Below are 144,179 nucleotides of genomic sequence, written 5' to 3'. Positions count from 1 at the left end.
AAATGGTGCTTGGGGCTCTTCTCTTACTATGCCCAGTGGGTCCCCAAACATGCGGACAAAGCCCGCCCACTCATAAAGACCACCATATTTCCCCCCTCGGCTGAGGCTCGATTGGCCTTCAACCGCATCAAGGCCGATGTCACCAAGGCCGCTATGCGCGCGGTGGACGAAACTATCCCCTTCCAGGTAGAGAGCGATGCATCAGACATCGCCCTGGCTGCTACCCTCAACCAGGCAGGCAGACCAGTAGCGTTCTTCTCCCGGACCCTCACCGCCTCTAAGGTTCGACACTCTGCAGTCGAGAAGGAGGCACAAGCCATTGTGGAGGCTGTAAGGCACTGGAGGCACTACCTAGCCGGTAGGAGGTTCACCTTCATGACCGACAAGCAGTCGGTCACCTATTTGTTCGATAACACGCAACGGGGCAAAATAAAAAACGATAACATTTTGAGGTGGAGGATCGAACTCTCCACCAACACGTACAATATCAAGTATCGTCCAGGGGAACCCAGATGTCCTGTCCCGCGGCACGTGCGCCAACGTGCAGGAGGACAGCCTGCAAGCCACCCACAATGACCTCTGCCACCCGGGGGTTACCCGGCTCGTCCACTTTATCAAGTCCCGCAACGTACCTTACTCAACCAAGGAGGTCAAGGCCATGACCAGGGCCTGCCAGATCTGTGCGGAGTGCAAACCGCACTTCTACCAGCCAGACAAGGCTCGGCTCGTGAAGGCCTTGGGGCCCTTTGAGCGACTGAGCGTGGATTTCAAGGGGCCCCACCAATCACAATGCCTATTTCCTCACCGTTATCGATGAGTTCTCCCGCTTCCCATTCACCATTCCCTGCCCCGACATGACCTCAGCCACGGTGATTAAGGCACTGCACAGCATCTTCACCCTGTTCGATTTCCCCGCTTATATCCACAGCGACCGGGGTACATCGTTCATGAGCGATAAACTGCGTCAGTATCTGCTCAGCAAAGGCATCGCCTTGAGCAGAACGACCAGTTATAACCCGCGGGGAAACGGGCAGGTGGAGAGGGAGAACGCGACAGTGTGGAAGGCTGTCCTTCTGGCCCTACGGTTGAGAAGTCTCCCAACTGCCCACTGGCAGGAGGTCCTGCCCGACGCCCTACACTCCATTAGGTCGCTCCTCTGCACGGCCACGAATGAGACCCCTCACAACCGATTGTTTGTCTTCCCCAGGAAGTCTACCTCTGGGGGTCTCGCTTCCACCTTGGCTGATGGCTCCGGACCTGGTCTTCTCCGGAGGCACACGAGGAGCCATAAAACGGACCCCATGGTCGAGAAAGTCCGATTACTACACGCCAACCCCAGTTACGCCTACGTCGAGTACCCTGATGGCAGGCAAGATACGGTTTCCCCTCGGGATCTGGCACCCACTGGTTCCCCCACTACAGACGCCCCTTCCCGCGCTACTCCCCTGCAGGACCCGGCCCCCTCTACAACACACCCCCTCCCGGCCCCACTCCCCGTTGGTGGGCACCTACTGCACGGGCTCCCTAGCACCCTCCCCCTCTACACACCCTGCCGACGCCGGCACCGATAATCCAGGCCCCACCTATTCCCCCTGCACCCCGTTCCCCGCCCCCGACCCAGCCCAAGGCTCCGACCACCGTGCTCCCGGACGTACCCTCAACTAAGACGTCCGTGTCCGCCGCACCACCGCCCGAGCTGAGGAGGTCGATAAGGATGATCAGGCCACTGAGACGAATGGACTTATGATGACAATTCACACCCGCCGGACTTTTTTTTAAACAGGAAGTGGATGTGATGAACGGTTACTGTAATACCATACCCTTGTCATCATGTAAGGTGATGTCCCCTTTAAGACCGGGCTTGGAACCCTGGGGGACTCCGCCTCTGGCTCCACCCATCTGGGAGCCGTATACAAGGGGCCGCCTTGTGCTCTGCACCTCTGTTCGCACCCGTCTCGGCACCAGGCTAGTTCTTAGCTTATTAAAGCTTTCTTTACCCTGATACCCTTACATAGATCCCTGAAAGTTGCCACCCAGGTTGACAGGGTTGTGAAGAAGGCCTATGGAGTGTTGGCCTTTATTGGTAGAGGGATTGAGTTCCGGAGTCAGGAGGTCATGTTGCAGTGGTACAAAACTCTGGTACGGCCGCATTTGGAGTATTGTGTACAGTTCTGGTCACCGCATTATAGGAAGGACGTGGAGGCTTTGGAGCGGGTGCAGAGGAGATTTACCAGGATGTTGCCTCGTATGGAGGGAAAATCTTATGAGGAAAGGCTGATGGACTTGAGGTTGTTTTCGTTGGAGAGAAGAAGGTTAAGAGGAGACTTAATAGAGGCATACAAAATGATCAGGGGGTTAGATAGGGTGGACAGTGAGAGCCTTCTCCCGCGGATGGAAATGGCTGGCACGAGGGGACATAGCTTTAAATTGAGGGGTAATAGATATAGGACAGAGTTCAGAGGTAGGTTCTTTACACAAAGAGTGGTGAGGCCGTGGAATGCCCTACCTGCAACAGTAGTGAACTCGCCAACATTGAGGGCATTTAAACGTTTATTGGATAAGCATATGGATGATAATGGCATAGTGTAGATTAGATGGCTTTTGTTTCGGTACAACATCGTGGGCCGAAGGGCCTGTACTGCACTGTATCGTTCTATGTTCTATGTTCTATGTTTACCATTTACTCTCTAAGCATCGTTATCGAGGGTACAACACCCCCGCTAACAAGGTCGAGCAGCACTTAAGATGCACATGCTCAGCCAACCCCACCCAGAGCTTGCAACAATGGTGCCGAGGAGACCAGCCCCAGGATTCGGAGATGCTGACCTGTGGAGGCCAAGAGGGATGTCCTGTTCCCCTGAGGGTCCAGGAGTGTTGGCCATAGGGCAGCCAGTGCTGCCTGGGACAAGATGGCGGCAGCTGTGAGTGCCGGGAGTATGACTCCCTGCCCTCCTTCCTCCACCTTCAACCCCCCTCACCCTCCCTTCACACACCTCTTCCCACCACTGTGAACCACGCGTGTGGCTAATGATGCCTGTAATGATACGTATAGTACAAGTGTAGCAAAGGGTTAACAAGAGAGACTACATGTAGCTCAACACTAGATGGCGTTACTAAGTGATCATATATAAGGCTGTGTCTCTAGGCATGCTGGGGAGAGCTAATGGAGATTTCATTGTAGAAAGATAGTGTGAGGTTGAGTCATAGTGTAGTTTAAATATTAGAGGGATTATTGATTGCTGTATTACAGATTCAGTACTATTATTTTATTATCTGTTACCCAGTAAAGTGTGTGAACCTAATCGAGATCAAGTAATGCAAAATAAATTAGTTTTGATTTAAACTTCTTAGTTTTTATATTCTTTATCAACACCATATCTGGCTATCTTGGAGAACAAGGGAAGGAGTATAACAATGCCCTCTCTGTGTCTCCTCGGGAAAAGCTCTCCCCTAATTGTCGGAAGAGGGCCCAGAATGGCGGAGTGGTGCCAGACATCAGGATCCTCGTCACCTTCAAGGAATGTGCCCTGGAGGTGACCGGTGAGGCCGAGGACAGAGCGGTCACCCATGTGGAGGCTGGCGCATGCCGCAGAGGGGAGGCACCACCAGGCTCCACCAAGGGGACCTGTCAAACGTGAGTTGTTATTGCCTTACTGACTGACCCATCCCTCCCACTGACCACATGTCCATTCTCCCACAGGTCCTCCAGCCGACGGCGCCGGCCCATCCCTGGTGGCCCCCTCTCCAGCCTCCCAGGAGACCACCTCGGAGGAGAGCTCTGAGGATGCCACCACAATAGATGTGGCACAGCTGGCATCTCCACCCTCCACGAGCGCAGATACATGCACCTCGGTGGGAAATGTTAGTGGTCAGGCTTCTGGGGCACAAGCTGGTGCACGTCCATCACTTTGAGTGGACATCTTTAAGGAGCAGAAACATTGACCCCAGCAAAGTCAGCATGTAGCCCACCCAGGGGCGTCCTGGCCATTCCCACAGGTGGAGAGAGGCTGGGAGAGGGAGCTTCTGGTGTTTCTGGCAGGCTGCACATTGTTACACCAATTTCCAGATGTCACCATTGAGGCCTGGTCATCATACAAGCTCCCCACAGGAGGATGCCATCCTCACCGCCGAGCTCCTGCTGCTTTGTAAGGTATGCCCTTAGCTCCTCTCAGGGTTTTGCTTGTAGCCCGCCTTGCAAGATGGCATGGCATAATTTTGCCAATGTAGGGTCCCTTTGGGTCCACATGTGGACTTGTGCAGCCATCACTGGGAGGGTGTCTATGAAGTTCAAATTGTCATGTGAGAGTACCTTTAAGACATGGATGTTTAAGCAATGTACCTTTAAGAAAACAGTGATGTCAAAGAGTGGGTGGAGCTGACCAGATCAGCCATTTTGCAGTTTAGTTTTTTAGTTTCAGTTTTGGGAGAGAGCAGCTAAAAGGTGCCTGGCTGGTTTGCTGTGAGATGCTTGAAAGGAAAAAGCCAGTTTGAGGAGAAAGCTGGGAGTGGCTGGGTGCTGCTTGAAAGAAGAAAGCTAAGTTTGGAGGAAAAGAGCTTGGGGAGTGTCTGTGTTTTGCAGTGAACTGGATTTGCTGTGATCTCCGCCATGAAAGACTATCTCTGGATCACTTGGGTGATTTAAACTCATAATAGTAAAGCCTTTAACCTGATGTGATTCTGTTTAAAGGTGTTAAGTCTCTTGGAAGTTTGAAGGAACATTTTGAGGAATTATTTACTGTTATAATATTTTCGGAGTTATCCTTGAAGTAAGGGGTGTTAAGAGATCCAATGTTTATTTAAGATGTTAAGTTGAGTTCATGGAATAAACATCGTTTTGTGTTTAAAAACCCACGTGTCCATAATTGTAATCCCACACCTAGGGAACAAGCCATGTGCTAGGAAAAGCAACAAATACATTAAAGGGGGAGGTTGGTTGAACTCCATGATACATTTTGGAGTTCTGAAAACGCCTCACCCATAACAATTGGGGGCTCGTCCAGGATAAAAGTCTATCTATTGGATTGGCTTTTGTGAACTTAAAGACAGTGAAGGATTGTTGCTTTTCCAGTGTGGTATTTTAGTTTAAGTGGGGAGTGTGTTGTGGACAATGGCTCTTTCAGAGGCTCAGAAGTTTTTTTGGGTGGAGATTGTCACACGCAGTACTTTACGGACAGAGACGAAAAGCAGACTGTTGGGTCTGGCAAAAACATTGCAGTTAACATTACCTGACAAAATGTGAAAAGATGAGGTAGTTATGGCGGTGGTTAAGCATTTAAAGTTGCCTGAGATAGAGTTTGACTCATGGGAAATGGCAAAAATTCAGTTGCAAATTAAACAAATGAAACATGAGAAAGAATTAAAGCAGCTGGAATACGAGAGTGAGAGAGAGGAAAAAGAGAGAGATAGAGTTAGAGAGGAAAAAGAAAAGGAGAGAGAAAGAAACAAAGAAAGAGATAGAGAGGAAAGGGAAAAAGAGAGAGAGTTTGAACTTCGGAAAATGGCTCTGAAACATGAAAATCAGTTAAAATTGGCAGATGCACAGGGATACGTACAGTTGGAGGAGATGGATGAGGATAATGAGACAGAGCGTCATGGTGGAAGACGTGGTGGGGATCTATTTAAATATGTCCAAGCATTGCCAAGGTTTGACGAGAAGGAGGTAGAAGCCTTTTTCATTTCATTTGAGAAGGTAGCTAAACAAATGCAATGGCTACAGGACATGTGGGTATTACTGATTCAAACAAAGCTGGTAGGTAGGGCTAGTGAAGTGTTTGCATCACTACCGGAGGAGGTATCTGGAACGTATGAGGAGGTGAAGAAATCCATCTTAAGTGCATATGAGCTAGTGCCTGAAGCTCCGGCTTTCACCACGAAAGGGTCGGGTTCCACATCCTCCTCCACTACCCTGGCTAAGATCGCGGACACTCCCGCCCAGAATCTTCTCAATTTTTCGCAACCCCAAAACATGTGCACGTGATTTGCTGGCCCCCGCCCACACCTCTCACACTCATCTGCTACCCCCTGAAAGAACCCATTCATTCTCACTCGAGTCATATGCACCCTGTGCACCACCTTAAACTGTATAAGGCTCATCCTTGCTCATGAGGAGGTCCCATTTACCCTTCGCAGTGTCCCACTCCATACTCCCTAATTGATCTCCCCTCCCAACTCCGCTTCCCATTTCTCCTTGATCTTCACCACCCGCTCGCCTCCCTGTACCCCCAGCTACTTGTATATATCCCCGATTCTTCCCTCCCCTTCCACATCTGGAAGCAGCAGGCCAAGGCTATTTGTGGAATCATCTTGCCTTCCTTCAAGAGGCGGAGTAAGGGCTTCTGGTCGGTGATCACTGTAAAATGATGCCCATAGACATACTGGCAAAATTTCTTTGCTGTGTATATCATGGCCAGTCCTTCTCAAATTTCACGTTGCAGCGTTCTGCATCGACTAGCGTTCTAGACGCATATGCTATCGGCCTTTTTGTCCTGTCGACTGACTTGTGGGACAGCACTGCCCCAAAGTCATACAGGAAGGCATCACAAGTGAGGAGGATTAGTCTTGATGGATCGTAATGCATCAATATTTTAGATGGTATCAACTGCCATTTCACTCTGGTCAATGCTTCCTCCTGCAGCACTTTTCCTGCCCACTTTTAGGTTTATTGCCAATAGCGTGTGCAGGGGCTATAACAAGGTAGCCAGGTTCGGGATAAACTTCCCATAAATATTTACAAGCCCAAAAACAACTGTGCAAATCAGCCCAGGAATTCAAGGGGATTAAGACTTTTACCTTTTTTTCACAGAGTGTGGCAGTGGGTAGGAATATCAGCGTTGAAGTCACAGACACTAGTGGTTGTATTGTTGGGGACATGGAAAATAAACATCAAGGGGCGGGTCCCAGAGGCATCAATAGCACATTATGATATCCTTTCCCGCCAGTGCAGAAGGAGGCCATTCGAGCCTGCACCAACCCTCCAAACACTCTACCTAGGCCCACTCCCCCGCCCTATCCCCGTAACTCCGTGCATTGATCAGGGCCAATCCACCTAACCTGCACATCTTTGGATACAAAACGTGTTTGCACCTGTACCTCTGCAGGAATCAGTCAACAATTTTTCAACCTCAAAATACAGAGATTAAAAACTACAGAAAAAGTTCACAAGGGCACTAGTTCTAAGAGAATATTTTACAGAGAAGCAACAGATCCCAAACTCGGGCACAGTACAGAGTGATCATTATCCACACACTTATACAGAGAGGACGAACAAATATTCATACAGCTGGTTCAGATTCTAATCAATGCAATCAGAGCCTCCCAACACACTAACCATGACAGGATAAAGAAATACTACCCAGAGCAGAGGATCTCAGGATAACAGGGTACCAGGATATAGACACAACCACATGATCCCCTAGCGCATGCCCCTCACCACAAGACAATGAAGGAAAAAACTGCTCATTCGAAACTTCACTCGGCCCCTCAGGCCATCTCGACCAAAAAGCACATCCCAAGCAGGGAATCATAGAATCCCAACAGTGCAGAAAGAGGCTATTTGACCCATCGAGTCTGCACTGACCCTCTGAAAGAGCACTCCACTCAAGCTCACTGCCTTGCCCTATCCCAATAATTCCTTAACCTACACCTCTCTGGACACTTAGGGGCAATTTAGCATGGCCAATCCACCTAACCTGCTCATCTTTTGACATCATAGGAGAGCAATAGGATACCGACCGCAGTACAGGATACGGCTCGGCACTGTACACTCTCGCACACAGGAGTCAGTAAACCAAGTATACTCACACCTTGCCAAGACTCACTACACAACCAACCTCACTCCTCTCTAACCACATTAAAGGCACTGCTCCGGCCTCATCGACACTGGAAGATTCATGTCGTCCTTCACCGAGGAGACCTCACCAACAAAGAATACAGCACAGGAACAGGCCCTTTGCCCCCCCCCAAGCTTGCGCCGACCATGGTGCCTGCCTAAACTAAAACCGGATGCACTTACGGAGTCCGTATCCTTCCATTCCCATATATTTGTCTAGATGCCCCTTAAATGCCGCTATCGTACCTCCTCCCACCACCTCCCCAGGCCACCCTCTGTGTAAAACACTTGCCTCGCACATCTGTTCTAAACTTTTCCCTTTTAAAATTTTAAAATGGCACTTTAAACCTATGTCCCCTAGTACTTGACTCTCCGATCATAGGAAAGAGCAGCTGACTATCCACTCTGTCCATGTCACTCATAACCTTGTAGACCTCTATCAGGTCGCCTCTCAACCTCCATAGTTTCAGTGAGAACAGACCGAGTTTATCTAATCTCTCCTCATAGCTAAAAAACAAGGAGAAGAAGAATCATCAAGAGCCCACCAACTGAATGTCTCAGGAGAATACAATCCTTCCCCTTCCCGACATCAAAAGGGGCACCCCCCGAAACACAATATACCTAATCGGGGCCTGCATCAGAATTCTACCAACCAAGAAAGGAAAACAAATCCTAAACAGAAAGGAACACCAGAATGAGCCAACACATGCCAGAGAAAGTCCAGTACTGTGCACCATCACAAAAAGGATACCGGGGAAGAACAGCGTAGCCTCACCGGAGACAGAACACTGCCTCCTCAGGGGAGCCACTATATAAAACCACTTGGAGGAGGGGGCCTAACCCCCCCCATTCAGCCTAACGTCAAACCGAAGAAGGGCTCCAACAATGGCGTTCCGCAGCACTCATGCTCTCACAAACCCTGCAGTCCACAGTCTACTACCTCCCTGGTGGAACTCTATCTCGAGAGGGAGAGCAGACCAGGAGCCCCCAAAGGAGACAATTTGGGGGAGGGAAACCAACTCCACCACCCAACAAACCCTCTGCCCCACCTAGATAAATACAGTTACTTCTGCCCTAACCTACTTGATAATATGGCCACCACCCACGCAGCCAAGAGAATATTGAAGAAGACATGTCAAACAAGGGTTCACTGACCACACCCAGGCGTGCACCATTGAGCATTTCCCTTTACTCCAACAGCTCCACAAATGCCAACCACAAAGAAGAATCATAAGGAACCCAGTCCTCTCCGGACTTCCATAAGAGATAGTCATGGGTTCCATAAACCCAAAGCAACAAAATACAAAAGAAAATCACGACACTGATAGCTCTAGCTGGGGGCTTTCCTCACCCGTAGTGAGGACTTACATGGCCATACCGCCCACCACTACTCTAACCATCCTCATGGCGCTACTCATCTTCTCGATAAACAAAATGAGGTGTATCTAAAATGAACTCCCTCTTTGTAAGTGCAAGGATTGCAGCACCTAAAAGAAAGGCAAAACGAGGTAGAAACTGCACACTATTAACTCAGCATGGTTTGTCGCCATAACAGGATAACAGGCGACAACCGCTTCTGTGTTCATATATCATAGACCCCTGTCACGAAAAAAGAGAAAAGCAAAATCAATGGCATAGTCGAAAGGGGATAAAGTTCAGGATTATTGATGAACTGCAGGATAACAACACAATCTATAGCACTTGGAAAGGCCAAAACCATGACAGGAGCGTCGAGCAGCATTCAGGATTCCTCCATAGTTCCATCAAACAAAGTGCCTCTCCTCTGCCGCGTTATTGTCCCAATGCCCAGGCAGCAAGAAACCCAGGCCCCGGTGGGAGGCAATGACCCGACATGTCCAGCCACCGCTCCAAGGGCATCAAGGGCAAGACAATGTGAGTCCAGTGGTCGGGGTCACTGACCGACCCAGGTCTCAAAGACCAGATGCAATGTGCTCCATCAAACTCGAAACACCCAGCTTTCAAATTGAGATTGCGAAAGTATGACAGCCAACTCACAAATTGGGCCAGGAATTTGTCTCCCTCTCCCCTCAAGAGACCAGGTATACAAACACTCCCTGTCCAGCACCATCGCCCCGAATTGTCCAGGATAATTGACATATCACGCAACAGGAATTCCAAGGACTGAAGGCAAGCCCCCACCAAGGAGACAGCCCTACCGAGTAACAGGATTGTCTTCTCCAGTTCAACGAGTCCCTCAAGGATATTTCACAGTTCATCAAAGTGAGCAGCAACATCCTGTGCCACGGTGCTGAGACCATCATCCACAGCATCATTCAAAATGGCAACCATCATCTCCATACCGACAGCATGTCCAAAGCGTAGTCCCGCTCATCAGCAAAACCAGCACCGCAAGCTGGGCCCCATTTCAGCCACTTCCACCCGCCTCAATCAAATGAGTATTTTTTGACTTAACTCGGCTCCTCATTACCAAAATCTAGCCCAGGGTCTTCCACAGGAATAGTACAAGACATATGCCCTATAATCAAATAATTATGGGATGTGCACCAGTATAGAAAAAAGGATTAAAAGATGAGTAGTGCCAAAACACGTGAAAACACAGCCGTTCCCACACTCATATCACGTGACCCCCATCATGCAATTTACAAAGGCCACTCCAGCATACAAAGGTTAATTGGAACCCCCCCCATACACCCACCTCTCCCTCCCCATCCCCGCACTGCCCAGGCAGTGCCAAGGGGCAGTGCCCAGGCAGTGCCAGGTGCCAGTGCCCAGACAGTGCCAATGGGCAGTGCCCAGGGAGTGCCAGGTGCCAGTGTCCAGACAGTGGCATGGATAGATTCAGCAACTGCGGAGGGCCAAGCACCAGTACCACGTGGAACACAATCAATTCCAATGAATAATGGTGTGGGATTCACTGGGTCCCTTATGACACTCGGAAGGCTGACAAGCTATTGCCGCATATACACATTACAATCCCCTCACACAATCATCCCAGCTGGAGCGCACCTATACAGCTGATGGGTCAGCTGGGGCCAGAGGGCAACTTGGGGGCTGGCCTGGGGGGGCCACCCACACAATCCGTGGTCCTAGGTTTACAGTGGGTGGTCAGCGGCCACGCAGCAGCACAGCTGTCCGGTTTCAGCAATGATGTTCTGTGTCCGTCCACCCTAACCCCACTGCCCACCCCCTGGCCACCCCCAACTTCCCCCCCCCTCCCCCACCCTGGCCCTGGGCAAAAGCCCCCCGACCAACGGCACAACTGTCAGCAAACTATGGTGATGTTGGACACTTTCCGTACCCGCTCTCTCCCTCAGCAGCCACGATGCCGGTTTCATGATTTTTCAAAGCACAAGTGAACCGCGTTGTTGGAACACAGCCCATTGGAGGCGGTGCATCGCGGAGGCCCCAGAGAATATCAGGTCAGGCCTGCTAATGATATGCAAATGGTGTCTACTGTATGTGCGTTCCGGACCGCATTGACGCCACTGGTGAGGTGATGGAGAATAACGATTTGGCGTCAAATCGGCACCCTCCACGATTTTAGTGTGGGAACCTATTCCCCGCCAATCGTGCTTTGCAATTTCGGCATCAGCCAACGGAGAATCCCACCCATTCTGTTTCCACTCGGTGGAAGTCAGTGAGTATGGGTCACAATTTCAAGGTGGTCAGCAAGAGAGCTGGGAGTGAGATGAGGAGAAACTTCTTTACACATAGAGTTGTTGGGATTTGGAATGTGCTGCCTGGGAGAGTGGTGGAGGCTGATTCCAGAGGAGGGTTCAAAAGAGAGCTGGATAAATGTTTGAAAGTGATTAAGATAGAGTGCTGCGGAGATAGGGCTGGGGAATGGGACTTGCTAGGTAGCTCTTTCGGGAGCCAGTGCATAAAATTCTATGATTCTATAATAGTGACCGGCTATGTCCCCACTGGCAGGAGGGTTGGGGACAATCATGGCGAGATTTCCCATTGACATAAAATGTGATTTGGGCGTCTCACAAGAGTTTCCTCTCCCGTCACCAAACCCGTTTGAGGAGGACGGGAGCAGCAAATCCCAGTTTCTGAATTGTAAATCTACAAAACTTGCTGGTTTATGCCATTCGACAATTGCCTCCACACAAATGGCATCTCACCTTTAGTACCCTACGCCTCCTCAACAATCCCTGAGCAAGAATCAGCTGGTGGTGTCTACACTTCACCTCATGATTGCAAACTTCCTGCCTAAATGCACCAGATCTTGCTGGGGCAACGCATGAGATAAGCTGTTCATTAGGCTTTCATCTGCATTCTTCAGCTCAAGGTTTTTACATCCTTACTTGCTGGAAGTTCAGGCGGTAACGACATAGCGAAGGTAACAGGACATCTTGGACCTAAATGTACAGCAGGACCAACAGTGTATCTCCTTAACCAATGAAATTTGAGGATTCTGAATGGAAACAACGGAGCAGCAGAGAAAGAAACATTGTGAATGAGATACAGAAATAGAAATTAAGAGAAGAAAGAAAGATTGAATTAAGGGAGAGAAAGAGGAATATTAAGAAAGTTCAAAAACATTGTTTATAACGTTTTCAAGAAGAATTTGCTTTTGACAAGAATGAGGTGGAACATTTTAAGCTATTCCATTTCGAGAGTGGAGGGATTGATTGGTGTTGCATTAACAATCGTTAAAAGGTGCCTGCATTGTTAATTGCCAGACTTGACTTTCTGCAGCAAGTTTAATTAGGAATTAATATGTAAATCCAGCAAGTTCTGAAAAAAAACCGGGAGGCTAAGGGCAAGATTCCGTTTGTGTCAAGCAAGCAACAGAGGAACATAAATTAGCCAAGAGGTTTTGGAGTTTTGCAGCTCACAGCATATCATTTAATCTCCTGATTTTGTTGACCAATTTGCACATTAACACCGATACACATCATTAACATTAGTATCTTTCCAGCGAGATCCACTCCAATGCTTCTTACGAAGAAACCCTTCCTCATTTAAGCTTCCAAGGGAGTGTGACTGCATAATTTAATTATTGATTGAGCACAATATAAATAGCTAAGTAATTCACTGATATTCATAGAAACCCAATATATTGATTAACATTCATTAAATGAACAAATAATATTGAGTAACTACATAAATCCAATCTATAAATAAACAATTCTCGAGTAAATTAATCGAATGACTGGTGCAAGTGACTAATTGTCATTGTAAAATTTAATTCACTGACTATACATTTTTATCACAGTCAGCTTAAAAAGTAATTACCCTGCTCTGAAAGAATAATCAATTGACTGAATCATTGGCTGGAATAAGATGAAATATTTTCCCTGATGATTTCAATAATCATTGAATAAAGTTAATTCTTTTCTTACTTCCAAATAAATCTAAAAGGGTAATTAAAGTCAGTTTGTAACAATCCTCAAATTGATCTAATTGTGCCTCCAACATCTATTTTGTTATGAGAGCAGTCCTCTGATTTGCTATTCAAGGAATCTGGGGCGGGATTCTCTGATCCTGAGACTAAGTGTTGACGCCGTCGTAAAAGCTGTCGGCGTCAACTGGCCCTCAGGAACAGCGATTCCGAAACCCTCAGTAGGCCAGCATGGCACTGGAGCGACCCATGCCGCTCCAGCTTCCAATGCCGGCGTCAAATGGGCGCCACAGGTCTGCGCATGCGCACTGCGACCGGTGCCAATGCCCACATGCGCAGTGGCTCCCTTCTCCGTGCCGGCCCCGGCGCAACATGGCGTAGGGCTACAGGGGCCGGTGCAGAGCAAAAGAGGCCCCCCAGCCCGAGAGGCTGGCCCGCCGATCAGTAGGCCCCGATAGCGGGCCAGGCCACAGCGGAGGCCTCCCCGGTGTCGGACCCCCCCTTCCCGCCCACCAGGCCGCCCGTGATGGATGCAAACCGAGGTCCCGCCGGGTACGACCACATGTGGATGGCGCTGGCGGGACTCAGATTGTATTTGCAGCTGCTCGGTCCATCCTGGGCGGAGAATCGCCGGGGGGGGGGGCCGTGTAGAGCGGCCCTGGACCAGCGCCGCGCCGACCGTGGCGGCGCTGCACCAACCGCGCCGGCGCAATGTCGCCGATTCTACGCTCTCCGGAGAATCCGCGGACTGGCGTTGCGCGATTCACACCCGGCCCGGTGACTCTTCGGCCCGGCGTGGGCTGAGAGAATCCCGCCACTGTTTTTGCTGATCAAGATGTTTATTTTCCTATGATCACTGTGTTGTGGGAAAATCAACCACTTCAGGAGTCAGACTTGCAGTGTCCAATTAGTGCAGTTTATTGTTACACGAAGCTTCGGGAGAAAGCGTACGGTAGCCAGCCTTTCTCGTGGTTTGAATGGCAGTCATTGATTTAATACTTTGGGTTCACAATGAGCCCAGATACAAAATAATTATCAACTTGTTATCTTTAAACATTTTATAGATTGGACATCGCTATTTGTAAGCATTTTGCCATTTACACATGGTTATAGTTAAAGAGGTTTTACATGTTACAGGTAGCAGCAGGATAGCAGTATCGATTGTCCCTTTGTTTTAGGAAATGGCCCAAGACATTTGTATTAGTATATCATTGTGTACACCTTGGTTGAAGTCAGCTTTATTCAAGTGGTGTCCCGCATTTATGTATTTCTTAATCTTCCTGTCTGGCTCCCTTTGTCCTGGATCTGTTCCTATCTGTCCCACTGGCACTCCGCTGGGCTCCAGGCATCAGTTATGTCTGCTTTATTTTCTTTGTCTCCATCTTGTGTGTCATGCAGCCATCTTCTGTGCCAAGTGCCCTTCTGAACCATTTCCCACTTCAACTGACAACTCTCCCTCCTGTTAATCACTTTTCTTAACTCACTCCAAAACTCTCTCTTCATTACCTTGGGCGGGATTCTCCTGCCCCCTGCCGGGTCGGAGAATCGCCGGGGGGCGGCGTGAATCCCGCCCCCGCCAGCTGCCGAATTCTCCGGCCCCGGAGATTCGGCGGGGGCAGGAATCGCGCCGCGCCAGTCGGCAGGCACCCCACTGCGATTCTCCGCCCCGCGATGGGCCGAAGTCCCGCTACTTCTATGCCAGTCCCGCCGGCGTAAATTGAACCAGGTCCCTTACTGGCGGGACTGGCGGCACGGGCGGGCTCCGGGGTTCTGGGGAGGGTGCGGGTTGATCTGGCCCTGGGGGGGTGCCCCCACAGTGGCCTGGCCTGCGATCGGGGCCCACCGATCCGCGGGTGGGCCTGTGCCGTGGGGACACTCTTTTCCTACGCGCCGACCATCAGCCTCCGCATGGGCGCGCATAGGTGAAACCACCCGCCCGCGCATGCGCGGGGATGACGTCAGCAGCCGCTGACACCCCGCACATGCGCGGGCTCGCGCCGACAGGCAGAGTTCCTTCGGCCCCGGCTAGCATGGTGCCAAAGGCCAGCCACGCCAGCCGGTGGGGCGCCAACCACTCCGGGGCGGGCCTAGCCCCGAAAGGTGCGGAGGATTCTGCATCTTTGGGGCGGCCCGACGCCGGAGTGGTTCACGCCACTCCGTCCCGCCGGGAACCCCCGCCCCGCCGGACAGGGGAGAATCCCGCCCATTATATCTTTTAAAAAATATATATATTTATTAAAGTTTTTTAACAACACAATTTTTCTCCCTTACAAACAATAACCCCCCCCGTAACAAAGTAACAAAAGCCGCGCTGAGCAAGATATATACATGGCAAAATGATATATTTACATAGCTTTATACACTGGCTCTCTCCTGCACGTGCCAGTTTCCCCCGCCCTTCATGTTATCTCTTGCTCATCCCTCCCCCCAAGCCATCCCCCATCCCCCCCCCCCTTCCCAAGACATCCCCCCCCCCAGGGTTGCTGCTGCTGCTGACCGACCTTCCTCTAACGCTCCGCGAGATAGTCTAGGAATGGTTGCCACCGCCTGTAGAACCCCTGCGCAGACCCTCTCAAGGCAAACTTAATCCTCTCCAACTTTATGAACCCAGCCATGTAGTTTATCCAGGCCTCCACGCTGGGGGGCTTCGCCTCCTTCCACATTAGCAAGATCCTTCGCCGGGCTACTAGGGACGCAAAGGCCAGAATGCCGGCCTCTTTCGCCTCCTGCACTCCCGGCTCGTCACACTACTCCAAATATTGCTAGCCCCCAGCTTGGCTTGACCCGAACTTTCACCACCTGAGATATTGCTCCCGCCACTCCTCTCCAGAAGCCCTCCAGTGCCGGGCATGACCAAAACATATGGACATGGTTCGCCGGGCTCCCTGAGCACCTTCCACATCTGTCCTCTACCCCAAAGAACCTACTCAACCTCGCCCCCGTCTAGTGAGCTCTGTGAACCACCTTAAATTGTATCAGGCTGAGCCTGGCACACGAGGAGGAGGAATTAACCCTACCTAGGGCGTCGGCCCAAAGACCTTCCTCGATCTCCTTCCCCAGCTCCTCCTCCCATTTACCCTTCAACCCTTCTACTAGCGCTTCCCTCTCTTCTTTCGTCTCCTGGTGTATTGCCGACACCTTGCTCTCCCCGACCCATACACCCGAGATCACCGTGTCTTGAATTTCTTGTGCCGGGAGCAACGGGAATTCCCTGACCTGTCGCCTCACAAAAGCCCTCACCTGCATATATCTAAAGGCATTTCCCGGGGGTAACTCAAACTTCTCATCCAGTGCCCCTAGGCTCGCAAATGTCCTGTCAATGAACAGGTCCCCCATTCTTCTAATCCCCGCCCGATGCCAGCTCTGGAACTCCCCGTCCATCTTCCCCGGGACAAACCGGTGGTTGCCCCTGATCGGGGACCACACTGAGGCTCCCACTGCACCCCTGTGCCATCTCCACTGGCCCCAGATCCTTAACGTTGCCGCCACCACCGGGCTCGTGGTATACATTGACGGCGAGAACGGCAGCGGTGCCGTCACCAATGCCCCCAGGCTCGTTCCTTTACATGACGCCATCTCCATCCTCTTCCATCCCGCCCCCTCTCCCTCCATAACCCACTTGCGGATCATCGCCACATTTGCTGCCCAGTAGTAGCTCCCTAGGTTTGGCAGCGCCAACCCTCCTCGGTCCCTACTGCGTTCCAGGAACCCTCTCCTTACCCTCAGGGTCTTATTCGGCCACACAAACCTCATAATACTCCTGCCTACTCTCTTAAAAAAGCCCTTGGTGATCACAATGGGAAGGCACTGAAACACAAACAGAAACCTCGGAAGGAGCACCATTTTGACCGACTGCACTCTACCCGCCAGCGAGAGCGGTAACATGTCCCATCTTTTGAAGTCCTCCTCCATTTGATCCACCAATCTCGTCAGGTTCAGTTTATGTAGGGTCCTCCAACTCCTGGCTATCTGGATCCCCAGATACCGAAAACTCTCCGCCGCCCTCCTCAGCGGTAGGTCCCCTATCCCTCTTTTTTGGTCCCCTGCCTGTAATACAAAGAGCTCACTCTTCCCTACATTGAGCTTGTAGCCCGAAAACTCCCCAAACTCCCTCAGAGTCTGCATGACTTCCACCATCCCCTCCATTGGATCCGCCACGTACAGCAGCAGGTCATCCGCATATAGCGACACCCGATGCTCTTCTCCCCCTCGGACCACCCCCCTCCATTTATTAGACTCCCTCAATGACATGGCCCAGGGTTCGATCGCCAATGCAAACAACAGGGGGGACCCCTGCCTCGTTCCTCGGTACAGCCGAAAGTACTCCGACCTCCGCCGGTTCGTCGCTACACTCGCCACCGGGGCTCTGTAAAGGAGCTTAACCCAGCTGATAAACCCTCCCCCGAACCCAAACCTACGCAGCACCTCCCAGAGGTACTCCCACTCTACTCGGTCAAAGGCCTTTTCCGCGTCCATAGCTGCCACTATCTCCGCCTCTCCCTCCTCTGATGGCATCATTATCACGTTTAAGAGCCGCCGCACATTCGTATTTAATTGCCTGCCCTTTACGAATCCCGTCTAGTCCTCATGGATCACCCCCGGGACATAATCCTTGATCCTCGTGGCCAGCACTTTTGCCAACAACTTAGCGTCCACATTGAGGAGCGAGATTGGCCTGTACGATCCACATTGCAGTGGGTCCTTGTCCCACTTTAGGATCAAATAAATTGTCGCTTCCGACAATGTCGGGGGCAGGATCCCCTCCTCTCTTGCCTCGTTAAAGGTCCTCACTAGTAGCGGGGCCAACAGGTCTATGTACTTTCTGTAGAACTCCACCGGGACCCCGTCCGGCCCCGGGGCCTTCCCCGCCTGCATACTCCCCAAACCCTTGCTCAGCTCCTCCAACCCAATTGGTGCCCCCAAGCCAGCCACCTCTTGCTCCTCCACCCTCGGGAATCTCAGTTGGTCTAGGAATCGTCTCATCCCCTCTTCCCCCGCTGGGGGCTGGGATCTATACAGCTCTTCATAGAAGGTCTTGAAAACCTCGTTTATTTTCGTCGCACTCCGAACCGTGGCTCCCCTTCCATCTTTGATTTCCCCTATTTCCCTCGCTGCCATCCTCTTACGGAGCTGGTGTGCCAGCATCCGACTAGCCTTTTCACCATACTTGTAGGTCGCCCCCTGCGCCTTCCTCCACTGTGCCTCCGCCTTCCCTGTGGTCAACAGGCCAAACTCCGTCTGGAGCCGTCGTCTTTCCCCAAGTAAACTTTCCTCCAGGGCCTCTGCGTATCTCCTGTCCACTCTCAAAATCTCCCCCACTAACCTCTCCCTTTCCATGCCCTCTGTCTTCTCCCTATGAGCCCTGATGGAGATTAGCTCTCCCCCGATCACCGCCTTCAACACTTCCCATACCACCCCCACTTGCACCTCCCCGTTGTCGTTGGCCTCCAAGTACCTTTCGATACACCCCCTCACCTTCCCACACACCACCTCATCTGCCAGCAGTCCCACATCCAGCCGCCACAGCAGGCGTTGTTCCCTCTCCTCTCCCAGCCCCATTTCCACCCAGTGCGGGGCGTGGTCCGAAACGGCTAATGCCGAATACTCCGTCCCCTCCACTCTCGGGATGAGCGCCCTGCCCAGAACAAAAAAATCTATTCGGGAGTAGGCTTTGTGCACGTGGGAGAAGAAAGAAAATTCCCTGGCCTGCGGCCTTGCAAACCGCCATGGGTCCACTCCCCCCATCTGATCCATAAACCCCCTAAGTACCTTGGCCGCCGTCGGCCTCTTTCCAGTCCTTGATCTGGAACGGTCCAGTGCTGGGTCCAGCACTGTATTGAAGTCCCCTCCTATTATCAGGCCTCCTACCTCCAATGCGCCCCAACATGCGCTTCATGAATCCCGCATCATCCCAGTTCGGAGCGTATACATTTACCAACACCACCCACGTCCCTTGCAACCTACCGCTCACCATCACATATCTCCCTCCATTATCCACTACGATAGCCTAGGCCTCAAATGACACATGTTTTCCCACCAATATTGCCACCCCTCTATTGTTCGCGTCCAGTCCCGAGTGAAATACCTGTCCTACCCAGCCCCTTCTTAACCTGACCTGGTCCGCCACCTTCAGGTGTGTCTCTTGTAGCATTGCCACGTCCGCCTTCAGTCCCTTCAAGTGCGTGAACACTCGGGCCCTCTTCACCGGCCGGCCCATTCAGGCCCCTCACGTTCCACGTTATCAGCCGGATTGGAGGGGCTCTCGCACCCCCCGCCGACCAGCCATCTCCTTTTCTGGGCCAGTCCCGTGTCCGCGTCTCCCTCACCCTCCAGTCCCCCAGCCGGGGGACCTCCGTCCCGACCACCTCTTCTGTGTCCCATTCCCTTTCGGCCAGTGCAGCAGGAACCCTTCCCCCCCCCCCTTCCCCCCCTCTCCCCCCTTCCCTCCCCCCCCCCCGCTAGACGCCTGTCTAGCTTTTTTGCTCCCCCCCATATCACTCCCGTAGGTCAGCTGACACCTGCTGACCCCGGCTTCCCCCGCCGTCCCTTTGACCCCCCCGTGTGGGAGTCTCCCAATCAATATGCGTTCCTTCGTTCCCCTTCCCGCTTTTCTTCCCGAGCGCGGGAAAAACCCCGCGCTTTCCAAAGCCTGCCCCGCCCCCTCTGGTGCAGCTCCTGTCACGGCCTTGTCTCTCTCCCCCAGCCCATGTAACATTTCCTGCGCATGATTGACCCCCTATATACAACAACCATCACACATCAACCCTCAAACATCCCCCCCACCTTCACAAACCCTCAGTTAGAGTCCAACTTTTCAGTTTGTATGAAGGTCCACACCTCTTCAGGCGTTTCGAAGTAGTAGTGTTGGTCCTTGTATGTGACCCACAATCGCGCGGGCTGCAGCATTCCAAATTTCACTCCTTTCCGGTGCAGCACCGCTTTGGCCCGGTTGAAACCCGCTCTCCGCTTTGCAACCTCTGTGCTCCAGCCCGGGTATATTCGGATCTCTGCATTGTCCCACTTGCTGCTCCGCTCCTTCTTGGCCCATTTCAGGACCCTCTCTCTGTCCATGAACCGGTGAAATCTCACCACCAGCGCCCTTGGCGGCTCATTTGCCTTGGGCTTCCTCGCCAGCACCCGGTGTGCCCCATCCAGCTCCAGCGACCTCGAAGGGGCCTCCGCACCCATCATCGCCCGATCATCGTGCCCGCGTATGCCACGGCATCGGCCCCCTCCACTCCTTCTGGGAGACCCAGGATCCGCAGATTGTTTCTCCTCGACCTGTTCTCCAGGTCTTCGAGTCTTCCCACCCACCTCTTGTGTAGCGCCTCGTTCTGCTCCACTCTCACCGCCAGGCCCAAGTGCTCGTCCTCATTCTCACTAACTCTTTTCTGTACCTCCTGGATCTTCACCTCGTGGGCCTTCTGGGTTATCCCTAGTCCTTCAATTACCGCCAGCATAGGCGCCAGCATCTCCTTGCGCAGCTCCTCGAAGCATTGTTTGATGAATTCCTGCAGCTCCGGCCCGCACTCCACTTTGTCCCCGGCCGCCGCCATTTTGATTTTTTTCCCCTCGCTTCTCCCGCTGCTCCAATGCCGCTTTTTTGGCCGTTGCACTTCTGGTCCGATCCATAAAAGTTGGAGGGGGACCACTCTCTTCACTTCCCCACGGGTTGTCGTCAAAAAGAATTCCGTTGGGGCTCCTCCAGTGAGCCCGAAGGTCCGTAGTAGCGGGAGCTGCCGAATCGTGCGGCTTAGCTCCGCATAGCCGCAACCGGAAGTTCCCCCATTATATATTAATGTCAGAACCCACGTAAGCCAAATCCGATTGAATTAACCAGGTAATTTATATTGGAAGGCCTGAACACTCCAACTATCATGTTCTGTATAAGCGTAAATGGATTTAGTAAAAGGGGTGATAGATCTAACACCGCTGCATTAGAGTAAAGAGAACATGCTCGTCAAATGCTCGCCCTCAAGGACCTAAGATCAGCCGAACTCGCCAACAAGGTTATTTCGTTGTTAGAAGAACAGGCAGCCTCTGACTGGGAGATAGCAGCCAAGCTTTTCGACAAAAGGTTTAATCTAAGATTGGAAATTAAATCTGTGTACTGACTAACTGTTAGCAGTCTGTATCTGTGACTTAGTGGTGAGAGTTGTATTAGAGATGAATGCTGGATTAGAGGAGACTGCTGCTTCAGATGTTTCTCTGGGGTAGTGTCCTTCATGCTTGAATCATGAATAAACAATTGTAACCAGTCCCTGGGTCTCATGTGATTAACTGGAAGAAGTCCACCAAAACAATTTAGCAATTCAACTACCAAAGTTTCCCATGTATAAGGCTTCATTTACTATAAATGTGCGTTCTTTGTGAAGCATGGCTTGCTTTCTGATTAATTTAGCTGGCCTCTAGTCTCCCCAGAAAATTTGGAAACATAAGACTCAGTCTCGTTCTGAGACGACATTTCATTCGCATTCCTGCTGGTAGAACTCTCATTGCTGTACCTGGAGTGGTACGATAACTGAGAAGGAATCGTGAGACTTTGGTTTCCAAGGTTCCTCCTGACAGTTTCTTTAGGCTTGAAAGTTTGGATGGCCACCTCAGTTAATCCATTTGATGCTGGGTGGTAAAGTATAGTTTCAATGTGTTTAATACCATTGAGAGCAGTGAAGTTTTGAAACTCAGCACTTGTGAATATGGTTCCATTGTCTTACATCATGACCTCAGGTAATCCGTGAGTCAAAAATAATTTGTGTAATCTTTCGATGGTAGCATGTAATATAGATGACAACATTTAATGTCATGATGATTCCTTGTGGTACTGGAGTACACGTGATACTTTTTTGCAAGGGGAGGTGGTGAAGAGCATTCGCATTCACTATGTGTGTCCCAGGTAGGTGCTTGAAAGTATATTCATAGGTGGACAGAGTTAATGGCCATCATTGAATATTTGCCGAGGCAATCAGCAGGATAGCCATGTTCTCTTTGATGAGGCCCAACATCGGTTTGTGGTCAGAAACAATGGGAAAGTGACTACCATATAAGTACTGGTGGAATTTCTTGACATCAAATACTATTGATAGTCCTTCCTTCTCGATTTGTGAACAGCCTTTTTCAGCCTCCGAGATGGCTGTTGACATGTACCGTATTGGCCTTTCAGACCCGTTGTCCATCCCATGGGACGACACTGCACCAACACCAAATGGAGAGGCATTACAGGTCAATATCTGTTCTTTAGATGGGTTGAAATATACTAACATGTTTGAGGGATGCAACAATTGCTTTACTATGTTGAAAGCTTCTTCCTGGGGAGCTCTCCAAGACCAACAGTGGTGTTTCTTTAGCAGAATCTGCAAGGGGGCTTGTACTGTCAATAACTTTGGTGAAATGCCATCCAGAGTAGTTTACCATCCCCAAAATCAATTTGAGTAAAGTTGTTTTTTGGGGGGAAGGCGCCTTCTTTATTGCCTTGATCTTTTATTCCAGAGGATGTGATCCTTGCCTGTCTACATGGTGCCATAGGTAAGTCACTTCCTACTTCCTTGGCTTGAAAGGTGTAATTTTCCTTCTTGAGGTGAACTCCAGCCTCCTGAAATCTCTTTATCACCTCTTCTATGTTTACAAGATGCTCAATCTCTGTTGATCCAGTTGTAAGGTCATCATGAAGGCATAACACAATCCATGGTAGTCCCTGTAGCAGACTCTCCATTTTACTTTGGAATATTGCACGTGCCGAAGACATGCCAAAAGGAAGGTGCATATACTAGAACAAGCCTTTGTGTGTGTTTATTGTGACATACCCCCAGGAAGCATCATCTAATTCGAGTTTCTGGTACGTGTGACTCATATCCTTCGTGTCAGATTGACCTCCTGCCAGCTTTGCATACAGCGTTTCAATTGTAGGGATTGGATATTTATCCAGCTTGGCGGCCTGATTAACTGTTGGCGTATAATTGCCTCAAATGCAGATGGTCTTGTCCGGTTTCAATATGGGGATTATAGCTGCTGCCCATTCCAAGAACTAAATTGGTTGGGTGGGGCCCAGTTCTTCCAACGTGTTTAACTCAGTATTCGTTTTCTCTTGTGAGGCATATGCTCTAAAGAATCAAGGAGTCACCTCGGGATCAACATAACCCTTAATTTGTAGACATTTGATTTTGTCTAATTTGCCACGGAAGATGTTGTCGTATTTTCTTAACAATTCTGGCAGACCCCCTTCCCACACTTGAAAACTCTTGGCCCAATTCAACTTAATTTCTTTCATCCAATCACAGGTGAGAAGGCTTGGTCCTTTGCCCAACTGGGAACTGGGTAGATTGTTGTCCATAGCTTACAGGTACCATTGTGGTGCCTTTTATTTTTATTGCTTCTCCATGTACGTCTTCAACTTGACAGAAGCGCTTTCTAAATTCAATAATTGGACTCCCTCTCTTAGGTACTGAAATGTATTATCACCCATTAAAATAGCTAATGCTCCTGTATCCACTTCCACCTTAAGAGGCTTCCCATTTACTGGAGCATTACAATAATAGGGTCTATCTTGCCTATTTTTAAACTAAAAAGAGTGAATACCAGAATCACTGGTGTCAGGTTCTTTCACATTCTGTACTTGTAACATCTTGGTGATCAGTTACTCAATAACTTACTCTGCACTGCTTTATCAAATGCCCTCTTTTGTGACAATAAAAGCACTCAGTCACACATAATTCAGGTGTGTGGTTCCCTCCACATTGGTAATATTCCACTTTAAGCATTACTGTCTGATTGTCTTCACTGTATCTTTTTGTTCTGTTGGTGATTGAAATTGTTTCCTGCTTTGTGGCTTCTTCAGCAGTTTTGGTGCCACAGCTGGCTACAGCGTCTCACCCTAACTGGTGAACGCCGCTATTTTGTGAGCTATGCAGCTCTTATGCAACTTTTTCAATGCTTTCCTTGACCACTGCTATCTCCATTGCTTGTTTGAAATTGCAATAGCATTGTCGTTCATGCCATAGACTAGTCTATCCTGTAACATGTCATTCAGGGTTGTTCGAAAATCACAATGCTCCAATAATTGCTTCAGTTTAGCAATGCAAGTCACGATTGATTTGCCTAGGGCTCTTGCCCTCGAATTAAATTTGAATATCTGGAGTTTGACTGATGGTTGAGGTTGATTTTAGCCTTCACTCAATCCAGGAGCTCATTAAATGATTTGGAGTTGGACCACTTGGGGCTGTAAGGTTGTGAATAAGGCTATAGACCTGACTTGGACAAACACTTAGGAGAATTGCTTTGCATTTCACCTCCTCCCCTATTTTGTTTGCTTGGAAATAATCCCTGAGGTGCTCGATGTATTATGTCCAGTCTCCCAGGAAGGAGTGAAATGGGTTTATTCGCCCAAAGGCTTTCCAATGTGTATATACTTTTCTTTTTCTCAGGCTTGCAATTAAAACAGGATACTCACAGGTATCGGGCCAGAGAAAGTGCCAGGGTAATTTATCCTCGTCACCAGATGTAATGACACATTTTCAGAGACTTCATCGGTGAACAAAAAGGGATTTATTTACAACAATCTTCAGGAGTTGCATGTTTGCAGCTAATTCTAAAATACCTCAGCCCTATGTTGCCCTTAAAGGGATAAATAATTACCACACCACTGTAGCAAGTCCAAGGCTTGCAATCATATATAAAATTGTGGGTGACACTTTGGTGCATAATCTGTATCTATCTAGATGTCAACAGCTACTTCCGAAGATATTCGGCAGAGTTCACTGTTCCTGAGGCTAAGTGTTGACGCTGGCGCAGGATTTGTGAACTTCAGTGACAGCAAAACTGGTGCCACACCTGGACCGATTCAATGACCGTTCAGGGGCTAGCACCGGCGCCACATGAAACACAATCGATTCCAATGGGAAATAGTGCGGAATTCGCGGATGTGCGATTGGCACTAAGGTGCTAATAAGCTGCAGCCGCATATACACACTTCATTCCCCCACACACACCATACCAGCCAACAAGATGGCAGTGAGGAGAGCGGCACCCCCGTTTTATGGAAGCTGAGCTGAGACCCTGCTGGACACCGTGGAGGAGTAGCGGGCGACCCTGTACCCCGACCTGGGAAGGAGGCTGCCAGCCGTCAGCATTCGCCGCGCTTGGGCGCAGATGGCAGAGGCCGTCAGTGCCATCAACAGCACTGTCCAGATCGGCCAGCAGTGCCAGAAGAAACTGCATGACCTTTTCAGGGTCGCCAGGGGAAGTAGGCAACACTGTGCCCCTGGCACCAACCAACGTGCGCCCCACAAAAGTGTTACCCCACCCCCCCTACCCGGAGGGCGGCCGAACCACCACCCAGCACCACATGCCTGCACCCATACCGCCCGCCATGGCTGGGTGCCCTGACCACTGAAGCCACCAGCGACCCAACCCCTGGGCTGCATGCGTTGGACTGTCTAACACTGTGTTTTCACGCATGCAGGAATCACACAGATTGACAGTGAAAAGTGCTACTGTGGATAGGAGTCAGACGATGCAGAGCAACAGAGCACATCGCAGAGCGGGTTGTCATCATCCTCCAACCTATGGACCATACTCGCTGTTACTGGCAACCCAGGGCTCGTACCCGGTCGTGCGGCAGGTATGTATCACTGAGGGGGTTGCAGGCGGGGGTGGGGTGGTCAGGGGAGGGGTGGGGGTGTGGGGGTGAGATGCGGTGTCCATGCCCCTGGCCAGTTCCCCCCAGTTGATGAACCTGGAGGTGATCAGAGTGTCCGTGCGTGTTGGCCCTAGCGCACACATTGCATGGACTCCCGTGTCTGCCCAGGCCCCATATCCTGCCCATCCTTGCCCTCTCCCACATCTTCCTCGTCGGACGAGGCCTGGAAAGCTGCAGCAATGATGATCCATGCCTGGACACCGCTCCAGTCCCGTGAGTGGTTAACCCTGCCCAGTGGCACGTCCCCCAGTCACCCCCCCCCCCCACCCTACTGGCCTTGGCAGGGACCCCCATGTCAGCCAGCCCAGCCAGTACAAGGACCAGCAGCCCACGGTCGTGCCTCTCCGTGGCCTACCTCCTCTCCCTCCCTCATCAGCCACTGCCTGTTTCTCGATATTTAAAAGCACAAGTGAACTCGTCGTCGGGAATTGGAGGCGGAGAATCGCGAAGGCCCTGGAGAATACTGGTCGGGCCCACTAATGATATGCCAACGGCGTCTACTGTACGGATGGAGTGTAACACATTGACTCCATTGTCAGGGCACCGGAGAATTGCGACTTGGTGTGAAACAGGCGCCCGCCATGATTTCGGCATCAAAAACAATTCTCCGCCCAATTGCATTGACCGATTTTGCCGTCGGCCGACGGAGAATCCCGCACATTATCATTTTCTTTTGGCCTTTTGTTTGTTGCCATTTGCAAGTAAGAAATAACTGCTATAACTTCATCTGCAACTGTGAGTAAATTGGTGACATGTGTATCACCTGATGCTGTTAATAACCATCACTCATTTGTTTAATAATTCAGATTCCAAGCCTACAACATTGTAAAACATCCATTTCTCCTCATCTCAGAAACCTTTCCAATATTTTCTTTTGTGTCAGTAAAGTGTCATTATCCACACAGCTTGGTTTTGAAAAGGGCCAATACAAGTCTAATGGTTGTGCTAAAAGCAACAATAAAATATAACACTTGGCAGGGGGCCTGAAATGCATTTTGAAACTACACAACCTAATTTAAAAACACATGATTTGGATGAGGTCTAAAGGAATAAAAACCATTAAATGAACACTCCTTTTGAGGATGTATCAATCAAATATTGTACATCTAGTCACACAGGCCTTCCAATCTTTCTGTGCAAAGATCACTATATGGCCATTTTAAACAATTTTTTTCTTACTGTTTAACAATGTCATTAATCTGTTAAAATTGCAGGCAAAGAAACTCTAAATGAATATTTGCAAAAGCTAACCTTTGCACAGTCTAGTTTCAAGCCAAAGTAGCAGCTGGCAGAGAGTCCAGGGGATGAGTTAAAACATAATTTTCAACATCCCACAAATTCAATCCAGTCAGAATGATACTGCAGAATTTCCACACAGACCTTTTTTTCTAAGGAAACTCATTCCTACTTTATTGTGATGCCTCACCATGATTATTGGTATAGTAATGATTTGATGTTTTACTTCTCCCCCAGGCAGAAGTTTTGCTGCTGGCGGTGAGTGATTTGGTGGCGATCGCTGTGTGCAAATTATTTTCTGAAAACTGCTGATAAAATCAACTTATACATTCAAAGGCACAAATCTTAACCCAATTTCTGCCGGGTAAGATGGGCAACTGCTTATTGCTCAGGTTAGTTAACCACGCTGGAGCCACTGGGAGCTGATTGCAATCTCAATTGTAACATGCTCAACAGGTAACAAGGACACTTGCTAAGCCAGTTACCTCCTTATTTTTAATATATGCATACTGGGTTATCGGTGATGCAGTTGGGACTCAACTGCATCATTGACAGAGCAGGCTGATTGGGAAATGGCAGTAGGTTTTGTCATGATATTCACATCAGCATATAATGGTGCAATCACACACACGCTGATGGACAGGCAGTTGGACCAACCAGCACACACATAAAATCGCAGCTAATCACCAGTGAGAGCACACGCACTATAAAACAGGGAACACCACAGTTCCCGCTCATTCTACCAGGAGATAGCTCAGAGCAAAGAGCTCACAGCGTGCCACTCAGACATAGACCATGTGCTGAGTGCCTCACTAAGATAGTGATAGGGCTGGGTCCACAGGTTAGCTGGTGAAGCACGTACCCAAGCCAGCAGTTAGTTGTTACCATTGTTTAGACAATAAAACAGAGTTGTGCCATCTACAGCCGTGTTGGATCATTTGTGCATCGGAACACCCAACACGACAGGTTTCCCATCAGGTAACCTAGCAGGGAAGTGGGAGGCAGTTTTAGTTAGAAGCAGTGGGAAATGGCTCTTTCATTCCAGTTTTACATTCTGTTCTTTGTGGGGCCAGGTGCAGGAGTGCTGTCTTGGACTGGGCACACCCCAATGGTGAAACCCCTGACGGTTGGACCCAGTAACCAATCCCATCATTTATTTGGTCTCGACTGCCGATTTCCGGCCTTTGTAATTTTCTGATGCTTCCTGCTGAATCCCCCCCCCCCCCCCACTGGGGTTTAAAACATTCTGCTCCTCATTTCCGGAGCAGTGGATGAGTTTCTAACTCATACTGCTGCTCACTCACTGAATAATGGTCAGAGCGGCATGGTAGCACAGTAGTTAGCACTGTTGCTTCACAGCACCAGGGTCCCAGATTCGATTCCGACTTGAGTTACTGTCTGTGTGGAGTCTGCACGTTCTCCCCGTGTCTGTGTGGATTTGCCCCGGGTGCTCCGGTTTCCTCCCACAAGTCCCGAAAGACGTGCTTGTTCGGTGAATTGGACATTCTGAATTCTCCCTCAGTGTACCCAAATAGGCGCTGGAGTATGGTGACTGGGGGCTTTTCACAATAACTTAATTGCAGCATTGATGTAAGCTTACTTGTAACAATAAAAATTATTAATATTATTAAAATCAAGCTGCTTCAATATGCTGAGAACAGGGCAGGTTCCCTCAGTACATTGTATCCTAATCCTAAGGTATATTCATCAGCATATAATATTTAATAATGAAGTCAAAATACTTTCCTTTACCTGGTTTTTAGGCTGATAAAATAGCTTCTGCTGTAACATGGTTTGAACAATTTCTGATATGTTACATTTCAACAATTGATGATGGAAGATTAAAGTATGTTCTAAAATCAATGACACGCTAATTGCTGGACGCTGATTATAAAAACAACATGCAAGAAATTTACACAATATTTCTGAAAATCAAAGGCTCCAAAAATGCCCTCAGCCTCCTAATTATGCATCAGTCTTTGTTGTATTTTCAAAAATATTGCCTGTTTGTCTCCTGGGAATGCTGTTACCTTTTTAACTCACATTGCGGAGAGGGAGCCAGTGAGTCATTTTCAACAGTCTCAACACTGGAGGTGCGTAAAAAGCAGCATTTTTTTTGCTGTTAATTGTAAACTTAGATCTCCACATTTAGTTGATCTCTGGCTTTAATTACTTTTAGGAATGGATCTAATTACGAAATATGTCATAAGTTGCAGTGATTTTAGTACAATGGTGAAGTGGCCATTTTTGGGAATAGGGCAACACCAATTTAATTAGTTCTCAAGACTATCAGGTGCTGCAAATGTTTTCTTTTACCCCAAAATTGAAAACTATGTTCTGTTAAATGGAAACAAATTTAGTGTCAACATGGCAGTATAGCAAGGAGTTCTCAGAGATTGCCTCATTCTGACTGTTAAGAACTTTGGTTATGTCACAAAATTTGTCAGAAAAACCCAAGAAGGACTTCCCGTGGTGGCATGTAGGTGAAGATCGCACGTTAGGTGGCCCCTGCTGGAGTCCCTGGTTTTTGGATTTTTATGCCCGCTCTCAGGGGTAGTTTCCGGAGCATTTGGTGTGGGAAGTCATAAGGAGGTTGGGTCACTCCCCTCACGGTGGAAACTCCGATCGAGATGATGTTGGTGGAGTTTGGGAGGCTGTTTGCCAAGCATTTGGAGGTGCTTCGAAGAGAGATGATGGCCTCGCTTGGAAGAGGCAATTGCCCCAGTAAAAGCAGCAGTGATGAAGATGTCAGTTGAGGTGGAGGGGCAAGGAGAGAAGTTGAAGGGGCTGGGGGAGGCACTGTCGCAGCACAGTGACCAGTTCACCTCGATGGATGAGGATTGCGAAGGGTGGCAGAGGTCAACAAAGGTCTCAGAGCCAAGGTGGGGAACCTGGAGAGCAGGTCGAGGAGGCAACATTTAAGAATCATGGGCCTGCATTAGGGGGTGGAGGGCCCGAGGCTGACTGAGTACTTTGCAAAGATGTTGGCTGAGTTAATAGGGCATGAGGAAGAACCCTCCTGCTATGAGTTGGACACGGCACATCAGTCGCTCAGGCTGAAGGTGTTCACCTTCTTTGGATGGGTGAAGGTGGCATTGTATGGCAGTGGACTGAAATTCGGAATGGTCTACCCAGCGAAGCTGAGAGTGATTCACAATTTGAAGGGTGTTTATTTTGAGATGGTGGAGGCGGCAGAGGCATTCATTAAGGCTGAAGGACTAGGACTGAGATGATAGCTGGGATTTGGACTTGGTTGGTGGGGACAGGGATTTTTTTAATTGATGGGTTTCTATTTGGATTGGGGGTTTGTTTCTGTCTCTTAAATTGAGAGGGGTTTTATTCACATGTGTTTTGTTTTTTACCTTATGGGTGCGTTTTTTGTTTTGTTTCTTGGTTTGAGGAAGGTGGGCTTTGGAAAAGTGGGGCAGAGTTACGGAGGGGAGGTGGGGAGGAGGAGGGGCTCCGGCAGAGGTCTTCGGTGGGGAGGAGGAGGGGATCTGGCAGAGGTCTTCTGTGGGGAGCATAATGGGGTTGCTTCAAAGATTTGGGACGTTTTCAGGGTACCAATGAATTTAGGGAAAAGTGAGTATTTTATGGCCTTCTCTCCAGGAGTGGGAGCAGGCTTGTGGGGAGCTGCCATTTTGTCTGGTAGCATCTCACTTTAGATATTTGGGGATGCAGGTGGTCCGGGATTGGGCAGGTCTCCGGAACTAGCTTGATGGAGAGGGTGAAGGCTGACTTGTTGAGGTGGGACAATCTTCCTCTGTCTTTGGCAGGCCAGGTGTAGCAGTAAAGGTGAATATTTTGCCACGATTTTTGTTTCTGTTTCAGTGCCTGCCGGTCTTTTTGTCAACGTCTTTTTTAGGGGGGTGGACAGGCTGGTCTCCTCATTTGATTGGACGGGGAATCTGGCTAGGACGAGGAAGGTGATATTGCGGAGGGACGGCAGTGGGGGGGGACCAAGCCTCCAAAATTTGAAGTATTACTACTGGACGGCGAATGCAGAGAAGATTCAGGGATGGAATTGGGAGGTGGGGGCTATGTGGGTGCGGATGAAGGTGGGCTCTTGTAGGTTGGGGGTGCTGACAACGGCACTGCTCCCGATGGCTCCAGGGAAGAATTTTGTGAGCCCGTGGTCATGCTGAAGATCTGGAAACAGTTGAGGCAGCATTTTAGGTTGGGAGCTGGGTTGGGAGGGATGCCGATTTGGGGGAATCTTAGGTTCAAGCCGGGGAGGATGGATGTAAGGTTCTGGGGATGGGTTGAGAGGGGGATGAAGGAAATGAAGGATTTGTTTCTAGGAGGGCGATTTGCAAATTTGGAGAAGCTGAGCGAGAAGTTTGGGCTGGCACGGGGTGAAGGTTTTAGGTATATGCAGGGGCGGGACTTTGTGAGGAAGGTCTTCGCAACCTTATTGACAATATATGGGAGGACGTTGGAGGAGGATGGGGTGTCCATGGAGGGGGTTAAGGCGAAGTGGGAGGAAGAGTTGTGGGCGGCACTGAAAGAGGGATTGAGGGTTTGTGCAGGGTAAACACCTCAACCTTGTGTGCAAGGCTGACACAGCTGAAGGTAGTGTACAGGGTACTCCTTACAAAGTCTAGGATGAGCCGGCTGTTCGAAGGGATGGAGGATGTCTGTGAGCAATGTGGGAGGGGCCCTGCAAACCATGTGCATATGTTTTGGACATGTCAGAAAAGGTTTTGGAGGTTCAGCATCATTTTGGGGGGTTCTACATGTGGAGATGGAGATGAGTCCATATTCGGGGTGTCGGACCAGCCAGAGCTACTGGCGGGTGGGGGGGGGGGGGGGGGTGGTTTAGCCTTAGGCTCGCTGATTGCTCGCAGGTGGGTCTTGGGATGGAGGTCAGTTTCTCCACCCTGTGCCTTGGCATGGCGGGGCTGATCTACTGGACTTTTTGGCGCTGGAAAAAGTTAAATTCCTTCGTAGCGGGGCAAGTGATGGGTTCTACAATAGTTGAGGTTTGTTTATTTTGCATTTTGGGGAGTTCGTTGCCGTTGACTATTGAGGGAGGGGTGGGAGGAGGGGGAAGGGGGTGGGGGCTTAATCTTAATGGGTTGGAGGGGGTTGGGGGTTTGTTGTAAATTGTAAAAATGTTGAAAATTTGTGAAATAAAAGTGCTTTTAAAAAATCCACAAAATGTAGTTGATAATATTCTGGCCATATTTCCTTTAAACTGTGAGGGTATGTGAATGGCAATTAAAGCAAGGGATAGATTGATTGTGTGAATGTAAACTGGCTTCACCATTCTCCGGCGCCGTTTTTCAGGCGCCCTTGGGATTACCGCCACGCTGGTCAAGGGCCGTTGACAGCGGCCCCCCCCGGCGACTCTCCGGGACCCGATGGGCCGAGTGGCAGATGGGTTTGGCCAAGTCCCGCTGGCGTGGATCACTCACCCACACGGCAGGACCTGAAAGGTGAGTACGGGGGCCGTCCTGGAAGGGGTGGGGGGGCGGGGGAATCGGACCCCACCGGGGGGGGGGGGGGGGGCGGGGGCACAGTGGTCTGGCCCGCGATCGGGGCCTACCGATCGGCGGGCGGGCTGGTTCCGTGGGGGTCTACTTTACTCCGCGCCAGGCCCCTGTAGGGCTCCGCCATATTGCCCGGGGGCCGGCACGGAGAAGGGAACCCCTGCGCATGCACGGAAATACGCCGGCCGTTCCGCGCATGTACAGACTTGCGCCGGGCCGTTCGCCACCAGCTGGAGCTGCGGGGAGCACTCATCCAGCAACCTAGCCCCCTAGAAAGGTGAGAATTCCTCACTTTCGGGGTCCGTTGACGCCGGAGTCGTTTGTGCCGGTTTTCACGCCGGCGTGGGCACATAGCCCCATTATTAGAGAATCCCACCCATGGTGTATATTCATTTTTTTGCTTTTTCTTTTCTTTTACTTTAATGCATATTTTTTATTAATTGTTTACACAACAACTGGACCGGCTCCTCACTGGGTTGTACATTGTTCCTCCCATTATTATAAACAAATATACACCACTATAAACCAACATTTCAAGTTAAACATTGGCGTTTTGAGACACTCTCATAGGTAACATCAACAGGAGTTCTGACCAAACCTCATAATTTTATCTGCTGCAATACAGAAAATAGGAATCTCAACCAAATAAATGCATCTTAATTTTCTCCAGTTATGAAAGGAGAACTAACTTTGATTCATGATCTTTCCTGACTTGTTATCATTACTGAAAATGTCACAGTAGAACCCTGCTTATTTTGATTGATAATTCATTCCTCTGGCAACCCAAATCACTGGGCCATAAATCAATGTGATCAGACACTTTTTCAGTCCACTAGGTGTCAGTGTTTGAACTCGTTTTACGCCCTTAATCCGCCAGGGTGAAGCAAGTCAAATTGTCTTGAGTCACAATGTGTGTTGTATTTCAAGTAATTTAGATTGGATACTGAACTGAGATGTGCCTTTTATCCAAGGCCTTTTAATTTCCTGTGAACAATTTTTTTTTGCAGCAACATATTTTGTGTAAACATGAATTGGACAATGCAGCATCAACTGTTCTGCTCAAAAATGTAAGTCCCGGAATTTTGTTCCTTATCGCACTCTCGCAAAGTAGGAGAATAGGAATTTGTAAATGATATACATGTGAGCTATTACCTTTTAAAGTTGACAGTTGCTATTGCAAACCATCTCTCACCTTGTCAGTATTTCAAAGGGGTTGGAGATTGCCAACTGATCTTCTGAGTTGGAGATAATCAGATCAGGTTAATTCAAATGATTTAATGTCATCATCAAAATACCACAGAGTGGAATGCCATACAAACATATAAACCATTTGCGATCATTACGAACAATAATTCATAATCTGGTGTATATTAAAGTTTAAGGGCATTTAAGGCCATGATTTTTTAAGCAGAGTATTGAATGACATCTGCTGTTGGTCAAACTCGCCCATGCATGGGTAACTTTATAAATTCTTTGTGCTGCAAGATGCTGAAAGTGTGAGCTGATAATGTTACAATGATAGAATGTAGAATCTGGGACATGAGCGCGCAGTACATGCAACTAAGCATCTCCTTAGCCAATTAGATTGAAAAATTGTGGAATTAACGCCATGGGGAATGAGATGAAATGTGAATTAGAGGGGTGCATTCAATGTCAGATCAGGTGCAGAAAGAGAAATAATGAGATGGAAAAAAAGATTTGATTAATTAAGAGGGAGAATATTTTTATAAAGTGAGAATGAGACCACTCTCATAATAGTTCATTTTCAGTGGCAGAATGGTTGATTAGCAGTAGTTAACATTCATCATGTGGTTAAATGATTACTTGAGATGATGTGACTTAACAGAAATTTGATACCATTTGATGCAATTCAATAATGAAGTAGATAGAGAGGTGCTGTTTTCACATAGCTAAAAATGGAGCTGTACAAATTGCACAGCATCTCTTTCATTTTCAACTTTAATAGCATGTCTGCTTCTTACCTGAAACTGCAGTACCATTGGTGCAGAAATAATAAGTGTCAGCATTACCATTATTTTGACAGACTGATCTAGCTAAAGGCTTGAATTGTTGTGGGGACAGAGAGGCTCTCCATAGAACATAGAACAATACAGCGCAGTACAGGCCCTTCGGCCCACGATGTTGCACCGAAACAAAAGCCATCTAACCTACACTATGCCATTATCATCCATATGTTTATCCAATAAACTTTTAAATGCCCTCAATGTTGGCGAGTTCACTACTGTAGCAGGTAGGGCATTCCACGGCCTCACTACTACTTTGACTTGCTCACACCTCTCCTCAAAAATACCAACAGAGGCCAGTATTGGGAAAACCTTCCTCTGAACTCTACCATTTTCATGCTGGGGTGGGGGGGGGGGGGGGGGGGGGGGTGGAGAATGTGGGAAGTTTCCAAGTTACACATTTGTGGTTCACAGAGGAAGCTGCCGATATAAATCAGCTCACTCCACTCGTGTCATTTTGGTGTCGGAAACCAGAAGTGTGCTGGATTAGACCTAGTGAGAAGAGTTTTGAAATGTGTGGATTTGTTTAGATAGCCAGGGTACCCTTTTAGAGAGGCAAGGTACCCCTTTGTATATGGTCCCGCTGCACTTTTGGGAAGTAAGGCACATTTTGGGATAGGTCAGGAGCCCTTTGGAATTAGGTATGATAGTGTGTAAGAAATGCATAACTCATTGGAACTATCAAGCTGTCAAAAATTGTCACAACTCATTGGAATTGTCCCGCTGTAAAAGAACTGTCAAAACTCATTGGAACTGTCAAATATGTCAAGGGATTTAAGTCTGCTAAGCTTTATTTTTTTTTTAAATCTGTGGAGTTTAAAAATAACCCAGTTCCTGCTTTTCAGTCTTTCTGTTGGCATAAGCTTGAGGGTTATCATTATAGGATATGTGCTGCATGACTGATTTTGCAACCTATAAAGGGCCATGGAGATGAGTGGCGGCTGGGTTGGCATTGTAGATATGAGACCAATGGATAGAGAAGCATGAGTTGTCATAGTTGTATGGGGGGCAATGGGGGGGGGGGGGGTAGGGTGCATGAGGTGGCAGAGGCTGGCATGTATGGGGTGTGGGGAGTGTATGGGAGATGGAGAGAGTGAGGGCAGAAGGGGTGTTTTTTGATGTATGCATTATTGTATAAAGTTCAACAAAACATCAGAGCACAATGTAGGGTTGCCAACACTCCAGGATTGGCCTGGAGTCTCTGAGACTTGAAAATCCATCTCCAGGATATTGTTTGTGTACAAGCCTGGAGAAAGGTCATCAGAACATTAAAAATAATTAGGCGTTTTTCGCCACTCACTTTGAATATTTCTCTGTACTAGATACAAAAATATTGAAAATGGGGGAAAAAGACAGTTATGCAATTGGGAATTGAGCCTGTTTGAGCTTTCCAGATGGCGGAGGAAGGTAGTACATCACAAGGATGGATATGTTGGCTGACAAATGGATGGAGTGACTGGGCAAGTCACATGATGAAACCTCCAGAAATACATTTAATCACAGTTGACACACTAGCACAGAGGCAGGCTTTTTGCCGAGCTTGCCTCCACCCCTGGCATCCTCTGTACTTGTTCCGGCTGTGACGAGTTTCTAATCTAGAACCCCCAGCCCCAGAATGAAAACCAGTGGGCGGCACGATAGCACAGTTGCTTCACAGCTCCAGGATCCCAGGTTCGATTCCCGGCTTGGGCCACTGTCTGTGCGGAGTCCGCACATTCTCCCCGTGTCTGCGTGAATTTCCTCCGGGTGCTCCGGTTTCCTCCCACAGTCCACGATGTGCAGGTTAGGTGGATTGGCCGTGCTAAATTGACCTTAGTATCCAAATAAAAGTTGGGTGGGGTTACTGGGTTACAGGGATGGGGTGGATGTGAGGGCTTAAGTAAGGTGCCCTTTCCAAGGGTCGGTGGGGACTTGATGAGCCAAATGGCCATCTTCTGCACTGTAAATTCTATGAGGATTATCATTATAGGATATGTGCTGCATGACTGATTTTGCAACCTTTCAAGGGGCAGGTTGGCGAAGCCAGGAAATGTCTTGTGTCAGCTCCCCCGACTCAGGAATGAAAATCAGGGCCAAATATTTTTAATTCACAGCATATTGGCCCATGTACCAAAGAGAAGGAAGGTTAGCGTTGTGAGTCGTTCTTAGTTTTAAGGTTTTGCTTCAGTTATATTTACTCAACCCTTACTTCAAGACCCAATGTGTTTGTTTAAAATTGATAAATTCTCACATCAGCAATTTTGCAATCCATCAGCTGTTATGTCTTTCAGGGACGGAGGCAAACGTGACACATGGTCAATTTTGCCTTGTGTATATAGAATACACTGCTGGTTAATATCTCAATTGAAATTACACAAGCGCATGAAATAGGAACTAACACTTTATAATATGAATTTATGAACAAAGTTCCTACAATTACTTATATTTTCATACTTAAAATATCTGGAAGCATTCCAGGAGTAATTGTTTTGCAGGTAGCGTCAAAGTAACTTCAGAATTCCGGAAAGCATTTGAAATATAGTCCCAAAATTCAAGAGCATTATTTTTCACATGTATGTTCCCCTGAATGCCCTTAGAAATCAAATGCTGGATTCTCCGCTTCGTGACGCTGGAAACACGAATCACGATCAGGTGGAGATTCGGGTAAAATTGAAAAATTGAGTTTGAACCTGGTGCCAATTCCAACGCCATGCTCCAGTCCCTCGCTGGCAGTGATATCGATATTTGTGGCAGGCACCTACGGACCCACAAAAACGTTGTTTGCCGGGGGCAGTAGTTAAGAACAACTCAGTGCTCAGTACATGGACTCGGGATGTCCTTCTCAGGATCGGGATGGCCTGGCTCAGACTGGCATTGCTGTAGTATGTGTTTTAAACGCACCCTTCTGACGTGTAGCCATCTCAAATGGCCACCTGCAAAGGACCATGGGAATTATGGCCAACCCAGGACTCAGACAGACTCAGAGCTTGTGTATGTATTTGCAACCCAGATAGCTAGACGCGATCGAAACCCCCGCTCGTTTGCATTCTAATGGCCCATTTCCCCAGAACAAAAGGACTCAGGTAATCGATACAGATACAGACTAACCGGCGCCACTGCCTTTACTCAGGGAGCCCAAACAGCCAAGGTCAATGACCGCTAAGGACACGCCCAGCCATCAACCCGCCCCTTTATTGGCCAAAATCGAAGGCAGTGATCGAAGCCTGTCGAATTATTGGGTCCAAGTTAAGGACCGCCCCAAAGAGCGCGAAATCCCTGAGGGATAAGAAGAGACACAGCCATGTGCTCGGTCTCTCTTGGATCCGGCCTATTCCAAATCAAGTGCAGCATAACGACCAGACAGACAAGTTCAAGACCAACGATTGCTACCAGGCGGATGAACCCAGCAGAAACAAAGCCACTTCTTCCACCCAGCCACGCAAGATCCCAGACAAAGGCCTTGTCCATCTGCATAGAGCCGGTTGCCCTGAAGTTAAGTGTAGGTTATTGTAGTTGTTAGGTGTAGTTTAACTTGTAGTGTTTTGTGTTGCATGTCAAAGTAATCCTTGTGTGTAAATAAACCATCTTTGAACTTGAACTGACTAACTGGTTGTGTGGTCCTTTGATCGATATCCAGTAAAGCCTTGTGGTGGTATCATTTGATACTTGGCGACTCTAAAGAGCATCATTATTAATTGGCAACATTACTCCGGTGCCGATTGGCAACAGGTGCTACTTACAGGCTCCTGGCTGCTCACACTGCTAAGTGTTACCTGGGTTCTTTGAATGCTCAGGAGGCCTCTGGTCATCTGAGAGCCTACCCAGGCCGCCCCTCTGGACACCCTCGTACCTCAGCAGTATCATCACAGGGACCGGCATGGCAAACTCAATAGGGACCTACCAGGTGTTGGCACTCCTCAGAAGTGCCGTCCCACAGCAGAGGAAGCAGGGAATCAGTGGAGCTCACCCCTACAAGAGGACACCTGCGCCATGGCTTTTGGAAACCTCCCAGCTTCTTTGCTCCTCTCGGGGCATGGGCCTCACAGTGATCCCCACCCTTCCGAATCACCAGCCATCTCCTCCTGGTGAGATTGGCAGTGCTGATAGCCTCTGTCACCACCTCCCAGGCGGTGTTTAGGATGGCAGGCTTGAGCCTGCAGCCCATCCTGGGGAAGAGGGTGTCTGTTCTCCCCCCACTGCCATGGATCTGTAGGTCCACCTCAGACTCCTGACATTCGGGGGAAGGACTTCTGTCGGCCACCTTTGTGGCTGCAGTGAGTGTATGGTAAGTGGAGCACTTAAAAACAGCTTCAGCTGCCAGGATCTTTAGCACTAACTCCGACCTCAGCGATACAGCGCCCGCTGGGCCGGGAATTTCTTTCAATTCGCACCAGCAGAGTGCTGGCCCACTTGCATGGCCTGACTCACTTACTGAATAGCCCTTCCAATGGGAATGTGAAGCGCAGGTACTTCAGTCTCGGCAACAAATCATATGCTCCCAAACTGAGAATCCTGGCCTTAAATTCCATACCCCAAGCTGCTGGTCAGCTTTTTCTAGTTTCCCAGTCTGAACCGTACGTAACTCATTGGATTTTTTATTTTGTGATCCTTTTGACCAGGGGTGCAGTGGAAAATTATGGGTGCAAAGGAGGAAAGTATAACAGCAGATGTTCTTTCCATCAGTGCAGCTCAACTTTGTATTAGAGTTATACTTTGTGACAATATGTGATTAGTTGTAATAGTACAATTCTTGAGATAATTATTATTCAACACTATGCATTAACTAAATGTATAAGGGGATTGGTTTAGAATGTCACATTTTAAACAGTCGCGTTTGTTATACTCTAAGTACAACTTACAGTGTAACTTCCTGTATTCATGCAATAGATAATACATAGTTTTTTAAAAATAAATTTAGAGTCATTGAATTATATAGCCAAGTGAATAGAACAGAATTCATTTTTCCAATTAAGGGGCAATTTACCGTGGCCAATTCACCTACCCTGCACATCTTTCTGGGTTGACAGAAGATGCAGACATGGGGAGAATGTACAAACTCCGCACGGGCAGTGACCCGGGGCCGGGATCGAACCCGGGTCCTCAGCGCCATGAGGCAGTAGTGCTAACCACCGCGCCACCATGCTGCCCAACATAGTTTCGAGTTGTAAGCAACTTCGTCACTTTATTCTTTATTCAAACATTAAAGTGACTTATTCCAAGTCCCAACACCTACAGACTAAAGGACAGGGCCTCCAAAACAGTCAATGATAAGGATTTGATTTAATGAGGAATAATAAGAAAATAAGAAAATCCCAATACAACGCACTTAAGGCACCATTCAAAAGGATAAGATAGCATACTTCCTCCATCCTACACAAACGGGCAAGGAAGATGCCAGATAACACCCTTTGATTTTAGCAAGAGGCGACAGAACCAAACTTTAATGAGACGGATGGTCCCACAAGTAATTGGCACCTTAGAGGGCCAGAGGACAATGGGAAATGATGTCAATAGATGCCCATCACCCTTGAGAAACCAATTAGAAACTGATCATGTCCACCGAAACCATTCACAAATTGATCACCCAACTCTTAAGCTAATTAAGAATTAGCCTTGTCTCATTCACGCTAAAAAGAAAACAACAGCATAATTGATCATGTTGTAGGCGGTGGCTTGGAAGGGGGTCAATAAACAACAGCTTTCAGGGAGCAAGGCGTGCACCAAGTTTGAAAGTGAAGTTTGCAGAGCCTGCAATCCACAGGGAAGCAGAAGACCCACAGAGGTTATGAGGAGAGAACGGAAGCCGAATGTCGCCGAAAGCCGAACCAGAAAGCAAGAGCAGTAGTACGCCCGTCAATTCTCTGCCCGGCTTTGTAAAGTATTAATTTATAACTTAAGTAAAGTTCCTGAGATACTTCAACGGACAGTCTCCTATTGCTTTTTTTGGTTAACGTCTCAAATGAACTAAACTGAATTTATGTTCACATAAACCTAGAACTTGCACCAAGTTTGGCAGACTACAGCAGGTTTAGAGGTTTGCTTGAAATAAAAGGTGCCGGGGTGCTCGATTCACCCCGGCAGCACTACACTACTGCTTCTGGCTCACTCTACAGAGTCAGGTAGATGAATATAAGTTTGCTACCTCATTAGATTTTCTGCAAATACCTAAACAAAAAGCATCTGTTGGTCATACAAATGCATTGAAGTTTGTGAATGACAAATTTCACTGCAATTTTATTCAATGGCTGGACAACCACCATTGTCAGGTAACCAAAGAGATATTTACAGTACACTCCGCAGGCCTCTGGCCATAGAAACAGTTGAATGAAAGAGGTGGGTCAACAAGGAGACACACAGGAACCAGGTCACATAGCCTTGAGGTGTATTCAACACATTATTATGCAAAATCTCTTTTCTAAAGTATTACTTAATATAATTAACATGTACCTTTGCAAATTGTAAGTAAGGTGTGATCAGATAGGAATGACAAAACTATACCAAGGTAATGGCAATGGTGTCTCTTACATTTAAATGATTGCATGTGAGGAACGTCTCACAAGGTACTTCATGGATAGTAGGTATATTGAAGCTTCTAATTAGTGTGACCAAGGAGACCACCTTTAAAATGATAAAGATTTAATTTACCTATACCTCATTAAAAACTGAGTTCAAATGTGGGACAAACCATATTGGTCCAATGTTGTATTTTTTAAATTTCCTTTTTGGGTTGCAATACTGTGCTGTGCTCCTTTTCTAAAAGAATGAAAGGGCATAAGCTAAGTCTAGAATTTATAAGATTACCAAGTAATGGATGGAAGGGGTAAGCCTTTTCAGGCCATCATTGATCCATCCATTCAAAATGAATGTAAAATTCCACCAATGATTGTATAATTATTTCATAAATAATTCCAACGTTTTTACCTGCACTATTTTATCTGGAAGTCCAGTCTATGTACCGAGCTCACTTTGAGAATATTATTCATTAATCTTAGTGTAAAATAGTGATTACTGGAGCAACTATCCATTATGTGTCCTTTCTAATTTCCCTTTCCATTGATTTCAGTGGAAAGCAAATAGAAAGATGGGTAACTTGGAGAACCCATCCAATAGTGCCAGTTTAACACGATTGGCAAAAGTTAACATTACTCCCTTTTGTGAATAGGAATTTACTGATATTAATTACATTGCACAAGGTTAACCTGTATCCCATTGTCCTACTCCCACAATGACATTTATTATAATATTCCACCATTATCCTTTCCATTCCCTTGAGTATCTTTTATACTTCAACGTGAGAATCCCTCAGGTGTCTTCTTTCCAAGCAGAAATACTCAAATATCTGTTTTTGCTGAGAAACTGTCAGAACTTGAACATTATTCAGCCTTATTGTTCTTTTCTACATTGCCCCACAATGCTTGAATGGTTCCCTTGTGTCTCAGTGAACAGACTGGATGCAATATTGAAGGTGGAGTCTGTCCAAAGCACTATAACATTTGATTGCCCCTTCTGAATTCTGTTCTATTCACTTGGCTATATAATTCAATGACTTTATTGATTGCTGCTCTACATTGGATAGATATGTTTACATTTAATATTCTAATATTGTACAGTAGCCTTAAAATTCATCCATAACTGTCTCAGCATCATTCACGGAATACATGACTTCCGGGTGCGGCGATGACCAGCTGAGTCGCACGTTTCGGCAGCTCCCTGTGAAACGGACTTTTGGGCTCTTGATAGGAGCCCCAACGGCAATTTTAACGGCTAAAAACACCGTGCGGTAAACCAGGAGGGTGTTCCCCCTGGACACGGATGGAAAAAGGAGAGGAAAGTGGCCGGATTGCAGCGGATCCTTTGGAACAACGGCAAGGAAGGCAAGCAAAAACCAAGATGGCGTCGGAAGGTGGCAGTTTCATATGGGGCCCTGAACAACAAGAGTTCTTGAAATGCTGCGTGGAGGAGATAAAAAAGGAAATGAAGAAAGAGTTGTTGGCCCCGATACTACAGGCGATCGAAGGGCTGAAAGAGGAACAAAAGACCCAGGAGCAGGAGCTTCGGGTCGTGAAGGCGAAAGCAGCCGAGAATGAGAACGATATACAGGGCCTGGTGGTGAAGTCGGAGATACAGGAGGCACACCAGAAACGATGTGTGGAGAGGTTGGAGGCACTGGAAAACAACGCAAGGAGGAACAACCTGAGGATTCTTGGCCTTCCTGAAGGTGTGGAGGGGGCGGACGTCGGGGCATATGTGAGCACGATGCTGCATTTGTTAATGGGAGCGGAGGCCCCGACGGGTCCGTTGGAGGTGGAGGGAGCGTACCGAGTTATGGCGCGAGGATCGAGAGCAGGAGAAACTCCCAGAGCCATAGTGGTGAGATTCCTCCGTTTTAAGGATAGAGAAATGGTCCTTAGATGGGCGAAGAAAACTCGGTGCAGTAAATGGGAGAACGCGGTGATCCGCGTTTATCAAGACTGGAGTGCGGAGGTGGCGAGAAGGAGGGCGAGCTTTAATCGGGCCAAGGCGGTACTTCACAAAAGGAAGATAAAATTTGGAATGCTGCAACCGGCAAGACTGTGGGTCACATATCAAGGGAGGCACCACTACTTTGAGACGGCGGATGAAGCGTGGACTTTTATTGTAGAAGAAAAACTGGAATGAGTGGATTATGAAAAAGAACGTTTGGACAAAGTGGTGGGGCGAATGGGGGGGGGGGCGAAGAGGGGTTTTATGTTCTAATCCTGCGGTATGGTAACTTTTCTTTCTCCCACAGGTGGTGATGGGGGGAGGTGGGGAGGGAGAGGAGATGGGGCGTTGGCCATGGGAGGCGGGGCCGAGGGAGAGGCGCGGGCTTGGTTCCCGCGCTATGATAATTATGGCGGGAATAGAGAAGCAGGAAGGAGGGGGCGTCGCACGGTGCGAGCCGTGGTCACGGGGGGAAGCCGAGGTCAGCCAGAGTTTGCTGACTTCTGGGAGCAACATGGGGGGAGTAATTACGCTAGCGGGGGGTCTAGCGGGGGGGGTGGGAGGGGGGAATTACTGGGTTGCTGCTGCTGGGGAAAGGGGGGAGTGAGTACGGGAGAGGATGGGCGGGGGGGCACCGCCTGGGGGAGATACAGCTGCGTGGGAACTGGGTGAGAAGCTGGAAAAAGATGATGGCTAACCGGCAAGGGGGGGGGGGGGTGGGAAGCCCCCCAACTCGGCTGATCACGTGGAACGTGAGAGGGCTCAATGGGCCGATAAAGAGGGCACGAGTACTCGCACACCTTAAGAAACTTAAAGCAGATGTGGTTATGTTACAGGAAACGCACCTGAAACTGATAGACCAGGTTAGGCTGCGTAAAGGATGGGTGGGGCAGGTGTTCCATTCGGGGCTGGATGCGAAAAACAGGGGGGTGGCTATATTAGTGGGGAAGCGGGTAATGTTCGAGGCAAAGACTATAGTGGTGGATAACGGGGGCAGATATGTGATGGTGAGTGGCAAATTACAGGGAGAGATGGTGGTTTTGGTAAACGTGTATGCCCCGAACTGGGATGATGCCAACTTTATGAGGCGAATGCTAGGACGCATCCCGGACCTAGAGACGGGAAAGCTGATAATGGGGGGAGACTTTAACACGGTGTTGGAACCAAGGCCGGATAGGTCGAAGTCCAGGACTGGTAGGAGGCCGGCAGCAGCCAAGGTGCTTAAGGATTTTATGGAGCAGATGGGAGGTGTGGACCCGTGGAGATTCAGTAGACCTAGGAGTAAGGAGTTCTCGTTTTTCTCCTATGTCCATAAAGCCTATTCGCGCATAGACTTTTTTGTGTTGGGTAGGGCATTGATCCCGAAGGTGAGGGGAACGGAATATACGGCTATAGCCATTTCGGATCATGCCCCACACTGGGTAGACTTGGAGATAGGGGAGGAAACAGGAGGGCGCCCACCCTGGAGAATGGACATGGGACTAATGGCGGATGAGGGGGTGTGCCTAAGGGTGAGGGGATGTATTGAAAAGTACTTGGAACTCAATGACAATGGGGAGGTTCAGGTGGGAGTGGTCTGGGAGGCGTTGAAGGCGGTGGTTAGGGGGGAGCTGATATCAATAAGGGCACATAAAGGGAAGCAGGAGAGTAAGGAACGGGAGCGGTTGCTGCAAGAACCTTTGAGGGTGGACAGACAATATGCGGAAGTACCGGAGGAGGGACTGTACAGGGAAAGGCAAAGGCTGCATGTGGAATTTGACTTGCTGACTACAGGCACTGCAGAGGCACAATGGAGGAAGGCGCAGGGTGTACAGTATGAATATGGGGAGAAGGCGAGCAGATTGCTGGCACACCAATTGAGGAAAAGGGGAGCAGCGAGGGAAATAGGGGGAGTGAGGGATGAGGAAGGAGAGATGGAGCGGGGGGCGGAGAGAGTGAATGAAGTGTTCAAGACATTTTATAAAACATTGTATGAAGCTCAACCCCCGGATGGGAGGGAGAGAATGATGGATTATTTGGATCGGCTGGAAATTCCCAAGGTGGAAGAGCAGGAAAGGGTGGGACTGGGAGCACAGATCACGGTAGAAGAAGTGGTGAAAGGAATTAGGAACATGCAGACGGGAAAGGCCCCAGGACCGGACGGATTCCCAGTTGAATTTTACAGAAAGTATTTGGACTTGCTCGCCCCGGTACTGACGAGGACCTTTAACGAGGCAAAGGAAAGGGGACAACTGCCCCCGACTATGTCTGAAGCAACGATATCGCTTCTCTTAAAGAAGGAAAAGGATCCGCTACAATGCGGGTCCTACAGACCAATTTCCCTCCTAAATGTGGATGCCAAGGTCCTGGCCAAGGTAATGGCAATGAGAATAGAGGAATGTGTCCCGGGGGTGGTTCACGAGGACCAAACTGGGTTTGTGAAGGGGAGACAGCTGAACACGAATATACGGAGGCTGTTAGGGGTAATGATGATGGCCCCACCAGAGGGTGAAACGGAGATAGTAGTGGCGATGGATGCCGAGAAAGCATTTGATAGAGTGGAATGGGATTATCTGTGGGAGGTGTTGAGGAGATTTGGTTTTGGAGAGGGGTATGTTAGATGGGTGCAGCTGTTGTATAGGGCCCCAGTGGCGAGTGTGGTCACGAATGGACGGGGATCGGCATATTTTCGGCTCCATAGAGGGACAAGGCAGGGATGTCCTCTGTCCCCATTACTGTTTGCACTGGCGATTGAGCCCCTGGCGATAGCGCTGAGAGGTTCCAAGAGATGGAGGGGAATACTTAGGGGAGGAGAAGAACACCGGGTATCTTTATATGCGGATGATCTGCTACTATATGTGGCGGATCCGGCGGAGGGGATGCCAGAAATAATGCGGATACTTGGGGAGTTTGGGGATTTTTCAGGGTATAAATTGAACATGGGGAAGAGTGAGCTGTTTGTGGTGCATCCAGGGGAGCAGAGTAGAGAAATAGAAGACCTACCGTTGAGGAAGGTAACAAGAGACTTTCGTTACCTGGGGATCCAGATAGCTAAGAATTGGGGCACATTGCACAGGCTAAATTTAACGCGGTTGGTGGAACAGATGGAGGAAGATTTCAAGAGATGGGATATGGTAGCACTGTCAATGGCAGGGAGGGTGCAGGCGGTTAAGATGGTGGTCCTCCCGAGATTCCTCTTTGTGTTTCAGTGCCTCCCGGTGGTGATCACGAAGGCTTTTTTTAAAAGGATAGAAAAGAGCATCATGGGTTTTGTTTGGGCCGGGAAGACTCTGAGAGTGAGGAAGGGATTCTTACAGCGTAGTAGGGATAGGGGGGGGCTGGCATTACCGAGCCTAAGTGAGTATTATTGGGCCGCTAATATTTCAATGGTGAGTAAGTGGATGGGAGAGGAGGAGGGAGCGGCGTGGAAGAGATTAGAGAGGGCGTCCTGTAGGGGGACCAGCCTGCAGGCTATGGTGACAGCCCCATTGCCGTTCTCACCGAGGAACTACACCACGAGCCCGGTGGTGGTAGCTACACTGAAGATTTGGGGACAGTGGAGACGACATAGGGGAAAGACCGGAGCATTGGGGGGGTCCCCGATAAGAAACAACCATAGGTTTGCCCCGGGGGGAATGGATGGGGGATATGGAATGTGGCAAAGAGCAGGAATAACGCAACTGAAAGATCTATTTGTGGACGGGAAGTTCGCAAGTCTGGGAGCGCTGACCGAGAAATATGGGTTGCCCCAAGGGAATGCATTTAGGTACATGCAATTGAGGGCTTTTGCGAGGCAACAGGTGAGGGAATTCCCGCAGCTCCCGACACAAGAGGTGCAGGACAGAGTCATCTCAAAGAAATGGGTGGGGGATGGTAAGGTGTCGGATATATATAGGGAAATGAGGGACGAAGGGGAGACTATGGTGGACGAACTAAAAGGGAAATGGGAAGAAGAGCTAGGGGAGGAGATCGAGGAGGGGCTGTGGGCAGATGCCCTAAACAGGGTAAACTCGTCGTCCTCGTGCGCCAGGCTAAGCCTGATTCAGTTTAAGGTATTACACAGGGCACATATGACTGGAACACGGCTCAGTAAATTTTTTGGGGTGGAGGATAGGTGTGCGAGGTGCTCGAGAAGCCCAGCGAATCATACCCATATGTTTTGGTCATGCCCGGCACTACAGGGGTTTTGGGTGGGGGTGACAAAGGCGCTTTCAAAAGTAGTAGGAGTCCGGGTCGAACCAAGCTGGGGGTTGGCTATATTTGGGGTTGCACAAGAGCCGGGAGTGCAGGAGGCGAGAGAGGCCGATGTTTTGGCCTTTGCGTCCCTAGTAGCCCGGCGCAGGATATTGCTAATGTGGAAAGAAGCCAAGCCCCCGGGGGTGGAGACCTGGATAAATGATATGGCGGGGTTCATAAAGCTAGAGCGGATTAAGTTCGTCCTAAGGGGGTCGGCTCAAGGGTTCACCAGGCGGTGGCAACTGTTCGTCGAATATCTTGCGGAAAGATAGATGGGGGAAAAAAGAAGGCAGCAGCAGCAGCCCAGGACTTGGGGGGGGGGGGAGGGATGGGTGGGGGGTGGGTGGGGGGGGGTATAGCCTGTGACAAGGCAGTTGCCAATTAGGGCTAGTTTTCATTTTTGTTATTTAATATTTATTTATTTGTTGTTTTTTGTTTATATAAAAAAGGTCATTATTATCTGTATTGTTATAATGTTGTGTAAAGGATGCACAATGTACTGTGTTGGTTGACCAAAAATTTTCAATAAAATATTTATTAAAAAAAAAAAATTCATGGAATACATGTGTTGTCCATTTTCCCTTCCAATGTGTAGCACTTTTCACTGGTCAGCAGTCCATTTATCTGCCATTGTTCTGCCCAGTTGCATAATTTGTCCAATTCTGGATTCCCAAGCAGTCTCCTCCAATTTCAGTGCCCCGCGTGATTCGATATCAAGTACCAGTTTTTAATCACTTTATTTTTTAAAATATAATTTTAGAGTACCCAATTCATTTTTTTCCAATTAAGGGGCAACTTAGCGTGGCCAATCCACCTATCCTGCACATCATTTTGGGTTGTGTGGGCGAAACCCACGCAAACACGGGGAGAATGTGCAAAGCCACACGGACAGTGACCCAGAGCCAGGATTGAACCTGGGACCTCGGCGCCGTGAGGCAGCAGGGCTAACCCACTGCGCCACCGTGCTGCGCTGGTTTTTAATCACTTTAAATCAGAGAACAATATAGGATCGAAGGAATGCCAATCAGCCATTTAGGAAATGGCCATTCAACTTCTGGGACAAAATTCTCCGTAATCGACGCGATGTCCGCCGACCGGCGCCAAAAACGGCGCAAATCAGTCTGGCATCGTGCCACCCCAAAGGTGCGGAATCCTCCGCATCTTGAGCGGTCGAGCCCTAACCTTGAGGGGCTAGGCCTGCGCCGGACTGATTTCCGCCCCGCCAGCTGGCGGGAAAGGCCTTTGGTGCCCCGCCAGCTGGCGCGGAAATGACATTGCCGGGCGGCGCATGTGCGGGAGCGTTAGCGGCCGCTCACGGCATCCCCGCGCATGCGCAGTGGAGTGGGTCTTTCCGCCTCCGCCATGGTGGAGACCATGGCAAAGGCGGAAGGAAAAGAGTGCCCCCACGGCACAGGCCCGCCCATGGTTCGGTGGGCCCCGATCGCGGGCCAGGCCACCGTGGGGGCACCCCCCGGGGCCAGATCGCCCCGTGCCCCCCCAGGACCCCGGAGCCCACCCGCGCCACCTTGTCCCGCCAGTAAGGTAGGTGGTTTAATCCACGCCGGCGGGACAGGCATTCTAGCAGCGGGACTTCGGCCCATCCGGGCCGGAGAATCGCCGGGGGGGGGGGCCCGCCAACCGGCGCGGCGGGATTCCCGCCCCGGCCGAATCTCCGGTGCCGGAGAATTCGGCAACCGCCGGGGGCGGGATTCATGCCAGCCCCTGGTGATTCTCCGACCCGGCGGGGGGTCGGAGAATCCCGCCCAAGAATCTCCATCAGTTATGTAAATTAGCTATGCAATATGTGCATTTGAATACTTTATACTTCCTTATAAAGTTTCCTTGTCCACTGTTTTTAATTAGATTTTAACTCAAAAGTTAACACATCCATTAATAAAATGAACAAAAGCCAGAAGCCCTAAATTTGTCTGAGGTGTGGCAGAAAACCATTTACACACATTGGCACAAATCTTCCTGGGAAGAGAAGGACTCCGTGCCTTAGCCAAAATCGCCCCGATTCCACAATTTTTGCAGCGGGACGGAGGGGGAGAACCAATAAAGGATCCTTTCGGGAAGAATGATCATTGTTTGCTTGAATTGTAACTAGATGTAACTAATGGTATGCCACAGGGATCGATCCTCAGGCCCCACCTATATACAATCTTTATTAATGACTTGGATGCAGGAATAGAATGTACTATTGCCAAATTTGCAGATGACACTAAAATAGGTGGGAAAGCAAGTTGCAATGAGGAAATATGAAATTTACAAATCGATATGGATATGTGAGTGGGCCCAAATTTGGCAGATGGAATTTAGCATGGATAAGTATGAGATTATCCATTTTGGTCAGTTGAATAAAAAGGCAACTTATTATCTAAATGGAGAGAAAAGTAAATATGCTTTGCTGCAGAAGGATCTGGGTGTCCTCATGCAGAACGTTAGCACGCAGGTGCAGCAGGTAATAGGGAAGGAAAATGGAATTTTAGCATTCATTACTACTGGAATAGAATAGGGAAGTGCTGTTGCAACTGTACAGGGCATTGTTGAGACCGTATCTGGAATACTACACTCAGGTTTGATCCCATAACCTGAGGAGGGATGTAAATGCATTAGAAGTGGTTCAGAGAAGGTTCACGCGATTGATTCCAGGGATGAAGGACCCGTCTTATTAAGAGAGATTGAGCAGGTTAGATCTATACTCGCTGGAGTTTAGAAGAATGAAAGGCGATCTAATTGAGGCATATAAGATGCTGAAGTGGATTGACAGGGTAGACATAGAGCGGATGTTTTACCTTATTGGACATTCTAGAACGAGATGCTATAGTTTTAGGCTAAGGGGTGGCAGATTTAAAACTGAAATGAGGAGGGATTACTTCACTCAAAATGTTGTGAAACTGTGGAATTCTTTATCCCAGAATGCAGTGGATGCTGGAACACTAAATAAATTGAAAGAGGAGATAGATAGGTTTTAATTAGTAGCGGATGAAAGGTTATGGGGAGTGGGCAGTGAGGTGAAGATGAGGCTGAGATGAGATCGGCCATTATCTTATTGAATGGCCGAGCAGGCTCCAGAAGCTGGATTGCCTACTTCTGCTCCTAATTCTTATGTTAAAAAATAATCTTCCTGCTGTAGCTGCTTGCAATGTTGAACTGTCTCTTGATCTAAGCCTGAGGGTTATCATAACATAATCACAGAATCTTTACAGTGCAAAAGGAAGCCATTTGGCCCATTGAGTCAACATTGGCTCTCTGAAAGAACATTCTACCTGGTCCCACTCCCCTGCCTTATCAACAGAACCTTGTACATTCATTCTTTTCAGATAGCAATCCAATTCCTCTTGAATACCTCAATCAAACCTGCCTCTACCATCCTCTTAGGAAAGTTGTTCCAGACATCAACTACACTCTGGATGAAAAAAAAATCCTCAAATCACTTCTACCACTTTTGCCCATTATTTTGAACCTGTGCCATCTAGTTTTTGGTGTACTCTTGAGAGGGAACTATTTACCATGTCTATACCCCTAAAGATCTTGAATACCTCTATCAAGTCTCCTCTGAGTTGTCCATTTTACAAAATACACAGGCCCAACCACTTCAATCTATCCTCATGGGCAATCATATCCGATAGTGAGTGATCACCCCATTCTATTCATTGTAGTTCCTTGAATGGAATTAACATCCTCGTGACAAGACAAAGTTAAAAAAAAAAATTCTTCCCTATCCCTGGAATCATAAGAATTATGGGCCTGTAACTTCCTGCAGGATTCACGACTCTATGTCGCTGGTGCGCTGCAAATGCGCGGCGTGCCAACCCGGAAGTGCGAGTGTTCAGGCATGTACGCTAAAGTGCGCGCCGTTTAAACTCACGGCCATTTTTTTTTGTCTGTTGACACTGCGCTACCGAATGAAAAGTCCAGCTGCAGCACTAACTTGGGCTACTTACCCAGATATTTGGCGATTTGTACAACTTTTTATTTAGGACAAATTGGGAGACATTTTTTTGGTAGGTTAAAGTTTTATATTATTAGTGCTCAGCATTTATAAATATGTTTAAAATGAAAGGAAAATATATATATTTTAAACTTTGGTTTGTCATGAGGATGTTAATTCCATTAAAGGAACTATCATGGATAGAATGAGGTAATCACTCACTAACAGGTATGATTGCCCACCTAAGTGTTGTTGGCGACAGTTTCTGTGGGTCCTTGCATGGCTGACAAGCTCAATCCTAGAGCTGCATCTTCAATCACTCATTTGGTTGGAGTCTCCAAAATGTCGGGTCGGTCCTTGAATGCTAAGTCATAAGTATTCTTTTCTCAGGCTCCGTTTCTGGGCCTCCCCTTATTGTCGGGTGTTCTCAAAGAATTGTGACCCTTCAATCAGTAGGTTCCTCTAAGTAGGCCTCTTCTGAGCCAAAGGTCTCCCAGGCATTGTCGTCCCATCTATGTCCCATTTCTTCAGGTAAGCCTACAAGGTGTCTCAGAAGATTTTCCTTTGTCTTCCTCTTGTTCAGGATCCTTCCTTGAGCTGGGTGAAGAAGATTTGCTTTGGCAGTCAGGACTCTGACATCCTAAGTATATGGGCAGCCAAACAGAGTTGGTTTTGGATGATCTGGCCTCGATATTGATGCTATTGACTCCCTCAAGGACATTAATGTTAGCACGCCTGTCCTCCCAGCTGATTCAGAGCTAAAGTACATTTGGATTTTCCTGAGTTGTTTATCATAGAATCATAGAATTCACAGGGCAGAAGGAGGCCATTCGGCCCATCGAGTCTGCACCGGTTCCTGGAAAGAGCACCTTACCCAAGGTCAACACCTCCACCCTGTCCCATTAACCCAATAACCCCCCAAACACTAAGGGCAATTTTGGACACTAAGGCCAATCCACCTAACCTGCACATTTTTGGACTGTGGGAGGAAACCGGAGCACCCGGAGGAAACCCACGCACACACGGGGAGGATGTGCAGACTCCGCACAGACAGTGACCCAAGCCGGAATCGAACCTGGGACCCTGGAGCTGTGAAGCAATTGTGCTATCCACAATGCTACTGTGCTGCCCTATGGTTTATGAACCTCCCTGATGTAATGTTCATCCTTAGAAGCCTCAGTGATTACTTCAAATGCTTTACAAAAATGTTTAATGCCTTAGTTGATGTATGCAAGCCTCGTGTAAGCTAATGTGAACTATCCATCTGACAGTTATCGCAGCGACTCAATCACCCACTCTTAAGAGTGTACTTCCAAAGGACATCCCGAAATGATATCAGAAGAGATGTGTGCCAGGGCACTGCCCTTCAGCAGCTGCTGCTTTCGGGCATTGAGCATGTCAATTAACAATTGTCAAAACCCTCCTCTTCCACCCCTCCCCCTCCCGCCCCTTTACACATAGATGGGACCATTATGTTTAAGTTAGAAAATATATTTTATTTCAAGAAATTTGTAAAAGTTAAGGAAAAGTTATGGCATTGTTCAGCTGATAAAGTTAAACGTTAAGTTAAATGTTAACTGGTTTCAAAGTTTTGTATTTATAAAATTATTTTTGTTTATAAATGTTTTACATTAAACATTACAAGCTTCTACAAATGTCTTACTGAAACATCATAACACAACATTTAATTTAGATAATTATAAATGAATAAGATAATTGAAGTAAACAAGGCAGAAACATATTTAACATGGTGGCACACCAGTTAGCACTGCCGCCTCACAACACCAGGGATCCGTGTTCAATTCAGACCTTGAGTGGTTGTGTGGTGTTTGTATATTCTGCCTGTGTCCGCATGGGTTTCCTGGAACCATGGATAGAACCATAGAATTCCGAGAGTGTAGTACAAGGCCATTCAGGCCATCATGTCTGCAGTGACCCTCTGAAAGAGTACCCGACCTGGGTCCACTCCCCCGCCCTATCCCCGAAATCTAACCTATACATCCCTGGGCACTAAGGGCAACTTACAAACATTTATAAGCATGCCACACACAAAATTATCTAATAATATAGTGCAGATTTAAATAGTTTCACAGATGTAAAACAAATAGCCAAACCTATGTTCACTCAGAAATAATGACCTTTAATCATAAAAAAATTGAAAATTACTTTAAAAGAATCAACAACAATAGTAACGCCTGTTTAAAAGAAAGAGCAAAATAATTGTAAAAAACAAATGACTACATACCTTTAAAACACTCGTTAAAATAGTTGCCTGTTGTTTTCTATCAAAATTTATTCTTTAAATGCCTACCCTTAATGGGCGGTCCCAAGCTGGCCGCGTTATAAGGAGGCAAGGCTGCCTCCTCCTATACCACGTTGGAGCCTGTGCAGCTGGGGAGCTGGAGGTCCCAGGCTGCCGAAGAGAAAGGAAGGTTGGACGCATCATTGCACAGCAGGTAAGTGTGCAGATTTCACTTTTAAAATTGGTGACCTGTGGCTTCCCGCCACTAAGCAGCAAGTTATGGGTCTTAGAATTAGTGCTGCATGACTGACACGCCAACCTTGTATTATCATAATGGTGGGGGTTGGGTGAATTTGTAAGTTCACAGTTTTACTGACAGCTTCGAATGATTGATGTGGGGCTATGAATACAAATGTTTGTTTTCATAAAGGAATGAAATACTTAAATAAGTTTAAATGTACGACATGGTTGTTATGAACTATAGTTTTTTTTTAAATAGTAGTCATCAATGAGCACTTCGAACTTTATTTTATTTCATCTCAGCATGGCACCTGAGGTCTGCCCTTGGTAGATGCTGGGTGAGTAGGCATGCAAGGAAAGGGTGATGGACAGTGGGCATGGGTAATTGGCACCAAGTTGGCATTGAGGCTATAAAGGGCTAAGGGGGTGAGTGGGGGAACATGAATTGACATGAGTTTACATTCAGCTGGTATTAAGGATATTAGGGATCATGGGGTTGAGTGGGGGCATGTGGTGGAATGAGTTGGCATGAATAGGGCATGGGGAGTGTGTGAGGGGTGAGAGGGTTTGAGGGCTGAGATAGGACTTTTTTTGTTTAACTTGATTATTTTTTACAGCTGGGTCAAAATCCTGGAGCAAGCCTTTCACACAGCCCACCTCTGACCAGGCAGCTCCTGGGGCTGCTTCTGCACTCTTTCAGGGGATGTGGGCCTGACTCCCATTAGCGCTCAATCCCTTGGAATGAAAATCCAAATATCTGAGGCACATACTCCCGAATCTGGGGCGCAATTCTCCGGTATCGGCGCGATGTCCGCCGACCGGCGCCAAAAATGGCGCAAATCAGTCAGGCACCGCGCCGCCCCAAAGATGCGGAATCCTCCGCATCTAGGGGGGGCTGAGCCCTAACCTTGAGGGGCTAGGCCCGCGCCGGACTAATTTCCGCCCCGCCAGCTGGCGGAAAAGGCCTTTGGTGCCCCGCCAGCTGGCGCAGAAATGACATCTCCGGGCGACGCATGCGCGGGAGCGTTAGCGGCCGCTCACGGCATTCCCGTGCATGCGCAATGGAGGGAGTCTCTTCCGCCTCCGCCACGGTGGAGACCGTGGCGAAGGCGGAAGGAAAAGAGTGCCCCCACGGCACAGGCCCGCCCGCGGATCGGTGGGCCCCGATCGCGGGCCAGGCCACCGTGGGGGCACCCCCCAGGTCCAGATCACCCGCGCACCCCCCAGGACCCCGGAGCCCGCCCGCGCCGCCTTGTCCCGCCGGTAAGAGAGGTGGTTTAATCCACGCCGGCGGGACAGGCATCCTAGCAGCGGGACTTCGGCCCATCCGGGCCGGAGAATCGCCGGGGGGGGCCCGCCAACCGGCGCGGCGCGATTCCCACCCCCGCTGAATATCCGGTGCCGGAGAATTCGGCAACCGGCGGGGGCGGGATTCACGCCAGCCTCCGGCGATTCTCCGACCCGGCGGGGGGTTGGAGAATCTCGCCCCTGGTTTGCGGAGTTGGAAGTTTTATCGACTCTTCGCTCCAGAATCAGGAGTGAAAATTTGACCCAAAGGCAGGATTTCCCACCTCAGTAGTTCCAATTAATTACCCAATCCTTGTAATTTCACGCAATGTGTCCATGCTCTATTCTGACATAGAGTCGTTTATGAGTAGGAGACAATTTTGGAAAATGTTTTTTTTAAATACACACCCTTTCCTTTTGACGGTTCCTTTAGAGTAATACCAGGCCTGGATCACAGGCCATATTTGGACATACTTTAGTTAATCATCACACTTTATTGGTTACCCAGATCACTGTTTGCTGAAACGAAGGCTCAACAGTAATTAAAAATAAATCAGTGATATAAACTCAAATTCAAGCAGGTTGGGTGTCTGACTTTGAGTATGTTCCATCATAAACAATTGAGATGAACTGAGAATCTAATAATGTCGAACAATTTGTTTTCACATTATTTACATAATGTTCCAACTCCATCTACAAGTTTGCTGACGATACGACCATAGTGGGCCGGATCTCGAATAACGACGAGTCCGAATACAGGAGGGAGATAGAGAATCTAGTGGAGTGGTGTAGCGACAACAGTCTCTCCCTCAATGCCAGCAAAACTAAAGAGCTGGTAATTGACTTCAGGAAGCAAAGTACTGTACACACCCCTGTCAGCATCAACGGGGCCGAGGTGGAGATGGTTAGCAGTTTCAAATTCCTAGGGGTGCACATCTCCAAAAATCTGTCCTGGTCCACCCACGTCGACGCTACCACCAAGAAAGCACAACAGTGCCTATACTTCCTCAGGAACTAAGGAAATTTGGCATGTCCACATTAACCCTCACCAACTTTTACAGATGCACCATAGAAAGCATCCTATCGGGCTGCATCACAGCCTGGTATGGCAACTGCTCGGCCCAGGACCGCAAGAAACTTCAGAGAGTCGTGAACACCGCCCAGTCCATCACACGAACCTGCCTCCCATCCATTGACTCCATCTACACCTCCCTCTGCCTGGGGAAAGCGGGCAGCATAATCAAAGATCCCTCCCACCCGGTTTGCTCACTCTTCCAACTTCTTCCATCAGGCAGGAGATACAGAAGTCTGAGAACACGCACGAACAGACTCAAAAACAGCTTCTTCCCCACTGTCACCAGACTCCTAAATGACCCTCTTATGGACTGACCTCATTAACACTACACCCTGTATGCTTCATCCGATGCCAGTGCTTATGTAGTTACATTGTATATGTTGTGATGCCCTATTATGTATTTTCTTTTATTCCCTTTTCTTCTCATGTACTTAATGATCTGTTCAGCTGCTCGCAGAAAAATACTTTTCACTGTACCTCGGTACACGTGACAATAAACAAATTCAATCCAATCCAATCCAATAAGGGAGATTTTTTTAAAATGAAGATGAGTTTGATATATAATTGAAAAAACAAACAGTGAAACAGATTCTCACTGGTGCCTTCTTAGAATTCTGTAACTGATACAAACCGCATTTGGCTCAGGTAGGTGGTAGTTACTAAAGCTATGATGACAGATAAAGGAAAGGCTGGCTGGTTTCCATGGGAAAGCTGAATTCAATCCAGATTCTTTAACAAACCATAAACAAGAGACTCCAGCTTCTAAAGCTTGAAATATTGTACTAAAAAGTAAATTGGATGCACATGAGCTTTGGTTTTATTAAACTCAGCCGAATCAGAAGGGGGGGAAACAAAATTAAATTTGCTTTTTAATAAATGATGCTGCACTTTCCGTAAACATTATTTGGATGTATGAACACACCTGTATACTCTACTGCAACGGGATCCAGTTGGCACTGTACTACCATAGGAATGGGGCCTAAAGTTAGGCCCCTAGTTAATGAGTCCAGTTCGATAGGACTTCAGTGCTTATTCTTTATTCCCAACTGAATTTGGTCCACTTAAGAAAAGCTCAGTGAGCTGGAATGTTACAAAGGGCTTGTACATATTTTCATATGTAATATTTTAATAAGGACATGGAGAGTCTGCACCAAATAAAAGATGAATTAAGTTTTATTTACATATATACACTACCTGGTAGATCCCTACCGGGTTCCTCTGGTTGGTGCCTTACTGGCCCACCTTGTATACATTGGGTAATTGAGATACCTCACCCCTAGCATATTCCACAAGGAGCACAGGGAAGACCAGCATTCCCACCCCTTAGGTCCTGTGCAGGATATTACTAATATGGCCCAGATCTTGAAGGTAGCAAAAAGTGAATAGCACTATCTATTCATGACACTTTCACTTCACACAGACGCTTGTGGTTAGTTAAGAGTCAAAATAGTGCCAGGCCCTTTAGAGGGAATATGGGACCTGCAAGAACAGTGAGAGATGGTGTTCTCCTTAATCAGTTTGAGTGGAGGATCTTTATTGAGCCGCACAGAGTCTAAACTTGGAATTGTAAGTTAGAATAATTAAAGCCATTCAAAATCATGGACAGCAAGTGAAATAAAGAGTGATAAAGACAGTTACAATAATTTATATTTATATAGAATCTTTAATGTAATAAAAATGTCCCAAGGAGCTTGGGATTTAAGGAGCGATGATAGAGAAAATAATTGTTTTTTTTTAAGTCGGGAACAATAATTAAAGTCTGAAAGAATGAGACTCCACATTTTAAAAGCAGATTTTCAGAGTCAGAGAGATTATTTGGCACTAATTAAGTATTCTGCCTTTAAAAATTCACTTACACTTGAATGGGCAAGCCTGAATATTTGCAAACCTGTTTAATTCATATCCACTGAGTAAGTACGGTAGCACAGTGGTTAGCACAGTTGCTTCACAGCTCCAGGGTCCCAGGATCAATTTCCACTTGGGTCACTGTCAGTGTGGAGTCTGCACGTTCTCCCTGTGGCTGTGTGGGTTTCCTCCTGGTGCTCCGGTTTCCTCCCACAGTCCAAAGATGTGCGGGTTAGGTGGATTGGCCGTGTTAAATTGCCCATAGTGTCTAAAAAGGTCACGTGGGGTTACTGGGTTATGGGGATCGGGTGGAGGTGTGGGCTTGGGTGGGGTGCTCTTTCCGGGGCCAGTGCAGACTCGATTGGCCGAGTGGCCTCCTTCAGCACTGTAAATTCTATGATTCTATGAAGTACTACAATTTACTATCTTTGATGTGAATGCCAATGTTTTCCCAAACGATACTGGTGAAGGGAAGCTTCTGGAGTGCAAGATATTTTAAGCAGCAGCCTCCTGGCTTCCACATGTAACTGAGCATGAGGAGGCTGCAAAAGTTATCCAATTTACTCCTTCATAACTGAGCACTGATAGCCTCACTTTATTTCTGCTGCAAAAGAGAGGCCATTTATACGTTTCTTACAAAGATCTCGCTGGATTTGATTTGAGCCGGGCGGCACGGTGGCGCAGTGGTTAGCACTGCTGCCTCATGGCGCCAAGGACCCGTGTTCGATCCCAGCCCCGGATCATTGTCCGTGTGGAGTTTACACATTTTCCCCGTTTTGCGTGGGTCTCACCCCCACAAGCCAAAGATGTGCAGGTTAGGTGGATTGGCCACGCTAAATTGCCTCTAAATTGGAAAAGAAAAATTGGGAACTTTAAACTTAAAAAAAAAGATTTTATTTGAGCCATATTTGTTACATCCAAGTTACTTCAATTGGAGCAATTATTTTTACAAAGAAGATTAATGCTAATGGCAGTTTTTAAAATTAAAATAATCCAAGATCCCTAGAGGTGAGTTCTAAATATCTTTTCAGATCTCAAGTAGTCTGATTTGTGTTGATTGCATGAATTTTTCTTTTAAGAAATAAGCCTTAATAAATACACAGGAATCATCTTGTTGAGGTTGCAAATTGGCACGTGAAACACCGTGTGGAGAGTAGCAATATAAATGTTTGCATATCTCCATACTGTGGTTTCAGGAGCTGAAAGAATATAGCTAACAGACAGGTGTGCAACCCAAATGCTTTTCATGATAACCAAATGAAACGAAAATCGCTTACTGTCACAAGGAGGCTTCAAATGAAGTTACTGTGAAAAGCCTCTAGTCGCCACACTCCGGCGCCCGTTCGGGGAGGCTGGTACGGGAATTGAACCGTGCTGCTGGCCTGCCTTGGTCTGCTTTCAAAGCCAATGATAGTTATTAATCCAAAAAAGTTCAATTTTCGTATCAACCTACAAATACCTTTCATGATAGCCATATCATTTTAGCATCTGGATTTGCATCATTCTGGGGAGAGTAAACCTGATTCAAAATGCAAAACAATTAGAATGAGATTTATTGTGTACCGAGATACAGTAAAAAGTATTGTTCTGTGTAAGATCCAGGCAGATCATTCCATACATGAAAAACATAGGACATTGATAAATATACAATGCAAATACATAGACATGGACACCGGGTGAAGCATACAGAGTATAGTGTTACAACAGTAGAGAAGATGCATAGAGAGATCAGTTCAGTCCCAAGAGGGCCATTCAGGAGTCTGGTAACAGCTGGAAAGAAGCTGTTTTTGAATCTGTTAGTGTGTGTTCTCAGACCTTTGCATCTTCTGCCCGATGGGAGAGGTTGGAAGAGAGAATAACCCAGGTGGGAGGGGTCTTTGATTATGCTGTTCACCTCCCAAGCCAGCAGGAGGTGTAGATAGAGTCAATGGATGAGAGGCAGGTTCTTGACATGACATGAGCTGATATCGCACAACACTTTCACACTGTATAGGGTAGAACTGCTATCATTTTATATGAATTTTTAATGAGTTAAAATATACTTAACAGCAATCCCATCAGTTGTAGCGATGGAGTGCCTGCCTTCCATTTGAAATTTTCAGAAGAGTTTTGCATCAGAGCATGAATTTTTCAATTGGAGAGACATTGTAGCTCGAACAGAGGTCACCAAATGGGTCACAGCAGGCAATGTGGATATTATGCTCCACTGTGCCTCCCTCATCAGGCAATAAGTATGGGAAGCTTGTAACAAGACATGAAGATCTGCACTGTAAATTCTATGAAAGAGAGAGGACTTTGATGTGTTGGGTGTTCTGGATCACATACAGGTCACCAACACTTGAAGTAGTGCAACACTATTTTATTAAAAGGTTAACTATTTAAACATACTTGAACTGTGGGTAAATACGATACTAGCTTTAACTAAATACCTTGGCCTTGTCCTAACCAGTTGATGCACTCAGCACATGGTGAATGTCTGTGTTGCAGGCTGTGAGCTCTGTGCTCCTGGCTAGCTGCTACTCGAATGAGTGGGAACTCTGATGCCCCCTGTCTTTATAGCGCATGTGCTCTCACTGGTGATTGGCTGCGGTGTTCTGTATGTTGATTGGTCCCACTGTGTGTCCATCAGTGTGTGTCTGCACCATGATATACTGGCGTATATTATGACAGACTTGTTCCTTCACAGCAACTAGAAGTGTTACCCTATGCTTCTGGTGAAGTTTAGCTGCAGGTCAAATTACATATGTGACACAATTCTGCCACATCCTCTGTGGTAATTCGTAGTCTAATTGACAAAGATCCTCAACAAAATCCAGATAGGCAACCTTTGGAGGGAGAACATAACAGAGGATAGGAGTAGGCCTTCTGTGATGTACATTTCTTGTGTGTAAATCACTCTTCCTCTCTCATTCAAAGATATAATTATAGAAAATATAATGATATATAACCACGGTCAAATCCAAAATGAAGGTGCAAAAGCACAGGATGCTAACTCTCACAGCCAACAGCCTGGGTATTAACAGGGGTAGGTTGTATAGGAGAAGGGGCAGAATTTCCAATGGGAAACTGAAGTCCAGGTTTTTCCACATGCTGTGCAACATTAACTCACAGTGCACATCCTTTTCCCTTGACCAGTTCCCCACCTGGAAGTCAGCCTGATTGACTAACTTCCAATCGGGCAGGTCTCAGGTCTAACCCCTTTCCTTGGTGTGGGCAGGAGGGGGATGGAGGGGGGAGCGTGATGGCCAATATTGGAGAAGGTGATTTGATGGCCAGCCCCGGTAGTGGGATTCTGATCTCTGACCCCTGACCCTGGGGGTAAGGCAGGGTAGTATGATCCCCAGGGGAGTTCTGATCCCATAGGAGTTCTTGTATTGGGGGAGGATCTGATGGTGGAAACTTAGGGGACTCTTCCTGGCCCACAAGCAGTGCTGTAAAGGCACTCACTTTCTCCATGAAACCCTGAATTTTCCAAGCCTGGAAAACACAACATTAACTGTTAAACTCTAACCCAACTGGAACCAAAGATTACCGTATCATAGAATCATAGAATCCCTACAGTGCAGAAGGAGGCCATTCGGCCCATCGAGTCTGCATCGCCCCTCCGAAACAGCACTCTAACCCAGGCCCAATCCCCCATCTTGCAACCCCTTATAGGAGCAATTTAGCATATCCAATCCACCTAACCTGCACATCTTGCATAGAACCATAGAATTTACAGTGCAGAAGGAGGCTATTCGGCCCACTGAGTCAGCACTGGCCCTTGGAAAGAGCACCCCACTCAAACCTACGCCTCCACCCTATTCCCATAACCCAGTAACCCCACCTAATCTTTTTTGGGCACTAAGGGCAATTTAGCATGACCAATCCACCTAACCTGCATATCTTTCGACTGTGGGAGTAAACCAGAGCATCCGGAGGAAACCCACACAGACACAGGGAGAACATGCACAGAAAGTGACCCAAGCCGCGAATCGAACCTGGGACCTTGGAGCGGTGAAGCAACTGTGCTAACCACTGTGCTGCCCTTTGGGCTGTGGGAGAAACCCAGAGAACGCGGTGGAAACCCATGCAGACACGGGGAGAACGTGCAAACTCCACACAGTCGCACGAGGTCGGAATCAAATCCGGGTCCCTGGCGCTGTGAGGCAGCAGTGCTAGCCACTGTGCCACCGTGCCACTAACCACTAAGCCACCGCCCTAACCCATCTTTTCTTGGGTATGAGTGACCAAATGAGAACCATGCATAAAAGCACTTCAAAATGGCTTACAATCTTATGATAGAAAGAAGCAAAACATTAAATACCAATGATGAGAGGTAAGTAAAGACTAAGAAATGGATCAAATGGGCAAATGAACAATAGCTGAGAATATTTTGTTATATGTATTACAGTGAATTGATTAGAATCAAATCAGAACTTGGGTCAGTTGTGGTGTGCTGATATGACCCATGGTGCAATGGTTAATTAATTACATTCTGGTGGCTATGAATCTATACAACCTGTGCAATATATCATATAAATGTGAAAAATGAAATGAAAATCACTTATTGTCACATACGGCTGGTACGGGAATTGAACCGTGCTGCTGGCCTGCCTTAAAAGCCAGCTCTTTAGCCCTGTGCTAAACCCGTCCATGAAGAGTGGAGTTTGGTTTTGCAAAGTTAAGCTCCGTCTGTCATACTGAAGATCAAAAATTAGCTGGTTTTATGAAACTAAAATTGTTTTTTCATTCTTATTAGTGTAAAACCATTTTGTAACGTTAAAATGTTCTGTATGCAAAGGAAAGTGGCTGGTTAGCTCAGCTGGTTCAGAATAGCACCAACAGCATGGGCTCAGTTCCTTTCAGTTGAGGTAGTGCCTGAGAGTGGAAGGCAATGGCAAATTGCTATTGACAAAAGCTGCCAAGAAAATGGCTCAACACAATGCATCAGCTGACAGTGAGGCAAGGACAAAGCACAATTGTCAATAGAATTTCATTCTCACTCCACAGTATAAATATTTCCCACTTTCCCTGTCTGTTAGCTTTGACAAAGAGTCATCGGACTCGAAACGTTAGCTCTTTTCTCTCCCTACCGATGCTGCCAGACCTGCTGGGATTTTCCAGCATTTTCTTTTTGGTTTCCAATTCCAGCATCCGCAGTAATTTGCTTTTATCCAATAGAAAGGAACACGAGGTCTTATGGGATGGCGGGTAGTGTCCCTGCCTCGAGCCAGAGGCTTCAGGTTCGAGTTCCACCTCCATGATTTGCTGGCCAAGGAAGATGCGTTCACGCAACCAAACAGGGGGAGAATTAATCTGTAAATCCTTCCAATAGAAGTTAATGGTGAGCCATGTGATGGAAAGAACATTGGAAAACTCAGTCATCACTGTCATTCACTCCAGACCACTTCATGTATGTAAAAAGTGCATGTTGCCACAGCAACCCAGATTCGCTGTGTTAACTGTAAGACACCACCACCACCAAACACAATATATAAATATCTAAATATGCATAATTTATCTCCATAGGAACAGCATAGCCGGGTTAACTTGTCAATGTGCTAAGGTTTATATTTATGTAATGTAGTAAACAAACCATGATTAGTTGGTAGATTTGGAAAACATATGAGCCTCATTTAAAATTGGCAAGTAGCTTTAGCAGCTGAAACATTGGAGTGAGAATCCAGATTTCAAGACGTTCAGAAAAGTTGTAGCACGTGTACAGGTTTGAGACTGGTTGCTGCTTAGAATAATAAGAAGGATGTTAACAGACTGAAGTTATATTGCTGGCAACCCATAATGTTCTAGTCAAGAAATATGACGCACTCTGAGCATGTTTTGACATATGTAGAGGTTAGTTCACCAAAATCTGCTCAGCAATTAATTGTAAGTATTAGTTGGCAGTGTTACATACAAGAGAAAACACATCCTTCACCTAAACCATTTAGTTTTCTTTCACATTACAGGGTTAAAGACAATGGGCACGATTTAACCACAGCGCTGCACCCAGCGCGGATCTAAGTGTTCTGGTTAAATAGCGGGAATGGCCAACGAGGAGGCAGTGGCGCACTGGTATTGTCACTGGATTAATAATCCAGAGACCCTGGGTAATGCTCTGGGGCCCCGGGTTCAATTCCCACCAGGGCATAAGATGGTATTTGAATTCAATAAAAATCTGGAATTGAAAGTCGAAAGATGGCCATGAAACCATTGTCAATTGTCGTAAAAACCCATCTGGTTCACTAATGTCCTTCAGGGAAGCAAATCTGCCATCCTTACCTGATCCACAGAAATGTGGTTGATGCTTAAATGCACTCAGGGATGGGCAACAAATGCTGGCCCAGCCAGCGATGCCCACACCCCATGAACGAATAAAGACAAAAAACATTGGTCATCTAACCGGCACGCCCCTGATGGAGAGTTCCGGATCTCGCCCAAATCATTAACCCCAAGTTGTATTAATTTCCATCTCCTTAGCGAGACTAAAGTTGAATGTAATGGCCTCTTAGGAATTAACTGACTCCCCAGTGAGAAATTTGCAGGCGTTGTTTAGTACTGCTTTATGAAAGCATGAAGCTGGTGCAATGACTGCTGAGCGGAACTGAGGAGGTGAGTAGCCATTTCCATTTTCGGGCATGCAGCTCCAGGGCACCCCAGCGCTCAGGGGGAGGGTTTAGGCTTGGTTGGGGGACTGAAGCGTTCCAGGTCGAGCGTGGCCCCTGGGCCAGACAGAAGGGATGAGGGGCTTTTTGTCTGTGAGGCATTCAAGCCATCTTTGAATATTGTGGATACCCATAACAGGGGCAACGACAGCTGCTGCCTGTCTATCCTACCAAACACTTCCAGGACAGAGAACTGCTCTTGATTACATGCTGATAGTCCCTTTAACTCCCTTCGACCCTGATTAGCCTCCAGCTTCACAGCTGAAGGCTAGTATTATTAAGGAATTGGACTTGTTAGTTGTGGGAGCACTTAACAGCTGCAGGCTGTGTTTACTGCCTTCTCCTGCTGGTGGTTGCTGATGCCTGGAGGCTGCTGTTGCTTCCTTTTCCAGAAAGAAGGACAATTTCTTGTAAGATACCTGGATCCTGGAACACCGGACTCAGGGGGACATATGGGTCCAGAAGGCAACCCAATTTGAAGCAAGAAGATGCTGTGGGACGTGGTGAGCGACATTGATCCAAATGGGCCACCTGATGACAAATTTGAAGAAATGCTTTTGCAGATTCTGATGCTTTCGCTGCTGGTGTGGTGAGTGCTGCATTTAACTGGCACGCCACCATGGGTTAAACACGTTGGAAATCAAGGTTGTTCCACTGCACCTTGAGCACCAGTGGAATATGTGGATGTCAGGATTTGGTTCCTTTGAGATTGGGCGGTGTGGGAGGGCCTGCACAGCTCCTGGTCGGAGAATTGCACTGATACATGGAGCAAGTCATACATTCATGAATAGATCATTTCTACGACAAAGTTCTGAACATGATAACACATTTTCAGGCTTACCCTCCGCTTCTGTTGAGGAGCCTGCGTGTTTGTGTTTTTTGTGAAAATGAGCTGCTATAGTTTTGTATTTGTACCAACATGAAACGGTGATGTTTCCTTGTTGTTCAATGGTTAGTGTGATATGTGGAATGTTATGTAATAGTTTTCAAATCTTTGTTACTGTTGGCTCTTTAGTAACCAAAATATTCTCAAGTCAATTCTCATGGGTACACGTGCCATGTCTCAGACGATGACTATTACTTTGCATTTCAATCAAGCTTTGAAGCCTGAACACTCTGCCTGACCTCCAGAAGTGTCAGCGCATAGAGGCAGCAGCCAACAACCAAACACTCGAAAGCTGGCCTTCAGCACTGGGGATATCCTCGTGACCAAAGGGTGAGTGTGTGGATCAGGGGAGGCCACTTGAACACAGTCTCCCTAATGTTCCCGGCTGGGGTCTGGGGTCTAGGCATTCCTGATGTGGCTGGGGGTGAGTGTGCAGAGCTAAGTTCTAAAGCACAACCGGCTCGCTGGATGGCACTCTGAGAGAAGGCGGGATATGTAAGGGTGCGAGAGCCTTATGGGATTTGAAGGTCCCGTAGTGGAAGCTCTAACTGATTGTCGGTCTATGTCCTACTCCAAATCAAATCCAGCCCTTAGTGTTGGGAGGGGTTACTGGGTATGGGGATAGGGTGGAGGTGTTGACCTTGGGTAGGGTCCTCATTCCAAGAGCCGGTGCAGACTCGATGGGCTGAATGGCCTCCTTCTGCACTGTAAATTCTATGATAATCTATGAGATACCAAAATGGATGATGGTGTCGGCCTCGCAGAGGATGACCTCGCGGTGCTGGTGGCATCCCAGGAAGCCAGATGCCGGAGAAGGCAACAGTGTTGATGCAGGCTGGAGGCGGCACCCCATGTGCAGGGGCCGCCTCACACCCTGAAGACCCAGCCGCCCAGAGGGCCGAGGAGGAATCCAGAGGGGGACGCCAGTGATGACCCATGGTGTACAGGCATCGTTGGTCTTTCAAGAAGATGACAGATAATATACATTGCAGGAGACTCTGCCTCAACAAAGAGAAAGAGCAGCACCTGTGCCGTGTCCTCATGGGCCTTGCACCCCATGGAGGTGAAGGACCCATTCAGATTTTTTCCGTGAAATTGCGCCCAGTGTTTGGAATGTTCCCAGCTAGTTAGACTCCCTGGAATCCTTTTAAATTTCACTTCACACCATTTCCACTTCAAAAGGAACAGTGATGAAGCTGAATCAAGCAACAGGTGAAAGCTGACATGGAACAAAACAATTTTGAACCTGTTGTTCTAATTTCACCAACACATCAGTCTCCTCAACCTTGTCTCATACCTTGGCTAAATTTGATTGAGTTGTCATTAAGCTCAAGTTATACTACATATTTTACATCAATATTTACCTGAAAGTACTTCCAAGCTACACGATAAAACAGTAAGTCAACTAGGTGAAAAGAAATACAAATTTACAATACATTCTGTTATATATGGAATCTTAGCACAGTAACTTCCGGTTCCCCAACGTCGCATTTAGGGGGTACCTCAATAAAGCGCTATGAAATTTTTGGAAGTTCCCATTTAAGGGTTTACCCGGCAATTGCCCAGAAGTGCTAACTTACCCTGGACAATTGTGCTGGGCTGGGACCAATCCAACAGAGGAGATTTAAATTGCTAACTTCAGATGGTTCTGCCAGTTTTACCCTGATAATTACTCTGAAAGAGTTAGAGGGAAAAACAATTACTCCTAACTCCAGAATAACTATAAAAATCCCACACCTAGTACCCACACACGCAACCCACCCCCCCCCCAGGGGTGCTGACCGCCCCCTCCCAAACCGACACCCCCCTCTTCCAGTCCGAACTAACCACCTTTGAATAGTTTAATGTCAAAAAAGGCAACTCAATGAATCCTGTGGCAAAAAATAGGCTCTGCATTCAAGATTCATGTGGTGAATGTATTGCTGCTCCAATTCACCACTGTATCGTACTGTATTATGTTGATGCCCTTGTGGGCTCTGCCTGTGGCTCCGCCCCCTCGGGGGTGGTATATAGATCTGCAGCCTGTAGGCGGCACTCAGTACAGAGCAGTCGCAGGCAGGCACAGTTCTAGCTTATTAAAACCTCTGTTCACTTCTACTAATCGTCTCGTGTGACTTGATGGTCGTGTCAATTAAGAAACTGGCTGATGACCTGTTTATATGATGTTTTATTTGAAACTTGAAGGATTTTTAAAAATAACATTCATGTTTTATTTGCAACCAAAGGTCATGATGCAAGACAAAGCAAGGTCAGGGAAACATACCAGGAACAAATGACATGTAGAATCCTGCGCCACTGGCAAAATCTGTCTTCCAGTGGGTGTTGGTATCTGCAAATTGTTGGATAGTTCAAATAAAAAAGTGCTGAATTCTGCACAGTTGATTTGACGACAGTATGATTATTGTTCTTAATAATGTTCCAGAAATGGGCTGGGGACATATTCTTCCAAGTAATTACATTGTGAAGAAGGCATGAGGGGGAAAAGTGAGGAAGATGTAATTTTTCTTGTACACACAGAACTCCAAACTGGTTTGATGACATACAATGAGAGTCCAAAATAAGTATTGCGCACTGCAAAGCTTGAGATGGATTATTGAAGGACAATGGTGGAGGTGGATAAAACTGGATCAGAGAAAAAGATGTTCTATTTTATGAACAAAAGATTTTATTGAAGAATAGGAGAAAGTTCAATCTGTTCACTATATTCAACAAATGCATTGGAGGGAATTTGTCCACACTTCTAATAGACACGCTTTGCAACTGTCGCTGTGAAAATAGCTGCAGGCTTGTTGGAGTCACATTACATAATTTTTTATTTTAACCCCGATCCCAATCGTTGTGCAGCAGGGAGATTAAATTCCCCCCCCCCCCGGTTTTTCCAACAGCATGCCTAACATTTTAATCAAAACAATTTAAAGCTTAGCAAATTTGTTTTGGTGTATTTGGCCACTATAATAGCAGCTGAACTGATACCTCTGTATCGCTCCTTGCATAGCTTGCCTCTTTTTATTTAAAACCCTTGCGAGGACATTTATATACCACGGTGACATCAAGTAATAACATACACTCTACAAACCTACCCCCATTTTAGTTAGCACAACTAATAGAAATTCAAATCGCTAAAAAAAAAAGAACTTTGTTAACTTAAATTATGTTATTTACATCAACAACTACACATTCCAATCTCCCAATGCCGATTGATTACAGAAGGTCTCGAGCGTACAGGCTTTTCCAGGTCACCCAGACACAGGCAAAGCCACAGGGGAGAAGCAAGCCTAACCCAGTACATGATTGTGATCCACTTGAATCATCTTATCATCCTCTGTCGTCAAGTCAATAGGGACTGAAGCTCCTCATTCTGTCAGATATTTCCACTTTAGAATCCATATAATCCCCTCCCCCCCACCTCACTAAACAAAACAATAATAATTTGTAAGTATAGTATTCAATTCCAATTCTGTAAGATTTCACAATTTGCCATTTGGGATAGGAATTATTTCTTTTAAAAAAAAGAATTTATTACAGGACATTGAACCAAGAATAATATATCCACTTTAATAGTCTAAATTAATAGATATAAATAACATTTACTTTGTGGGCAAACCATTCTTTCTTTGGTTAACTGAATTATATTGCATTGTTTGCGTTAGCTGATTAGGCCAGGAATTCTGCATGTGCTTCTAATTGTATGAAGCTCCACTGAAAACAATCAAAGCAAATAATTATTAAATAAAATGGGTTGATGGTGGTCATATCGAGCAGCCCCAGTATTATTGCATGTAACTTGTCCCTTTTTCAGATTCACACAGTGAATTTCTTTACTGTTCTTTACATTTTTCTCCCCCAATGTCTGACCAAGATTTTTCCTTTTAAACAAAACGAGAGGAGAGAAGCATGTTTTCAGATTTTCTTGCACCTGCTCATTGAAATAGTGGAACTATCCAAGTTTTTTGGTACTTCGTTCATGCCCCATTTTACTGGAAAATCCAGGCAATCCAAGCACATTTGTAATTAAACGTTTTTCCACACATCTGGCACACCTGGCAAGCTGCCTAACTTAACACGGAATAAAATTTCAGGTCCAGCTGTACTCTCATGAGGGAATCGAAGGTGGGGCATTCAATTTTCTTGACTGTCATCCAAATAGAAAATTCTTCCAGGGATTTTCGAAAATATGGATGAACCTTTCAGTGTTAGAGCTTGGCTCACTAACAAAAGCAGAAGGCCAAAATTGCACATAAACACCAGAGTGAAGAATGGTGAAGGGGCAGTGAGAACATTCAGAATGTATGGGGGGTTGGAGTGTGGAAAACTTGCATCCTGAGTTGGGAGCAAGACACAGTTCATCACATCATCTTTAATGTGATGAAAAGGTCACATAACCATTTTCAAATTCATTTCACAGCAACACTCAAATTCACAGTCGCCTCCTCATAGAAACCAAAGATTGCTGTGGTGTGCAGTGTGTAATCCTTGATTCATTGTGTCAGAACTGAGGAAAGCCTCTTATGTATACTTAGGCTTGCAAAAAAAACACCTCTCGCAAGGTTTTGTATAAAAGCATTTTACTGAAGCTTAAAGTGACGAGAATTCAAAGTAAAAAGCTGGCAAAGGGCGAGAAATTGGGAGAAAGTGTCTTTTCTGTTTAGTTCTCAAAATTGTATCAGACTGAATTTACCTCAAAGGAACAAAAACACAGACAATGAAGAAAATCTGACAAATCCCCAGGACCTGTTGGCTGAGAGCCGAGAGTTCTATAAAGAGTTAGCTGCAGTGATAATGGATGTGCTGGTTATGACTTTCCAAAATTCCCTGGATTCGGAAATGGTCCCATTAGTGGGAAGTTGGCAAATGTTACACTGCTTTTCAAGAAAGGATGGAGAGGGAAAACAATGAACTACAGGCCAGTTAGCCTGACAGCAGTTGGGAAAATGCTGGAATCTATTACTAAGGAAGTCTTAACAATATTTTGAGGATTTAACTAGTAGGTTAGATAAAGGGGTACATAAGTAGATGGTGTACATAAGAACATAGGAATGTAAGAACGAGGAGCAGGAGTAGGCAGTTCAGCCCCTCGAGCCTGCTCCACCATGCAATACGATCATGGTTGATTTCTCCGCAGCCTCAACTCCACTTTCCTACCCGTTCTCCACAACCCTTCTGTGGGGAGTTGGGGAGGTGGAGGACGAGAGTTATTTCGCAACTCAGGGCACCCTTTAAAGATTGGACCCTAATTTCTGTGGAGCCCACATTGCTGGCTCGATCAGGCCCCATCCCGCCAGCTTGATGGCAAAACTCCCAGATTCTCTGTGCACAGAATGCCAGAGATTCTGGAGAGGTTCCACTCATTGTCGGCACTATCTCCTGTGCCTGAAGGCTTCAGGACTCCTCCAATTGGCCTTGCTGTCGCTGGAATGTTGCTGAACCCCTTCCTGAACCTCACGGCTCTGGCCTATCACCTGCATCAGCCCTGGGAGAACCTTATCCAGAAGTGCAACAAATGGCTGGGACCCAGCAGACCTGTGTCCTGGGACCCAGCTGACCTCTGACTGCTGTTTCCCTTGCATGTTCCTGCCTCCACCTGATGTGCATCAGCAACTATGTGCTGCTCGTCAGGTACAGTTCCTGAAGTCTGTTCACTAATGTCACCCACCGAAGTGTGTGTCCGTGCACTGGTGAAAGGCGTGGGTGACAGCTGTGACGCATCACCAAGGAGTTCTCTTGGGTGACACAACTCCGGATGGCCCAGCCTCATCAGATGCGGATCCTGCAAGACAATGGGCATGTGGCCCATGAGAAGGAAGGTTAATTGTCTGGACATCAACAACTCACTTGCAACAAGTAATATGGGTGAAAGTGCAGTGGATCCTCACTTCTCTGGCACAGACTGACCTCGCTGTCAGTCATTGCTTTCAACTCTGGCAACCCCACCATCTCCAAGGCCATTCCTTTTAGGGGGTGAGGGAGCAGACACCTCCCCCCCAACCCCTCACCCCCGTCTTCGCCCTTTCCCTCTTATTATGGGTTATCTTCTCCTGCGGGGACAAAGAGAGGGCTTTGTAAGTCGCTTGTTTGATGGGTCGGGGGGTCTATAGCAGGTGGCATGTGTGGGCGCCCCATCTAGACATGAAGGGATTGTGCTGGCGGGTGCTAAGGGGTTCTGAAGAGTAAGCTTGAAGATCAGATTTTGGGGGGTGCGAGGTCTCAGCCAGTGGATTGGGTAGGAGGAGGGAGGGGTTTGAGGGGCGGCAGGTGGAACTGATGCCAGGGGAGAGGTGGCAACCTACCCTTGCAGCTTGTTGGAGATCGTTGATCTTCTGACATTGGACAAAGGTCCTCCTGGTCATGCTGCCTGCTCTAGCTGCAGCTAACACTGCCTCCCAAGCATCATTGCTCACCCTTCTGCTGGTTCTCTGATGTTCTTCGGGCAGCAGGGTTTCCCACCTCTCATTGATGGTTTTGAAAAGCCTGGTCAGGTCAACATTCCCAAAGCGAGGAGCAGGTCTCTGCGTTGCCATGCTTGTGTGTTGACTGAGAGTGAGTGGTGAGAGAGCATTTAAAAGCAGCTCCCCCTTGTTAGCTACGAGCAGCTGAGGCGTGAGTCGGGAGACTCAGACGGCGAGAGAGCCAGGCATTTAGACATCACGTGGGGGCTCATTTTTGAGACAAAGTGGGTTGAATACAGGCCGCGATCTCACCAATACAACTGACATGAATCACTCTGCCATAGGATGAGTTTTAAAAGGCTGAACAATAGTATTTCATTGACTTCAAAGAACTTCTAAAATGGGCAAGTACTTGCATTACTGAACCTTACAAATTCCAAAGCCATTCAGATTAAGTCAGCTTGTCTAGAAGAACCCATCAGAGATCTTAGAAATGTGAATGACTGCTCACAAAACATCCAGTCACCTGTGTATTCTGCTGGGTGTGGAAGAAGCCATATAAGCTATCACTTTGGACAATTTTTCTTTGGCGATCACTCGCTAATGAGTATGATTGCCCATCTAAGAAACTCCATGTTGCTAGTCATGGGTTCTATGGGTTCTTGCATGAGTCTGATCCTAGAGCAGCATCTTTGACTGCACACTTGGCAGATGCTTCCCAGGAAATGGGACCGGCCTTTGGACTTTAGATCGCTGATATTCCTTTCTCAGGCTCCTTTACTGGGCCTCCTCTTGCCATCAGGTGTCCTCAAAGAATTGTGTCCTATCACTCAGGATGTTCCTCCTAATAGGTCTCTCCTAAGGGTCTCCCAGTCAGTGACATCAAGGAAACTGATGTTAGTACGTCTGTCCTCCCAGCTGCTCAGAGAATCTATCTCAGGCAGCATTGATGGTACCTCTCCAAGACCTTGAGATGGCATCTGTACGTAATCCCAATTTCTGAGCATTAGACAATGGACCCTGGCTGAAAAGTGAACTGTTCCAGCTATAATCTAATCATGTCTGAACCATATATATATAGAATCAATGTATTCTGACCATGTTTGGGTAGTTGGTCAGTTGTTGAGATAAGATCATGTGATGAGCCACCTAACGACATTTGTATTTTAAGAAACTGTTCATCTTCAGGCTGGTAAACAGGAAACAAAGTCCCCAAGTAGGCACTCTCTCTCTTTCTTTCCATCCTCAAATCCTGCCTGTTGTTTAATCAGCTGTATGCCACAGGCAACACCTTGTTGTCTAAAACTTCAGACACTTCGACCAGTGTATTACTTAAAAGATTTTACCTTGGTGCCCTTTATTTGCAAGCTGAACAAAGGACAAATACAAGTTTGTGATTCAACCAAATGTATTATTAAACATAGTAAAACAGTTATCCCCCTTAATTTTTAACCAAACTAATAATAATCCCAAGATTCTTTATTTTTTAATATTTTATTCAAGGCATTTTCATATAAACACACAAAATCAGAATAAAAATCATACAACATTATAAATAACCAACACCCACTCCCCCCTGCTCCCCCAATATCACCCCTTCTCCCATCCTGCCTTCCCCATTTAAACCCCCTTACCCCCCCGCCCCCCCCCCCCCCGCTTTTGCTGACCTCTCAATCCTCCTTAAAGAAATCAATAAACGGCTTCCACCTTCAAATGAACCTATTGACCAACCCCCTCAGGATGAACTTGACCTTCTCCAGCCTCAGCAGTTCCGCCAGGTTGCTCACCCACCCACCCCGTTTTCAGCGGTTCTGAGTCCCTCCACCTGAGCAAGATCTGTCTCTAGGCTACCAGGGAGGCAAAGGCCAAAACATCAGCCTCTCTTGGCCCCTGGACTCCCGGGTCTTCTGACACTCCGAATATCGCTATCTCGGGACTCAGTGCTACCTCCACACCCAGCACCTTGGACATTACGTCTGCGAACCCTTGCCAAAACCCCTTCAGCTTCGGACATGCCCTAAACACGTGGACGTGATTCACGGGCCTCCCTGCACACCGTCCACGCCTATCCTCTACCTCCTCAAAAAACCTACTCAGCCATGTGACCGTCATATATGCCCTATGAACTTTTTAAACCGGATGAGGTTGAGCCTCGCACATGACAAGGGCATGTTCACCCTCCGCAGGGCCTCAGCCCATGTCCCGGCCCCAAGATTTTTAATACTACCCATGCCAATGAACTCAGGCGAGCTGCTGGTCCAATTCTCTGAGTCTCAATTGTTTCAGGGCCTTATTCCACGAAGGTGGGTCTCACATGCTGTCTCCTTCCGTCCTCTTGTCTGTCGTTGAATCATCTCTGCCACCTCGGCATCAAGTCTTCACTGAGGAGGGCCCTGGTGATTGATCTTTATACCCCTTTTCGTGCCTTTTCAGAAAGTTCTCTTGTCCTCAGCCAATGCGGTTTTGAGGCAGGGGTTGCAACACTCAATCGAGTTGTGGATTGCAACTCAGCAGGGCACTAGGACACTAGGAACCCATCTCCAGGAGTCCATCTCTAGCTGTATTGTTCGCATGCAATCTTACTCCATATATGGCAAACTGGGTGCCAGAGAGTCTAGCTTTATCTGGGCAATCTACAACAATCAATCCATTTGAATGGGACCGATTATCTCCTGATGTCTTGTTGACAGGGCAGTCCCCGGCATGTCGAGAGATCAGGACGCCATTTTGAAATAGCTTCTCGATTTCTTCCTGCACTGCCGAGTTCCTCAGTGCAGGAAACGGGACTAAGTGCGGCCTCGCTGGGGAGTTCCCCGCTGAGGTCCCAAATTGAAACAGAGTCCCAATAGATAGTGTGCCATTTCTCAGCACTACGAGTGCCGGAAAACACCCGGCCCGACCAATTCGATTTGATCGTGCTTTCTATCTGAGCTCTGCATTTTATGAAATATTACAGTCACATTGCCCATATAACAGAACTGTAACACTGCAAATTTCAGTTCAATATGTTAAGAGCATAGAAACAGGATTAGTCCATTCAGCTCTCTGAGCCATTTAATCAGATCATGACTCCACTTATGCGCTTTGGTTTTATATCCTTTAATATCCTGATCCAACAAACATCTATCAAGCTCAGTTTTCAAATTTTCAATTGATCTAATCTCAACAGCTTTTTCATGGAGACTTTCAGATTTCTGTTGCTTTTTATGTGAAGAAACACTTCCAAACATCACTCGAGAATGCCCTCGCTCTAATTTTAAGCTTTTGCCCCCTTATTTCAGACATTGCGACCCCTTCCAATCCTGGCGGAAATAGTTTCCCCATTTACCCTGACAAATCCTTTAACCATCTTAAATACATCCCAGTCTTCTGTTCTCAATGAATACAATGAACTAGTGAACTAGGGCTGCATTTAATCTTCTTTTGACCATGCGTCAACTCAGGCGGGAAAAGCAATGGCCAGCTGAGGCCAATCGAGTCTGCACTGACGCACTTAAGCCCTCAGTTCCACCCTATCCCCGTAACCCAATAACCCCTCCTAATTTTTTTGGTCACTAAGGGCAAGTTATCAAGGCCAATCCACCTAACCTGCACGTCTTTGGACTGTGGGAGGAAACCGGAGCACCCAGAGGAAACCCACGCAGACACGGGGAGGATGTGAAGACTCCGCACAGACAGTGACCCAAGCCGGGAATCGAACCTGGGACCCTGGTACTGTGAAGCCACAGTGTTATCCACTTGTGCTACCGTGCTGCCTAGCGTTTGCCGCCATGTTTTTTGGCAGATAGTCAAAACAATCCTGGGGGCAGTCCCGTGACATTATACTGATGGGACGGATTCTTAAAAAAATATAAAAATAAATAAAAGGATCCGCCCCCCTATAGACACAGGACTGCCCACCCCTCTTCCCCAGAGAACCCTGCCCCTCCCCTTGCCCCCAAGGAAGCCCCCCACCCGAACCTTTCCCATCAGAAACCTAACCCCGGCAGTGCTGCCTGGTACTGCCCCCTGGGAGCAGTGTCAGTGGGAAGCGCCAAAGGGCAGTGCCGGGGGCACTCCATAGACATAACTCTCTCTCCCCGGAGACTGTACTTACCTGCATGCCCTCAGCAGGCTCTCTTCGCCAAGTCCCATTTGTCCAGACCTGTTGTAAATCCTGCCGACGTGAGATTCCTTATGTGGGGGTTGATAAAGCTGGGAGGCCCACTAACGACACGTATGGTAATGGGATTCCTGACCTTTCATGGCGGGAAATCCATTACGTCATTAGCGGGGGGGGGGGGGGGGCAGAGACGATCTCGACGGGAAATCCCGCCTGCCTAAATGTCGTTTTGGGGCCCCCGTTGGATTCGCTGCCGTCTCCGGATTTCCATCCTGTCGGAAACAGTGGCAGAACCACATCCCTCCTCCCTTTCCCCCCATTCCTCCCATCCCCCATTCCCCCCACCCCACACCCAGTATATGCAACATAATTGAAAAGGAAAGATCCCTGGTTTTATATGATATGGCTTCAATTTTAATTTTTTTCACGATTAATTACCAACCATAGCACAATGTCAACACCCAGCGACTCATTATTCTAGTTCTTTTCACACCGAGGAGACTGAATTACACTTTTGCCATCTGGAGTTTAGATTTTCCCCTATTTAGCCACATGTACATATGAGTACAGTACTACAAAGTTACCCTGAAGATCTTTATTATTCATCTCTGTAGGAACTTGCTACAGTTAAATTGAATATTGACTAATTAAGAACATGGTTATGAAAATTCTGAATTAGTGACGCTTGTGGAGGGGTGAGACATTTTGGGGATAATTTGTTCCAAGATAAGAATGTAATTGACTAAAAAAATGCCTTAGGGATGATCGTCCAGTCCCAAAAATCAATAAATAACATACCATCGTCTACCTTTTATCTGTCAGTTGGCATCTTCACTGAATCATGGGAACGTCCATGACCAGCAACCATCAGATAATGAAACAACTGATGATGGGATGACACAAAGGTAGGGCGTGAGTACAGGAGTAAAATATCTCAGAATCCCTGAGATTTAGTTGCGCTCCCTGGATAGAGGTTGAGAGACGGTAGATGTAGAACTGAGACGAGGAGGAACTACTTCTCACTGAGGGTGGTGAATTTATGGAACTTGCTGCCCCATAGTATGGTGGAACCAGAGTCATTAAATGGATTCAAGAAGGAGATAGATATATATCTGATAGAAAATGGGTTAAAAGGATATGTGAACAGGTAGGGAGGTGGATTTGAGACCAGGAGGAGATCAGCCGTGATCTGATTGGATGGAGGAGCAGGCACGAAGGGCTGAATTGCCACTTCTGCTCCTAATTCCTATGTTTCTTCATCTGCTGCCTCACTATAGCTTTTATGGAAACTTCCAGTTTTCCCTCAGGAGTAAAGTCCTCCAACCATGCATATTGATATTTTATAAATGACCACACTTCATTATTGAATGTATATTAAATACAGTTAACCCCACAAAACTGTAACTTGGTTGAATGGATGCTGACGTATTTCTGAGCATCCTTTCTTTTCTAAGTGAATAAGCTATGTTGGAGGGATCAGTAGCCCAGTTCTCCTTACTGTTTGACATTTTCTGCATGTAAAGCTAATGGCTTACTCAGATGAATTAAAAAATATATATTTATTTACAGGATGTGGGCAACGCTGGTTAGTCCAGCATTTATGCCCATCCCTAGTTGCCCTTCAGAAAGGGGGGGTTAGTTGCCTTCTTGAACCGCTGCAGTCCCTGAGGTGTAGGTACACCCACTGTGTTGTTATGGAGGGAGTTCCAGGATTTAGTCCCAGCGACAGTGATGGAACAGCGATATATTTCCATGTCGGAGTGGTGAGTGACTTGGAGGGGAATCTCCAGGTAGTGGTGTTCCCCGGTATGTGCTGCTCTTGCCTTTCTAAATGGTGTGGTCATGGGTTTGGAAGGTGTTGTCTAAGGAACCTTGGTGAGTTGCTGCAGTGCATCTTGTAGATGGTACACAAAACTGCCACTGTTCGGCGGTGGTGGAGGGTTTGAATCTTTGTGGAAGGGGGAGCAATCAAGCGAGCTGCTTTGTCCTGGACAGTGTCGAGCTTCTTGAGTGTTGTTGGAGCTGTGCTCGTCCAGGCAAGTGGAGAGTATTCCATTACACTCCTGACTTGTGCCTTGTAGATGGTGGATTTTGATTGATTGATTGATTTATTGTCACGTGTACTGAGGTACAGTGAAAAGTAATGTTCTGTATACAGTCCAGGCAGATCGTACCATATATGAGAAACATAGGACATACATTTCTACACAATGTAAATACATAGGCACAGTAATTGGGTGAGCATGCAGTGTAGAACTCCTCAGTAGAGAAGATGTGTGAAGAGATCAGTTCAGTCCATAAGACGGTCATTTAGGAGTCTGGTAACAGCGGGGAAGAAGCTGTTTTTAACCTGTTTGTGCGTGTTCTCAGACTTCTGTATCTCCTGCCCAATGGAAGAAGTTGGAAGAGAGAATAACCCGAGTGGGAGGGGTCTTTGATTATGCTGCCCGCTTTCGCAAGGCAGCGGGAGATGTAGACAGAGTCAATGGTGGGTGGCGGGTTTGTGTGATGTACTGGACTGTGTAGTTTCTTGCCGTCTTGGGCCGAGCAGTTGCCATACCAGGCTGTGATGCAGCCAGATAGGATGCTTTCTATGGTGCATCTGTAAAAGTTGGTAAGAGTTAATGTGGACATGCTGAATTTCCTTAGTTTTGAGGAAGTATAGGCCCTGTTGTGCTTTCTTGATAGTAGCATCGACGTGCATGGACCAGGACAGATTGTTGGTGATATGCACTCCTCGGAATTTGAAGCTATCAACCATCTCCACCTCGGCACCATTGATGCTGACAGGAGTGTGTACGATACTTTGAAGTCAATGACCATCTCTTTAGTTTTTTGACATTGAGGGAGAAATTGTTGTTGTTACACCACGCCATTAGGTTCCCTATCTCCCTCCTGTACTCTGACTCATTGTTGCTCAAGATCTGACCCACTACAGTCATCAGCAAACTTGTAGATGGAGTTGTAGCTAAATTTTGCCACACAGTCGTGTGTGTCTAGGGAGTACAGTAGAGGGCTAAGTATGCAGCCTTGTGGGGCCCCAGTATTGAGAACCATCGTGGAGGAGGTGTTGTTGTTTATCCTTACTGATTGTGGCCTATGGGTCAGGAAGTCGAGGATCCAGTTGCAGAGGGAGGAGCCAAGTCTTAGGTTTTGGAGTTTTGATATGAGTTTGGCTGGGATTATGGCATTGAAGGCGGAGCTATAGTCAATGAATAGGAGTCTGACGTAGGGGTCCTTATTGTCGAGATGCTCCAGCGATGAGTATAGGGCCAGGGAGATGGCTCCTGCTGTGGACCGGTTGTGGCGGTATGCGAATTGCAGCGGATCAAGGCGCTCTGAGAGTATGGAGTTGATATGTCTCATGGCCAACTCTTGAAGCACTTCATAATAATAGGTGTCAAGGCCGCCGGATGCTAGTGATTGAAGCATGTTGCCTGGTTCTTCTTTGGCACCGGTATGATGGTGGTCTTCTTGATGCAGGTGGGAACCTCGGAACGGAGTAGGGAGAGATTGAAGATGTCTGCAAACACACTCGCCAGTTGGTCCACACAGGATCTGAGTGCACAACCAGGGACTCCGTCAGGGCATGTTGCTTTCCAAGGATTCACTTTCAAGAAGGGCGATCTGGCTTCGGGAGCTGTGACGGTAGATATGGCTGTGTCCAAGGCTGCTGGGGCAGATGATAAATATTTGATGGTTTCCTGCTCGAACCGAGCATAAAATGCATTGAATTCATCGGGGAGGGGCGCACTGCTGCTGGAGATTCTACCCAGCTTTGCTTTGTAGCCTGTTATGTTGTTTAAGCCTTGCCACAACCAATGAGAGTCCGTGTCGTTAGTCTGTGACTCGAGCTTAGTCCAGTATTGTCTCTTGGCATCCCTGATGGCTTTGCGGGGGTCATACCTGGATTTCTTGTATAGGTCAGGGTCATCTGTCTTGAACGCCTCAGACCTGGCCTTCAGTAAGGAGTGAATCTCCCAATTAAACCATGGTTTCCAGTTGGGGAACATACGTAATGCCTACTTTGCTGATAAAATCTGTGACGCCCTGCTCATTTAGATCGGCTGCTGAGTTCTTGAATACGGACCAGTCCACTGACTTCAAGCAGTCATGTAGAAGCTCTTCAGTTGCCTCAGACAAGCACTGGGTGTCTTTCTTAACTGGATTCTCTGCTTAAGTTTCCGCCTATGTACCGCGAGAAGGAGCACCATCTTATGGTCTGATTTTCCAAAGTGTGGGTGGGAGATGGATCGATAGGCGCGCTTGATGTTTGTGTAACAGTGATCGAGGATGTTGGCGCCCCTAGTGGTAGAGGAGATGTGTTCATGGAACATTGTCACTCTCGGCGTTGGCCTGGTTGAAGTCCCCAGCCACGATGAACAAGCCCTCTGGATATTCTGTTTCATTGTTATTTATAGCAGTGTACAATTCATCAAGCGCCATCTTCACTTCTGCCTGGGGTGGGATGTAGACCGCCATGATAATAGCAGAAGTGAACTTCCGTGGAAGTTACCTGATCTGGCCTATGTATGATTCAAGACCCACAGCAATGTGGTTGACTCCTAAATGCGATGGGCAATAAATGCTAGCCCAGCCAGCGACGCTCTTGTCCTATTATAGGACTAATTTTCAATCCTAGTTGAGGTGATAAAACAAACAATGAGCATCTAACAGCCGCTTATGTTATTTCTGTATCTGTCGTTACACCACTACTAAGTTACAGCCTCTACTTAAATAACAGACAGAGCAACCACCTTAACAAAATAGTTCCAATTATATGGCACCTTTCACAACCTCCAAAAATGCTTCAAAGCCAATGAAGTACATTTGAACTGTTCTGATGTAAGAAATGCAGCAGCAAATTTGTGCAGAGCAAGGTTCCACGAATAGCATTGTGACAAAACCAGACAATCTTATGATCTTTATTAGTGTCACAAGTAGACTTACATTAACACTGCAATGAAGTTACAATCTGTTTTAGGTGAGGTTAATTGTGGGATAAGAAGGCTGTGGAGGCCAAGTCACTGACTGTCTTTAAGACAGAGATAGATAGGTCCTTGATTAATAAGGAGGTCAGGGGTTATGGGGAGAAGGCAGGAGAATTGGGATGAGAAACATATCAGCCATGATCGAATGGCGAAGCAGATTTTATGGGTGTAATTATGCTCCTATGTCTTATGGTCTTATAAATGATGGCCAGGACACCAAGGACAACTCCATGCTATTCCTCAAAATCATTTAATGGGATCTTTTACATTCAGCTGACACTGCAGATGAAGTTGAAGTCCTATCCGAAAGACAGAACCTCCAATAATTCAGCATTCGCTCTGTTCTGCTTTGAGAGTCAGCTTAGATTTTTGTGCTCAACCCTCAGAAGTGGGACTTGAACTCACAATCCTCCGACGCAGAAATGAGAATACTACTCATTGAGCTGACACTGAGACACTAAAGGCTGAACTTTCCAGACATGTCTCCCAAACACCTTCCTGGCCCCAGGGACCTGGTTAGCTGCACACGACACAGAGCCAATTTGTATACTTAAGGCCCCAATTAGGAGTGATTTTGTGCCCTCGCCACCATTTTGCTGAAGGGAGGCAGAGCAACCCAATGCCATGTAGAAAGGTCACCAGCTGAATGGAAGTAGCCTCCCCATGGCAGGCCAGGAGATCATCGAAGACAGAGGTTCTAGGCCATGAAGAGGGGACAGACGGAATGCAAGACCATCATCACAGTACAGATCGATCCAATGGTGGGGCTTCCCCACCATCCATATGGATCCTCCTTATTGGATTATTGCTATGCAAGCCGGAGAGGGTACCTCCATATTGTGGGCCTCAATCTGCCTCAGCAGCATCCAACTCTTCTGGCAAGGCTGCCAAGGCGCCAGAACTGTTGGCCCTCTGTATGGGCTGGCAGCATTGAGAACCCCACTTGGTCCTAGGGTCAGGGTCCTGAAGTCAGTAGCAAAGTCCAGCCCAAAGAGAAGATCAGAATATGTGTTCATTTTCTAATACTGACAACAGTAATTTATCAGACTATATTCACCTGTCTTGCTTCTGTACATCATTGATCATGTATGCACTGAAGCCTGATTCAGGAAATAACTGCCCATGATAAATAGATTAAAGATGCTATTGTGCAACTAAATAGATTCATCTATTTCTGTCCGTACATGGTCACATCAGTACGAGGAGCCAACTGAGTGAGAAGTGCCTTCACTAATGCTGTCACTAATGCCCCCATGCAAAGTACCCGGGGTGGCGAGGGTGGGGTTTCTTCAGGTTGTAATATAACATTGTAAAGATATTTATTGCGTATCAAAGTTGTAAAAGTGTTCTCCTGCGTTTATCATTTTGTTATTATTAATCAACTCAAGACATATTGCCTGCTTGGTTTGCTGCATTGTCAGCAAGTTTCCCATTGTTCAAAATGTAACACTAAAGCAGTGGGAAATCTGCCAAAAATGAAAACCGATACGTTTCAAGGGGGTGCTGTTGGCTGAAAGGCATTTGAAAATTCATCGAGAGATGGGAAAACTGTGCCAATATTTTGTATTTGTTACACAATAAGGAATTATATTTAGTTAAATTGAAAGGAATTGCTTCATTCAGCAGTGACGGGGTGCATGAACACAATGCTTCATACAAATCTGCTGCTCAGCTCTGCACAATAATTCTTTTTGTTAAGCAAACTGTCCTATTTGGGAGGGGGAGGTTGCATTTGCCACATGTTCCATTGTTTTATTTCATGTAGGTCTCATCTGTGAGGAATGTTGTGAGGCTGACTGTGATTTATTAAATGCAGTGAACTTTGCAGAGTTCAAATCCCAACGTGTTTATCTTTAATCTCCATCTCTGCCATCCTGGAGGGGTTACAGTGCCTCGTATGCATCTCTTGACGTACTTACTTTATTAAAATAGCTTTACAGTCTTTTAGATGAAATGATAACAAACTGCACAGAAACAAAACTGACAGCAAATTTCCTGAAAATGATGTAAAGTTGGTTAGCAAGGTTTGGAGCAGGGGGTGATGGCCATTAATGCATGCCAATGCGAAATGGCATTTTTCAGTCATTGGATTGTCCTTGTTAGACTGTCAATAAAATAAAGCAAAAGTGGCATTCTAAAGGTGGATTCAAACTTCTCAAATGCTAACAGGGAAAAGAATAATTGAAATACATATAAAAAATGGTTTATTTCAGAATTAGATATTTATTACCAATGTTCATAATTCAGCAGGATTATGCTAAAATAGTGGCTTTAAAACTATCCAAGGCTCTTTGCTCTCAGCTTATGCTTTAATTAGTTTTACATCTTAATCCACTGTGACCTTATTAGTCTCAGAAACACAATGACCACAAGGAAATATTGTGCTGAATGCGTTACGTGGCATAAACATGGCTTCATGTGTGCTATTTGTCTGTAAATATAATACTCAGCTTTTGCAGTGTTCAGTTAACATTTTGAATAAACAGCAAGATAAGATTGTGACATCCCTATCATAGAATTATAGAATTTACAGTGCAGAAGGAGACCACTTGGCCCACCGTGTCTGCCTCGGCCCTTGGAAAGAGCACCCATTTAAGCCCACACCTCCAGCCTAGCCCTGTAACCCAGTAACCCCACCCAACCCTTTAGGACATTAAGGGCAATTTTAGCATGGCCAATCGACCTAGCATGCACATCTTTGGAATGTGGGAGGAAACCGGAGCACCCGGAGGGAACCCACGCAGACATGGGGAGAGCGTGCAGACTCCGCACAGACAGTGACCCAAGCTGTGAAGCAGCTGTGCTAGCCACTGTGCTGCCCATAAAACTACTTTACACTGGCACAAACTGCAATGTTCTTTGGAGAACAGAACTATGACTTTGAGGCACTTCCCAATCTTTGAAACAACTACAAAGCATTTCAATGGACAATGGCTTTTTCATCCAGGCTCTGCAGTAATAGCATTGGTAATGGAAATCTGCTCATAGTTAGACTTGAGCAGGGAGCACAGAATTATTGTCAAACACTTAATTCACTGCACCAGGCAAAATAGTCACTTTAAGTCTCCCAGGATCTCACATGTAAAGCATCAAAAGTGCATTTGGTTTTTGAGACTTTGGATATAATCAGACACTGGAGTCTAGGTTCAGATAAAGAGGAGGATAAGAATTTTTACTGGTTGCGAAAGCAGAACTGAGACCTTTTCTGAGATGACATTGGTGCCATGTACCATCGACTAATTGAATTGAAAATGAGAACTGAGGCAGGGTGACATGGTGGCACAGTGGTTAGCACTGCTGCCTCATGGCGCCAAGGACCCATGTTCGATCCTGGCCTCAGGTCACTGTCCCTATGGAGTTTGCACATCCTCCCCGTGTCTGCGTGGCTCTTACCCCCACAACCCAAAGATGTGCAGGGTAGGTGAATTGGCCACGCTAAATTGCCCCTTAATTGGGAAAATGAAAAAAAAAATGATAACTGAGGAGGTTGTAGAGGTTAATAATTACATAATGTTGCAGCTCTTCTTCTCTGTAACACCTTAAAATATACTTTGTCCTGTGCATTTAGGAACATTCCACCTGTTGTTTTATGGACTGTAGATGTGATTTGCAATGTGCTAAACTCTGTCAGGAATGATTTATTGTTAAAACCACTGATATCCAATCAAACTTCAACAAAATCAAGAAATTCCTTTTGGTTTACAGACCCCAAAACAGCATTTTTAGTCCTTTCACAAGATGTGGGCATCACTGGCTAGGCCAGTATTTGCTATGTTGCAATGACAGAATTGGTAGGAGTTCACTAAGGACAGGGAGATAAGAATTAATTGAAACATTAGACAGTCCCAGAGAAACATACAAATTAGGAGAAGGAATAAAACATGCTCTACCATTCAATAAGATCATGGCTGATCTGGTTGTAACTCCATATTCCTGCCTCGCCCTGATAACCTTTCACCCCCTTGTTCATCAAGAATCTACCAAGCTCGGCCTGGATTCAGACTCTGCTTCCACTGCTTTTTCAGAAAGAGAGTTCCAAAGGTTCACAGCCCTCTAAGAGAATTATTTTTCCTCACCTCCGTCTTAAATGGGCAATCCCTTGTTTTTAAACAGTAACCCTCATTCTAGATTCACCGACAAGAGGAGACATCCTCTCCACATCCCACTCTGTCAATACCCCTCAGGATCTTACATGTTTCAATCAAGTTGCCTCTTACAGTTCTAATCTCCAGTGGATACTGTGGTGATATGCATCACTGTAAATACACAAGGGGTTAATGTAAATACACTACAACTAAGTAACCATTAGAGGGTGCACCTGAGACGTCATGACATGCAGATATACAGCTAATGAACACATAGAATAGGACACGACCAATGGGCAGTCAAGACACCCAGAGGTGACACTATCACAAGCGGGAATTACACAACCCATATATAAGGACAGGGCACACATGCTCTGTCTCTTTCCACAGGCGACAACACTTAGAGAGTAGGACAGGGGCAGATCAGAAGCATCACACCCACCACATGGCTTAGAACAGACTGGTTAGTTGAACTGAGTTACTATAGCAAGATTAGCAGGAGAGTCAAACTCATAGAGAACTGTGCCAATGGTTCAGTAAATCACATTGAACTTACTTCAAAGTCTGCAGTATCTTTTGGTCAAAGCTGCATCAAGTTGCAGCCTGTGTTATCCCAGAGTACATAACACAACAGATACAAACTTAACCTCCCCAACCTTTCCTCATAAGACAACTCACCCATTCCAGGTATCCTTCCTTAAATAAGGAAGACAATACTGTACACAGTACTCCAGATGTGGTCTCATTAGTGCCCTGTACAACTGTAGCATAACCACTCTACTTTGTATTTAATTCTACTTGCAGTAAATGATAACATTTTATGAGCTTCCTAATTACTTGCTGTACCTGTACTCTAACATTTTGAGAATCATACACTCAGATACCCAAATCCCTCTGCATCTTAGAACTCTGCAATCTCTCATCATTTAGATAATGTGATTCTTTATTATTCTTCCTGCCAAAATGGACAATTTCACATTTCCCACATTATATTCCATTTGCCAGATCTTTTCCCACACTCAACCTATTCATATTCCTTTGTAACCTCCTTACCACATTTTCACACTTTACTTTGCTACCTATCTTTTTGTCATTGGTAAATTTAGAAACCATGGAGGGGATTTTCATGCAACCCTCCATGTGTTTGGTCGAGGCAGAGGTGGGCCACCATTGGCCAGTGGTGTGATTTTCTGCTCCCACTGTTAACGGGGTTCCCCATTGAACGCACCCTTCGCTGCTGGGAAACCCACAATGGGGGTGCATCGTCAGCAGGACGGGCAGGAAAATTCCGCCCCATATCTTTGGTCCCTTCGACCAAGTAATTTATATAAATTGTAAAATGTTGAGGCCACAGCACTGTTCCCTGTGGCACACCACTCATTACATCTAGCTAGCACTGAACGGGGCTCACCCGAGGTCTCCAAGGCGAGGGAGTTAGATCTCAACGCCTTGGGTAGATCATGGGAGTGGATATTACAGTGAGATGGGCTGTTTCACTCTAATATGCAGATTGTGATCCACCTACAATGGGCGGGATTCATATTGCGACGTCTTCCAAAATCACATTAGATCTCGAGAGATATGACAAGCAGACCTCAAGAAGTGTGACGAGCTGTGTAGATCCCAGAAGAGGGATCTCCTGACATCTCCTGACATGGGCAGCACGGTAGCACATTGGTTAGCACCATGGCTTCACAGCGCCAACGTCCCAGGTTCGGTTCCCGGCTTGGGTCACTGTCTGTGCGGAGTCTGCACGTTTTCCCTGTGTCTGCGTGGGTTTCCTCCGGATGCTCCGGTTTCCTCCCACAAGTCCTGAAAGACGTGCTGTTGGGTAATTTGGACATTCTGAATTCTCCCTCTGTGTACCCAAACAGGTGCTGGAGTGTGGTGACTAGGGGCCTTTCACAGTAACGTAATTGCAGTGTTAATGTAAGCCTATTTGTGACAATAAAGATTATTATTATTATTTACTGGCCACGTTGTGCTGCCTTTTGGGCATAAACACAACCAGAAGATCGGGCCCATAATTTCTCTTTAACAAAACCATGTTGAATCTGCCTGATTATCTTGAAGTTTTCCAAGCACCCTGCTGTAGCGTTTTTTGATAACAACAGCACGGTTCAGGTGTAGACCCCCCCCGTCGCAACAGTATGGCTTCCATTTTCCCCAGTACTGGTGCCAGTGACCCACTTCTGGAACCCATTTCTCCCCCACCAGTCTTTGAGGCACACATTCATCTCTCTAATTTTATGTGCCTTATGCCAATTTGCAGGTGGCTCAGGTAATAATCCAGAAAATTCTGACTTTGAGGTTCTGCTTCTTCATTTAGTGCCAAGCTCCTCACTCTCTATGCAGAGCATGTTTAATAATAATAATAATAATCATCACTTATTGTCACAAGTAGACTTCAATTAAGTTACTGTGGAAAGCCCCCAGTCGCCACATTCCAGCACCTGCTCGGGGAGGCCGGTATGGGGATTGAACCCGCACTGCTGGCCTCAATCCGCGAGGATATGGCACAGGTCCTGTACTGTCTCTCTCATGAGACAGAGACTTCTGCGGCACATGCTGTCTGTCATCTCATTGAATGACCGATGATGCCTGTACACCATGGACCGTCGCTGGCCTTACCTTCTGGGTCCCTCCTCAGCCTGATGGGCGGCCAGGTTTTCAGAGTGTGTGGCAGCCCTATGCACATGGGGTGCTGCCTCCTGCCTGCATTGTCGCAGCTGCCTTTTCTGTTGTCTTCCCGCCCCGGCTGCCGCCAAATCTGCCGCTAGCCTGGCATCCTCAGATCCCCCAAGCCTCCCCACCTTTACGTATCCAACCTTCTCTCAGAGTGCCATCCAGCGAGTCAGTTGCACTGGAAAACGTTGCTCTGCACCCTCACCTCCAGCCACATCAGGAGCCCCTACACTCCATACCCCATACCCCAGACCTCTGCCAGGAACATGAAGGAGGCCGTGCCCAGGTGCCCTCCTGATCCAGACACTTATCCTTTGTTCACCCAGCTCTTTAGTGTTTGATTTTGGCAGCTGCCTCTATGGTGCTGATACTTCTAGACTTCAGCCACACTGTTCAGGCTTGACAGGCAATGCACTAATCATCTGCTGAGACATGGCATGTGCGATCTTGAGAAGGCACTTGAGAGTTAAGGAACGTGAGGTGCTCTCACAACTATCAAGGCTAATTCCTCATTTGAAAAAGCCTTCAGCTGTGAAGCTGGAGGCTGCTCACAGTCAAAGGGGATCAAATTAACTTTCTGGATAGAAGCCACAGCAGGGCTCTGTCCTGGAAGTGTCTGGTAAGACAGACAGGCTGCCCCTGTTATGGATCTCCACAATATAAGGTATTTAAAGATGGCACAATGGCCTCACAGATGAAAAGCCTATTGCTAATTGTGTTTTTCTTTATTTGGCTCTGAATATGGCAGCCAATATGGTCGCCTTCCTTAATTCTAATTACGTTTTGCTCTAGAGTCGCCAGGTATCTTTTGATACCGCCACATGGTTCAAACCGAATACTGATCAAAGACTCGATACACCAGTTAGTTAGTTCAAAGTCAAATGCTGATTTATTTACACACACAGTTAAATATAATCATGCACAAATACTACAGACAGACTAAACTATCACTACTGCTAAAGCCTATACTTAGCTTTGGGCGCCCACTCAGTCAGAGGAACAAGGGCCGTTGTTCGGTTCTGAGGCTGCTGGGGTTGAAGGGTGAAGGGGAACAGCTAAGATCATCTGTCTGGTAGCGAGCGTTGACCTTGGACTTACTTGTTCTGGTGCAGCTTTTGGGCAGGTCTCTTCTCGGTGAGAGCCGAAGCCAAGAGAGCGATTCTCTCTTGGGGGATCCTTCTTATACCCAAAAGGGCTTTGTGTGCTTTTGGGCGGGCCTTGAACTTGGCCCCAATTAATTGGGCCGTTTCTCAATCATTCCTATCGATTTCGGTGATCGCCGACCTAGAATGCTTCCGCCCTCTGACAAAGGTGTAGCACCCTGCAATGCGGTAGTTAAATCACATCCTCTGTCTCCTATTTGCTGGTCAATTTTGATTCCATATAAGTACACTCTCGCCAACACACACTTGTATCTATATTCTCTGATGTAGCAGCAGCAAGGGTCCTACACATGTAATAGCATTCTGATTTGCATAGATTTATGTGGCTCATGCCTACAAAACTGCAGGTTAACATGGCAAACAACCAAATGGATAATTACGCTACTCCTTTTTAATTGCCTGATGGCTCAGATTCAAAATCAACCATTTGGTTTCCAGCCACCTTCAGTTGAATATCGTTAATTCTGATGAACTGAAAATCTAAATAAGATTTTCACAGAAGATTACATTTAGAACTTTCAGTGCAGTAAATATTTGTCTTCACCTTCTGGGCAGTAATCCAGCAGAATGGATTACCCATTATAGAATCCAAAATGTATGTGGGTGATCAGATCTGCCAAATTCCTGCCCAGGTGATGAAAATAAATTTGCAGCCTGTGTAGTGTAACACAATGAACCTCCTTTCACATTAGTACTTCTGGTGAAGTACAGCTTGGGATTAAAAGGTTTAAAGTCATAACTCTTCTGTGATGTCTCAAAAATATTCATAAAGGCACCAACAATAATAAAACGGCATGAAAAGAATGCACAATTAAAGGTGATTGATACCTGAAATGGGCAAGTTAAGGGAACTGTACCCTTCACCTGGCTTTTTTTCGCACAGGATTTGAAAAACTTTAACAGCAGACACAAAAACGTGAAACAATGTTTAACTCCTCAGCACTCACATTATCAGTGCTTGGAGCCCTGCTGAGTAGACACCGGTTGATTTGGACAGGTGTCAGCCTTGGCTGAATGGTGACACCTGTGGTGAATGTATTATACCAATAATCCACCATTGTATCAGTATCATGCTTTGCCTTTGTATTTGCATCTATGCTATGCTGTTGCCCTTGTGGGCTCCACCTGTGGGCCATTGTATGGCATCATCCATAGGGGAACATGTTGGGACACGTATGGGCTCCGCCCATGGCTCCTCCCCTTGAGGGGGGCTATAAAGAGCAGTCGACATGTAGGCGGCGCACTGTATTGTTTCAGTCGCAGGCAGGCACTGTTCTAAGTTGATTAAAGCCACGATTTACTTTTAATCTTGTTTTGAGTGAATTGATGGTCGCATCAATTTAATCAACTTAAACGCAACTATGGAATCGGCCCTCAAACCTGACCAACTGGAACTCGATCCGCAGGCTGCGGAGGTGAAAGAAATGTTTTCGCACTGGCTTCGATACTTCAAGGCTTATCTCGCAGCCGCCTCCACGCCTTCCGTCACTGACGAACAGAAGCTGAGCCTCCTCCAGCGAGGGTGAGCCATCGAATCTCTGTTCAACTCGACGAGGCCTCCTCCTACGCAGACGCCCTCGCGATGCTCGAACGCCTCTACGTACGGCCCGTGAACAAGGTCCACGCGCGACACATCCTCACCACTCGCCGCCAGCGTTCCGGGGAGTCGCTAGATGACTACCTACACGTCCTCAAAGCCCTCGCACGCAACTGCAATTACCAGGCCGTTACGGCCCCTCAGCATATGGAACTCGCCGTCCGAGACGTCTACGTGGCGGAGTCCGGTCTAATTACGTGAGACGGCACCTGCTCGAAAAGAGGGCCATGGACAGGATGAGATGGTAAAGTTAGCCTCCTCTCTGGAAGTGGCGTTCCAGGGCCTTACCGCGTTCCCGTCTAACCACGCGACCCCCTCGTGGACCCCTGACCACCGACTACCCCAGGCCTGTGCCACGCGGCCGCCCGCCCATCATGGGGGGCTATCCTGCTATTTCTGCGGCCAGTCCCAACACCCCCGGCAGCACTGCCCGGCCCGCAACCCGAACTGCAGCAGCTGTGGGAGAAAAGGACATTTTGCCAAAATCTACCTGGCCAGGTCTAAGAACTCTAACTCACAGACCCGATCCTCAGACTCACAGGCCCGCAGACCCCGCAGTGCGGCAGCGTGTCTACCGACTCCGCCCTCTCATCAGCCTCGTGCTATCAGTGGGAGCAGCCATCTTCTAGTCCTCACAGCATGTGCGACTCATGGGGGCTGCCATCTTGGCCATCCTCCCCCACGAGGCCGGCCACGTGCGATCCATGGGGGCCGCCATCTTGGACACCATCTTCCTCGCCGCCTGCCACGCCCGACCAAGGGGGGCCGTCATCTGCTACACCGCTCGACGCGTGCGATCAACATGGGCAGCCATCGTGGAGCCGCCCCAGCACCTCCGACCACGCCGGATACCCGCAACTCAGCGCGGTCACCCTGGACCAGATGCGATCCAAGCACCTCCGGAGCTCCATGGTGGCCATCCGGGTTAACGGGCCCGAGACGCCTTGCCTCTTCGACTCCAGGAGCACAGAGAGCTTCATTCACCTGGGCATGGTAAGACGCTGCTTGCTCCCAATTTTCCTGGTGCACCAAACCATCTCCCTTGCCTCTGGGTCGCACTCGGTGCAAATCCAAGGATGCACTACCGCAACCCTAGCAATACAGGGCGCCGAGTATGCAAACTTTAAATGAGACCTCCCAGACCTCTGCACTCCTCTCCTATTGGGACTCGATTTCCAATGCAACTTCAGGACCCTAACCCTGAAGTTCGGGGGGCCCCTCCCCCCACTCACCATATGCAGCCTCGCAACCCTAAAGGTCGACCCTCCCTCACTCTTCGCAAACCTCACTGCCGACTGCAAACCAGTCACCACCAGAAGCAGGCGGCATAGCATACAGGACAGGACTTTTATTAGGTCCGAGGTCCGGCATCTCTTGCGGGAGGGAGTCATCAAGGCCAGCAATAGCCCCTGGAGAGCTCAGGTGGTGGTCGTCAAGGCGGGGAAAAGTTCCGGATGGTTGTTGATTACAGCCAGACCATTAACCGGTTTACGCAACTCGATGCGTACCCCCTTCCCCGGATTGCAGACATGGTAAACCAGATCGCACACTACCGGGTGTTCTCCACGGTGGATCTGAAGTCTGCATACCACCAGCTCCCAATCCACCCGGAGGACCACCACTACACGGCTTTTGAGGCAGACGGCCGCCTTTTCCACTTCCTTCGGGTCCCCTTTGGGGTTTTGGTGTTCCAAAGAACAATAGACCGAATGGTGGACCAGTACGGGCTGCGGGCCACATTTCCGTACTTGGATAATGTCACCATCTGCGGCCATGATCAGCAGGACCACGACGCCAACCTCCACCGATTTCTCCAAACCGCCCAAACCCTCAATCTCACCTACAACAAGGAGAAATGCGTTTTCCGCACGACCAGACCTGCCACCCTCAGCTACGTTGTGGAGAACGGGGTCCTAGGGCCTGACCCTGACCATATGCCCCCCCCATCTACAACTCCCCCTCCCTCACTGCCCCAAGGCCCTGAAGAGGTGCCTCGGGTTCTTTTCGTATTATGCCCAGTGGGTCCCCAACTATGCGGACAAAGCCCGCCCACTAATCAAGGCCACCACCTTTCCACTGGCAACTGAGGCCCGCCAGGCCTTCAGCTGCATCAAGGCGGACATCGCCAAAGCCGCGATGTGCGCGGTGGATGAGTCCGTCCCCTTCCAGGTGGAGAGCGACGCATCAGAGGTTGCTCTCGCCGCTACCCTCAATCAAGCAGGTAGACCAGTGGCGTTTTTTTCGGGCACCCTCACCGCCTCTGAAATTCAACACTCCTTGGTCGAAAAAGAAGCCCAAGCCATCGTGGAAGCCGTACGGCACTGGAGGCACTACCTCGCTGGTAGGAGGTTTACCCTCATCACCGACCAACGAGCGGTAGCCTTCATGTTTGACAATACGCAGTGGGGCAAGATCAAGAACGATAAGATCTTAAGGGGGAGGATCGAACTCTCCACCTATAACTACAATATAGTATATCGTGGACTTCCGGTTGTGGCCATGGCTGGATAGGTCGCACGTCCGGCAGCTCCCGCCGGGAACGGACTTTTGGGCTCTCTAGAGGGGCCCCAACGGCACTTGTTCAACGGCGGGAAGTGTGGGAAGGTGACAGCAAGGTCCCCCCGACAGTATATGGATTGGACCAGGAGTGGAGCGGTGAAAAAAGGGATCTCGGAGCAGTGAAAAGTGCGAGGGAGAAAGAGCAAGATGGCGGCGGGTGGAGACCAAGCAGCATGGGCGCAGTGGTCACAGGAGCAGCAGGAGTTTCTTAAACACTGCTTTGAGGAGCTGAAAACCGAAATGCTGGCGCCAATGAAGGCGGCGATTGAGAAGCTAGTGGAGACCCAGAAGGCCCAAGGGGCGGCGATCCGGGAGGTGCGGCAAAAAGCCTTGGAGAACGAGGATGAGACCTTGGGCCTGGCGGTGAAGGTGGAGGCACACGAGGCACTGCACAAGAGGTGGGCGGAAAGATTTGAGGACATGGAGAATAGGTCGAGGAGGAAGAATCTTTGGATTCTGGGTCTCCCTGAAGGAGTGGAGGGGACCAATGCCGGGGCATATGTGAGCACGATGCTCAATTCGCTGATGGGCGCGGGAGCCTTCCCGAGGCCCCTGGAACTGGATGGGGCTCATCGGGTCCTGGCAAGGAGACCAAAGGCCAACGAGCCGCCAAGGGCTGTAGTGGTGAGGTTCAACCGCTTTATGGACAGAGAGTGTGCCTTGAGATGGGCCAAGAAGGAGCGGAGCAGCAGATGGGAGAACACGGAGATCCAAATCTACCAGGACTGGAGTGCAGAGGTGGCCAAGAAGAGAGCTGGTTTTAATCGGGCTAAGGCGGTGCTCCATCGGAAGGGGGTGAAGTTCGGTATGCTGTAGCCAGCGCGATTGTGGGTCACATTCCAAGATCGGCACCACTATTTCGAAACGCCTGAGGAGGCATGGAACTTTATACAGACTGAAAAGTTGGACTCAAATTGAGGGTTTGTTGTTACGGGTGGGATGTTTGCTGTATATGTGGTTTTAACTACGTGTAGGGAATGTTTCCTTGGTTGGGTGCTAGATGGGGTTGGGTGAAGGGATTTGATGGGGAGACTGTGGGAGAGTGTGGGCGTCGGTGTTGGAGGGAGGGGAGGTCCGGGGATGGGGAATTAAGAAAAGGCCGCAAAAGGAGCTGCACCAGAGGGGGCGGGGCCAGCTCAGGAAAGCGCGGGCTTTTTCCCGCGCTAGGGAAGGACGGAGGTGGGGGTCGGAGGGGGGGCAGTACTGGAGAGGAGCGCACACAGACTGCTAGGGAGGAGGGGGAGGGGGGATTCCCACACTGGGGGGGGTGATGGGAAGGCGGGAGAGGCCGGGGTCAGCAGGAGTCAGCTGACTTACGGCAGTGCTATGGGGGGAGCAAAATAGCTAGATATGGATCTGGGGGGGGGGGGGGTATCGGGTTGCTGCTGCATTGGCCAAAGGGGAACTGGAAATAGGAGAGGTGGTCGGGGCGGGGGTCCGCCGTCTGGGGGACTGGAGGGTGCGGGAGGCCCGGGCACGTGACTGGTCTAGAAAAGGAAATGGCTAGTCGGCCGGGGGGGGGGGGGGGGGGGGGGGGGGGGGGGAGCCCCCCAATCCAGCTGATAACTTGGAATGTGAGGGGCCTTAATGGGCCGGTTAAGAGGGCCCGAGTGTTCGTGCACTTAAAGGGACTGAAGGCAGACGTGGTCATGCTTCAGGAGCCACATTTGAAGGTGGCAGACCAGTCAGGCTGAGAAAGGGATGGGTAGGACATGTATTCCATTCGGAGCTGGATGCGAAGAACAGAGGGGTTGCAATACTGGTGGGGAAGCGGGTGTCGTTTGAGGCCAAAAATATTGTAATGGATAATGGAGGTCGATATGTGATGGTGAGCGGGAGGTTGCGGGGGGTGTGGGTGGTATTGGTAAACGTATACGCCCTGAACTGGGATGATGCCGGATTTATGAAGCGCATGCTGGGTCGGATTCCGGATCTGGAGGTAGGAAGCCTGATAATGGGGGGGGATTTCAACACGGTGCTGGATCCAGCATTGGATCGCTCCAGGTCCAAGACGGGGAAGAGGCCGGCTGCGGCCAAGGTGCTTAGGGGGTTTATGGACCAGATGGGGGGAGTGGATCCATGGAGGTTTGTCAGGCCGCTGGCCAGGGAATTCTCATTCTTTTACCATGTATATAGAACCTACTCCCAGATAGATGTTTTTGTTTTGAGTAGGGCGCCAATCCCGAAGGTGGAGGGAACGGAGTATTTGGCCATATCCATCTCAGACCACGCCCCGCACTGGGTGGAGCTGGAGTTAGGAGAGGAGAGAGATCAGCGCCGGCTGTGGCGTCTTGATGTGGGATTATTGGTGGATGAGGAGGTGTGCGGGAGGGTGCGGGGGTGCATTGAGAGATACTTGGAGGCCAATGACAACAGAGAGGTGCAGGTGGGGGTAGTCTGGGAGGCGTTGAAGGCGGTGGTCAGGGGAGAATTAATCTCCATCAGGGCCCACAGGGGAAGAGAGAGGGTAGGGAGAGGGAGAGGTTGGTGGGGGAGATCTTAAGTGTGGACAGGAGATATGCAGAGGCCCCCGAGGAGGGACTACTCAGGGAGCGGCGAAGCCTCCAGACGGAGTTTGACCTGTTGACCACAGGGAAAGCAGAGGCACAGTGGAGGAAAGCACAGGGGGCGACGTACGAGTATGGGGAGAAGGCGAGCCGGATGCTGGCACACCAGCTTCGTAAGAGGGTGGCAGCGAGGGAGATAAGTGGAGTTAAGAATAGCGGGGTGAATACAGTGCAGAGTGCGGTGAGAGTAAATGAGGTATTCAAGGACTTCTATGAGGAGCTGTACAGATCTGAGCCCCCAGCAGGGAAAGAGGGGATGCGACGATTTTTGGATCAACTGAGGTTCCCGAGGGTGGAGGAGCAGGAGGTGGCTGGTTTAGGGGCGCCAATTGGGTTGGAGGAGCTGGTCAAAGGATTGGGGAACATGCAGGCGGAGAAGGCCCCAGGGCCAGATGAGTTCCCGGTCGAGTTTTATCGGAAATATGTGGACCTGCTAGGCCCATTGGTAGTGAGTACTTTCAATGAGGCAAGGGAGGGGGGGACCCTGCCCCCGATAATGTCCGGGGTACTGATCTCTCTGATCCTGAAGCGGGACAAGGACCCACTGCAATGTGGGTCGTATAGACCGATCTCGCTCCTCAATGTGGATGCTAAGTTGCTGGCAAAAGTGCTAGCTATGAGAATTGAGGACCAGACGGGATTTGTAAAGGGTAGGCAGCTAAACACGAATGTGCGGAGGCTCCTCAACGTGATTATGATGCCATCGGTAGAGGGAGAAGCGGAGGTAGTGGCAGCTATGGACGCGGAGAAGGCCTTCGACCGGGTGGAGTGGGAGTATCTTTGGGAAGTGTTGCGGAGGTTTGGGTTCGGGGAGGGGTTTATCAGTTGGGTCAGGCTCCTATATAGAGCCCCGGTGGTGAGTATGGCTACGAATCGGCGGAGGTCGGAGTACTTTCGGCTGTACCGAGGGACGAGGCAGGGGTGCCCCGTGTCCCCCTTGTTGTTTGCATTGGCAATTGAGCCTTTGGCCATGGCACTAAGGGAGTCCAGGAAATGGAGGGGTTTGGTCCGAGGGGGAGAGGAACATCGGGTGTTGCTGTATGCGGACGACCTGTTGCTGTATGTGGCAGATCCAGTGGAGGGGATGGTGGAGGTCATGCGGATCCTAAGGGAGTTTGGGGACTTCTCGGGCTATACGCTCAACGTAGGGAAAAGTGAGCTCTTTGTGGTGCATCCAGGGGACCAGGGAAGGGGATTAGACGACCAACTATTGACGAGGGCAGAAAGGAACTTTCGGTACTTAGGGATCCAGGTGGCTGGGAGCTGGGGGGCCCTGCACAAGCTCAATTTGATGCGGTTGGTGGAGCAGATGGAGGAGGATTTCAGAAGATGGGATGTGCTGCCACTCTCATTAGCGGGCAGGGTACAGTCGGTTAAAATGATGGTCCTCCCGAGGTTTCTCTTTGTGTTCCAGTGCCTTCTCATTATGATTACCAAGGCCTTTTTTAAACGGGTAGGTCGGAGCATCATGGGGTTCGTGTAGGCAAATAAGACCCCGAGGGTAAAGAGCGTGCTTCTGGAGCGTAGCAGGGACAGGGAGGGCTGGCGCTGCCGAATCTGTGCGGCTACTATTGGGCAGCCAACGTGGCGATGATCCGTAAGTGGGTAATAGAGGGAGAGCGGGCGGCGTGGAAGAGGTTGGAGATGGCGTCCTGCAGGGGCACGAGCCTGAGGGCGCTGGTGACGGCACCACTGCCACTCTCGCCGACAAGGTACACCAAGAGTCCGGTGGTGGCGGCAACGTTGAAGATCTGGGGGCAATGGAGACGGCATAGGGGCGAGATGGGAGCCTCGGTTTGGTCCCCGATTCGGGAGAACCATTGGTTCGTCCCGGGAAGGATGGATGGGGGGTTTCGGAGCTGGCATCGGGCAGGGATCAGAAGAATGGGGGACCTGTTTATAGATGGGACGTTTGCGAGCCGAGGGGCGCTGGAGGAGAAGTTTGGGTTAGCCCCGGGAAATGCGTTCAGGTATATGCAAGTGAGGGCGTTTGTGAGGCGGCAGGTGAGGGAATTCCTGTTGCTCCCGGCACAGGGGATCCAGGACAGGGTGATGTCGGGTGCATGGGTCGGAGAGGGCAAGGTTTCGGCGATCTATCAGATGAAAGAAGAGGAGGAGGTTTCGGTAGAGGAGTTAAAGGGCAAGTGGGAGGAGGAGCTTGGGGAGGAGATTGATGAGGGTCTGTGGGCTGATGCCCTGAGTAGGGTTAATTCTTCTTCCTCTTGCGCCAGGCTCAGCCTAATACAATTCAAGGTTACTCATAGAGCGCATATGACAGGGGCGAGGTTGAGTAGGTTCTTTGGGAAGGAGGACAGGTGTGGGAGGTGCTCGGGAAGCCCGGCGAATCACGTCCACATGTTCTGGTCGTGCCCGGCACTGGATGGGTTTTGGAGGGGTTTCGCGAGGACCATGTCCAAGGTGGTGAAAGTCCAGGTCAAGCTGAGCTGGAGGCTGGCACTATTTGGGGTAACGGACGAGCCGGGAGTGCAGGAGGCGAAAGAGGCCGGTATTCTGGCCTTTGCGTCCCTGGTAGCCCGGCGGAGGATCTTGCTATTATGGAAGGACGCAAAGCTCCCCAGTGTGGAAGCCTGGATAAATGACATGGCAGGGTTCATTAAGCTGGAGAGGATAAAGTTTGCCTTGAGAGGGTCTGTGCAGGGGTTCTTCAGGCGGTGGCAACCGTTCCTAGACTATCTCGCGGAGAGTTAAGAGGAGGTCAGCAGCAGCAGCAATCCAAGGAGGGGGGGGTCTCTTTTGGGGGGGTATCTGGGTGGGTGAGGGGGGGGAGCGTCCCCAAGGGTACCTTTGAATGTCATATGGGGGGGGTTATTTTACACGGGGAAACCCAATGCGTAAGTTTTGTATTATTTTTGATTGTTGTGTTTGTGTTCTTTTCTCTTTTTGTTATGGGGGGTTTGTTTGTTGAAATTTTGTTGGAAAAATCTGAATAAACATATTTTTAAAAATATATATAATATATCGTCCTGGGAAGCTCAACGAGCCCCTAGATGCCCTGTCCCGCGGCACATGCGCCAACATGCAAGATGACCGACTACGGGTTATCCACAATGACGTCTGCCACCCGGGGGTCACCCGGCTTATCCACTATATCAAGGCCCGCAACCTGCCCTACTCCACCGAGGAGGTCAGAGCCATGACCAGGGACTGCCAGATCTGTGCGGAGTGTAAACCGCACTTCTATCGGCCAGCTAAGGCCCACCTGGTAAAGGCATCCCGGCCCTTTCAGCGCCTCTGTATCGATTTCAAAGGGCCCCTCCCCTCCAATAACCTCAATACATATTTCCTCAATATTATTGATGAGTTCTTCCGCTTCCCCTTTGCAATTCCTTGCCCCGAAATGGCTACGTCCACTGTCATTAAAGCCCTACATCGTGTCTTCACCCTGTTTGGTTTCCCCAATTATGTCCACAGTGACCGGGGCTCGTCGTTCATGAGCGACGAACTGCGTCAGTACCTGCTCAGTAAGGCCATTGCCCCGAGCAGGACTACCAGTTATAACCCCAGGGGAAACGGGCAGGTGGAGAGGGAGAACGCGGCGGACTGGAAGACCGTCCTACTGACCCTGCGGTCCAGGAATCTCCCAGTTTCCCGCTGGCAGGAGGTCCTCCCCGATGCACTCCACTCTATTAGGTGCCTACTTTGCATGGCCACAAACGAGACCCCTCATGACCGCCTATTTGTTTTCCCTAGGAGACCCACCTCAGGGGCCTCGCTTCTGTCCTGGCTGAAGACACCGGGGCCAGTCCTACTCAGAAAACACGTCAGGAGCCATAAGGCCGATCCTCTGGTAGAGAGGGTCCAGCTCCTACACTCAAATCCCCAGTACGCTTATATCGAACACCCCGATGGCCGACAAGATACAGTCTCCCTCCGGGACCTGGCGCCTGCTGGTTCCACCACCACCACCACTACCACCACCACCGCCCCTCCACTATATCCCACCCAACCTACCATGATCAGCGCCCCTGCCCCTTTATGGCTCCCGCCCACCATCCCCCCTTCACCGGTCCACAGGAATGAAGCTCCAGAAGAGACGCTCCCGGAGTCCACGTCTGTACCCGCACCGGCGCCCCCACTACCAATGCCAGCACGGATGAGCTCGACACCTGGGTCAGCACCGACGCCAGAGCTTCGCCGATCACAGCGCACAATCCGTGTGCCGGACCGGCTGAACTTATGAACCCGTCACCCCCACCGGACTTCATTTTTTTAACAGGGGGTGAATGTGGTGAATGTATTATACCAATAATCCACCATTGTATCAGTATCATGCTTTGCCTTTGTATTTGCATCTATGCTATGCTGTTGCCCTTGTGGGCTCCACCTATGGGCCATTGTATGGCATCATCCATAGGGGAACATGTTGGGACACGTATGGGCTCCGCCCATGGCTCCTCCCCTTGAGGGGGGGTATAAAGAGCAGTCGACCTGCAGGCGGCACACAGTATTGTATCAGTCGCAGGCAGGCACTGTTCTAAGTTGATTAAAGCCACGGTTTACTTCTACTCTTGTCTCGAGTGAATTGATGGTCGCATCAACACCCTTGCCTCTGAATCAGAAGTTACAGGTTGAAGCACCATTCCAAGATTTGAGCACATAAGACTGCCACTTCAGCACTATTAGAAGTGGTGTCTGCTGGATCCTTGAAATCAGGATTATACCTCCCAATTCAAGTCGTTGTAAACATCCCATGGCAGGTTTTAAAAAGACAAACAAACATTTCTGATCTCCCAGCTAACTTTCATCGCTCGGCCAAAATCATCAAACCAGATTGACTGATCAATCCCCTCTCCATGTTGATGCTGCATAATTCTGTTACATTGTTAATTGCAGGGTTAGTGAGACAAGGTATAATACCCCTGTACCAGCACACCAGGCAAGCACACCACAGGAGTAGAACATAGAACATAGAAAATACAGCACAGAACAGGCCCTTCGGCCCATGATGTTGTGCCGAACCTTTGTCCTAGATTAATCATAGATTATCATTGAATTTACAGTGCAGAAGGAGGCCATTCGGCCCTTTGAGTCTGCACCAGCTCTTGGAAAGAGCACCCTACCCAAACTCAACACCTCCACCCAACACCAAGGGCAATTTGGACATTAAGGGCAATTTATCATTGGCCAATTCACCTAACCCGCACATCTTTGGACTGTGGGAGGAAACCGGAGCACCCGGAGGAAACCCACGCAGACACGGGGAGGACGTGCAGACTCCGCACAGACAATGACCCAAGCTGGAATCGAACCTGGGACCATGGATCTGTGAAGCAATTGTGCTATCCACAATGCTACCGTGCTGCCCTTAAGAACAAATAAATCGACACTATATCATTTTCCCGTAATCCATGTACCTATCCAACAGCTGCTTGAAGGTCCCTAATGTTTCCGACTCAACTACTTCCACAGGCAGTGCATTCCATGCCCCCACTACTCTCTGGGTAAAGAACCTACCTCTGATATCCCTCCTATATCTTCCACCTTTCACCTTAAATTTATGTCCCCTTGTAATGGTTTGTTCCACCCGGGGAAAAAGTCTCTGACTGTCTACTCTATCTATTCCCCTGATCATCTTATAAACCTCTATCAAGTCGCCCCTCATCCTTCTCCGCTCTAATGAGAAAAGGCCTAGCACCCTCAACCTTTCCTCGTAAGACCTACTCTCCATTCCAGGCAACATCCTGGTAAATCTTCTTTGCACCTTTTCCAGAGCTTCCACATCCTTCCTAAAATGAGGCGACCAGAACTGTACACAGTACTCCAAATGTGGCCTTACCAAAGTTTTGTACAGCTGCATCATTACCTCATGGCTCTTAAATTCAATCCCTCTGTTAATGAACGCGAGCACACCATAGGCCTTCTTCACAGCTCTATCCACTTGAGTGGCAACTTTCAAAGATGTATGAACATAGACACTAAGGTCTCTCTGCTCCTCCACAATGCCAAGAACTCTACTGTTAACCCTGTATTCCGCATTCATATTTGTCCTTCCAAAATGGACAACCTCACACTTTTCAGGGTTAAACTCCATCTGCCACTTCTCAGCCCAGCTCTGCATCCTATCTATGTCTCTTTGCAGCCGACAACAGCCCTCCTTACTATCCACAACTCCACCAATCTTCGTATCGTCTGCAAATTTACTGACCCACCCTTCAACTCCCTCATCCAAGTCATTAATGAAAATCACAAACAGCAGAGGACCCAGAACTGATCCCTGCGGTACACCACTGGTAACTGGGATCCAGGCTGAATATTTGCCATCCACCACCACTCTCTGACTTCTATCGGTTAGCCAGTTCGTTATCCAACTGGCCAAATTTCCCACTATCCCATGCCTCCTTACTTTGTGCAGAAGCCTACCATGGGGAACTTTATCAAATGCCTTACTAAAATCCATGTACACTACATCCACTGCTTTACCTTCATCCACATGCTTGGTCACCTCCTCAAAGAATTCAATAAGATTTGCAAAGCAAGACCTACCCCTCACAAATCCGTGCTGACTATCCCTAATCAAGCAGTGTCTTTCCAGATGCTCAGAAATCCTATCCTTCAGTACCCTTTCCATTACTTTGCCTACCACCGAAGTAAGACTAACTGGCCTGTAATTCCCAGAGTTATCCCTAGTTCCTTTTTTGAACAGGGGCACGACATTAGCCACTCTCCAATCCCCTGGTACCACCCCTGTTGACAGTGAGGACGAAAAGATCATTGCCAACGGCTCTGCAATTTCATCTCTTGCTTCCCATAGAATCTTTGGATATATCCCGTCAGGCCCGGGGGACTTGTCTATCCTCAAGTTTTTCAAAATGCCCAACACATCTTCCTTCCTAACAAGTATTTCCTCGAGCTTACCAATCTGTTTCACACTGTCCTCTCCAACAATATCGCCCCTCTCATTTGTAAATACAGAAGAAAAGTACTCATTCAAGACCTCTCCTATCTCTTCAGACTCAATACACAATCTCCCGCTACTGTCCTTGATCGGACCTACCCTCGCTCTAGTCATTCTCATATTTCTCACATATGTGTAAAAGGCCTTGGGGTTTTCCTTGATCCTACCCGCCAAAGATTGTTCATGCCCTCTCTTAGCTCTCCTAATCCCTTTCTTCAGTTCCCTCCTGGCTATCTTGTATCCCTCCAATGCCCTGTCTGAACCTTGATTCCTCAGCCTTACATAAGTCACCTTTTTCCTCTTAACAAGACATTCAACCTCTGTCAACCATGGTTCCCTCACTCGACCATCTCTTCCCTGCCTGACAGGGACATACATATCAAGGACACGTAGCACCTGTTCCTTGAACAAGTTCCACATTTCACTTGTGTCCTTCCCTGTCAGCCTATGTTCCCAACTTATGCACTTCAATTCTTGTCTGACAACATCGTATTTACCCTTCCCCCAATTGTAAACCTTGCCCTGTTGCACGTACCTATCCCTCTCCATTACTAAAGTGAAAGTCACAGAATTGTGGTCACTATCTCCAAAATGCTCCCCCACGAACAAATCTATCACTTGCCCTGGTTCATTACCCAGTACTAAATCCAATATTGCCCCTCCTCTGGTTGGACAATCTACATACTGTGTTAGAAAAGCTTCCTGGACACACTGCACAAACACCACCCCATCCAAACTATTTGATCTAAAGAGTTTCCACTCAATATTTGGGAAGTTAAAGTCGCCCATGACTACTACCCTATGACTTCTGCACCTTTCCAAAATCTGTTTCCCAATCTGTTCCTCCACATCTCTGCTACTATTGGGGGGCCTATAGAAAACTCCTAACAAGGTGACTGCTCCTTTCCTATTTCTGACTTCAACCCATACTACCTCAATAAGGTGATACTCCTCAAACTGCCTTTCTGCAGCTGTTATACTATCTCTAATTAATAATGCCACCCCCCACCTCTTTTACCACCCTCCCTAATCTTATTGAAACATCTATAACCAGGGACCTCCAACAACCATTTCTGCCCCTCTTCTATCCAAGTTTCCGTGATGGCCACCACATCGTAGTCCCAAGTACCGATCCATGCCTTAAGTTCACCCACCTTATTCCTGATGCTTCTTGCGTTGAAGTATACACACTTCAACCCATCTCCGTGCCTGCAAATACTCTCCTTTGTCAGTGTTCCCTTCCCCACTGCCTCATTACAGGCTTTGGCGTCCTGAATATCGGCTACCTTAGTTGCTGGACTACAAATCCGGTTCCCATTCCCCTGCCAAATTAGTTTAAACCCTCCCGAAGAGTACTAGCAAACCTCCCTCCCAGGATATTGGTGCCCCTCTGGTTCAGATGCAACCCGTCCTGCTTGTACAGGTCCCACCTTCCCCAGAATGCGCTCCAATTATCCAAATACCTGAAGCCCTCCCTCCTACACCATTCCTGCAGCCACGTGTTCAACTGCACTCTCTCCCTATTCCTAGCCTCGCTATCACGTGGCACCGGCAACAAACCAGAGATGACAACTCTGTCTGTCCTGGCTTTCAACTTCCAGCCTAACTCCCTAAACTTGTTTATTACCTCCACACCCCTTTTCCTACCTATGTCGTTGGTACCAATGTGCACCACGACTTCTGGCTGCTCCCCCTCCCCCTTAAGGATCCTGAAGACACGATCCGAGACATCCCTGGCCCTGGCACCCGGGAGGCAACATACCTTCCGGGAGTCTCGCTCGCGACCACAGAATCTCCTATCTATTCCCCTAACCATTGAATCTCCTACAACTATTGCTTTTCTATTCTCCCCCCTTCCTTTCTGAGCCCCAGAGCCAGACTCAGTGCCAGAGACCTGGCCGCTAGGGCCTTCCCCCGGTAGGTCATCCCCCCCAACAGCATCCAAAACGGTATACTTGTTTTGAAGGGGAACGGCCACGAGGGATCCCTGCACTGTCTGCCTGTTTGTTTTTTTCCCCCTGACTGTAACCCAGCTATTCTTGTCCTGTACCTTGGGTGTGGTTACCTCCCTGTAACTCTTCTCAATCACCCCCTCTGCCTCCCGGATGATCCGAAGTTCATCCAGCTTCAGCTCCAGTTCCCTAACACGGTCTTTGAGGAGCTGAAGTTGGGTGCACTTCCCACAGGTATAGTCAGTGGGGACACCGGTGGTATCCCTCACCACCCACATCCTACAGGAGGAGCATGTAACTGGCCTAGCCTCCATCCCCTCTTACCTTACAGAATATAGCTGCTGTGTGGGCTAACTAGATCTCCGCCCTCCGACTCTGCTCCCAGTCAGCTACACTTCCTGTAAACTCCTGGCTCTCTTCGCACTCTTTGCGGAAATGTCGGAAACAAAATGAAAGGAGCACCTTACTCCCTCCTCACCTAACTCCCTCGGTCACCAAACTCTCACTATCGCACTCAAATGCACCAAATTCAGCACTCCCTCGGTCACCAAACTCTCACTATCGCACTCAAATGGACCAAATTCAGCACTCCCTCGGTCACCAAACTCTCACTATCGCACTCAAAAAGCACCAAATTCAGCACTCAGTGCAAACAAAGTCTGCACTGTAGGGGATCACTTTTATACTGTGAATCTAGCCTCTGAAAAACTGGCCTAATCCAATTAACTAATTAACAAGCTCCAGCTGCAAGTGCCTAGAAGTAGAAGCCTGTTTAAAGCTGATTGAAAATTCACCTTCTTCTAAACCAAACAGCAACTTTTAAGTTAATTAACTAAATAAAAGAAAGACTAAACTTTAGATAAAAATGAAGCCTTATAGTCCCTCGGTCACCAAACTCTCACTATCGTCCTCAAAAAGCACCAAATTCAGCACTCAGTGCAAAAAAAACAAAACAAAAAAAAACACTTTTGCTTCCTCGATGGCTAGACAGCTGGTTCGTGATATGGAGCGAAACCAACAGCGCAGGTTCAATTCCCCTACCGTCTGTGGTTACTGATGGAAGCCCTACCTTCTCAACCTTGCCCTTGCCTGAGGTGTGGTGACCCTCAGGTTAAATCACCACCAGTCAGCTCTCAAAGGGGAGAGCAGCTTACATTCCTCTGGAGTGTGGCGACATTTGAGGATCGGTTAGCTCAGTTGGCTGGATGGCTGGTTTATGATGCAGAGTGATGCCGACAGCGTGGGTTCAATTCCCTTATCAGCTGAGGTTATTTGTGAAGGCCGCATCTTCTCAATCTTGCCCTTTGTTTGAGGTGTGGTGACCCTCAGGTCAAATCACCACGAGGCAGCTCTCTCTCAAAAAGGGTGAGACGCCTGTTGTCCTCGGGGGGTCACATTTTCTTGGTGGACGAAGTGGAGTTGAACTCTGCACTTTGCAGACCTTGTCACTTTACCAAGGTGTCCCATAACTCTGCAAGAATATAGGATCGTGAGGGTAAAGTATCACTGACATTTTGCACTGTTGATTTGAAAGTGGCAATTTCCAGATTGTGAATTATTACTGTGACATTAGAAAGAGTAGGTTTTAATCATTCAACAGCAAAGGGTTGAGTTGGTAGCATGCCTACGCAGGATATAAAAATTACACAGAAAAGTGACAGCAGAAGACACGCACCCTTTTTTCTGTACCGCTTACAGTTACATTACTATTGAAATCTTTATGTGTATATTTCCAACTCCAGCCAGCCCACTTCAGGGAGATGACAGCCTGGCAAGCAGCCAGTTTGGGGGAGAACTTAATGATTTTTGAAATGTCATTTTTTGTCCCCAACACCCAAATATTTGTCAGAAATAATCACCCAGTGTCCGTATGATAAGCAGTCACTTGTTGTTTCTCGTTCTCATTCACTGTCAGCACTCTATTTCTCCTCCAAGGGCATAATTGTTCCACTTCAATTGTACATGTGCATGAACAGAGATATGGTTAGGCTATTGTGAATATTACAGTGTAGCATGCATTTGGCAATAGGTTTACCAAGCACATGCTTAGCAAAATATTTCTACGCGATGTTTTCTTGGAGTGTGTTCAATAATAAACGCATTGAAAATCTCTGAAAAGATATCATTGTTAAATTAATGTATCATGTACAATGATCATCATGTATCATTGTGTAACAAACCAAAATAACTTCACCATATGAAGTCAGAAAAATAATACAATTTATCATGTCTATCTTATTCTCTAACATTTTGAATTAACCTGAAGTACAACTGAATAAAATAACTTCCATTGCAATTTTAGTAATAAAAAATATAATTCTGAAATAAAGATGCTCATATACACACATACACGCAACTATTTGCATAAATTTAAACACGCACACATCTTGTAAGAGTCCTTCAAGTTTATTTCTTTTCTTCCCATTTCTTTTATGTTATTTTATTATTTTGGCCTGTTGCTCTCTTTGGTTGGCTCCGAATATGGCGGTCAATATGGTCGCCTTCCTTAATTCTGGCGACTCTAGAGTCGCCAGGTATCTTTCGATACCGCCACAAGGTTCAAACCTGAATACTGATCAAACAATTGGGCTTTGTTTCGGTCTCCTCTGGCGCCGGGGTGTCTGCCTTAGTATCGGTTACTCAAATGTTACTCTTTTGTTCCCGGAGATGGGCCATCAGTATGCTATTGGGTCTACAGTTTTGGTCTTGTCTGGGAGCTGCGGCTCCAATATACAGACAAGCTCTGAACCTGCTTGTTTTCTCAGTATTGTCCATTTTCCCTGCAATCTTTGCAAAGTGTCCATTTTGTAATCGGGAAGTGGCCATCCCAGATGGCTACAGGTCCATGGACCCATAATCAGAATATGCCTTTAAGCAGAAGACTCAAAGTTGAAGCAGCCTGTTTGTCAGGATGTTCCCAGGTTTTGTTTTTAGCCAGACTCTTTGGCATTGAGTGGATCTTAGGAACCAGGTTTGAAGGGAGTTGATTGGAAGGTCAATTGATTGGCTGGCAACTGGTGGTTTGGCCAGGAACAATAGTCTGATCGAATTTACAGTGCTGAAGGAGGCCAATACGGCCCATCGAGCCTGCACCGGCCCTTGAAAGGAGCACCCCATTTAAGCCCACAACTCTGCCCCATACCCATAACCCAGCAACCCCACCCTACCCCTTTGGACACTAAGGGCAATTTAGCATGGCCAATCCACATAACCTGCATGTCTTTGGACTGTGGGAGGAGAACTCCCGGAGGAAACCCACACAGACACGGGGAGAACATGCAGACTCCGCACAGACAGTGACCCAAGTCGGGAATCGAACCTGGGACCCTGGAGCTGTGAAACGACAATGCTAACCGCTGTGCTACCGTTCTGCCTGACAACAGTCAGTGTTTAGTTCCTGGGTGATACTTGGGAAGAGGCATTTAGACCTTGGAAGTGTAACAAATGCTCTCACTCTCCTGCTTACTGAAGTGAAATAATTTCTCTATTGTTCTGAAAGCAGTGAGTGACCGGCACATCCTTTGCTGTGAATTTGGAATGATAATAATAATAAGGGCTTATTGTCACAAGTAGACTTCAATAAAGTTATTGTGAAAAGCCCCTAGTCGCCACATTCCGGCACCTGTTTGGGGAGGCCAGTACGGAAATTGAACCCACGCTGCTGCCTTAATCTGCACTACAAGCCAGCTGTTTCGCCCACTGTGCTAAACCAGCCACTGATGCTGAGTCTGCAGAGAAGATAAACAACCTTGCCAGAGAAAAACCATCTCAAGCCTGGAAGGAAGAAGTATCAAAAAGTCCAAAGATGTGCAGGTCAGGTGGATTGGCCGTGCTAAAAATGTCCCTTTTGTACAAGTTGTGCAGTTTATATGGGGTTATGGGGAAAAGGTGGGGGGTGGGCCTTGGTAAGGTGTGCTCTCAGGGGGTCAGTGCAGACTCGATGAGCCGAATGGCCTCCTTCTGCTGTAAGAATTCTATGATTCTTCTATGATTCTATGAAAGCTGAACATCGGAGAGACACAAACCAGAAATCACCCAATACATCAAAGATTTTTATCCTTTCATTTTACTAATATTTTCTTTACCCTTCCACCACACTTCCCCCCTCTGTGTTGTTTGTCTGTGTGTGTGCATAGCGAGTTAGGAAGGGGGTGTTGGGAAAGGGAGAGAGTCAGTTACATTTTCTGTCCGATTTATTATAATACCGTTCATAATAAAAGGTTACTGTGTAAAAGTTACAAACCTGGTGACTGCAGTTTATTGGACTCAGCCAAGGGCCTTGGGTATTTTAAATAAAATCTAATTTTACCTGTGTTGTGAGTCTGGGCCAAGTGGGGCTGGAATTGACTGCGCACCAGACCAGGGTGTCGTGACAATATATATATTATACAATATATATACACACACATATATACAAGTATTAGCTAGTTTATGCACATATCTCTGTTGATGCTAACAATCTAAGCAAATGTTTTAACTGTCTTTCTACTTATTTGAAATGTTTTGTTTCTTAGACATTTTTAAGGCAGAATTTTCCTTTCTGGAGACTAAGTGAGGTTGCAGGCTGGGCTGGAACGTCAATGTGATTCCCATGGGGTGAGAGGATGGATTTTCACACACAATTTTCTGCTTTCCTGTTCATTAATTATGCATCAGTGAGAGACTTGTCAAATCTCATGGCGGGATGAACTGTGATTCATCTGTCCCACCATTACCTCATGGGGTCAAAGATCCTGCCACCATATTCAAATGGCACCCACACACACGCATTCACTCATTGAAGGCCAGGTGTGTGCTGAAGGCCTGAATTGGCGTGCCAAACAAATGTATCAAATCCTCTGCTCTGCGGTTCAGCAAGGGCTCCTTGGGGATTCTCCTGCAGGTCGCCCAGGAAAGGCAGGAAGTTCTCTTTATGAGAAATGGGAAGATAAGGCCCACCACATGTCAACCTACGAGGAGATTGCCAGGAAGGTCAGTGACTGAGGCAAGGAAAAAAACTATTACCCCAGCGAATGAATGACCTGTTGCATTCCACAAGAGTAAGTGAACCATCTACTCACTCCCAACTCACCCTCTCATAAGAACAGCAGGCAGCCTATGGATAAAGATCACAGTGACATCACACTCTACCACTGTAGAATACAAGGTTAACGTAGGACTGGATACGGTGCTGCCCACAGTGTAAAGTAAAGGAACACATGGCCTGAGACTAGAGGACAGTCTTGGACTAGACAGAGAAGTGTGTACAAACTAGCACTTCAATTGTTCACCAAAGACGGCATTGCTGGCGCCTAAACTACACTCATGTATACAGGAGCCGGTAAAATGTTGCAGGTGTTTGGAATGGAATGTGACTGCACGTTTTGCATATTGGTCCGCTGAGTTGCATTTTCTTTAGCATGTTTTCAATCTGTTACACATTTACTTGGGAAACGGTATTGACAGGCGTCCGGTGACATTCTGTCTGATCGTGTTTTTAATTCAGCAGTTAGGGCTCCTGGTCCTGAAGTGAAAATTTTAAGTTTAATTTCTTATCCAAGCTCATGTTTGGTTTTGAACGAGTGAACATGACTTTTAAAAACTGTAATATTGAGCCTGTTAATTTTTCCAGCCCTTGCATGAAATTCCCAAATGCTAACAATGGGTCTGAACATATAAAATACCAAATAATCCTGAGTTACACCCTTTAGCAAGGCGTCAGGATAGAACTGTCCTTTAAGGTGAAACAGCAGCGCAATTTACAATTTTTACATTTAATAATACAGAAGTGCCAACAGTGAGTGTAACGTTTTTAAAAGTAACTATGGAGAATCGATTGTGATTTTGGTGTGGGTCGCGAGAGTCAGCCATTCTGTAAAAAAAGTTTGAAAAACACTGGTCTACTGTGGGTCTCCTCACTGGGTGAGCCTTGTGGTACTACGCCAGGAGGGTGGCAACTGGTTGTGTGGTGGAGATGTTCATACTGTGCAGCCATTGGTGGCATGCTAAGAACCTGGGCAGTTCCAACAGATGGGGTTGAGAGAGGGATGTGTGCTTTTTCTGGGACCTTAGCTGCAGTGTTATGTGGAGCCTGGGATTTACACACAGGTTGTGATAGGTAGCTGGTCAGGATTGCTGGCTGGGGGCTGGATGGATGGGATCAGGTGTGCAGTGGACTGGCAGGGGCTTGGAGACATCTCGTGATCCTCAGGTGTGGGCTGGCTGGTAGTGTCACTGGTGAAGCTTTTAGTCTGAGAGGGGTTGTGTGCCAGGGAGCATTCCAGTGGCAATGGTGCACGTGTCTTTTGTTTGGGGTGAGCTGTGCTAATCCCCTACTTCCTCTACTATGGTACCTCGCTTCTAAAGAGTGCACTGAGGATTGCCAACATCTAGTAGGTTGGTGATTGAGCATGGCCACTGTGGTAATCACCACTGTTGTATATATTAGGAGATGTGTGGTAAAGCCCTGTACTGCAGGTGTGGGGGTAGTCCTTGCCTGCTGGCTCCGCCCAGTAGGCGGAGTATAAATATGTGTGCTCCCCATACAGCAGCCATTTCGCCAGCTGCTGCAGGAAGCCACACATCTTAGTGTAATAAAGCCTCAGTTGTATTCAACTCTCGTCTTTGTGCAATTGATCGTGCATCAATTTATTACATGAGCGTTTTCAGAAGATGGACCTCCGTATCAAGCCGGATCGCCTGCAGCTGGATCCGCAATCAAGCAACGCCGAAAAGGACTTTCAGCACTGGCTGGCTTGTTTCGAAGCGTACATCAGGTCTGCACCAGACCCAATTCCGGAAGCTCAGAAGATCCAGATCCTCTACTCGCGGCTGAGCTCCAACGTTTTTCCGTTTATCCAGGACGCGCTGACCTATGATGAAGTCATTGCGCTACTGAAAGAGTACTACGCTCAGCGGTCGAACACGCTCTTCGCCAGACACACACTCTCTACTCGTAGTCAGCTCCCTGGTGAGTCTGTAGAAGATTTCTGGTGCGCTTTAATTCCCCTGGTCAGAGACTGTGACTGTCAGGCCGTCACGGCCACGGAACATTCGAACCTCCTCATGCGGGACGCTTTCGTCACGGGGATAGGGTCAGGCCACATCCGCTAGTGACTTTTAGAGGGAGCCACGCTCAACCTCGCGGAAACCAAAAAGCTGGCGCTATCGATGACAATCACCTCGCACACTATCCAGGCCTACACCCCCGGCCACGCGGCCCACTCCTGGTATGCACCGTGGACTCCGCAGACGGCCGCCCCACCGGGGACCCCACTCAGCCAATCCTACGCCTGTACCATTCGCCAGCCAGCCAACCCTGGGGGCCCCAGATGTTACTTCTGTGGGCAGCAAAAACACCCCCGCCAACGCTGCCTGGCCCGCAGTGCCCTTTGCAAGGCCTGCGGCAAGAAGGGGCACTTCGCCGCGGTGTGCCAGACCCACTCAGTCGCCGCGATCGCCCCGACCCCGCCCCACGTACGGACAGTGGGTGCTGCCATCTTCCCCTCCTCGGACCACGTGCGGACCATGGGCACCGCCATCTTTTTCAACCCCCGCCACGTGCGGCCCGTGGGCGCGGCCATCTTGGCCACCTCAGGATCTTCAGACGCCGCCATCTTGTCTCCCCCACGGCACATGGGTGCCACCATCGTACCAGGATCTATGCCCCCCGGGCACCCCATCGTCCGACACCAGCGACGACCAGCCGCGACTCGCCTCGGTCACGATTGACCAGTCTCGCCAGCACAATCTAGCCACCGCCTCGACAAGCGTGAAGATCGATGGGCATGAGATCTCCTGTCTGCTGGACTCCGGGAGCACCGAAAGCTTCATCCATCCTGATACGATAAGGTGCTGCTCCCTCGTGGTACGCCCCGCCAATCAGAAAATCTCCATGGCCTCCGGGTCCCACTCCGTGGCGATCCGGGGGTACTGTATAGTCACTCCCACGGTCCAGGGCGTAGAATGCAGTGGCTTCCGCCTCTACGTCCTCCCCAACCTCTGCGCTGCCCTGCTACTCAGCCTGGACTTCCAGTGTAACCTCCAGAGCCTACCATTGAAATTCGGCGGGCCCCTACTACCCCTTACTGTGTGCGGCCTCGCGACACTAAAGGTCGACCCACCTTCTCTATTCGCAAACCTAACCCCGGATTGCAAACCCGTTGCCACCAGGAGCAGACGGTACAGCACCCTGGACAGGACCTTCATCAGGTCCGAGGTCCAGCGGCTGCTTTGGGAAGACATCATCGAGGCCAGCAGCAGCCCCGGGAGAGCCCAAGTGGTAGTGGTGAAAACTGGAGAGAAACACTGAATGGTCGTGGACTACAACCAAAACCATCAATCGGTACACGCAGCTCGACGCGTATCCCCTCCCACGCATATCTGATATGGTCAATCAGATTGCACAGTACCGGATCTTCTCAACTGTAGACCTAAAATCCGCCTACCACCAGCTCCCCATCCAGAAGGCGGACCGTCCATACATCGCCTTCGAGGCAGGTTGCCGCCTCTACCATTTTCTTAGGGTTCCCTTCGGCGTCACCAACGGGGTCTCGTTCTTCCAAAGGGAGATGGACCGAATGGTCGACTGGTACGGGCTGCGGGCCACTTTCCCGTACCTAGACAATGTCACCATCTGCAGCCATGATCAGCAGGACCATGATGCCAACCTTGCCAAATTTCTCCACACCGCCACTCTCCTAAACATCACCTATAACAAGGAGAAGTGCGTATTCAGCACGAACTGCTTAGCCATCCTTGGCTATGTGGTCCAGAACGGTGTTCTGGGGCCCGACCCCGACCGCATGCACCCCCTCATGGAACTCCCCCTTTCCCACTGCCCCAAGGCCCTCAAACGCTGCCTGGGGTTCTTTTCATACTACGCCCAGTGGGTCCCAAACTATGCGGACAAGGCCCGCCCACTCATCCAGTCCACTCTTTTCCCCCGACGGCCGAGGCTCACCAGGCCTTCAACCGTATTAGGGCCAACATTGCCAAGGCCGCGATGCACGCAGTCGACGAGACGTTATCCTTTCAAGTGGAGAGCGACGCATCAGAAGTCGCTCTAGCCGCCACCCTCAACCAGGCAGGCAGGCCCGTGGCATTCTTTTCACAAACCCTTCATGCCTCCGAAATTCGACACTCCCCCCTCGAAAAAGAGGCCCAGGCTATCGTTGAAGCTGTGCGTCATTGGAGGCATCACCTGGCCGGCAGGAGATTCACTCTCCTCACTGGCCAACGGTCGGTAGCCTTCATGTTTAACAGCACACAGCGGGGCAAGATCAAAAACGATAAAATCTTGCGGTGGAGGATCGAGCTCTCCACCTACAACTACGAGATTTTGTATCGCCCCGGTAAGCTCAGCGAGCCCCCCGATGCCCTATCCCGAGGTACATGTGCCAGCACACAGGTGGACCGTCTCCGGACTCTGCACGACAACCTTTGTCACCCGGGAGTCACACGGTTGTACCACTTCATCCAGGCCCGCAATCTGCCCTACTCCGTCGAGGAAGTACGGGCAATCACCAGAGACTGCCAGGTCTGTGCGGAGTGCACACCGCACTTCTACCAGCCGGACAGCGCAAGCCTGGTGAAGGCCTCCCGCCCCTTTGAACACCTCAGCGTGAATTTCAAAGGGCCCCTCCCCTCCACCGACCGTAACACGTATTTCCTCAGTGTGGTCGATGAGTACTCCAGATTCCCCATCGCCATCCCATGCCCCGACATGACATCTGCCACCGTCATCAAAGCCCTCAACACCATCTTCGCTCTGTTCGGCTTCCCCGCCTACATCCATGGCGACAGGGGATCCTCATTCATGAGTGATGAGCTGTGTCAGTTCCTGCTCAACAAGGGTATCGCCTCCAGCAGGACAACCAGCTTTAACCCCTGGGGAAACGGACAGGTGGAGAGGGAGAATGGGACTGTCTGGAGGGCCGTCCAGCTGGCCCTACGGTCCAGAAATCACCCGGCCTCCCGCTGGCAGGAGGTCCTCCCCGATGCACTGCACTCCATTCAGTTGCTCCTAAGCACTGCGACTAACGACATACCCCATGAACGTCTCTTCGCCTTACCCAGGAAGTCCACATTCGGGGTGTCGCTCCTGACTTGGCTCACAGCTCCAGGACCCGTACTCCTCCGTAAGCACGTACAACTCCACAAGGCGGACCCATTGGTTGAAAGGGTGCAGTTACTCCACGCCAACCCCCAGTATGCCTACGTGGCGTACCCCGATGGCCGCCAGGATACTGTTTCCCTCAGGGACCTGGCACCAGCAGGTTCCGTACACACACACCCCTCCGGCCCAGAGCACCCAGCAGCAACCGCCCCCGGGACCATCAGTCCTCACCCTGCCACGCCCGAGGATGAGGAAGATTTCGGCACGCTCCCGGAGTCACTGAGGACCAGACCGACACCGGAACCGCCGCCACCACTGCCTCGCACCCAACATCAGATCAAGAACCCGGACTGGCTAAACCTGTAACTGGTTCAGGACTGTTAAAGCACCATGTACTGGACTCCAAAAATATTTTGTCTCTGTATGTTAAAACTTGTTCTGTATATAGTTCTCCGCCACCCCCGCCAGACTCAATTTTAACAGGGGGTGAATGTGGTAATCACCACTGTTGTATATATTAGGAGATGTGTGGTAAGGCCCTGTACTACAGGGACGGGGGTAGTCGCTGTCTGCTGGCTCCGCCCAGTAGGCGGAGGATAAATATGTGTACTCCCCATACAGCAGCCATTTCGCCAGCTGCTGTAGGAGGCCACACATCTTAGTGTAATAAAGCCTCAGTTGTGTTCAACTCTCGTCTTTGTGCAATTGATCGTGCATCAGTCACGTCCGTCCCCTTGATGATACTGCTGGGGTATGAGAGTTACCAGATGGGTGAGTTGCCACATGACCAGAAGCCCTCAGAGCATTTGCAGGATGCTGTCGGGAGTCTCAACAGCCTATAAGTTGCAGCTAGGGGCTGGGTTTAAACAAATTTATACAGCAATGGGGATCTCAGCCAGGGCACCCCGATACCAAGGGGGACACCCCAGGTCAACTCACCTGCCACCAAGTCGTTCCCCGTTACTCCCTGAGATCCGGGCATACAACCCCCAGCAAGCCCAAAACGTTTCAAACTCCTTGCTCCCCGTCAATGGCCATTGCGCTTTGGTCTCGCTTGTAAATACTTGCTGCAAATCACGCTCACGTGACCCCGGTTGAGAGGGTTGGAGCTTTATGGGGGTGGGGGTGGGGGGGGGGGGAGATTCAGGCTTCCAGCCCATTAATCATATTTAGATACATGCAAATTGTGGTTTGCATGATGTCGGCAGCGTGGGGCATGTAGCTCGCTGCCACCATCGGCGGGGGCTCAGTGCATCGACTGACACTCCATCCTCTACTGGATCGGGAATCCTGTTCCCAGCGTCAGGCAATGGAGACTCCATCTCTGTCGATGCATTGGATAAAATTTGGGGGGAGGTGCAATATAAGGTCTGGCACAGGATGAGTTAACATGGGACTAAGTAAAATACCACCCACATTGTGATGTAAAGGAACACATGACCTGAGTCTAAAAGGCTGTCTTGAACTGGACAGAGACCAGTGTACATATATATGTAACTACTCATAGTCAATAAACTCTTACTGTTAAAATACATAAGACTCAGAACCTCTTTGTGAGACCTATCAAACTACACACAACATCTTACAACAACCAGCAGATGGGACATCGGTATTACATGTCTGCCAGCCACTTTAAGATCTCCACCTCATGTTGGATCCTGCAAAAATAGTGTCTTAATCCCTTACGGGGGAGGACTCAGCACACACAGCAGGCATGCATGCCTCTGAAATGCTTTTTCATCCATCGTGCTCACAGTCAATCCATCTGTCTTTATGCAGGACAAGATTGCCAAAACAAAAGTGAGAGAGCCAAGACTGGAGAGGGTACCCTGGAGCTGAGGACACTCTTGTCCAGTTCAATACAGCCTTCTAGACTCGGGTCATGTTTTCCTTTACATCACAATGTGGGTGGTATTGTACTCAGTCCCATGTTAACCCATTCTGTGCCAGACCCTGCAGAGCTCAATGACGAGGACAAAGATCATTCCTGTACGCAGAAGGGGAGACCGGCCTGCCCCAACAAGACTGAGCCTCCATTCAGTATACACTGGCAACATGCAATGACAATGACTGATCTATAGTGTCGGATCCTGCCTCGTTAACACTAACTATTTCTTCTCTCTATTTTAGCTACTAGCAAAAAAATGCAGAAAAATAAGATGTCAAACAAGCACCAGAGCCCAGCCCCAGTCCCAGCCCTCAGGTCATCTCCAGTGAAGACCCGTCACTGTGTTCACCTGCACCCTCAACCAGCACAGATACACGCACCTTGATAGGTCCTAGTTCTAGAGTAGGTTCGGTGTCACAATCTGGTGCTCACTTCATTGATACGTGTCCGCAGCAGGCAGAGGCAGTGTCAGCTGAGATCTCTGACACCGAGAACTGCCGGAGACCAGGCCCCTGCAGAGTCCCAGTCTGATAATGAGCCTCTGCTATCGGCCTTGAGGGAAATGTTGGAGATGCAAAGGCAGGCAGGGGAACATCAGGCAGAGTTTTCAGAGACCGTCACCAAATTGTAATGGAAGATGGAGGAATTGTCCACGTTTTGTCTCATGTTGCGGCTCTGTTAAGCAAGTACATCAAATTCTCCATGGGAAGGTTGGCATCTGCCGACAGATCCTGAAGTTTCTGCTGGATTTACGCTCAGACCAGCACACAATCGCTCTAGCTATGGATGTGTTTCAGCAGTGGCTAGGCAAGAGGGGACAGGGCACTTCGACCTCCCTCCAGGTGCCCCTTCTGCTCAAGGACTCGGGGAGGGACTGCCAGGCACCCAACGGAAGGAAGAGCATCAGCCAGACACCCCTAGGCATTCACTCAAGACATTCCAAGGGTATCCTGCCACTCCAATACCCACTGCATGTCATCCCATCAACTCCAGCAGGTTAGGCCAAGGGGGGTGCACCTACCACAGAACAGGAGACCCTTAGAATACCGGGGCCCACGAGGCCCAGGCCTCCAGTGGACATCTGCCAAATCCATCTCTGACAACAGGGCATAGTAGTCAACAGAATGCTTCCACCTCTGTTGCAGACGTTGGAGCCCTACCTAGATGTGGGTAGCATTGTGGTAGCACGGTAGCATTGTGGATAGCACAATTGCTTCACAGCTCCAGGGTCCCAGGTTCGATTCCGGCTTGGGTCACTGCCTGTGCGGAGTCTGCACATCCTCCCCGTGTGTGCATGCGTTTCCTCCGGTTTCCGCCCACAATCCAAAGATGTGCAGGTTAGGTGGATTGGCCATGATAAATTGCCCTTAGTGTCCAAAATTGCCCTTAGTGTTGGGTGGGGTTACTGGATTATAGGGATAGGGTGGAGGTGATGACCTTGAGTAAGGTGCTCTTTCCAAGAGCCGGTGCAGACTCGATGGGCCGAATGGCCTCCTTCTGCACTGTAAATTCTATGTGGCAGTGTAGCCAGGAAATTTGAGAAGTTTTGAATGCACACTGGCGACATGAATGTTCATTCCCTGTAAATAATCTGCACCATTGTAAATATATCTCACTTCTATCCCTCTCCAAATGTCAGGTATTCAGTGGCTAATCAATATGATGTAAAGTCCTGTGTTCATTCAAGTGTCTGCCCCAAATCCAACCCCCACCACCAAATTACCTCCCATCTTATTCCCTGCATTTCATTCTTGCTTAATCTCATCATAGTGATCCATCTTTAGTTCCACATCAGCGACATGAATGAAGGTGCTTTCTGTATCGAAATGATGGCTGGACAAGACACATGTAACCTTTATTTCTTAGGCAGACATTATGTGACCACCTGAGAATTTTTCATCAAAGTTAGTGATTATCCTGATGCCATCACATTGCAATATGTGGATGCAATAAGAATTTGTTGCAGCCAACTTTGGAGTTATTTCATCCAAATGCACTTTGCTATGGCTCTTATTTTATTACTGTGAGGTTTTGGTTAAAGTAGTATTTGTCATTGAGTACCATGGCCTTTCATGTTTCCATGGAACTCATTTCTACTCTGTGTTTAAGGTTGAATGGTATTCTTTTATTAGTCAACACTCTCCCCATGCATGATGCAGAGCAATGGAAGTTGGTTTCACTTCAGCACACTGGGCTAAATCGCTGGCTTTTAAAGCAGACCAAGGCAGGCCAGCAACACGGTTCAATTCCCGTACCAGCCTCCCCGAACAGGTGCTGGAATGTGGCGACTAGGGGCTTTTCACAGTAACTTCATTGAAGCCTACTCGTGACAATAAGCGATTTTCATTTCATTTCATTCATTCAGTGACGTTTGAAATGTCTGTCAGACGGGAATTAGCGTGTGATATCAGGGACGCGATTCTCCGACCCCCCACCGGGTCGGAGAATCGCCCGGGGCTGGGGTGAATCCCGCCCCTGCCGTGTCCCGAATTCTCCACCACCAGAGATTCGGCGGGGGCGGGAATCGCGCCGTGCCGGTTGACGGGCCCACCCCCAGTGATTCTCAGGCCCGAGATGGGCCAAAGTCCCGCCGCTCATAGATCATAGAATTTACAGTGCAGAAGGAGGCCTTTCGGCCCATTGAGTCTGCACCGGCCCTTGGAAAGAGCACCCAACCCAAGGTCCACACCTCCACCCTATCCCCATAACCCAGTAATCCCACCCAACACTAAGGGCAATTTTGGACACTATGGGCAATTTAGTATGGCCAATCCACCTAGCCCGCACATCTTTGGACTGTGGGCGGAAACCGGAGCACCCGGAGGAAACCCACGTACACACGGGGAGGATGTGCAGACTCCGCACAGACAGTGACACAAGTCAGGAATCAAACCTGGGACCCTGGAGCTGTGAAACAATTGTACTATCCACAATGCTACCGTGCTGCTGTCAACCCTCTCCCTCCGGTGTGGATTAAATCACCTTTTGAACGGCGGGACAAGGCGGCACAGGCGGGCTCCGGGATCCTGGGGGGTGCCCCCACGGTGGCCTGGCCCGCGACCGGGGCCCACCGATCCGCGGGCGGGCCTGTGCTCTGATGCACTCTTTTTCTTCCGCCTTCGCCATGGTCTTCACTATGGCGGAGGCGGAAGAGACCCCCTCCCCTGCGCATGCGTGGGGATGACGTCAGCAGCCGCTGACACTCCCGCGCATGCGTCGCCCGGCGAAGACCTTTGGGCGCCAGCTGGCATGGCGCCAAAGGCCTTTCCCGCCAGCCGGCGGAGCGGAAACCACTCCGGCGCGGGCCTCGCCCCTCAAGGTGAGGGCTTGGCCCCTAAAGGCGCAGAGACTTCCGAACCTTTGGGGCGGCCCAACGCCGGAGTGGTTCCCGCCACCCCATTACGCCGGAACCCCCCGCCCCGCCGGGTAGGGAAGATTCCTGCCCCTGGTGTGTGCTCATCCTGGTGAATCCGTCTACTCAGCTGTGAGGATCATAGTTTGCTCCTGAATAGCTGCCTAGCGATGCTTCATGGAATCCCTCAGAGGCTGCAGAATGCAAATCAATATGTAAATCATGGCATGACAGTGCTCTCACTGGCTTAGGTTCCTAGAAATAATTGGCTTTTTGGAGATAGACAATGTTGAGGGCTGTCAAGCAATAAAAGTGACACTCCGACACATCTTGGGTTGATTGCTCAGCCGTATCGATGAAGGGAATAAGTCCTCATTGACTGCTATGTGAAAACCTGTCTGGACCACATTTCTCCCAAATGCCAAGGCAATACAGGATGTAAACTTGGCACTTTTCTGAAGAACAAAGGGTTCTGAGTGTTTGTTAGTAATCACATGATAGTCCTTCTGAACCACTCTCCGTGTGGACAATGCTAGCTTAACTTCCAGCAAAGATAACCACCCTTGCTAGCGTCGGAGGTGACTTTTGCTTCCTCAATGTTCATTGTGTTGTTGAGATCTCACCACTATTCTTAGAAGTCCCCCTATACCAAAAAGGGCCGACATTCTAAATGGTGAACAGGGATTCTCACTCCCTGACCCCTATGCAGGCTTCGGTGGGTGCTATTCAGGTCAAACTATGTTTTCAAGTTATCCCCCGGTATAACCCATACCTTCACAGAAGATTTCATCTACTTACCACTTAGTAGCATCGATCCTGGGTCCCCCATTGCTAAGTAAGTAAAGTAGATTTTTGTAATAACCACTGTTTCAGGTTAAACTTTTAAGTTATTTTATTATTATATATTTATTTCTTTTAAAAGATGCAATCACTGTCTTTACAGAAAGGTAAAAAGATCTTGCTTCTGGGCCCTCCTGGTTGGTTGAAGGGACCTTCAGGCCCACCTTGACAATCAATCTTCTTTTTAAAATCTGGTCTTCTTTAGATGTATTCACTGTTCTGCTCGGTTGCTATATCCTATCTTTCCCATGGACCGAGCTGTGAAAGCTGGCTCTACTGGCTGACTCTGAGCTGACTCTGCCTCCTCTTTAAATTCTGATCTTCCTTAGATGTATTAGCTGTTTTAGCTCGGCTGCTTTGCCCTGTCCCTTTCCTATGACCGAGCTGACTGTAAGCTGGCTCTGCTTGCTTCTCTTGTTCCTTCTCTGCTTCTCTGCTTCTCTGCCTCTCTGCTTCTCTGCTTTCCTGCCCCTTTCTCAGGGTTTATATATTTTTCTAACAGTTATTAAGTTTTTATTACTTTATTGAAAAGTAACTTTTATTTCACATGGATTGTAAAAGGTACCTTTAATCTAAATTTTTCTAACACGATTAAGTATTCATTTTGACATGACCTCAGCTCATAGATCTCTGATTACATTGTTTCCCTTGTGATGTTCAAAATGCTTTGATTTCAATAGGGGTGTGAATTTTGATTCCTGTCATTTCCATAGTTTTATTATCGAATTGTGTCCCCAGCTCATAATTTTGACTTTGATTTGGGTCTAATTTGTGTTCTTGTAGACAGGTTGTGTCCAGTTTTCTTTAATTTACCTGATTCCAGCAGAGCTTCACACCTATATATTTGACCCCCTAGTCATTCTTTTCTATCTGCTGATTTTACTTCAATGAAGGTGTGAATCATTGCTTTTAGCGTAATGCTAAAAATCCACTTGGTTATAACTTGAAAGGTTTACATTTATCACCTAACTCGACTGAAACCCTCATCTACGCTTTTCCAGATGTTTACTAAGATGGTTAATTTCAATGAAGGTGTGAGCCATTGTTTTAGCTTCATACATAAATCCTGTTTGTTTGCTAAGCCTGTTTGGAAGAAGGAATCTGCATTTTATAATCCTGCTCTTTGCAGCTGCTGTTAACCCTTCATGGGATCTTTCCCTGTATCCTCTCGTGTTTCTCTCAGGCCAGATATTGCCAGACTTTTCGTGGCATGTTGAAGATGACAATGAAGATGTCATAGTGCCCCCTGCACAGGAACCTGAAAGAAACTGCTCTTGCAACAACGTGTCTTTATCCTATTCCTCCTAGAACCTTGTAGCTATGATGTTATCATGGGCATGTCTTGCGTGTTGTGCCGGGGAAATGACATCCTAATGTAGCTTCTCTGAATCTTTGCCCTCTTTAGGTTCACCCGCTTCACTGCCTCCTAGGGGCGGAACGGCAGCACAGTGGTTCGCACTGTTGCTTCACAGCGCCGGGATCCCAGGTGCGATTCCCGGCTTGGGTCACTGTCTGTGCGGAGTCTGCATGTTCTCCCCGTGTCTGTGTGGGTTTCCTCCGGGTGCTCCGGTTTCCTCCCACAAGTCCCGAAAGACGTGTTGTTAGCTAATTTGGACATTCTGAATTCTCCCTCTTTGTACCCGAACAGGCAGCGGACTGTGGCGACTAGGGGCTTTTCGCAGTAACTTCATTGCAGTGATAATATAAGCCTACTTGTGATAATAAAGATTATTATTATCTGAGGAGATGTGTAGCTCCTCCATGTCTCCCTATGGCGGAATATTCCACTTTGTGGTGCAATGTGTGCAGGGTGCCACAAACAATCATGGTGCGGGACACGCTTTGTGGTAAGTATTGACTAGCCCAAACATCTGAAATGCATCTTTAAGAGGCCGATAACGTGCTCTATTAAAGACCTTGTGGCTGTGTCCAGTCATTGGTAAGGAACGGGTGTCATTAGCTATGTCTTTAGGGTGTATCCCTGACCACCAAGGTGTCAACCCTCTAAGCTCTTAGCTTCCTCTAATATCTCTGGCACCTGGGAGTGACTCAAAATGTATGACTCGTGTGAGCTCCCTTAATACCTAGCACAAACATGCATGACCTGCTTTCTGAGATTAAAAATTAGCTGGACATTCTTTTTCTGTTAATGAATCTCACAGGCTGCTGCAAAGGAGCTCTCAAGGCCTTACGTGTGCAGGCGATGGTGCCCTGCACTTGCAGGAAGCCAGAAATCACAGCGAATCCACCCCTCTAGCAGTCTTGCTTGCCTCACCCATGTGGAACTGCAGGTAGTGATAAGCTTTATGAAAAAGGTTATCGGTCACCTCCTTTATATATTTGCGCTTTGCCCATTGTGAGATTAAGCAAAGCCCCCCAGTGGATCTCTGGAAGGATCTGTCGGCAATAATGTTCAGGGTGGCAGTAATCATCAGAGCAAACGGCATTGGATGCCCTCCAGGTCTGTGCGGTGTGCGTTCCTCATGGGGAATGTGGCAAATATGAGCTAACACATCCCAAGACCAGCAAAGGCATCTGCGGAACTGTCTTTCACTCATCTCCATGTATGAACATGGGAAAATTGGAGTAGGCCATTTGGCCCTTCAAGCCTGCTCCACAATTCAATAAGATCATGATTATCTGGTTGTGGTCTTCACTGCACTTTCCTGTTTGCCTCCCATAACCCTTGCCTTCCTGTCCAGCTAAAGCTGCATCTCAAAGCCTCATGCACTCTGTCTTTCCAGAACATACCACCCCCCCCCCCCCCCCCCCCAACCCCCTCACTCCTACCTGCCATCAGACCATCCAATGCCCATTCATGATTTTTCAATTACCAACTTACAGGATGCAGATGTGCCTCCCTTGAATGTGATAGTCCCAAAACTATGAGGGGCCTAGATAGAGTAGACAGGCCAGACTTGTTTCCCCAAGCAGAGAGGTCAATTGCCAGGGGGCACAGATTTAAGGTGATTAGTAGAAAGAATAGAGGGGAGGTTTGGAAAAACATTTTGGGGATGGCTGTCTAGAATTCACTGTCTGGTTAGGTTGTTGAGGCAGAAACCCTCAACTCATTTAAAAGGTACCTGAGTCTACACCTGGAGTGCTGTAACCTGCAAGTCTACAGACCGTGCACTGGAAGGTGGGATTAGAATTGGCAGCTAGTCTTCTCTTCAACTAGTGCAGACACAATGGGGTGAATAGCCACGTGTTCTATGCCCACAGGCCCGACTATGTTGCCCAAACTCCCACTCATCCTCAGGGAAGGTGTCCCGCTGGTCTGTGGTGGCCCATGTACATTGAGCCCAGATGCAGTGTTGTACCCTTGATTGTCATTTTGTAGGTGACCTGGCCATTCGAGCACTGCCCTGGGATGCCGCTGAAGTCTGGTATGGAGATCGAGCAACATTATGGACATGAAAGTCCATGGAACCTTGAAGATCCTGAACCCCTTTTCCAGCATTTTTACAGGACAGCGCTAGCTCGATGGCTCTTTTTAAACCCAGCGTAGGCTCCTCCAACAGCTTTCTATGTTTGGCCATGTTATTAATTACACACACCAGCCGACGCCTCAGCATCTCAGAAAGGGATGGCCCAAACTCGCAATGTTCAGCCAACCATCAGAGTTGAGTCAAGAAATCCATAACTGACTCCCTTCGAGTCCAACAGCAGTATTGAATCGGTAGTGTTGCATGATTGCCGATGGTTGCAGGTCATAATGGTTGGACACTAGCTCTACTAATTCATCAAACGATTTTGAATCCAGAGCAGCCAGGGTCGTGAGGCTTTTTATAATGCCAAAGGTTGGGACAAAGGCTTCCAATCTTCCGAAAAGTCAGTTCCACACGTTACTGTATGGTAATCTTCTGGAGCATCTGGGACATCCAGAATCGGAATTAAAAGCTATTTTGCCTTGTCGCCAGTATTAAGAGGCAGGAAGCCGAGCAGTAACATTAAGTTGAATTATTCTCGGTCATGAAAAGTCTGCCTATAGCAGTGAATTATTTACAGAGTACAGTCCTGTTGGGACAATCAACATGCCTGTCGCTGTCCGGGCCGGCCTTGATACCAAGTTCTTATGAGCCCCAGCTGGGTGGGCCTCCACCCACCAGCAGGGAAGCTCATAGTCCACGAGTCCCATGCAGAGATCATTCAGGGTATCCCTGTGCTGGTTATTACAGAAGGTTACAGCAGAATGCCTCGAAAATCATAATGTGATCAGGCAGAATCAACATGGTTTTGTGACAGGGAAATGATGTTTAACTAATTTATTAAGAGTCTTTTGATGAAATTACAAGTGAGGTGGAGAAGAGGAACCTGTAGATGTGGTGTGCTTGAATTTCCAAAAAACAATTGATACAATGTCACAACAAAGGTTATTACACACAAAAGAGCTCATGGTGTAATGGGTAACATATTAGCATGAATAAAGGACTGGTTAGCTAACACGAGGAAAAGAATAGGGATAAATTAGTCTTTTTCAAGTTGATAAGCTGTAATGAATGGTCACCAGGATCAGTGCTGGAGCCTCAACTATTTAAAATCTATATCAATTACTTAGATGAAGGGACCAAATGTATGTTTCTAAATTTTCTAAAGACACCAAGTTATGCAGGAACTTAAGTTGTCAAGAGGAGATGTATGACATATGAAAATTAGATACACACCCTAAAGTGGGAAAAATTAAGACAGAGAACAAGGTGACTATGTCAGGAGCTTCTGATCTTCTGCAGTGACTGATCACTGGTATGAATGCTGAACTTTAGAAGACAGTAACATTTTTTAACGTTTTCATCAACTTAAGGTAATATTGTGCATTTTTGAAGCACGTCAGCCAAGTCACGTCCATGTAGTCTGGTTGCCATGTAGATGAAACTTAAACAGAAACCTAAAGAAATTAAGTGACAGTTTCACATTTGTACACAGTAACCTAAAGGGGGTAGCTGCTTTTTGAGACAGAGAGAGAGAGAGGCCGTGAAGATACTGCTGTTAGAGGAACAAAGCAGCTATTGCTTGGAAAAGCAGGATACTTGGAAGAATTTGTGTTCTGTTCGAAAGGAAGAAGACAGAATTAACAGGACTATGGAAGACTATCGACAGGACTATGCTGGAGAGTAAATTTGGACTTGCTCCTGAAATTTGTTTCTCTGTTATTTTACAAGAGGCTTCAACTCATTTAAAATGTCGCACAATGTAATTTCTCAGTCACAGGAAATAGACCTTAGGTCACAGCAACAGTGGTCTCACACTTGACTTATCACTCTATGTTTATGCTGCTCACACATTGGTACTAGGAAGATGTTAAGATTTTTCTGTCCCTTGTGTTGCCAATCGGCACCGGAGTCACCAATAATGTTGCTCTTTTTAATGAGTGGAATACTATCCCACCAATAGGCACCAATAATGTTGCCAAATTAACTAGATATGGCAGTTATTAATGATAATATTGCTTTTCAGAGTCGCCAGGTATCAAATGATACCACCACAAGGCTTTACCGGATATCGATCAAAGGACCAAACAACCAGTTAGTCAGTTCAAGTTCAAAGATAGTTTATTTACACACAAGGATTACTTCGACATGCAACATAAAACACTACAAGTTAAACTACACCTAACAACCACAATAACCTATACTTAAATTCAGGGCAACCGGCTCTTTGCAGATGAACAAGGCCTTTGTTCGGAACTTGCGTGGCTGGGTAGAAGAAGTGGCTTCGTTTCTGCTGGGCTCCTCCATCTGGTAGCGATCGTTGGTCTTGAACTTGTCTTTTGGTCGTAATGCTACACTTGGTTTTAGGCATAGGCCGGGGCCAAGAGAGACCGAACACATGGCTGTCTCTCTTTTTATCCCTCAGGGATTTCGCGCTCTTTGGGGCGGTCCATAGCTTTGGACCCAATAATTCGACAGGCTTCGATCACTGCCTTTGATTTTGGCCAATAAAAGGGGAGGGTGCCTTGATGGCTGGGCATGTCCTGAGCAGTCATTGATCTTGGCTGTTTGGGCTCCCTGAGTAAAGGGAGTGGCGCCGGTTAGTCTGCATCTGTATCGGTTCCCTGCGTGCAGTCCTTTTGTTCTGGGGAAATGGGCCATTAGAATGCAAACAAGCGGGGTTTTCGATCGCATCTACCTATCTGGGTTGCAAATACACACACAAGCTCTGAGTGTGTCTGAGTCCTGGGTTGGCCATAATTCCCATAGTCCTTTGCAGGTGACCATCTGAGATGGCGACACTTGGGAATGAAAAGTATGACACATAGGAACTCAGGATACTAAGATCTGACATTAAATATTATTCAGTGCTACAAACATTTGTCATAACATTCAGTATGAGAACTGAACTTCTTTATCTCCTGGAAGTTGACACCTTAACTGTCCTCATGAATGAATTTATCATGTTAAAACCTAATATTAGCCTTTTCCTTGACACCCACCTGGCTGAAGTGAAGCTCGGTAACAATGGAAACTGGTTGGAATATATATTCCATTTCATGTGATTCCGGATGTAGAGAAATGAACTGCTGCAATACATTACTGATTTTCAGACAGAGCAGAACATGGCACCATAGTTGTTAAGTGGTAAGAAAGTTTTGCGTCAATATGCAGACTCCCCATCTTAATATCTATTTATTTTGCTTCACAATTACTCTGATTTAGAATAAGATTCGAGCAAAATGTGAAATAATAGTTCAGATAAAAATCTAATTCTTAATATTTGGCCTGTCAGTTACATAAATGTTTTATTTATGTAATATATATGTGCATGGCTGAAATTTCACTTTAAAAAAAAGGGCTCTTCATTCTGTTTTCATGTGAGTTATGCTTCATATCCCATGACTAATGTCGTTACTTAATCCACAAAATGTTTGGAGGAAAAATTGATGTCAGAATTAATCCAGTTATCATTTGAGTCATGCCCCATATCTCTGTCACTTAAACAACTGATTCAAGAGTCCCCAAAATCTTGTGGCTTGTGAGCTAATAAATCTTCTCATCTGATGACGGGCTCATGAAAATGATTGATAAGGAAATTGAAAATGTTTCTCACAATGTTTTTGACGGCCTTATGAGAATATAGGAAGCTGCTCAGGAAGGAAGACAACATCTCCTGAGCTCCTTGTTTGAAATCATAGAATCATAGAGTTTAGAGTGCAGATGGAGGCCATTCAGCCCATCGAGTCTGCAACGGCCCTTGGAAAGAGCACCCTGCCCAAGCCCATACCTCTACCTATCCTCCACCCTATCACCACACCTCCACCCCGTAACCCCACCGAACCATTTTTGGACACTAAGGGCAATTTAGCATGGCCCATCCACCTAACTGGCACATCTTTGGACTGTGGGAGGAAACCGGAGCACCCGGAGGAAACCCATGCAAAAACGGGGAGAACATGCAGACTCCGCACAGACAGTGACCCAAGCGGGAAATCGAACCTGGGACCCTGGAGCTGTGGAATATAAATGGAACATAAACAATCATTTACATTTCTCGGTGAAGTTAATGTAGGAAAAAGGCTCATGGTTCTCCACACATGTGAAATCAAAAATGACAGTAGGAGCAGCAATCAATAGCTTATTCAAAGGTTTGAGAACAGTTTGAAAGAGGTGAGAGAGGTAGAGAGAGGGAGATAGAAGGATCAGGAGAGAGTCCCAGAGTTTGAGGCCTCATAGCTGAAGAAATGGCTCTGGTTGATGAAGTAAGAGAGGATGCAAATAAATCCCAAATCAGAAGGACTGAGAGTTCAGGTGGAATGCAGATCTGTCTGGAGGTGGTTATACAGTTAAGGAAGAGGAAGGACTCAAAGGAATCTGAACACAAGGCTGACAATTAGAAAACATACAAAAGCAAAGTACTGCAGAAGCTGGAAATCCTAAATCAAAGGAGAAAATACAGCGGATGCTCAGCAGTTTAGGCAGTACCTGTGAGGATAGAAACAGAGTTGACATTTCTGGTGTCAGAACTCTCAGTTCTGATGAAAGGCGATCAACCTGAGATATAACATTCTGTTCCTCGCTCCACAATTGCTGCCAAACCTGCTGAGTACGTCCATCATGATCTGTTTTTATTTATTATTAATTATAATTATAAAATGGATGTGTTGGGGATCAGGGAGCCAATGTAGCTTAACAAGGACAGGGGTGATAGATAAACAGGGTTTAATGCTGATAGGATACAAGGTCTTTGTCATTGTTTATGTTTCATATGAGCCTCCATCCACCTCCAACATCCAACCTTTTAAGCATGTTCTTCTCACCCTTTCTGCCGCATGCTTACCGAGCTTTCCCTTAAATACCTCCATGCTACTCACTCTGTTTTCTGTTTTGTAACCAACTTACAATCTATTCTGAGACAGAATACTCAACAATTGCAATATCAACACAACCATTTTTCTTAAAGATGGTACCATACTTATGGACAGTCAGCAGATATATATACATATTAACACATATGTAAATAAAATACTTCACAGTCAGTATACGTCATTTAGTTGCCAGCCAGACTCCATGTCACATTATTATAGTACAAATCTGGCATTGTAATATTACAAGGTGTGCGCATCAAATAAGGCAAGTTCTTAAAGCTTACGATTTTCACTGCACATGCAGTTCACATAATATCATTCTACATGTGCACATACAGTAACACGGAGGGCTGGGTTTTCCTTCGGTCTGATACAAGACGTTATACTTTCTGAATCACAAACCCAACCCGGGAAAACAGTCACTGACCAGGGATTTTCACAGTGTTCTCCATCCAATTAAAGATGGTGAGTAGGCTCCAGAAGCCAGAGGACCAATCAGAGGACTTCCAGCTTGAGAGGAGCAGTAGGCTGTAATAAATGGTAAGTAATCCAGAGGATGCTTGGATTTAGATTTTAGATTTAGATTTATTGTCATGTGTACCGAGGTACAGTGCAAAGTATTGTTCTGCATACAGTCCAGACAGATCATTCCATACATGAAAAACATAGGACATTTGATAAATACACATTGTCAGACATCGGATGAAGCACTACTGAATATTGCTACTCAGTAGAGAAGATGCGTGTGAAGAGTTCAGTCCAAAAGAGGATCATTCAGGAGTCTGGTAACAGCGGGGAAGAAGCTGTTTTTGAATCTGTTAGTGCGTGTTCTCAGACTTATATATCTCCTTGGCCTCTTGGAGGCAACTTTTCATCAACTTGTTTAAACCTTTAAGTAAAAAAATAGATACCAGGAGCCAGGTTACCACTGGGGGAAGGTGAGCCATTCTGTAGAGCAGCATATAGCTGCTGCCACACACGGACAAGCAGGAAGGGCTTCTGGGCCTGTCTGAAGTGTTGCATCCCAGCCTGCCACAATGTGTCTGTCTCCAGGCATCTAAGCTGCCATGCAGAGAACTGGAGGCCAACTAGAAAATCCTAGTTCACTTCCTTTAATTGGCCTTAATTAGGCTCTAAACAAGCCTAACCATCAATTGTTTGGGAACCCTGCCAGCTCTAAACCTGTCTCCACAAATATGATTAATGTCCAGAATGCATCAGGAAACCTACAGTTATCCCGTCCACCTCCATTCCTGCCCTAGCGGGGCCTGAAAGTTCAGCCCTCAGTGTTTTGTAAAAGAACCAATATACCATTTGAACAGACAGGTATAAATGCTCAGATCACCTCATTCACGCAGATACCAGGAGCTGCCAAATATAAACCCCCCAAATTAGTCTGCACTGGTTACTCCCTGCCCATGCCTGCCAATCCCTTTCTTGGAATATAATGAATCGGAGTTCTGGGCAATGTAATTTAAACACCACAAAACATCGTGTGCATGTTATATCTGCTAAATAAACATATTTGACCTTGATGACAAAGATTTTACAATGATAAGAAATCTTTAATGGGAATAAACTGCAGCTTTAAAAATTGAGAACAATCTAAGTGATTTTGCAAAGATCAAAAGAGGGGTCTGACAGGGGTCTATTTTCTCCACAGATTTATTCAATTTGCTTTGTGAAAATATTCTTAGAGAGATTGAAGACCTTCCTCGATTATTAGTTGGAGGTTACAACTTCAATAAAAAAAGACGCATTGATGACACTGTTCTTATCACCAACTCTGAAGAGAAACCGCAAAAGATTTTGGTTCGAGTACAGAGTGAAAGTGAGAAGACAGGGCTGAGCATAAATTGTTAGAAAACAAAATGCCTAGTATTTTCCAAAGTCAAGATCATACCAGAATGTCAGATCACTGAAAAATGAAACAGACAGATTTTGTGATCGAGGAAATATGTTAACATCGAATGGAAAAGTCCAACCAAGAGGTATCTGCTCTGCCTTTTAGCTCAGATCTGGGATGTCTCTCTTGTGGTGACCATGAATGGATTCAATTTGAAATTGAATTGGTTTTTGGAGCAGGGAACTGTCAGGATATGCAGACACACACACACACAAAATGATATATTATGCGGTGATGCAGGTCAACCGCTGCTCCATCCAGTTCAAGCTGGACACAGGTGCTTCTGCCAACCTCCTCTCACAGACAGACTTCAGATGCATCAAGAAGCCCCCCAAGGTCCTTTAGCAGCCTGCCAGCTCCTGGACTATAACGGTAATGCCATCACGGCACTGGGGTCCTACCATCTACTCGTCGCCAACCGGAGTACCCATGCAAGGCTAAGGTTTGAAATTGTCAGGCCGGATAGGGCATCCCTACTGGGCACGCATGCCTGCAAAAAGCTAAACCTGGTGCAGCGGATTTATTCAAGCTGGCATTGACGACATCCTCGCTCAGTATCCAGATGTGTTTGACGGGATGGGCACTTTGCCATATCGGTACAAGATCCTACTACGACCTAATGCCAAGCCAGTGGTCCATGCACCACGCCGGGTCCCGGCTCCGCTGCAGGAGCGCCTGAAGGAACAGCTCAAGGAGCTGCAGCAGCAGGGGATCATTTCCAGGGTAACCGAACCGACTGACTGTGTCAGCTCGATGGTGATGGTTAAAAAACCCTCTGGAGACTTGTGCATCTGCATTGATCTCAAGGATCTCAACCAGAATATAATGCGTGAACACTACCCCATCCCGAAGCGGGAGGAACTCACCAGTGAGATGGCACATGCAAGGTTTTTCACAAAGTGAGATGCGTCACATGGATTCTGGCAAATCCAGCTGGATGAATCCAGCAGAAGGCTCTGCACCTTCAACACACCGTTTGGCAGGTACTGCTATAACCATTCGGCATCGTCTCGGCATTGGAGATATTTCATCGCATCATGGAGCAGATGATGGAGGGCATCGAAGGGGTTCGTGTGTACGTGGACGACGTTATCATATGGTCCACGACCCCTGAAGAGCATGTTTCCCGTCTCCAGCAGATATTCCGCTGCGTCCATGCCAATGGCCTGAAGCTGAACAGGGCCAAATGTTGCTTTGGCATGTCGACAGTCAAGTTCCTCAGAGACCATAAGACCATAAGACATAGGAGCGGAAGTAAGGCCATTCAGCCCATCGAGTCCACTCCACCATTCAATCATGGTTGATTTCAACTCCATTTACCCGCTCCCTCTCCATAGCCCATAATTCCTCGAGAAATCAAGAATTTATCAACTTCTGTCTTAAAGACACTCAACGTCCCGGCCTCCACCGCCCTCTGTGGCAATGAATTCCACAGACCCACCACTCTCTGGCTGAAGAAATTTCTCCTCATCTCTGTTCTAAAGTGACTCCCTTTTATTCTAAGGCTGTGCCCCGGGTCCTAGTCTCCCCAGCTAATGGAAGACCAGGGGCGAGATTCTCCGACTCCCCACCGGGTCGGAGAATCGCCGTGGGACATCGTGAATTCCGCCCCCGCCGCCCGCCGAATTCTCCGAAAAGAGGAAGGTCGGCGGGGCGTCAATCGCGCCGCACGCCTCGGAGAATGGCACGGGTGGGCGCGAGGCAATGGATTTCGGGGCTGCCGATATTCTCCCATCCAGTTGGGCCGAAGTCCCGCCGACGTGACCATGGGTCACGTCGCCGTAAATCAAAATACCTTTCAATCGGCGTCAACCAGTGCTCAAGGTTGACGCCGACCAGCGTAGAGGTGGGTGACGGCCTGGGGGGTTGGCCGCTGGAGAGGTGATGGCGTGGCCGCGGTGTGTATGTGTGGGGGAGAGGTATGTGTAGGGCTGTGTGTGTGTGTGTGTGTGTGTGTGCGGCGGGGGGGGGGGTTAGAGTGGGGTGGGCTCCGGAGGAGTGCCGGGAGGGGGATGAGTGCCGGGGACGGGAGGATGACTGCCGAGGAGGGGGGGGTGGTCCGTGCCGGGGAGGGGGACGAGGGGGGGGGTCCGTGCCGGGGAGGTGGCCGGGGGGCTCCGTGCCGGGGAGGGGGACGGGGAGGTGCGTGCCGGGGGGGGGGGGGATGGGGGGTCTGTGCCGGGGGACGGGACGGGGAGGTGCGTGCCGGGGAGGGGGGGGGGGGGGGCCGTGCTGGGGAGGTGGCCGGGGGTGTGCGTGCCGGGGAGGGGGACGGGGAGGTGCGTGCCGGGGAGGTGGCCGGGGTGGAGGGAGGGTCCGTGCCGGGGAGGGGGATGGGGAGGTGCGTGCTGGTGAGGGGGACGGGGGACGGGGGTCAGTGCCGGGGAGGTGTATGGGGGGGGTCAGTGCCGGGGAGGGGGACGGGGAGGTGCGTGCCGGGGAGGGGGCGGGGGGGTCAGTGCCGGGGAGGGGGACGGGGAGGTGCGTGCCCGGGTGGGGGACGGGTCCGTGCCGGGGAGGGGGACGGGGAGGTGCGTGCCGGGGAGGGGAACGGGGAGGTGCATGCTGGGGAGGGGGACGGGGACGGGGCATCCGTGCCGGGGAGGGGGACGGGGAGGTGCGTGCCGGGGAAGGGGGGATGCGAGGGCAAGTGAGTTGGTCCACCTGGCCAGGTGCCAGCCTCCAACAGTTGGACCCATGCGGTCCATGCCACCTGGCTGGGGGGAGGAGGGGGTATGGATTTTGGCCGCCGTGGCGGCAGCCGCTAATGTCCATGTTGCCCTGGATGAGGAGGAGGAGGAGGAGCGTGCCAGAGAGGCGGCGCAGGCTGCCGCAGAGGGGCAGGCGGCAGCCGACCAGGCCGGAGGGACACCCGCCCGACAGGACGAGGAGGGGGAGGAGGACATTGCGGCCCCACGGCAACGGAGGCACCTGAGGACGCCCCGTGTGTACCGGCCCCGGTTGTCGTACCAGGACCTCATGGACCGGGAATGCAGGAGGAGACTCCGGATGAGCCGGGAAACTGTGGCACACATCTGCCACCTGCTGGCACACCTGTCACCGCGTGGCACTGGCGGGGGCACCCTCTCCCCGTGTCCGTCAAGGTTACGGGCCCTGAACCTTTATGCAACGGGGTCATTCCAGGCACCAAGTGGGGACCTGTCCGGCATATCGCAGACATCGGTGCATCGGTGCATCCGGGCAGTGACAGACGCCCTATCTTATATGCCATTGCGCACCGCTACATCCGCTTCCCTGTGGACCGGGCCAGCCAAGATGCCCGGGCCGTGGGCTTCTCTGCCGTGGCCGGGTTCCCCATGGTCCAGGGCGCGATTGATGGGATGCACGTCGCCGTGCGGCCACCTGCAGATAGGGCTGTGTTCACCAATAGGAAGGGGACCTATTCGATGAACATACAGGTGGTCTCCGACCACCGCATGATGATCCTGCACGTCTGCGCCCGTTACCCGGGCAGTGTACACGACTCATACGTGTTGTCGCGGTCATACATCCCCGGCATGTACGAGGGACGCCATCCCCGGCTGAGGGGCTGGTTGCTGGGCGACAGGGGCTACCCATTGCGATCGTGGCTGATGACGCCTATACGGAGGCCACGCAAAGAGGCAGAGAACCGCTACAATGATGCCCATGTAGCGACAAGGGGAGTGATAGAGAGGTGCTTTGGCGGGCTGAAGATGCGTTTCAGGTGCCTGGACCTCTCTGGGGGCGCCCTCCAGTATCGGTCAGATAGGATCGGCCGCATCATTGTGGTGTGCTGCGTCGTGCACAATATAGCCCAGCAGAGGGGCGATGTGCCGCAGGCAGAGGACGGCGGAGTGGAGGAGCAGCAGGAAGAGGCGCAGTCCTCCCCAGTTGAGGGGGATGGGGGCAATGGTCAGGGCAGACGGGCTAGACATGGGCGGGTGGCTGTCCACCGTTACCGGCTGGGCCAGCGGGCACGGGACAGACTGATAGATGCCCGCTTCACTGACTAGATGGGCGTGGGAGTCGGGTAGTATGGCCACAGACCGCACACCATGGCAACAGCCGACCACCCACACCCCCCACCCATCCACCCACCCAGCACCCTCACCCCCCTCCCCAACCCCACCCACCCCACCCGCATGCACACCACCCCCCCATTGCCGATCCACCTGCGGCACAATGGCCGGGCTCACATAGTTGCGGGTGGACGCGTGTCTATTGCAGGCCATGGAGGATGATGACAACCCGCCCTGCGATGAGCTCCTGGCTCCACATCGTTGGACGATGTCTGACCCATGGCCACAGTACCACCATCCACCCGGACCATCCCTGCATGCGGCTGTGACACTGCAGCGCACGGTCCCGTCCTCTGCCCGGGGGATGTTGATGGTGGCCCAGGGGGAAGGGGGCAGACTCACCTGGGGCTGAGGTAAGACCACCCCTCACACACACACTTGCGCTCAACGTACATGACACCCCCCGCACGCTTTGGACAGAGCACAAAGATAGCTTCTGGAGGTGTAACATTGACTTTAATAACGAAAGGGGTTCATGCACGTGCCCTAGCCCCTAAAACTCATCTGTGCCCTGAACCCGTGCCAACTTACTCAGTGTCTAATTGTTTGGCCTTCCGGGCCCTTTGAATACGCCTAGGTGGTTCCCCAGACGGTACAGCAGAACTGGAGGTGGACTCCTGCGATTCCTGCCCTCTGACACGGGATCCCTTTGGCGGCAGTTTCCTGGGGCGTCCTGGCCTAGATGGGCCAGGCTGCGGCCCGGGCAACTGGGATGGCGAGCTGCCAGCCTGTCCTGCCCGTTGCCCACCCGATGCCCCTGGGACGGAAGGGGGGGAGCCCGAGGTGTTGAGGTGTTCTGGGACCTCCCCTACAATGGGATCCGGAACGGGCCCCAGCACCTCCTCCTCCCTCGGGGTGCCTGATGGCCCCCAGGCCTCTACATGGGTGGAGGATGCAAACGGACTGGACATCTGGCGCTGCCAGTCCTGGAGGCCCGTGCTGGTATCGACAGGGGTCTGCAGGTTTGCAGCCATGGAGCTCAGGGGGTTGACAAACCCTGTCTGTGACAGTGCGATGCCGGCTCGCACATGGCCACTGGCGCCGATGCCCTCAGCGATGGCCTGCTGAGACTGGGCCATGGCCTGCTGAGACTGGGCCATGGCCTTCAGAGACTGTGCCACGGAGTTGAGCCCCTCTGCCATCTGGCGCTGGCACTGGCTCATGGCCTCCTGTGAGAGGGCAGCCATTTCCTGGGCCACAGACGCCGCCTGCACGGAAAGCCCCAGACCTCGCAAACCGTTCCCCATGTCTGACACCGTCGCACCCATTGCCTCCACCGCGGACGCCACCCGTGCGGTGTAGGCCTGGGTGGCACGCATGACCGGCACCACTGCCAGCTCCTGGACACGGGTGGAGTCCTCCACCTGCGACTGCAGCCGCCGCAAGCCGGCCGTCACCCTCTTCGCTTGTCTCCGGGTCGGTGTTTGCATCGGATCTATGTGTGGGTGTGGTAACTCCAGGAACCCGGGATCCATCTGGGTGGCAGATGTTCGCATGCGCCGGGCTGCCCTCCGACCGCCCGGCCCCTCTGCTGCTCCTACCTCCACCTTCTGTACCGGGACGGCTGTGTTGTGCGCACCAGTGAGTGTACCAGACGCCTCATCACTAAAGTGTCCAACCGTGGTGAGTGTTTCTGCGATGGTGGAGGGTGTTGGTGTCAGCAGTGCTGTTGTGTCGTGCGCATCGTCCGACTCTGAGTCCATGGCACTTTGGGGTGGCAGTTCATCTCCACCCATCCACTCTGTGTCACTGTCCGGTATTTCAGTTTCCTGGGTAGGGGTGTCCTGGGTAGGGGTGTCCTGGGTTGTGGTTTCGTGGCTCGGCTGTGATGGGGGCCTGTGGCTGCCCCTCTCATCGCTGGGTGGCACACGCCTGCGTCGCCGCACCCGCATGAGACGGGGGCGCCATCTCCCTGTTGCTCCAGGTCTCTCCATCTCCCGTGGTCTCCGAGGGGCATCGTGCGGGCGTCGCATGCCAGAGGGTCCGGGTCTCCCCGTCTCCCGTGGTCTCCGAGGGGTATCGTGCGGGCGTCGCAGGCCAGAGGGTCCGGGTCTCTCCGTCTCCCGTGGTCTCCGAGGGGCATCGTGCGGGCGTCGCATGCCAGAGGGTCCGCGTCTCTCCGTCTCCCGTGGTCTCCAAGGGGCATCATGCGGGCGGTCTGCATCTGCGGGGCTGGGTGCTTCGACGTTTGCTCCTGCGATACACAATGAAGCATGCATGGTTAGACACGCGGGCAGTGATCAGGTGATATGGGGAGGGGGATATGGGGGAGGGGGGATATGGGGACGGGCTGTCGGTGGCTCACTTGCTGGTGGTCCCCCGACCTCTGCATCAGCAACCTCCCGGTCCTCAGGTCCGCCAGCCAGTTCCAGGGCCCTTCCCTCATGTTCGGTCAGTGGCCTCTCATCAGCTGGGCCTCCTCCAGTCCTCACATGCTCCCTGATGTTGTGTGCGCGCTTCTCCTGTGGGGGGTGGTGGCAGGGGTAAAAGGCAACAGTGTTAGACAGGTATATGAATGCACGCTATCGGTTGCGTGTGTATTGCAGAGGTTAAGGTTAGGGCTGGATTCACTTGGGGATATGGGGGAGGAGTGATATGGGAGATATGGGGGAGGGGGGATATGGGGGATATGGGGAGGGGGATATGGGGGAGGGGGGACATGGGGGATATGGGGGAAGGGGGGATATGGGGAGGGGGGATATGGGGGATATGGGGGAAGGGGGGATATGGGGGATATGGGGGAGGGGGGATATGGGGGATATGGGGAGGGGGATATGGGGGAGGGGGATATGGGGAGGGGGGATATGGGGATACGGGGAGGGGGGATATGGGGGAGGGGGGATATGGGGGATATGAGGGAGGGGGGATATGGCGGAGGGGGGATATGGGGAGGGGGGATATGGGGGAGGGGGGATATGGGGGATATGGGGAGGAGGGATATGGGGGAGGGGGGATATGGGGGAGGGGGATATGGAGGATATGGGGGAGGGGGGATATGGGGGATATGGGGAGGGGGATATGGCGGATATGTGGGATATGGGGAGGGGGAATATGGGGAGGGGGTATATGGGGAAGGGGGGATATGGGGGAGGGGGATATGGGGAATATGGGGGAGGGGGATATGGGGGAGGGGGGATATGGGGGAGGGGGGATATGGGGGAGGGGGTTATGGGGGATATGGATATTAGGCAGGGGGGGGGGGGCTCACCCTGGCTGCCCTGACGAGGTCGTTCACCTTCTTGTGGCACTGGGTGCCTGTCCGTGGTGTCAGGGCCACAGCGCTGACGGCCTCTGCCACCTACCTCCACAGACGCCGGCTGTGCTGTGGGGCGACTCTGCGGCCGTGTCCAGGATACAGGACCTCCCTCCTCTGCTCCACTGCGTCCAGGAGCGCCTCAATGTCGCGGGACTGGAACCTCGGGGCTGAGCGGCGGGCAGCCATCCGGTCGGGTCTTCTGGTCGGGTGGGGGGAGCAGTGCGTCTTATGAGCCGTCACGCCATGCGGCGTGCATGACGCCGCACGGCGTGAACCACGTGAGCCAGCGCGGATAGCATCACGTCGCTGCTAGCCCATTCCGGGCCAGAGACTTTGCGACGTTTGGGGCAGCGCGATGCAGGTGGGATTTGCGCCATTTTGGGCGCCGGTCGGCGGACATCGCGCCGATATCGGAGAATCCCGCCCCAGATCTCTCAGCAGGGCATGTGCCGACACAGACAAGGTCGAGGCCATCGTGAAGGTCCCTGAAGACAAGAAACCGGTATTGCGCTTCCTGGGCATGGCCAATTTTCTGGGCAAGTTCATCCCAAACATGGCCTCACACACCACGGCCCTACAAAACTTAGTGAAGACGTCCACTGCCTTCGAGTGGAATGCGGCCCATCAGGCAGAGTGGTTGGATCTGAAAGCCAAACGCGCCACTGCACCCGTATTGGTATTTTTCGACCCAGACAGGGAAACAAAAATCTCGACAGATACGAGCCAGGATGGCATCGGTGTGGTCCTGCTGCAACGCGATGACACCTCATCCTGGGCACCAGTTGCCTACGCATCAAGGGCAATGACACCCACCGAACAAAGGTATGCACAAATCGAGAAGGAATGCTTTGGCCTTCTCACTGACATTCTCAAGTTTCACGACTATGTCTACGGCCTGCCGACATTCGCAGTCGAGACGGATCACAAGCCCCTGGTCCACATTATCCACAAGGACCTTAATGACATGATGCCTCGTTTGCAGCGCATCCTCCTCAAACTCAGAAGGTGCAACTTTATCTGGTCTACACACCTGGCAAGGAGCTCATCATTGCCGATACACTGTCCCGCTCCATCACCGAATGTCATCCGGAAAATTGAGTCACAGGTTGAGTCACAGGTGCAGCAGTGTGCTCGCACACCCCAGCATCTGATGAGAAAGTGATTTGTATCCGTGAGGAGACAGCTAAAGACCCCCTCATGCAGCGTGTTATGCAACACCTAGCCATTGGCTGGCAAAAAGGCCAGTGCCCTCAATTTTTCAATGTAAAGGACGACCTGACGGTGATTGATGGTATCCTACTCAAGCTGGACCGGATTGTCATTCCACTCAGTCTCCAGAGCTTGATGCTCCGCCAGATCCATGAGGGACACCTGGGCGTCGAGAAGTGCAGACGCAGAGCCAGGCAGGCTGTCTACTGGCCCGGGATAAGCAGGACATCGCAAACATGGTCCTTAACTGTGTGACCTGTCAACGCTTCCAGCCAGCGCAGAGCAAGGAGACACTCCAGCAGCATGAAATCGAAACCTCTCCGTGGTCCAAGGTTGGCATCAACCTCTTTCATGCAAATGAACGTGATTACATGTTAATCATTGATTACTTTTCCAATTACCCTGAAGTCGTGAAGCTCTCAGACCTCACATCTCGGACCGTCATCAAGGCCTGTAAGGAGACGTTCTCCAGGCATGGTATCCCACTCACTGTCATGAGTGACAATGGCCCGTGCTTCAGCAGCCATGAATGGTCTCTGTTTGCCCAGTCGTATCAGTTCAAACACGTCACTTCCAGCCCACACTATCCACAGTCAAACAGAAAAGTTGAGAAAGGGGTGCACATAGTGAAGCAGCTCATCTGCAAGGCCGCGGATTCTGTGTCTGACATTCACCTTGCGCTGTTTGCGTACAGGGCGACCCCACTGTCCACTGGCATGTCGCCGGCTCAACCCCTGATGAACAGGGACCTGCGAACGACACTTCCAGCCATACACGTGCCCGACCTGGATCACCTCTCGGTGCTGCAGAAGATGCAGCAACTCCGAGACCGGCAAAAACAGGGCTATGATGCTCACGCCACGATTTGCCCGTGTTATCCCCGTCAGGCACTGTTCGGGTCAAGATCCCTGATGGGGGCTGGTCAGCTCCAGCTGACGTTGTTCGACAGGCTGCCCCCCGCTCGTATGTTGTGCGTCTGGCTGATGGTTCTGTTGTGCGACGAAACAGACGGGCAATGCGCACAGTTGCCTGCCCGCAACCACATTCTTCTCCGTTTCCTTCTGTTGTTTTGCCACCTCCTGATACCTCGACTCATGAGGCCACCAGTCAGGCTTCAATCCTGCCCATCAAGGCACTGTCGTCCCCATCACCACCTCTCCGGCGGTCGACCAGGATCAGACGCAAGCCACAGAGACTGCACTTATGAACATTTCTTCTGTTTGCTATGTTCTGTGTTCTCGCATTAGACAGCTGTTTTCACATGTACATATGTTTACACCCACTGCATGTATATATGTTAATATTGGCCTATTCTTATAAATACGCTCACATATGTCATCCAAACATTTTTTAAAAAGGGGAGATGTCATGATATGCAGGCACACACACATAATGATATACAGACAAGCAGCTAATGGATGCAGAGGACAGGACATGACCAATAAGCAGGCAGGACACTCAGGGGTGGGATCTGACTATAAAAGACATGAGGCACTCACACTCCGCCTCTTTCCACTGATGAACATCTAGAGAGTCAGTTAAGGGTGTTGTTACAATCTCACACCTCCAGCACGTGGCTAAGAGATAGTCTGGTTTAGTCAGACAGAGTAACCACACTTAAGTTAGTAGAGAGTCGAACTCACAGAGAACTGTGCTAACTGTGCTATTAGTTCAATAAACCTGATTGAAGTAACTTCAAGATCTGGAGTATCTTTCTGATCTAAACTGCATCCAGTTGCAGCCAGTGTTAGACCAGTATACCTAACACAACAGGAAGGAGCTGGATTAGGGGTTCTCCCCTGTCCACACTCTGAGCCCTGGCTTTGTAACTCAGATAAAGTAATAAGACAGGGCAAAGAAATAGGACAGTCAAAGATATATTTCAAAAATGAAGAAGATTACGATCAGCTCAATATTAAAACAAGGCTGACAACCCTGCAATGCTGTACGCCAATTCTGATATACAGAAGCGAGAGTTCGACAATCAGTGAAGACATGAAGAGAAGAATCGATGCTGCAGAGTTGTGGTTTTTGAAGGAAATAATGAATATTATCTTGGACAAGTCACATTCCCAATGTAGTGGTGCTAGTCTGAGATCAAAAGGAAATCTGTTGACCAAATGAGGAAAAGACAATTATATTTTCCTCGGCACTTAACAAGAATTTATGATTTGGAAAGACTGATACTGATGGAAAAGATCAATGGGAAAAGAGAGTGAGATAGACAAAGAACGACTTGTTTAAAGAGCCTCACAAACTGGATGGATATACAACCAATGAAGATGATCCACCCCTGGCGCAGGGTTAAGATGGAAGCCCATTGTTGCCAATGCACTCCCAGGGCATGTTACCTGAAGAGGAAATGAGAAAATTATTATACAGATCACAAAACATTAAAAAATTCCAGCACCTTGCATATTGAAATTTTTCAAAATTATAAATATGATTCCTGTTCCAAATCTGTTGACTCCTTCTCTCCCCAAAGATATAGCCGCTGGACTGGACAAGTGTATCTTTAACATATTAAATAAAAGAGAGACCCAGTTTTGATCAACAAAGTATGAAGCATATTCTGTTATTTACCTGTTGTGCAATATAACAAGTTTGTATGGGATCACAATTCACATCAGTGTTCACAGCAAATGTTAAATCCTACTGTGGCAAAATGTTCTTCAATACCTGGAAGATCAGACCTAAAGCTTTTAAAACTGATTAGGCCTGGACAATAACAAACAGTTGCAAAATAAATCCCTTTTATTTTCTGTTTTTTTTTTTCATTTTTGTTCTCTAATAGCTTTGCTTCTTTCCATAGCTGCTGATTACTAATAGTTGATTGAGCTTTCTTTCAGCAGGAAGTGGGCCAGAAGATAGCATCAATTTCACAAAATATACACTTCAGTAATCACAAGCAAAACACTTACAGCAGCATTTGTCATGCTCAATGCCCCTATCTGTTCAGCATCCTTATTGAGATGCTGTGTGCTCCTGCACTAGCAACACCCATCCATCTTCAAAACTTTATAAAGATAATTCCTAAGCTGATGTGTGACCTGCTGTATTTATGCTTCCAGACATGCACAGGCTCACTTTCTATGCTGGTAACATTTCCTTCTGTTGCTTTTGTATATTTATTTGTAGTAGAAGAAAAGTGAACAAAGTGAAAGGGAGATATGAGACAGACTTGACAAGCAATGCTTTTACTTCATGGTTTGACATTTTACAAGTCTTGCACAGAGCATAGTTTGGGCTTGATTTTACCACTATCCGACTGGCAGGAAGCCCAGAAGGTGGATCGATGGGCAGGTAAATTGAGCTGGTTACTTACCAGCTAAGATTCCAACCATTGCATTAACTTGCAAGGTTTTGTAGTAGATAAGATGCCCACCTAAATTGGCAGAGCCTTAGAAGTTTATGCAAATCACAATCTCATTTGGACCCTGATGCAGAATTAATAATAGTGGATTGTTGAAGCCAATTTGTCTTTCCTGCTGTGCAGAATAGACCTACAGCTGGTCCTCAGAGAGCAACGGCCCTTCTGCTATGTCTAAGGCTTTCTATTGTGGGGTCAGGGTGAACATGAGTATTCCTTCAGTCCACACAAGATCCCCTCAAAAACATCATATTCATGGAAATCGATTCCAACTAACGGCCAACAGTCTTCCCCTTCCGACAGCTGTTCGATGCATTCTTCCTGGCCATTACAAATGCAGATTGGACTCTTAGCATTTCAAAGAAGCCCCTGGGATTTCCTCTGCCAGAGGGGTAATGAATTCACCCGAGCAGAATTCTGCCAAAGTTAAAATCCACCCCGCAGAATGAAGAAGAGTCACATCGGACCCGAAACATTAACTCTGTTTCTCTCTCCACAGATGGTGCCAGACCTGTTGGGTCTTTCCAGCACTGCCTGTTTGTATTTCAGATTTCCAGACTCCAGAGCATTTTGCTTCCCTTTCTTTAAGGGTAATACGTACTTCTCTTGATACTTCTTGATCATGCCTTCATCAAGCTATTTTACTCAAACGTGTTTGTAACTGTTAGAACTTACTAACCAATATGTTCAGCTCAGGGTTGCATAATTGCACTTTTAAAAAAATCAAAAAATTGGAAAGAAAATTGTTATGTTAGCTCTTAGCCACTTCCTGCCGCATACAATTTCCCATGATAAAGGAATGCCCATATTCAGCTGGCAAGAGCTCCACTGAAATATTAATTTGGGAGTTGAGATGTCCTGTAACCATTTCTCAATGTTCACAGGACAATCAGCAGAACAGCCATTTGTAACCAGAATCAGGTGAAATAGATGTCTGTGAAGGTCATAAAAAGTATACAGTAAAGTTCAGTCCATTTTGGGATAGGTAGGTTATTGAGAATGGTGTCAGAGAGACCATTGATGTGTTAAGTAAGTTGGTTCAACGTTGACTGCAACTGGATGCAGTGAAACTAGAAACAGGCTTCTGACACAGGAGATGGTCCAACACTGTTTTATTGAAGTTCCTGATTGCTGTACATAGTCTGCTGTGAGTTGACACTCTATCAATCTAACTGATAACCTCCTACTGGCTTGACCAGACTAACTCTCTACCTTATGGTGATAGTGCTCACTGGCTTGTGCTCTCTTACTATCTCAGTAGCTGTGTCCTGCAGAGAGAGGGAGAGTCTTAATGCCCTGGGTGCTTAATAGTGGTGGTGTCCTGTCTGGTGATTGGTTGTTATGTGTCGTGTGTGATCATTGGTTATCCTGTGTGTCAATCACTGACTGTCTGCATCTCATTATATACATGAGTGGATATAATGACAACCATTAGAATGGTCTGGAGGTGGCATCATGCTATGATAGAGGAATGGTGCAATGTGTT

The sequence above is a fragment of the Scyliorhinus torazame genome, chromosome 13, assembly GCF_047496885.1.
Source record: "Scyliorhinus torazame isolate Kashiwa2021f chromosome 13, sScyTor2.1, whole genome shotgun sequence".
In the NCBI taxonomy this organism is placed as follows: Eukaryota; Metazoa; Chordata; class Chondrichthyes; order Carcharhiniformes; family Scyliorhinidae; genus Scyliorhinus; species Scyliorhinus torazame.
Note: the sequence above shows the minus strand (reverse complement) of the source record.